At 43.7% G+C, this 101,245-nt stretch overlaps 2 protein-coding genes across 10 annotated transcripts; one reads left to right on the top strand and one right to left on the bottom strand.

Moving 5' to 3' along the window:
- Positions 1-4,845: 4,845 nt before the first annotated feature.
- On the bottom strand, positions 4,846-67,390 carry Cilk1 (ciliogenesis associated kinase 1). 7 transcript variants are annotated; one of them, XM_013116102.3, is made up of 16 exons: positions 67,024-67,390; positions 63,640-63,677; positions 47,597-47,655; positions 43,678-43,950; positions 39,618-39,672; positions 35,758-35,879; positions 34,644-34,723; positions 25,403-25,535; positions 22,352-22,523; positions 19,934-20,101; positions 17,413-17,724; positions 14,452-14,642; positions 14,183-14,331; positions 11,548-11,676; positions 8,505-8,627; positions 4,846-7,684 (listed from the first exon to the last, which is right to left on the bottom strand). In XM_013116102.3, the coding sequence occupies exons 4-16, from the start codon at positions 43,776-43,778 to the stop codon at positions 7,530-7,532; spliced, it is 1,890 nt and encodes a 629-aa protein (XP_012971556.1). In that variant the 5' UTR covers positions 43,779-43,950; positions 47,597-47,655; positions 63,640-63,677; positions 67,024-67,390; the 3' UTR covers positions 4,846-7,529. The 7 variants fall into 7 exon arrangements, with proteins under 7 accessions (XP_012971556.1, XP_012971557.1, XP_021085008.1 ...); XM_013116103.3 differs by lacking the exon at positions 63,640-63,677; XM_021229349.2 differs by lacking the exon at positions 63,640-63,677 and having other exon boundaries at positions 67,049-67,390.
- Positions 67,391-67,481: 91 nt separating this feature from the next.
- On the top strand, positions 67,482-91,917 carry Fbxo9 (F-box protein 9). Of its 3 annotated transcripts, none has more exons than XM_040740411.1 (13): positions 67,482-67,503; positions 73,181-73,264; positions 75,149-75,307; positions 76,500-76,557; positions 78,715-78,814; positions 80,925-81,055; positions 81,813-81,927; positions 86,311-86,429; positions 86,607-86,697; positions 87,319-87,414; positions 87,709-87,817; positions 89,448-89,599; positions 91,366-91,917. In XM_040740411.1, exons 1-13 carry the CDS (start codon positions 67,498-67,500, stop codon positions 91,472-91,474), a joined length of 1,329 nt encoding a protein of 442 aa, XP_040596345.1. In that variant the 5' UTR covers positions 67,482-67,497; the 3' UTR covers positions 91,475-91,917. The 3 variants fall into 3 exon arrangements, with proteins under 3 accessions (XP_040596345.1, XP_021085009.1, XP_040596346.1); XM_021229350.2 differs by having other exon boundaries at positions 67,485-67,503; positions 87,709-87,802; XM_040740412.1 differs by lacking the exon at positions 67,482-67,503 and adding an exon at positions 67,965-68,183.
- Positions 91,918-101,245: the final 9,328 nt, after the last annotated feature.

Genomic DNA, 101,245 nt, shown 5'->3' with positions numbered 1-101,245 from the left:
ATTCTGGTTAACGTAAAAAACAACCTAAACTGAAGTCACTTTTTCTTAAATTTGGCATGAGGGGAGATAAAATTCACCTTCTTTATGCGAGATAAGACATAAATTTTATTACAAGACCATACTTTGGGTAGTAGCAAAAATCAACATATGTGAAAAGACACAAAGTTCCATGGGTTTATAAGCCTAGCACACACACCAGTTCCCTCGGATGTGAGGGCGATCTGGCTGCGACATCTGTCACCCCATTGATCGCCAGGGTTGATTCGGCTGATCTGGCTGGCTAGGCGGGTGTCCCCTTCCTCCCTCACCGCTCCATGTGCGTCCCTCCCGAAGCTGCGCGCTCGGTCGAAGAGGACGACCTTCCCCGAATAGAGGAGGACCGGTCTTCGGTCAAGGGTATACGAGTAGCTGCGCTCCCCTGCTAGAACCTCCAAACAAGCTCTCAAGGTCCATTTGTAGGAGAACGTAGGGTAGTCAAGCTTCCAAGACTCCAGACACATCCAAATGAGGCGCTGCATGTGGCAGTCTGCCTTTCTTTTGTCCTATATTTGAAGTATTTTTTTTTTAAATTTACAATTTACATTTACTTGTTTATTTAATGTGTATTGTCTGTTTTGGTAACCCACTCCCCCCCGCCCCCCACCCCCCCACCCCACCCCACCCACCGGTACAGGCAAGCTGCAACTCTAAACTGCTGGAGGAGAGTGGAGAGGGAGGTAGTGAAGAATGCCATTTAATCTAGCATGGACAAACAACTTCATGTTGCAAGAGAAGAGCTTTAGAGAAATACTGGGGAAGCCCAGGGGAAACAAGGGAGGAGGAGGAGGAGGAGGAGGGAAAGGAAGAAAGAAGGAAAGAAAGAGGGAGGGAGAGAGAGAGAGAGAGAGAGAGAGAGAGAGAGAGAGAGAGAGAGAGAGAGAGAGAGAGAGAGAGAGAGAGAGAGCGCTGGCTGACTCTTTTCTGTATAGTTTAGAAAAGAGCAGGCTGACTTAGGGAGCTGTGGCCCTGCAGGCTGACATTCTCATTGTAAGGCTAATTACTCTGCCTTGTTAGCATGGCTTACAGTAAACCCTCCTACCTAGGGTGGTCCTTTGCCCTGGTGACTCACCTGGCCCAAGTAGAATGTTATTTCTCTCTCCACCCAGACCAGAAATTCTATTCTCTTGTCCAGAAGGACTTTTTTTTCTTAATACACATTTATTGTTACACACTAATATCCAGCCCCCTCAACAGGTAACGCTAACAGTCACTTAGGAGCCAGATCAGGGATCTGCGCCTTCATTAGTGTTTCTGACATCTCCAGCTTCCGGAAAGGACTTGGCTGTCCTTGTCATTTCTGACTTCTATGTTTTATTTTTATGTTTGTGAGCATCTTGCCTATGTATACACATCCTACCTATGTGTACCACAAGTGTACCTGATGGCGGAGGAGTTTAGAGGAGGATGTTGGTCTCCTGAAACTGGAGTCCCCGATGGTTGTGAGCCACCATATTTACAGGTGCTGAAAACTGAACCTGGGTCCTCTGCAAGAGCAACCAGCGCTCACAACCATTCAGCCATCTACCTTGACAGCCCTTTGTTTCCGGCTCTTAGCCAAGAAATAAACTGGTTACTTTTCTTTGGGGTCTTCTACCCTAAGCTGCCTAGCTAATTTCTACCTCTTGCTCTCATTAGCACCTCTAAAGAGGTAGCCCTAACTGCCACTGGGAATTGGGGTTCAGATCGACCTTGCTTCTTCCAATGATTGCCAGCATTGGGTGAAGGGACTCTTGCCAGCCCAAGCCTGGCAAACATGGATCCGGCAGGCTTTGCCATTCCCCCATTCCCTCTGCCTTGCTAAACTGTTGGATTATTGGCCATTTCCTCCTTTGAGGCTGGTATCAAGGCCCAGCTATTAAAGTATTGAAGTCCAACAACCAAAAGTCTCCTTTTGGCTCACCTAATTAACGTGCCCTAATAAAATTAAACACCTCATCCTAACACAGTGTTTCTCCTTTTATCTTCATAAACGGATATTTGCCTATTGATGTCCTCTCTGTCTAGAGGCAGTCCTTTGTCCCGTAGGACAAATACCCCTTTTCTGCCTCCCTTGTTCCTTTCCCTTCTACTTCATCCTGTCTCTGTCTCTTATTCCCTACTCTCTATCCCTCTGGGGCAAATAAATCTTTGTTTGAGAACTTGGCCTTGGGGTGTCTTGTGCTGGCTTCCCGCCTCCTCTTTCCCCTTTCTATGATCCTTTTCCCTGATAAAAACCCACTCCACTTGAACTCTGTCACATTGCATCTTTCTCCCGAGAGTGGCTTTTTAAAAATCACAACATTGGTTCCCTGACCGGGAAACAGTGATAGCATGGAATCCTAACCACAGCCATGGCTGTTACACACACACACACACACACACACACACACACACACACACACACACACACACAGAGGTGGGGAGGGAGGGAGAGAGGAAGGGAGGAGAGAGAGAAGCTGATTAGCCAGTATAACACAAAAAAAATAAATGACCCAGAGACAGATATTGGGGTTTAAGATGAAGATCAGAGAAGCAAAGCAGCTGGCCACTGGCTTCTTATCTCTGCCTCAAACTGAATGAACTGATACTATCTTCATGAGCTCTCACCAAGTCTCAGACTGTAACCTCTCCTCAGTGTGGCTGGAGAATGAATGCCTTATATTGAGATCTTCTTTCTGACTTACATACTTCCCTAAGGTGTGAGCTATAATTCTCTTTTAGACTGATTCAGTCTCGTGTATCCCTGGGTGGCCTTGAACCCAGAGACATTGGTCTACCTCTTAATTCTGAGTCCTAGGATTAGAGGTGTGTACCACTACCTCTTAGCTTCTGGCTGCTGGGATTAAAGGTGTGTCCCTGGCTTCTATAGCTTGTGGCTGATTTTGCTTCCTGAATCCTCAGGCAGGCTTTAATGAATCATAAATAATATATCACTACAAACCAGAGAGTCAGGGACAGTGGTCCTTACTGTAATCTCAGCTGTCAGGGAGGTGGAGGCAGGAAGATCAAGTCAGGCCAGTTTGGGTTCTGTGGTGAGATGCTATCTCAAATGGTGCATGCCTTTAATCCCAGCACTCAGGAGGCAGAGGCAGTGATCTCTGTGAGTCTGAGGCCAGCCTAATCTATAGCATGAGTTCCAGGACAGCCCATGCTACACAGAGAATCTCTATCTAGAAAAACCAAAACCAAACCAACCAAACAACAATTTCCTTTCAGTTCTAAAGTTAACAGCTAGTTAAAGGAACCAAAATACTCAAATCAAGTTTTCTTAAATTGTAACTTTATTTGGAGCAGAAGTTTCCATATATAATGTTAATACCATCAAACATCTTAGGAGAGACCATTCAGAAAGTAGTATTTTGTTTCAGAAAGGTCTTTCTTTGCTTCCAGTCCTTTGCCTTCTAGTTAAAGAAAGATCGATTTCTAATCAAATCAGTGGAACTAGACTGCATTCTGTACCTGGGCATGGGAGATCAGAGGCTTCATTCAGGTGGAGATTAAGTCACATTGTCAGTGTTTAAGGAGAAACCAATACCAATTAAGACGACACATGCCCCTATTTTGTCTTGATAATTTACATGAGCAGGTCATCCCAATAAATTATACAAACATACAGAACATTTGGTTGGAAATTGTAAAAACAATTCTAAAAAAACCTACCCACATATATTAAACAAACACATTGCTACGGTATGCTTAAAACAATGAGTATGTCAAATGTTTTCTTATAAACATATTGCTTCTGGTCATACAGTGAGTTGAGTCTGTGTCACACACATACACCCCAATGGCACAAAGCAATGGCTTGATGTTATGGAAGTGTGGCGTTATAGGACTACATGGTGCCACTAACTTCAACAGTACTTATACTGGAAATGAAAGGGAAGGACTCTTTCTTTGACACGCTTTGCCTTCAGGCATTCAGGTCTGGATATTTCCAGAACACGACAGTGTCACTTTTTTAGATGTACATGGTCCTTAGGCAAGCACTATGTCTGAAACATTGTTTTAGGATCAGTTTTCTATTCTTGGTAATTGATGGGACTTGTTGTAAAGGAAATTATGCAAATGCAGTTTCCCTTGTCTCCTGGCACCTTAGCATCCCCCTGCCACCGAAACAGGCCCCAAATGAGCCACTCTGTACCATTTCCTGACTTGCCAGAAAGCTGTTTTTGGTTTTGATCTTTTTTTTTTGGTTTTATTTTCTTTAAATAATAAATCCCCTTTATTTAAAAATTATTTAATTTAATGTAATATAATTTAAATTTTATCTCTATGGGTGTTTTACCTGCATTCATATCTGTGCACCATGTGCATGCCTGATGCTTTCAGCCAGAAGAGGGTAGATTCCTTGGAGCTAGAGTTGTGAGCCACCTTGTTCGTGCTGAGAATCAAACCTGGGTCCTCTGGAAGAGCAGTCAGTGAGCCCTCTTAACCTCTGAGCCACACTCTCCAACACCCGAATGTTTTGTGATTGTAGAGGAGACACAGTCATGACTAGATGCAGTCTAACTTATCACTCCTGTCAGTGTTTCGCTTTCCATTTCATAATTCTACAGTAGCTAAAACATATCCAACAGGCAAATTTGACTATCACTGTTTTAAAAGGTCTATATTTCATAGCTTGTCTATAATTTCTCCTTTACCCATTCTGATGGTGGAAAAGTACTTCTGAGGTTTTTTGCTAGTTCTTTAGAACTTGGCTTTTTAGTCATCTAGATTTCTCAGCTACTAGCTGCTTCTTTCATGTAAACAAGTATGTTTAACTTCTCACGGAAAGCTGTTTGCTACTTAAGGAAGGAAAGCAAAGACAGGGCTCACAAAGCATCAGGAAAACAATTTTATAACGTGCTACAACCAGGCTGCTAGGATTTTTGTCAATTCATAAATAACGTAATGACCTTAGTTAACACTAGCTAGATTACAGAGAACGTGGTGTTAACGATTTATTTGTATATCTAAGTGGTATCTACAAGTAAAAACCAACTTTCTGGCTAGCTGAGCAGGATTTGAGATTAATTTACTTTTTATACATAATACAGAAAAGAGAAAATAAATATTAACCTCACAGTAAAGGACTCATCTCTGGACACACATTTGTTTGTTCAGAATATAATACAGACACGAACGGTTCCAAGTTGTGCTTACATCTACATTTTCTGAAGGTCTGTTGCTAGCTTGTTGACAGGGAAAACTTCCCTATCAAACCCATGTCCATTATGTGCTTTCTTCATGCCCCTCAGAATCAAAGTGCTTGGTCAAGTGTACTTTTGAGTCAGATTCTCCAAAGTATAAATTACTTCTTGATTTTTGGGCAGACACAGCCCACTGGAAGCCATTATTAAGACATCAAAGCAATCATTAACATCAAAGCAATATATTTGGCTGGATGGACCACATGGGAATGCCTATATTCACCTTACCCTGCCATTTCAACCTATAAAAATAATCATTTCATAAGGTTTGCTTTGCTGTATGTTGGAAACGGTAACCAAAAGAGTTGTTTAGGCCCTGGGAGAATGTGGACTAATATACCGTTAAGGTTTGCTATTGCACTCACTGGTAACCATGAGCAGAGGCAGATGTACAATCAGAGATGGAAGAAAGGGGTCCTCTGCATTGTCCTGTCTCCAAACTAGCTTCCTCACTTGCAGAATTGCTGTAAACATTCCTCTCAATGGAACAGCCTGTCCAACAGAGGTCTCACCCTTGAAAGAGACCACACAAGGTGGGGGGGGGTTGAGATGTGGCAAAGTCTGGGCATAACATTGTGGCAATTGTGACTTCTCAGGCAATTTAAATCTCCCCTAAGCCTTTTCCACTCCTAAAAATTGTCCTGAGAAGTTGGCTCCGATAGTTAAAGAACTGCCCGGAGTCAGATATGGAGAGCTGAGCTGAATGCAACATTTGTTCTCAATTAAAAAGTAAAGTGGTGTGTTAGCGCACACCTTTAATCCCAGCACTCAGAAGGCAGAGGCAGGTGGATCTCTGTGAGTTCTAGACCAGTCTGGGCTACATAGAAAGACACTTGGCTCTTTTGGTCATTCATCCATTCATCTTGGTAGGGATATAAGTTTAATTGATTGTATTAACATATGTTTGGAGATTTTTACAATAAAAAAGAAAATTATAATAAAAAGGTACCTTTGACATAAAAAAGCTTTCCTTTTAAGGGGTTCTAACAATTGGATAAATTATAAACATTTTATGTGTTTTGTCAGTGGGTTGGTATTTACAAGCATGCAGGCGCCTATAGAGGCCAGAAGAGGGCATCGGATCCCTTGGAACTGGAGTGGCTGAGTCATTGCTCAGTTGAGCGTTTTAAAAAATGCAAAAAAGCATGGACCACAGGCGTGGGAGAGAGCCTCTTGTCTGGCTCTAGGGAGGTAGGTGTAGACACCTGCAATGGGCTGCCACCTCCCCTGCTTCCGGGGCACGCTGATTTGTAGCTAAGTACTGTTTTCTGTGTTGGATGCTGTGGGTGAGTTGGGGGCAGTGAAGGCCCGAGGAAGGCTTGCTGGCAGTGGCGTGGGTAGACTGGTGCTGGCTGATAGTCCCCACAGAACAAGAAAAGTTCACCTGAACAATGCCTGGTGACCACGGCTCCTGCCACCTCCCTGAGTGTCTGCCCAGCAGAGAGCTGGTGGTCCCTGCTCAACCCCTTGGTTTTTATCTGGATATTTGCAACTGTATTTATGAGTGCTATAAAATTTCAAAAAAAGTTCTCTGTTCTGGGGGTGAATTGAAGTGAGTCCAAATAAAGCGAGTTCAGGCGAGAACAGCAGTGTGAAAGACGGTAGATTAGAGCCACTGGGCGCACAGAAAGCCCCTGTTTGAAACAAGGCATGGCCCACTCAGGAAGCTAGAGGCAGGAAGGCCAGAACTCAGTGCCGTCCTCAGCTACTTGGTGAGTGGTAGGCAAGCCTGGGATACATAAGCCCCAGCCACAAAACAACAACAAAACAACTTCTGCCCCCAGAACAACCAATGTGAGCTACTAAGAATAGCAGTGGATGGGCCGTTTTCCTAAGATCAGTCCAAGAAAGCCTAAAGGACCAAAAGAGCCACATATAGATGTAGCCACTTCACAATATTCGAATATATTGAGTAAATAATCCCTTATTGTGCAGCATTAAACTGCACCCTGTCACAATACTGCATCAATGTCATTATATGTTTCAAAATTTGTATAAAATATTATGTGGAACAACAAACAAAAATTACTTAATCTTTAAAAATTTCATTACAAAGTTGACTGTATAAAATGCTAAATCATAATCCATATATACAAAATGCTGTTGTTTAAGAAAATAATGAGACCCAGTTTTAGAATAAAATAATTTTATACAAAAGAGGGTATTGCATTCAAATCAATATTAAAAAAACATTTAAAAGAAATATTGAAACGTGTTAGTTCAGAACAGCCGTAAGCTTGGTGCTTTTACACGACCACGTGGTTCTGCAGGTACAACGGAGTCAGCTAAGGGAGAATGGCCTCTTGGCTGAGACAGTCACCGATGGGATGGGTACTTGGAAGACCAGTCTATCCTGCCGTGCACAGGCTGGGCGGCTGGAGGTCGTGGAATCAACCCGGGAGTGCTCCTAGGCTGAGTGTGAAAAAAAGGCCGCCCTGGGTGAGGTCTCATGGCCTTCAGGGAAGAATAGCCTGCAATGGAAGAGAAATGCTGAACTGACCCGTGGGGGTCCCAAGCCAAGTGCAGGCAAGCGCAGCGCAGGGACAAATGTCTGGGACACTCGGGAGGAACACTTGCCTCCTCTGGCAAGGAGAAATCCACAGGTAGACTTGTCTAGTCCAAGTCCTAGTGCCACTCCTGGTCACTCTCTTTCTCTCACCTACAGTGTCAGCAAATCCTCCTGGCCCTCCATCCATGTAGATCAGCATCTGGTGAATTGCTATCAACTGTTAACAACCCTGGCCCAAGCTACGGCTCCTGCTTCTAACACTGCTCCCATTTAGCCTTACCACAATGACGATCCGCTGGGGCACACCTGTGCAAATGGTGGTCCACTCAAAAGCCTAGCAGATCCCAAGACCAGCCAGTGACACTACACTGTAATGCCTGCCACAGGACTCCCTCTCCAGACTCACCTCTGACTTCCTCTAGTTAAACACCCCACCCCCAGTCACTTTCTTGTCCCCATGCACCCTGTATTTGGCCTCTTCCCTGCTCCCTGGATTTGCTAGGCTGACCTGCTCCAAAAAGCCCACGTACTCAAAGAGTCCCAGGCCATTCGCAGTGCTTGGGTGCTGGCCACTAACCCCTCCCCATCTTTATCTCTGCTTCTTGCCTGCTTTGGTTTTCTCCCTGTCATTTATGAACATGGGACTCCCGCATCATCTATAGAGGGCAAGCTTACCCTGGGCAAGGAGTGTGCCTGACTCATTCTGTCTACACTGTTCCTGCACAAGGCAGCTGCTTGGTAACAACTGGATTATTTTACAGGTGATTTGAAATGCAACTCACCAGGGGAGGGGTCTGCGAGAGGCGTCAGCTGTACCCTCTGCACAGCAGAACCGACTTCTTTCTTCAGGAAGGAAGGGATGTAACCTCCAGTCAGTCCGCTCGAACTCGTGGAGCCTGAGCCAACTGAGGTGTGCAAAGGAAAACTCATTACTACAAAGACTCACTTCATGACACCAAGAGTATGCAACGACAGTTTGTTTTTACTTATGGGGGACAAAGGGGATGAGGATAATTCTAAGAATGCAATCCACCAAACCACAGTCGGAGAGGCTGGCACGGGCACAGGAAGTGCCTTCCCACGGGCAGCATCTACACAGGCGGCTGAAACAAGGAAGGCATTTGATAGTTTCTGTGGTTTTCTTCCCCCCTAAGAATTGGGTTAGCCTGTTTTGAAGCTTTCTTTTTATACTCCATCCTATGGAATATCCTCTTACGTAAGTGTATGCAAAGTCTGAAGCACAGCTAAACATAATTCACTTAACCAATTCTCTTACTGATTGTACACATAGGTAACATCATTTACTTAGATGTTATAAGTATAAACTAAATATCCTATTGGTAATTTAAAAAACTAACCATTAATTTTTTTTTCTTTTTTCCAAGACAGGGTTTCTCTGTAGCTTTGGAAGCTGTTCTGTAATAAAAATATTTTTAAGCTCCGTGGTAGTGGTGCTTTAATTACAGCACTTGGGAGGCAGAGGCAGGCGGATCTCTCAGTTTGAGGCCTGCCTGATCTATAGAGTGAGTTCCAGAACAGCCAGGACTGTTAAACAGAGAAACCCTGTCTTGAAAAAGAAAAAAACAAGCAAACAATATACATACACATACATACACATACATACATACATACATATATATATATACATACATACATACATATATATTATTGTGTTTGTGTGATGTGTAGGAGTGTGAATGCTGTGGTTAGCACGTGGAGGTCAGCGGACACCTGTGGGATAAGTTTTTTCCTTCCACCTTTACATGAGTTCCAGGAATTGAACTCAAGTCTCCAGGCTTGCACAGTAAAAACAGTTAGTTGCTGAGCCATCTCATCGGCCCCCCAGTAAAAATGTCCTAAAAATTCATTGTTTGTGCCTATCTGCCAATTCTCTCTCCCTCATTCCTTTTCCCTTTCTTTCTTTTCTGAGGCAGAGTCTCACTACGGAGCCCAGGCTGCCCCCCAATGGGCAGTCTTCACACCTCAGCCCTCAACCCAGTGCTGGGATCATAGGTGTGTGTCATCGGCTCATTTAAATCATTTCCATTTGAAAGCGGGGTAAGGGCAGACTGCAAACTGCCCTCCTTTGTATTCTAGGAGGTTAATGAAATAACTTGAAATAACAAGTAACCAGTTAACATAGGCAGACGAATGAGGATTTCTAATACTGACCATCATGGCTTAAAGGCACTCAGGGATAATGGAGAATATTACTGACCACTAAACACATAAAAGTTCCACCTGTGAGAAAGGGTTAACGGTACAGTTGCTTTCTCTTGACAGTGAAAAAGGCATTCAATAACTGCTTAAGACAGAGTACGAAATGTCCTGGAATGCACGTACAAGGTTGGTCAGACAGAGTCACTGGGCAGTACTGGTTAATAAGAAAAAAATGAAAGGAGAATTTGAAAGTGTCCACTTTCCAAAGAAAGAAATAATAAACATGAGGAACAAACCTCATTCTTAAAGACATATAAGTTTAGACCGAGGGCACCATTTCACACCAGATCAAGACTCACTTTAGTCTTGGGTACCAAGTGTCACCAAGGATAAGGCACAACTCCTACACCAAGGTGGGGAGCAACTGGACAATATCTATAAAGCCCAAGATGAGCACACCTTTAACCTAAAATGCCGATTCCAGCAGAGGACCTGGTGCCCGTGTGCACAACACGGATACAGAAGTATCTACCTTTCCTCTTCTGATGGACAAGCTACAAACAGCCATGTGCTTGTTGAGAAGACAAGGAATAAATAGTGACCCAGTATAATTAAGGAGGCATGGCACCAGACAGTCATACACAGTACATTCTATAATCTAGGGTGGATACATATACTTGCTACACACATTATTCCTTAAAAGGAAGTGTTCATATCAACTTTAAAATATGCAAAACTCACTAAATTTCACACATAATTTTTTAATGCACAGGAAAAGTTAACACCCAATCAGGCCTGGGGGCAGGGTGCTATGGGGTGATATGGTGTGGGGTGGGGTGGTATGTGGGGGGACTCAGCTAGACTATGGGACCTCAAGTGTGTTCTTAGGTGGCATGATGGGTACCTGGGCACTGTACTCCTAAGTGAACCCTAATGGAGGAAGGCGGGGAGCAGTGAGGGTTAGGTGTGGATTAGGTGTTGTGGAAGACGGACTAGTTCCCAGCAAGGGTTGTGAAACAGCACGAGAAATTGTCTACTGGGAACCTGACTAATCATTTTGGAGGACTTTATTTTTTGAAACACATGCACAGGGGCTGATAATCTGTCCATCTTCCAATCAGAAGCAATTCTGATGCCCTGGGCAGGGCAGATTCACCAGTTGGAAAGTCCAGCTGGAGCAGAGAAGACCAAACCAACATTGACTTTAGCCCAGGTGTCCAAAGCACACCAGGGCATCAGGGGTCAGATTGGGTAAGTCTGTAAACTTATTTTTGTTTTTCCCCTGGGTCAGGAGGACTGCTCCACACCCCCTCTCCCCTGAGAAGAGAAGGCTGTGGGAGCTGAACCCAGGGCTACTGCTAAGGGAGCAAGTGAAAGGCAGGGAAGTCTAAGACGCCTGTGTCTCACACCAGGAAGGCCTCATTTCATAGTTCTCTCTGCCTCCTCCCCCAAGTGAAAGGCAGGGAAGTCTAAGACGCCTGTGTCTTAGACCAGAAAGGCCTCATTTCATAGTTCTCTCTGCCTCCTCCCCCAAGTGAAAGGCAGGGAAGTCTAAGACGCCTGTGTCTCAGACCAGAAAGGCCTCATTCCATAGTTCTCTCTCCCCCAACCCCGCAGCATTCAGAGAGTTTGCGTCTGGTCTCTCAGGAGGTAACCGTTACTTGCCTGGAGTTATTTTGCTCACTACTGATACTGTTCCTGAAGATTCTCCAGACAGACCAGAGCTGGACCACGGATTTGACGGAGGAAAGTCCTTGCCTGGATTGGGGAGCACACCGTTTCTTATATTTATTCCTAGTAGAGAAGGAAACCAGCTTGAAATGCAAGATAGACCAGACAGACAGAAGCAGTGGTACTTCTCATCAGGGACACAGTGACTAAGACAGTCACCCTAGTGCATTTCTTATTACTTATGTGTAACCTACGACATTGTGTTAGATGCCTTAATCAGACATAATAAAGATCATTTGAAATGTAAAATAAATCTTATACCAATTTTCAAAAATAAAACACAGACCATACAAAATTCCTAGGGTACAACATGCTCCTCCCCCAACTGATGATGTCATCTGACAGCTGCAGAGGGGAGAGGACATCTTTGAGGGCAGCACATTGTCTCACTGTGGGCTGTCCGAGAGGTTTTCTATGCCTCAGCTAACAGATGTGTCCACGTCTTGACTTTCTGATGCGTCCCTCAGAGAACTCCTATACTTTTTCGTTTGCCCTCTTCCCAGATGACTCCCTTCCTGTCACACTCGAATTCTTTCCGCTCCCCACCCCAGGCTCTGAAGCCTTTGGTTTCTTTTCGTGTCTGTTCTCTGAGGCTCCACCTCCTCACACGGCCTGGACCGTCCTTGACGTTAGCTGCTGCTGACTTCACTGTGCCAACAAGCCTCACGAATGCTGCTTCTTCACATGCAGGGCCACCCAGGTCCGAGCATGGAAGCCTGAAGCTGACCTTAACTCAAGCCTCTACCGTGCTCCATGTTCCTGCCAGTGCCAGGCTCTGCAGATACTCTTTAGAACTGAAGCTCACACTCGTTTATCAACCTCCTTCTACCACAGCTGTTTCCTTCGAGCCTGGGTCTCCACACTTGCCACCCTGGGAACTACCAGTCCAGACTTCTAGGACCGTGATGTCAAAAGCCTGATAGCCTGTCTGGAGTCATCATACTCGCAAGCATAAGTGAAGACTGAATGTATCTGGAGGCTTTCCTACCTACTGACTGTGCTCCCAGACTGGTTCCCTTCCTTTTACCCAGATGAGAGCTATCGCTTGCTGCCCCTAACTGTAGACTCATGTCCTCCAATTAAGTACTTTCAAGATCCCCCTTATCTCAAAAAATGAAATTCAGTATGGTGTGGTGACAGGCCTTTAATCCCAACACTCAGGAAGCAGAGGCAGGAGAATTTCTGTAAATTCAAGGCTAGCCTGGTTTACATTCTGAGTTCCAGGAAGGGTAAAGCTACAAAGTGAGGCCCTGTCCCCAAAACAGCAACAATAAAAAAACCCCACACCACGCCGGTCGTTGGTGGCGCACGCCTTTAATCCCAGCACTCAGGAGGCAGAGGCAGGTGGATCTCTGTGAGGTGGAGGCCAGCCTGGTTTACAGAGCCAGTTCCAGGACAGGCTCCAAAACAATACAGAAACCTTGTCTCGAAAAACAAACAAACCAAAACCACACCAACCCCCCAAACCAACAACAACAAAAAAATGAAATCCAGCTTTTTTCTCAGGGTCTTCAAAGATTCCTCATGCTACGTGATTCTTCCCTTCCTCTCTGCTCCGCCCCTCAGAGTTAGCCCCTCCCTTCCTCTCTGCTCCGCCCCTCGCAGGGTTAGCCCCTCCCTTCCTCTCTCTGCTCCGCCCCTCGCAGGGTTAGCCCCTCCTGCCTAGCCTGCGTGCCGGCTCTTTCTTCCCATGCCCTGCGTGCTCTTCCCCTGGTTGCTGCACACTTGGCTCTTTCTCATTTTTTGGTGCTGAGCCAGTAGCTCAGAGAAGTCTTTCCTGGCCACTGCATCGTCATGTGCCGTGACTACATGCCAGGGTCTCACCTTGAGCCCATGAGCTCCGCTCATCTTCAAATGCAGGGTAGTTCCATGCTGCCACCGTGAGGCTGCAACGTGAAGGAGCTACCTGGCGCCGTACAATTCTGGAAGGTGGGAGCAGGGGCCTTGCTTCATCATAGTACTCTCAGTGCTCAGCACATAGCGAGTGCTCGACATTCAGGCTGGCTGAGTTCATCACACTGTCATGATGATTGCATGACAGTGTGAGCTTGGGACGTGAAGACCGGAGAGGGCCTTGGGACCTTACCAGACTACAGCGTTGACATTTACCCTATGGTCCTGCTCAGAAGGTGTAAGTAAACTCCTACCCTGGCTTCCTGAGGGCACACAGAGAGCATAGGCTCCAGGTATGCTGTCTAGTTCTGGCCAAGCCACCCATCTCAGAAGCTCAGCTCAGGTTTCCTACATACTCAAGTCTCTCATCTCAGGATGCCTCTGTAAGATCAAATATTCTCGCCAGTGTGTGTCGAGCCCTCTAACCACAGAGGCAACACGGCATGCAGTGCGAGGTGTGTTCGGGGCGTATAGGAAATCTGGATTTCATTTCATGAACAAAGGCTAGATAGCTCTGCAGGGGATTCAGCTGGAGGAGTGACATGACGGTATCGATACCGTGTGTCAACATGGACGAACTCATCCTCTGAAAGAGAACCTACTAACACATGCCATCCCAGGAACAAAGATTGGTTATGGGTGATCAGAGGCCAGGCGCACGCGCCCTTTCTGTTACCAGGCAGGTAGCGCGAGTGCTTCAAGTAGTGCTGCTTCGCTGCAGATCGCTGGGTTGGCGTGTCTCTCTTTTGGGAGGAAGCCTGGGTCGAGACACTAGTTCCTGTACCCACCAGCTCTGATGGCTTCAGGTCCAAAACACTTTCAAACCTGAGTCAAGAGAAAGTGGCTGGAGTCAGGAGAGGGGAGTGGTGGCGGCAGGTCATCACAGAGACACTGGCGACCACAGGCCCGAGCCAGCTGCCCCCCCGGGACAAGCAGCACACTTGCCTGCAGAGGGCGTCGTCACTCTGCCTCTTCTTGTTTTTCACATCTATCCTGGTGTAAGAGGGACTGAAATCTAAGTCATCCAAGTCGGCCCAATCGTCTGAGCCCTTCGTCGACCTGGAAATAAGACCCCATCTTCTCCTGGCCTTTGGCTTGGCTTCACCATTTTTGCGTTCCAGGTCAGCTAGGATTTTCTGTGTATACAAACACAGGAGAAGGAAAGAAAAATCTACATTAACAGGGCTCATCTATCAAAGTCTGTGTTTGAGAGACAGAGAGACAGACAGGGGGGGGGAGAGGGAGGGAGGGAGGGAACGAACCCACAGCCTTGTACATAATAGGTAGGTGCTGAACTTGAAGGTGTTACCCTGAGCCGTAACCTCACTCCATCGTGTGATTTCTATTCTGAATTTCCTTTTTTACAGCAAGAAGGACCTGGAGTACCACACTAACCCACAGGCCTCATTGTCTGAAAAGGCATCTGTGCAAAGTGTAGACCCAAGCGGCCTGTAGCTAACTCATCCTGAACTGACCACAGCTTTTCATTTTTTTTTGTAAACAAAAGTTCACATAGTTACGTGAAAAGAGAATGTAAGAGAGGAAGATATCAGAAAGTATGCTAACTTATCCTCCTGCAGCTGTGACAGAGCAGAGCAATTCCAGGCTCAGTCTGTCCTGCTGAGGAAGCTGAGAGGACAGGAACCTGAGGCAAGCCTCCCGCTGAGTAGACAGCAGTGACTGAGTGCCGGCAAGCGTGCTCAGCTTGTGTTCTCCATTTATAAAGTCCTGTGCCCCGCCTGTGACATGGTCCTGCACACTCTGAGACTGGGGCTTCCCACATCAATTAACCAATCAAAGAAATGCGTGGGCTGGAGAGATGGCCCTGAGGTTATAAGTGCATCCCGTTCCTGCAGAGGACTGGAGTTCAGCTCTCAGCACCTCCATCAGACAGTTTGTAATCACGACTCTAATTCACCAGAGAATCCAACACTGCTGGTGCACACACACACACACACACACACGTTTTATGTAATAAAAATAAATCTTAAGAAAAAAAAAAAGAAAATTCCCTCCTAGGCATGCCTATAAGATAACCTAATTGAGACAATTCCTCACTGAGACTTAGTCCCCTGATGATTCTCCGTTGTGTCAGGCTGACATTCAAAACCAACCACCACAGGAAGTTATGATTTTCTTACATATTAGGAAGACAGCTAAATTCTAACTTGGGTTTTTGCTACAGTAGACAAGTGATTATTGCCAAATCTTGGTCACCCTGCTGTATTACATCAAACAAGGTAAACAGTGGGTTCTCAGTGGCCTGGGAATTACCTCGATAGAATTAGCACAATAGGGAATTTCCAAACAGTCCACATCCCAATCTTGAGAAGGGGCAAAGTGCCAAGAGATGGAAGCCCACAAGTCCTGGGGAGTAGGACTTGACAGCATTGCAAAGCAAAGGATAACCCCAGCCCCTTGGCAGGTTGTCATTCCACGGATCCAACACACACTGCTTACTCAAAAATCAACAGAAGAAAGATTTGTGCTCAGTTAATAGCTCAGTATTGACATCAATTCATAATGATGATGATGATGATGATTTGAAAAACAGTCTACAGACAGAAGAATGGCTCCAGCTCCTTAGGATTTTCAAAACGTCCTCAAAGGCATCAGGGCCTTCTGTTGTCGAGAATAAACTGGTCTGGGGGAGGGGACATAAATTAAGACCGTCTTCCTCACATGAAGAAACTGACTGCAGGGATGAACAAGAGTGTCCCCAGTGCTTACTGAGTCCTGTGGTGTATTAGTTAGGGTTTCTGTAGCTGTGAAAAAACACCATGGTCAAAGCAATTCACAGAGGGAAAGGTTTAGTTCCTTATAATTCCTGCCCATCTCTGAGGGAAGTCAGGGCAGGAGCTCAAGGACAGGCACCTGGAGGCAGGAGCTGAAGCAGAAGCCGTGGCAGCTGTCTTGCTTTATCTTGTTTTCTTACCCCAGGATCACCTGCCCAGGGGTGGGACCACCTAAGTGAGCTGGAGTGTTCTACACCAACTCCTAATTAAGAAAATACACCACAGGCTTGCCCATAGGACAATCTAATGGGGACATTTTCTCGATTGAGGTTCCTTCTACTCAACCCTAGCTTGTGTCAAGTTGACATAAAACATGCTACCACTATACATATTTTGATGATATGATGTACTAGGTACTATTCTAAATTCTTCTCAAGTATTAACTAATCCAGTCCTCAAAACAATTATGTTACGTAGACATTACAATTGTTTCTATGTAACAGGAGAGATCATATGGAGCAGAGAAGGCAGGTAACTTGCGTATGTATGGTGACCACGCTGTTGAAGAGCAGAGCTCTGGTTACAGAGCCCAGCTTGCCAGCGCCGCTCCACTTGCTAGCAGCAGTGTGTGGTGGTTTGAAGTAGAATGTCATTGGCTCAAATCTTAGAGTACTCCGTCTCCATTTGGTAGTGCTGTTTGGGTAAGGTTAGGAGGTATGTCCTGGCTGGAGGGAGTACGTCACTGGGACGGGCTTTTCGGTTTCAAAGTCATGAATCATTCCCAGTGTGCTCCCTCTGCTTGGAGTCTGCAGCTCACATGTGAGCCCTTAGCTTCCTGCTCCTACTGCCACGCCTTTGTTCTGCCCTCAGGGGTCCAGCCGTCTGGAACCATAAGCCCAGATAAACTCCTTCTTCTCTAAGTTGCCCTAGTCATGGTGTTTTACCAGAGCAGCAGCAAAAGAACTAATACAGATGGTATTGTTAACGGAACAGGCAGAAACTGAATTCAGACCTTACATCAAGGGCCTTCTCACAATGCCATGGCACTGTGGAAACAAATGTGTAAGACCTTATGCACTGAAAAGGAAAGTATTTCACACAATATTTGTAGTCAGAAGAGAATGAACGAGACAAAGAAACTACAGTTTCCTTATAGGCACTCGACACTTACTGGCTGAAGATTCTTATTGTGAAGGGATGGGAAGAGCGTTGGGCTTGGCTTGCCCTCCTGAAGATGGCTGAGCTGATCTGCCCTGGAGGCTTCACCTTTGTAGGGGTACACAAAATGCTGAGGAGGCTGACTGGTTTGGTTTGGTCGTGAAGAAAGCAGTGTATGTGCCTTGGTTGGGGGCTGGGCAGGAGGGGCTGGCTTGGTGTAAGCAGGTGGTCCAGTCTTGGCTTGGACATCTTTTTGTGGTTTTCCCGAATCCTGTGTGATGCTGCCCAGTGGGTGTCCAATCTGGAAGTAAGGATATCGAAGTGCCTGGAATGATAAATGCGGCATTAGAAGGAAAGTTCAGAAGGGGCAGTAAACACCATCATGATTAGTGGACTAAAGTTCATGTGACCAGGTCACTATAGGCTCTTAGCCCAAACATGCTATAAACCAATACACTGCATTGGTAGCCCCTTGCTATTTTTCCATACCCCAGTTAATATGAAATTTACATATTACTTGCAATATTTAAAATTATTTGGATGAACCAGATTGTATGAATCTGGGAATGGCAGGACATGCCTTATAATCCTAGCACTCAGGAAAGTGGAGGCAGGAGGATCAGAAGTTAAAGGCTACACTTGGTTAAACAGAAAGTTCAGGCTGGACTGTATAAGATCCTGTTTCAAAACCAACCAACCAAGCAACAACCACAAAGCAGGCAGCAGGAATCTCCACCATTATTCAGGCTGCACCAAGAGTACAACATACAATACATTCAAACCTTCCCGGAAGACAAGGGTTAGCCCCCAGTTGCTATGGATAACTGAGTTCCTGGTTAACCAAAGCATAAACCTTAACATGCAGAAACTTACAATTCTTTATGAAATTCTATATATATTCTCCTGATTTTGTTAATGGAAGTCACTGAAAATAACATTATTTTCTTAATGGGTCTGGAACATAAGTTATAAACATCTATAACTATTGTATGTAAGTGCAGACTCAGAGTCAATTAGAAAGAATTCTCTGTGGTTCCTGGTACTTTTGATATGATTTGGGAGGCATTTTTAGCTTTTCTGATACCATTCCTCCCTTGGTTTTGGTTATACAAGTTTGTTGTGATTTGTTTAACTTAATATTTTATAAGTATCCTATAAAAAAAATGGCTCATCAGAAATTTTCCTTGCTGCCCTAAAACTCTTTGTGAGTTTTACCATCAGAAGTGCATGAACTTTCTAAGCATATCTTACCAGCCGGAAGCTGCTGGCACCAGGCTGTGGCTGCCTCTTCAGGACTTTGAGAAAGAAGTTTTCTGCCCCCCTTAACTATCCCCAGCTGTCAACTCTCCAGCTACCACAAATTATACTTCCACCCTGGCATTTTCTTCTCATAGCCCTGCCACTTTTGTGATAAAAGATCACAGGTCATCTTCTCTGGTTAGAACTGGTTATTTGTTCGGTGCTCTGAGGAGTGTAATTAATTGTTCATGAGCCAAACTGACAAAGGATCAAACACAACTAACACAAAACCAGGCTTGCAGGAGGCAGGTGAGTGACAAGAGCTCCTTGGTGACTTGGGGTGCACTTCATAATTTATCAATGTAGCCTAGGGGAAAGTGGGTGGGGAGATATTTGGAGGCCCTGCCCCCTGGATTATAGACAGTTGCACTGTCCATACCTACTGCTGAATAAGTGATTAGGGAAAACTCATTTACACTCTCTAAGATTCAGTTTTCTTACCTACAGAAGTGAAAACAAAAATATCTACCTCGTGCAGTCTTCATTAGATTGGAAACACATAAAACATACCAAGAACATGAAAATACCAGCTGCAGTTACTGTATATACAGTGCCTGGCTGTATCTCTCCCATCTGTCTCTGCTACCTTACACGAGGGAGCTGGTTTTGTAAGTTACCTTTCAACACTCAGTGATGGTTCATCACCAAACTACTGAGCAATCTTAACTCACAGAGAGCACATTAAAGCACCTCTGAAAACAGACACACACTTCTTTTCTTTTCTGAACTATTCTTTATTCCTGGACAATTTTATGTTTAATTTCTTTTTTCGTAGTGTGTGTGTGTGTGTGTGTGTGTGTGTGTGTGTGTGTGTGTGTGTTTAGACAGAGTTTCTCTGTGTAGCCCTGGCTGTTCTGGAACTCACTCTGTAGACCAGGTTGGCCTTAGAGATCCGCCTGCCTCTGCCTCCTGAGTGTTGAAGTTAAAGGTGTGTGCTACCATGCCCTATTGGCAATTTTATGTTTATTTTCACTTGCAGATATATATAATATATATCACAGATTGTGATATATCATATCATGTATCAGTGTTAATGTTCAAAGCAAATAACACTGCTTAATCTTAACTATTTTAATTATGCCCAACAAGTTTCTGATTACCTTAAATCCCTCCAGTTCATAGGAGTCAATTCTATTTCCAGTCATGTTATCAAATGAAAACTTGCCATGCAATTTATTGAAATACTCGGTATAGATTTCCTAAGAAATTCTTTGGACAGAAAAACCAAGACGAACCTGACTAGCTGTTGGCCGTTTCTTGGGATCCCACTGAAGCATGTCTCTCAGGAGTTGAATGGCTTCACTGCTAGCATTTGGAATGAGAGTCTTTAAGTTATTGGGTATGCACTGGGGCCAGAGGAAGTTCATAGCACTCGACAGCTGGTAGCCTTCAGGCCAGTCGGTCTGCAGGAAAAGACAGGAAACGCTGCTCAGACTCTTTGGGTATATGGAGCCAGGGGCTGGGGTGAGGCGTCCACCAGAACATAGAACCTTTACAGAAGACTATCCATCTCTGGAGGACGGGAACTGAAGCCCATAGCATTTCCCTGCCCTGACACACTGGTTTTGGAAACTGCTAGCATAGTACTTTTGAGGGGGAAGACAAAATAAAATGAAGTAAAGCAAAATACTTAGCCCTGGCCCAATGGATCCGTGAAGTACCGCGTGTTACTGTCTTCACTGCTAATTCTAAGTATGAAGTAAAGCAAAATACTTAGCCCTGGCCCAATGGATCCGTGAAGTACCGCGTGTTACTGTCTTCACTGCTAATTCTAAGTATGAAGTAAAGCAAAATACTTAACCCTGGCCCAATGGATCCGTGAAGTACCACGTGTTACTGTCTTCACTGCTAATTCTAAGTATGAAGTAAAGCAAAATACTTAACCCTGGCCCAATGGATCCGTGAAGTACCGCGTGTTACTGTCTTCACTGCTAATTCTAAGTATGAAGTAAAGCAAAATACTTAACCCTGGCCCAATGGATCCGTGAAGTACCACGTGTTACTGTCTTCACTGCTAATTCTAAGTATGAAGTAAAGCAAAATACTTAGCCCTGGCCCAATGGATCCGTGAAGTACCGCGTGTTACTGTCTTCACTGCTAATTCTAAGTATTTACACTGATGGGACTAGCAGAGACACAGCTGTCCTCAGCCACCACGCTCCACATCTGCAGGCATCACATCTGTGGGGCCCTGGAGGCTGGGGTGAACCATGGGCAATCTGAACAGTGAGGCTTGAGGCTCTCTCCAGTTCTAACATGACTGTTGGGTAAGGCATACCCTGGTAGAGTTTTGACCTTTCTCTGGAGTCACTCAGACAGTTTCTGGATGAATGCTTAGTGTTATTGAGTATCCAGAAATAATTCAATATAAATCCTTCTCTTAAAAATGTCACTGTCCTTAAAAGACAAAAATAGGACATTTATTTTAAAACATAATAATAAAAAAATGACAAAGGTCACCAGAGGGGTAGATATAGATACAAAGAGGAAGGAGGCCAGCAGGGGACTTTGAAAACCTTATCATTAGCAGGGTAGCAGTAATGACCCTTTCAAACAATTAAAAATCAAAACCAAAACCTTTGTCTAGCATGTTTAAGGCCCTAGGTTTGATACTCAGTGCCACACACAGATACACACACACAAAGAAAAAAGGGGGAAGAGAGAGAGAAAATAAAGATAGGGCTCATAACAGCTGTAGTACTGGGAGCTGGGAAAACAAACACAAGACAAATCTATTAATAGCACAGAACATAGACACAGTGGAGACCGGAGAAACAGTGGGAGGAGTGTGTCACTGAGTCCTGTGGAGGAAGAAGGGATCCTGATGGTCACTAAAGGGACATTCACTCAGGTAACACACAGAAATGGGGCTATTCCAGGGTCCAGAGCCGGGCTGCGCACTGGAATGAAGTGAATGGCCGAGGGTGGGTGATGAATGGATACTTTCAAGCAAAGACCAGATTGTAATCAGAGCTCTTTCTTAGGAAGCAGAATCTAGTCACAGACTGAAAGACAAGCTGCAGGGAAAAGCCTGGAAAGCAGGGGGGAGAAGCAGCTCGGCAGCTGAGCAGGTTGGTTGCACACCTTTAGTCCCAGCGCTTCAAAAGGAGGCAGAGGCAGGTGGATCTCTGTGGATTCCAGGCTAGCTTGGGCTACATGGTGAGGCCCAGTCTCAAAACCCAAACCCAAACCACACCAAGCAGAAAAACTGAAGAGCTATAATGACCCTCAGCCCCAAGATGGACAGAAACCGTCCACGAAGAAAGGGAGCATGGTAAATGGTAAGCTCCAGGTGAGTTCAGTCACAGGTGGTGGAGTGAGAAAAGCCCCAAGCAGTGGTTAAGAACTGAACGGTTGTAAAGGAGAGAAGTGGGTACAGCTTGCCTGGGGAAGGCTTAGTAGACGAAACTGTGCCCATAGGATGGAGAAATTCTGTAAAGGGTGAGATGATATCAAGAGATCCATGACAAACACCATAGCTGTGAGCAGGGCGAAGGGAGAGCTGGCCTCGCTACAGGACCTGGGCAGGAGCATGGCCAAGGTCAAGAGACAGACTCCAGAACAGTGTCAGTGTTGTAGCTGCACCGCACTGGGGGGAGGCAGAACAGGAAGCTGCTGGCTTTGGCTCCCAAGCTTTTGGTCTATGCCATTACCTTCTTTGGTGTTCCCAATACTTGGCAGATCTTGAAAATCGTGTCGATTTCACTGGCCCCAGGGAAAAGAGGCCGGAGGGTGTACACCTCTGCCATGATGCAGCCCACTGCCCAGACATCAATGGGGGAGCTGTAGTTGGTAGACCTCAGGAGGACTTCTGGAGCCCTGTACCTGAAAAGACAAAGTTAACAGCTAGCTACTGCTCCCAGTGGTCAGAAGGTAACTTCAGCAACAAGTAACTCTTAGTTAAAGTATATATTTTTCCTAAATGCAAAGCTTGGCAACCAACTGTCATGGTCAATAATAAACAACAGTCTTAAGGCTGCCGAGATCGCTCAGTGGATAAGTGAACTTGTGTGCAAGTATGAGGACCTTAGTTCAAATCTCCAGCACCCAAGTAAAGAGTCAGGCATGGCTTCATGTGCCTGTAACTCCAGCATTCGGGAGCAGAGACGGGGGATTCCATGAGCTTACTGGCTACCCAATCTAGCTAAAAATGTGAGCTTCTCAGCTCAGTGAGAGACCCCGTCTCCAGGGAATAAGGCTGACAGTGATAGAGGAGGACACTCAATGTCCTCTTCCAGCCTCCCCACACAATCACGTGCATGTACTACATACACACATATATCACACACTCACATGCATGTCCAATATACACACATATACCACATACTCATGTGCATGTACAATATACACACATGTACAACACACTCACGTGCATGTACACACGAACCACACACTTATACTCCATACACACATGAAAGAGAGAGGGAGGAAGGAAGGATGCAAGAAAAGAAAAGAAGTCGGAATCTACTCCAAGCCTTCTTAAACTGTTTCCATTTGTGACTCCATTTCATTTGAGAAATTTTTATACCTCCTCAGGTATATAGGTATACAAAAAGGTATAAAAATTTAAGAAATTACATTTATTTTAATCAATTCTTTAGTATATATATAATTTTACCATTTATTAAAGATGAAACTGAAAATTCATCTAATGATTTTTTTCCCCAAGACAGGATTTCTCTGTGTAGCCCTGGATGTCCTGGAACTTGCTATATAGACCAAGATGGTCTTGAACTCAGAGGTCTGCCTGTCTCAGCCTCCCGAGTGCTGGGACTAATGGCATACACCATCACATCTGGGGAAGACAGTGTCATGTAGCCCATGCTGCCTCAATCTCACTATGTGGCCAAGGGTGACCTTGCACTTCTGATCCTCCTGGCCCCATCTCCCAGTGTCAGGATTACAGGCTTGTGCCACCACACCTGGTTTAATGAGGTGCTGGGGGTCGAGCCCAGGACTTGATGCATGGTAGGTGGGTACTCTACTCATGAAGCCATATTCTCAGCCCCATCTAATGCTTTTCTTTTTCTTTTTCTTTTTCTTTCTTTTTTTTTTTTTTTTTTTTTTTGGTTTTTCGAGACAGGGTTTCTCTGTATTGTTTTGGAGGCTGTCCTGGAACTCGCTTTGTAGACCAGGCTGGCCTCGACCTCACAGATATCCGCCTGCCTCTGCCTCCCGAGTGCTGGGATTAAAGGCGTGAGCCACCAACACCCGGCTTAATGATTTTCTTTAAATGAGAGATTCAACAAGGAAATCAAACATTCTAATCCAATCCAAAGAGATCCAAATGTGATACTAATTTGCTGAGGAATGGTAGGAAAATATTAAAAGTCTTTGTTTTCTACAATTAAACCATTATGTTCTTCTACAAGGGCAAAAAGTTCATCCATACCACTGCAGTTTTAACATACGATAGTCTTGAATCTGAGCTGCAGTGTTTTGGGCAGGTTCACTGGCACTGTGTGGTGGTGGAACAGCACATGCTTTGAAGAATATGCATGCTACGTGTTCAGACCCAAAGCTACAGTGAAGTCCTGCACGTAACATGGGATCACAGTCAGAAATATCTCTGGTTCATTAAACTGTTTATTCTGAATTAGGTTTTAATTGTACATTCGGAAGCCTTTCACTATTGCCCAATTCTTCACAACCCCACATTCAGTTACTTGGTCACATGTGGGACTGCAGCCCACAGTTTTAAAAGCTAGACTGTATTCCCCGAGTGATCTCCTCCTCCTCCTCCCCCTCTTCCTCCTCCTCCTCTTCCTCTAAAGTCTTTAGAGAATTCTATGTGGGGGTTTGTCCACAAGAGGTCAGAGGCACTGGATCCCTCTGGAGCTGGAATTACAAACGGTTGGTTTTAAGTAACCCGATGAGGGTGGGGAACTTGGGTCCTCTTCGAGAACAGGACAAACTCTTAGTGCTCATCTCTCTTGTACACAGGAACCTCCTGTGTAGCATCTTCAGAAATACATACAGGAACTGGGTAGGGCAAAGAAAGAGCAGGGAAGAGCAACTATCCCCGAAAAGCTTCCATACAAAAATTATTTACATAAGGGCTGGAGAATTGGCTCAGCCGTTAAGGGCACACGTTGCTTTTACAGAGGAACCAGGTTCAATTCCCAGCACCCACATGACAGTTCACAACCATCTGTAACTCCAATTCTAGAGCATCCAACCTCCACAGGCATCAGTCATGCGCGCGCGCGCACACACACACACACACACACACACACCATGGTGCACACACACACATATGCAGGCAAAACACTCACACGCATAAAATAATAAATCTAAAAACTTTAAAATTTATTTAGACTGTGGACAGCATGATGGCTTTCCTTTTAAAATTGTTTCTAGCAATTTTATATAAATATATAAATCTTCATTCAGTAACAAAATACCTGCATTGTTTGAACTATTTCTTCCTTTTAGTGAGAGCTTAATATTTATGATTAATACTGTCCTCAGCATAATGTTTTATTGTTTCTGTTGTGATTTTTTTTTTGAGACAGGGTTTCACTATGTATGTACCCAGGTCAGCCTGGAACTCACTCTGTAGACCAGGCTAGCAATGAATTCACAAAGATCCACCTGCCTCCAGAATGTTGGGATTAAGAATTGTGTCACTTCCCTTGGCCTTATATATAAATTGTTATGTTTTGAAAGAAGCACAACTAAATTTTGAGAGAAACAGCACTTACCATCTAGTAGACACATAATCTGTGTATGGAGGTCTTGATCGGATTTCTCGGGCCAATCCAAAGTCTGCAATTTTTACAAGTTCTGGACCCATGCAGAGGAGGTTCTCAGGCTTTAAGTCGCGATGGAAGAAGCCTGCAGAGACAGGGAAGGAATCAAAGGCATGTCCTTTCTGTACCACTCTCTGCAGCTCTGACACTCTGTTGATAACACCTGTAACAAACCACCAGCCCCAGATTCTCCTCAGACAAAATCAACCCAAGTTGTTCTTTGTCCACCTTACTTACAAACAAGTCCTTTTAAATGCTAAAACTTGTGAGTGAAGATAACTGCAAACCTAAAGATCTCAAAGGGGAAAATTCATTCTTATCAAGTCAGCAGAAATACGTTGAGAATAAAACCATTTAAAAAGACAATAGTTTTTATTCACGTTAAATATACACTGTAACAGTAACAACTATATATACATACACACACACACACACACACACACACACACACACACACACACATATATATATATATATGTTTCCCAAGAAACAAAGGATTAGCTAGGTAGGAGTCAGAGGCAGGTGGATCTCTATGGGTTCGAAGCTAGCCTGTTACACAGAGAAATCGTGGTCTTGAAAAACCACAAACAACAGCAAAACCCCCAAAAGAACAGAGATAGAGAGACAGAGACAAGGAGAGGGAAAATATTGGCGGGTGTGACATGTGTTGTGTATTTACTAATTAAGAGTATTTACTACTTTGTCCAATGTGTAGCTCACATCATGAGAAGCCTTAGCTATACTGGTGCTGTGGAGATGCAGCACAGAGATATTTAATATGAGAGCCTACCAGGCACACACAAACATCCAGTGACTAGAAATATACATGACTCTGTAAACTCAAAGCACCTCCTCCCTGAGGTACCACCCACAGACATCACTGGGACGCTCAGACAGAAAAGCAACTTAGTTGATGTCACTGACAGTGTTATTAGTTATGCGTTATCATCTCTAACGTTACTCTGTACCATCCTTGAAAGCTGTGTCCTTAATAGGATCCTGACTGAATGTCACTTTCATGCCTGAAGCAGCTTGTCCAAAACTACCTAAAAACCAATCCCTCCTCAAACTTTTAATAATATCTCCATTCTGTTGAATCCATTCTTTTGATAGTGATGGAATGGTCCTGCATTTCCTTTAGAATATCTCCTGATTTTTCCTCCTTTTCCTCTGCATTCCGAGGTGCTCTTCCTGCTGTGGCTGCACCATCACTTTCACAGTCTCCTTCCTCCAATTTCTTTGAACTCTACACATTCTAGTAGTTTAAACACTGCCCCCCAATACATATACGCACACATGCACGCAAGCGAGCGCACAGACCCTTGCCTTAGCCTCTTTAAATAGTTTAATAACTCTGATCTATTTTATTCTACCTAAAGAGATAAATGTATCTTCTAACTGTGGAGAAAACTTTGTGGTAAAGGACTTGAGTAACATGCATGATGCTCTAGGTTCAGTCACCCACATTGCAAAATGTATTTCCCAATACTGATCACCAGTTATACAGAGTGTGTTTCACTCAGGTGAAATTCTTTACTCCCTTTAATTTTACTGTATTTACCTCCAAAATAAAGTACCCTTGTTCCTTTTTATCTGTATCAGTCCCAATATCAACCATTTCCCAAGGTTTATTGAGTTGCCTTTGTCTAAGAAACCATCTCATAGTCGGGTGGTCATGGCACATGCCTTTAATCCTAGCATTCAGGAGGCAGAGGTGGGTGGATCTCTGAGTTTAAGGCTGGCCTGGTTTACAGAGTGAGTTCTAGGATAGCCAGGGCTATATGGAGAAACCCTGTATTAAAAAAACAAAAACAAAACAAACAAACAAGCATTTCACATGATGCAATTTTTGCATTCTTCCACTCTGCCAAGAAATATTCAGAGGCCATGGGTTGAGCTCTGTGGATTCCGAGCCATGGTTCCTGGTGTTTGCCTTCACAAGTTGAACAGGCCTTTCCCCTAATTATATGCAGAGTTCTATTACTTACAGATATGGTCAGCATTCTCACTAAGTAGATGAAGGCCCTTTAACAGTCAAGGTCATTTGTAGTTCTGAATGCCTTCCATGCAAGAAAAAGCATGGCGATCTCCCAGTATATGACTGTTGACAGAAATGAGGGAACTTACATAGGCCTGTCAGAAGAATGAAGGAACTTCACGGTGATGAATCTACATGGACCAAATATGCAGGATTGAGAGAGTGGATCAGAGCTGTGGGGAGGGTGGAGGGGGAAGGTCCTAAAAGACAGTAACTGAGAACTGAGTGACCAGTGCAATGGCTCAGAAGCAGGGTGGGGACAATGAGGGCTCACTGTTGGACGTCCATCACAGAAGGCACTAAAGCAATTAGCCAAGGTTATTTTCCAAGCTTGCCTCTGCTCTAGCAGAAAGTGACTGTGATGTGCTTACATGTCAAAATGCACCATATTCAATGTGTGATGGAAAGTGGCAATGGTGTTTATTACCCCGGGGACAACTAGGTCGAGTAACAAATGGATAGTTGTATAGCATAATGATGGAACTGCAGACCAAGTGGTTGGCTTAGCTGGACCAAGTGAACACAATTAGACACCAGAACATCATGTCTACATGAAGATGAAGGCATAAAGTTGATCACAGACATTCAAGGGGACAGGGGCAAGAGTAAGAAGTACTTCCTTCACAACGCAGGGCCACCTGCTTTGTATGTCCCAAGGAATTGAGATCAGAGTCAGATCTGGGTTAGACAAGAGACAGGCACACAAGTTGTCTATTTTACAGCACATGTATATTTGTAGATATTAGTTCATGCATGTGTATGTGTACACTGTGAAAATACATTGAGATTCACTTATATTTCAGTGCTTCATCTTTATTCTGCTGCTGTCCCGACAAAGGTCTAATGGCCTTCCATAGACCAATTTCAAGAATCCTCACTAGCTTTGTAGTAAACCAAACAAAAATAATTATAAGAACTAAACTTGAGGTTCTTAGCTTAAGAAACTCGGAGTGATTCAGTATTAGTCAAGAATGGCCTTTCCAATAAAAGAAAAACAAACCTGACTGACATAGACAATCCAGATGGTTTATTATTACCCCAATAAAATTGATTATCTAACCACCAGATGAGTGATGCCTGCTCGAAATCTTGGTATAATTGAGTCACTGTGTTCAGGACCTTTATTCTTGTGAATACCTGCCAGTTCTCAGAGGATCTGACTGGATGTACCCATCTTGGAGACGAATTAAGAATTATGCAATTATTAGAATCATCTTCTGTCAACACACCTAGGATGGTTTCCAGGACCCTTGAAAACTGTGAGGTGATGGTTTCTCTACGTAAAAACTCAAGTGCTCTGAAAACTCTCCCATGAAAGATGAAATGGCAGGCATCATTTTCTTAGTGAGTAGATGGGAAAACCTGGTCATAGGCAGGGGGGCCAAAAAATTGCTCACAATCCCACCAAAAAGTGTGTCACAGCCTAACAGTACCAAGTACTACTCTTTCCCTCTTGGTGACTCTCTCCACCTAAACCTTGATTTGTGGTTTTGATCCTCTCAAACCCAGATCAACACCGATTCTCCTAGCAAACTTTCCCTTCCTCTTCTAATTGGGGTAATTATTATTTATAAACTCATGTGGCATTTCTTTTAAAGTGACTCATCTGTCCTCAAACCTCCTCCACCCACAGCAACTCCCTCTGGCGCCATCTCTAACACCCACAGCAGCTCTCATCTTCTCCAGTAGCACAGTCCAGACCTTTTCTATGTCCACTGTGAACCACGCTCTTCTAACACCAAGCACCCTCCCCGAAACCGATAGGCTTTAACCTTTCCCTCACGGCTTATACTCGTCTTAATTCTAGTTCCAAGAGAACACACACATTTATCAAAGGGGAATGAAGATTCAGGTTCCTCACTTATCCCTTTAAGTAGGTTCTTTTTTCAGACTTCATCTGTTTTAGTGAAGCATTACTATTTCCATTTAAAGAGACAATGCAGCTTAGGATGTGAGTGTGTAGACCAGCAAGAACGCCCAGTCTTTTAACCTTCCAAGTTTCTTCATTTGTGAAACAGAGACTAGCATACCTCACAGGCTTATTTTGCAGGAAGAAACACACTGAACCCATAAAGCTTTTAGAGGGCAGTGCTAACACACGATCACCTTGCAAGAGCAGGTCATTATGAGGAAGGCTACTAGAAAATTCCCTCTGGTAACCTCCCCCAAACTGTCAACGTTGCCTTGTGTATATGATGTCATTTTTTTTTTTCAGGTAAGAATTAAAGCTTGTTAGGCTAAGTGGCCTCTGTGAGGAGGTAGCACTACAGCTCTGCTCTGATTCCTGCCTGGGTGTGTGCTCTGCTGACATGTGCTGTGTGGTCTGTAACAACAAGCTCCCTCCTTCCTTCTCGCTCCTGACTTCACAATGGGAATCCTCTAGCTGTGCCATTTAGACATCATGCAACAGCAGAATTCTTCCACAGTAAGGACTTTCCTGTTCAAAGTGCCTTCCAGAATACACACACACACACACACACACACACACACACACACACACACACACACACACACACACACAAAAACCCCTCATTTAAGTTCAGGATACCACCTGCCTGCTCAATAACAGAAGGATTTCCCTTTTCATTCTGATAGAAGATTTTTATGAATAATTTCAAGGAAGAAAGGAAAACCAAGGAGGCCTCAAGGGAGGCTTTCCCTGTCCATATTCTGATTAAGTATGAGGAAATGATTAAAGAGTATTTAAATGTTATGAATTTACGTAGCACATCTTCCTGCAGTAAAAGTAATTTCAGATAATTCTCACCCTTTCCCCTCCTCCAGCCCCAATTTCCTCCCTTCCTTGAATCTGAGCCTATGGTGTTAATATCAAGAAAAAAAGTGGGCCACAGGAGCATCAGTACACAGACAGGAGAAGGGCCATGTCAAGGTCACACACTTGAGACAGCAGTGAGGCTCAGAGGCACAGCATCGCCTCCAAACCACCAAATGCGTTTCCACCTCCTGGTGGGAGGGGTGCTCTGGACAGCTACAAGGGTAGGTCAGGAGGAAACATACAATGCGTGTTATATCCCTGCAAGGGACGTGTGCTTCGGCACTGTTCAGCCATGTGTTTATGCCCCATGGGGGTATGATACTCAGTGACATGAAATATGGCCATAGCAACTACACGCTGTGCCGCTGCTCTCTCTCAGAGGAGCATAGGCCCCAGGGGCAGGCTGCACCTTCTCACTGTGAGAACGAGCTACGGGAAGGGCTGAGATCTCCACAGCTTCATCTTCCTTCGCACTGTCTGCACACACCCAGTGTCTAAGGCTGGAAAGTGATAGCAGTCAGAGCTCCAAGGGGAATTAAGGAGCGCTAAATTGACAGCTGAAGATACTTGTGTGTGCACATGGCTTGCCTATGCATGTGCTTATGTGGGAGGGAGAGAAGGGGCTGATACACAATAGGCATGTGGGCACGTGAGCATACAGAGACAGGTACATGTGTAGAAGCATGCATAGACATGCACAGGCAGCCTGTGACTATGAGTCTATAGATACTTCATTAAGTAGAGTCTCAGAAGAAAGGATGGGTGTTCTTCCTCCAATAAATATCTGAGTCTCATTAAAAGGACTAAAAAGGAAGCCTCTAATTCAGGTTCCAGGCTGAAGGAAGCAGCCCGAATGACCCAAACTCTGACTGTTCCCTATTTGAAGAATAAGTTGGCAGAAAATTCCTTTGCTTCCCCACTTTCCCCCTTTTTATGGCCATTTTTATGGGCTCCGACAAGCTCTTACATGCCTTCTCCTTTTTGTCGCTAAGATACAAGTCTGGTTCTTACACACTACTTGCCATGAAGTCTTGTGAATAAAGGCTAAAGAGACAGTCCTCTGAAGTCAGTGGGATCAGCGATCGCCTGTACTTAGTGTCTCACCATGCTGGATTAAGAAATCAGCTCAGCTGTGTGTATTACTCATGGATTATGAAGCTTGTGCTGGGGGACGACAAGGGTTTGCAAAGACAGCCGATGTCTGTGCATTTCATCTTCTCTGTAGCTGTGAAGAGCTACTTAGAGGCAAAGACCAAGCTGGTGCTGACCCTAGATAAAATGTGCCGCAAGATTTTTCTACACCCTGGCAATTTACGCCAAATCTAGTAATTGCCTCAAGGTTTCAACCAGTGTCTTACTGAGGAAGGAATCTATTTGTTAGTACACTGCTTACAGTGGCAACATCCATAGCCTTACAGTGCATGGGTTTCTGCCTGTATGAAATCAGCCATGGTCCACATGCTAGGACGACCTCAAATGACCTCAGAGCACTTCTGTCTTCATCCACAGATGTCCATGTGTTGGCTACATATTCATGGCAAAGTTATCAATCCAACCTCATCTGATCTGCAGTGGTTAGGACCAGCAATGTTCCAGAGAGCTGTTGGAGATAACTGCCTATATTCATTGCTGTTTAACTTTTCACAAGCTCATTTAAGAGGAAAACCACCAATGGAGAGTTTCCTGAAGGGCATACAGCTATGTTTCCCTTTGGACATGCTAAATCTCTCTGTGGACTACCCACACCATCCCTGAAGTGAGTCACACTGGGGCAGGGAATCGCTTTCTCTGATCAGGTGATATAACTGGCCTACAGTAAGAACACTGAACAAGACTGGCCTGTGCAGCCTGCCACTGTGTTTGCTATAAAATCATGTGACATACTGTCCCCTCCAAAGTGCCCATGAGAAAGTGTCTTTCTGGCCAAGGTATCAAGAATAATTCTGGGCCCAGTAAGATGCTCAGCAGGTGAAAATGCTTGTGTCCAAGCTTGATGACATCAGTTCAAAACCCATTGCAAGATTCCCGCACCCATGCTGTGACATGTGAATGCGTGTGTACACACATACACAAACACACATGTATGGATGCACACATTACCTAAGTAACTAAATGTAAAATGAAAGTCTTAATTTAAAAAATAATAGTTTTGCTTTTGGTAACAAGTCCATTTTTAAATCAAGGAAACTACACATGATCTAACTGATCATGTTTCATATTTTGCTTTGTATAACAAGCTCAGAAACAAATCTGTTGTCTGCTTCTTCTGATGAAATAAAATTAGCTGGTATGCTGGACCTATCCTCCAAACATCACAGGCTATTACAAATGCTATTAGTCACCTGCCCCCCACACGGCCAACTGCAGTATAAGACTCTATTGCTGAAGACACCATTTACTAACGCCATCAAACATGGAGAAATCAAGTTAGTGCCCAACTAGAAGCTTCAACCCTACAAACTCTGCAACCTACAGCAGTGATCTGCCTTCAAAATATACTGATGCAGTAACAGCACAAAGGTGATTGGAGGAACCAACCACTGTTTAAAAATTAGGCTTAAGGGGCCCATTTTATGAGATGAGACCCATACTTGATACCACCAATAAGGCTAAGAAACTAAGACTAGATAGGTCATGGGCCTTAGGGGAGAACCTACTACTACAGCAACAAAACATCTTGTAATGACATTTTGCTATATACCCAGAGATCAGTGCATGGCTCACCCTTCACCAGAAATGCTTCTTCTCAAAGTAGATGGCAATTCACAGAGATCACAACTGGACACTGTGTAGACAATGAGAAACCTTGGGATACTCAGCCCTAACTGGGATGTCTTTGTCAAACCCTTCTCCTCAAGGCTCATGCGGAAGAAGAGGCAGAAAAGTTGTAAGAACTAGAGGTTGTGGACGACTCTAAGGAAACAGCGTCCTTCAGACACAACAGGGCTGCTACATACTACATCAACTCACAGAGCGTAACAGCACACACAAGACCTGTATAAATTCATGCCAGACAAAATCTGAGCATAGAGAGGGGGAAGTGGACACGAAGTCCCACCCCTAACCGAGGAGCTATGTGACACTTGCTGAGAAAGGGAAAATCAGTTCTCCCCAGTGGAGTGATACTAGGTACATCAACTCCAGCCTCGTGCTCAGGAGTAGGTGGACAACACAAAACAGATTCGACATTTTCCTGTGTGCTTTTTTATTTTTTTATTTTTGGCTGTGACTTAGTAATTTTTGACTTCAGTGTTTTCCTTTTTTAAGGACGAGAAAGAACATGAAATTGGGTAGGTAGGGAGGTGAGGAGAATGTAGGAGGACATGAGGGAGGGGAAAGATGTGATCAAAATATATGAAAACATTTTTAAATGGTTAAGTAAAAGAAAAAAAGATTTGGGTCTAATGTGACTGGCCTCCTTACATTCCTGCTACCATTACCACCATAGTGGGCTATATATTTTCTTTTCTTTTTGACAGGGTCTTACTGTGTAGCCTTGGCTGGCCTTGAATTTGCTATGTAGCCCAGGCTGGCCTCAAACCCATAGAGCTCTGCCTGCCTTGCCTCACAAGTGCTGGGATTGAAGGAATGTGACACCACATTTGTCTGTCTCCCCTCTTAAACTGTGAGCCAGAATAAATGCTTGGTCCCTCTAAAAAAGAAAGAAAGGAAAAGAAAAGGAAGAAAAAGGAGAGGAGAAAAGGAAAGAGGAGAAAGAAAGGAGGAAGAAGGAATGAGTGGCTCTCACTCCCGGCTGTATTCCTGCCTAGTTCGGCCTTTGTTTCTTCTTCAGTTTGCTAAGTTTTAATTTATTATTATTTTTTTGCCTGTGCTGCATAAAGTTTTAGGCCACTTTAACCCCCTCAGAAACAAACTGGAATATAAACGATGTGGAAAATGAGCGGCACAGTGCGGAGAAGCTGGTGTGGGCTAGACGCAACACACGGCGACCTCAGAATCTGAGGTGTCTTGTTGATACACCAGGGAATGCTGGGAAATAATTCTTAGAGCTGTCTATAACCAACACACGGCTACCTCAGAATCTGAGGTGTCTTGTTGATACACCAGGAAATGGTGGGAAATAATTCTTAGAGCTGTCTATAACCAACACACGGCTACCTCAGAATCTGAGGTGTCTTGTTGATACACCAGGAAATGGTGGGAAATAATTCTTAGAGCTGTCTATAACCAACAAGCTTAATGCTAAAACTGAAGACCCCCCCCACACACACAGGAAGATTCAGAAATCAAAGTCCCGAGGGAATATATTCTGAAAGCCATTGTCAGCCTATCAGCTCTACAGCCATTAATCCTTCCTGAGTCATCCAACTGATGACATTTCACTGCTATTCAGAAGCACAGTGCTGCAAATCACCTACCGTGTTTATGAATGAACGCCAGTCCTTGCAATATCTGATACATTATATTCCTTATAGCAGACTCCGGAAACAACTTATTTCTGTATGGGCCAGAAGAAAACAAAGTTAAAATGTCAAGTTTCTGTAGTAGTAAAAGGAATTGCTTGTGTTTGTGTTATTCTGATTATATAATATGAAATTAAGAAATTTTACTGGATCCTTTGATAATAAGCAGAGAGAAAATAATCACTTGTGAAGCTAAGTAATAAACACCAAGTATATTCAGTTCTATACAAAGAAAAGAGTAATCTTTTTTTTTGTTGTTGTTTTTTTCGAGACAGGGTTTTTCTGTATCTTTTGGAGGCTGTCCTGGAACTCGCTCATGTAGACCAGGCTGGCCTCGAACTCACAGAGATCTGCCTGCCTCAGCCTCCCAAGTGCTGGGATTAAAGGCGTGTGCCACCAATGCCCGGCAAGAGTAATCTTTTTATTATAATAATAAATAAGAAACCTGTAACACTGTACCCAAAAATAAGCTAGGCATGGCAGTCACACTTGTAATCTCAAGTCTCAGAAGGTTCACATACAAAGATCTAAGTTCCAGGCCAGTCTCAACTATGCAGCAAGTTTGAGGCCAGTCTAGGAATGAGATCTCTTTCAATACAACAACAACAACAACAACAAAACCACAAAATGAATGAAAGTAAGCAAGACGCTTCCTGGAGGTTGTCTCAGGGCTCTTGGGCACAGGAGTGTGGTTGGGTCCTTCACCTAGCTGGCAGATCTCATCACTAACATCCAGAGGTATGACGTTAAAGGTCTACAGGAAGAACTCGAAAACTGAAATAAACAAAGCAAAAAGTACATCTTCGTTGCACAATGAATCCACAAGGATGTTATGACTATGAGATTGTAAAGATGGCTCAGAGTTTAAGAACACATACTGCTGTCACAGAGGACCCTTCAGAGTTCAGTTCCCAGCACCCACACTGGGGTGGCTCACCATAACTCCAGCACTAGTGGAGAGCCTTTGTGGGCACTCACACGATATGCACCCCTACAGGTATAATTTAACATGATAAAAACAGATCTCAAAGACACTGTGCTAAAAAATAAGGTTATGACCAAACCATACCTTTCCTTAATGAGCTGGTAAAGGTTTTCTTTCATGTACTCGAAGATAAAGTAGAGGTGGTCATTTTCCCTGATGACTTCTTTCAACTTTACTATGTTGGCGTGGTTGAGCTTCTTTAAAGACTGAAACACATGAAAATGAAAACCAAACAAAATTAGAAAAACAAATCTGCCTTAAAGGGATTTCTGATTTGAAAACTGAGAACATGCCATGAACTACATCTTATTGGCCACTCAGTAAACAGTATTTCTTTGAAGTGAACGTAACTTTATCTAGAAAAATGTCTTTGATGAATTGAAAGAAGGTAAGCATCTGATTACTAGCTGTTAGTCCTGGCTGTACCCAGCCCAGAGCAATAGATCAGAACTGTTTGTGGCAACAGGCCCAGGCTATTTTAGGCTCACTTCCTCTGGATCAGGGGATTCAGGTTATGCAGGTGGCTGGGAGCGGGGGGGGGGAGGTTATCAATAAAGAAAGTCATGGCTTTAAATCTGGCACTGGGGAATGCAGCTGGTTAAGGCTGAGGTCACCAGACAGCAGCCTGCAGACATGGTCAACAGGAAATGGCTGCAAGGACTGAGGCTGATAGCCTGATTCTCTAGACTTTCTTTAGACTTGTGTGCCTGAGACAAAATGCACCTTCTTACAATGTGAGTTTTAATTACCAGGGGAAATGAAGATGTACTGTTTATGAAATACAGAGTGAAAGGTCTAAGAGCAACGACAGTGAGAGTCAAGCAGTAGCCGAGGAACATGGCAAGGTTCAGAAGGTGATACACGAGTTTTTGATTACTCATCTTACACATGTAGTTTTCTAAGTTCACGTGAGTGTAGCCCTGTACACACAACTTTCTGTATACACCATCTGCCAATGGTGAACAAGAACACTGTCATGTTTGTGAGCAGCAATCAGAACCCAAGGACACCCAGTTATTGGGAGTGCTTCCTGGGTGATCAGAATTTGAACCTTGAAAAGTCTTTCCCCCCATGAGGCAATGCGGTCAATAATGATAAATCACAGCAGCTTCTCTACCTGTGAATTTCATTAAAAAGAACACCCTATTTATAAACAAACAACACTTGCAGAAGGAAGTGCTGAAGTGAACCTTCAAATCTACAAGGATCCAAACAAACAATCGGAACTTGGATCGATGTAGCTTGGAAGAGAGGAAACATGGTCAGTGGATAAGGACCACGAGAGACTTTTCTGGAACTTTCACCCCAAAGAACAAATTCTTGCCAAGTCATTTTGCTGGCATGGGTTCCTCAGCAGTTTTGGATAGAATCTTCTCAGATGGCCCAGTCAGGGTTGAACATTTCTTTTCCTTGGGTTGGACTCCTGGTTTTCAGCGAGCAACAACACAGGCCATCTTTCCTGCCTGTTAGCTTAAAGCACATCACAAGCATTCCTCGTTGAGTAGCTTTATGGCAAATTCCTTCAGAGCTTTTATTCTCTGAGTAAGAGAGGCAGACGTGCCTTACACAAGGTTTACACTTAGGGTAGAGCACATGGTAGTTTTAACAGGGAGGAAAGTGCTGACCAGTCCCCGAGGGGGTCAGAATTGATACTATCAATTCATCTGGATACTATTGATTAATCTGTGGAGTGCATTCCTGTGGGAACTGTTGGCTCGTTTTGGGGGTACTGTTGATACTTATCTGCTCTTAAACAAGTGGTTTGTTTCTACTCCTTCAGAAACTTTTCTATAACCATAACCACGTAAGATGCGCCTTTCTGGAAAGGTATCTTTTTGTAAATTGAATACTGTGAAATTCTCTGAGCAAAATTAACTCTTTACAGATTAGGTGGACAGAAAAATTTTAAGATTTACTTATTATGTATACAATATTCTGTCTGCATGTATGCCTTCAGGCCAGAAGAGGTCAAATTTCATTACAGATTGTTGTGAGCCATCTTATGGTTGCTGGGAATTGAATTCGAGACCTTTGGAAGACCAGCTAGTGTTCTTAATCACTGAGCCATCTCTCCAGCCCAGATGGATAGAAAATTTAACTTGCTCTGTAACCTTACTGAAACTGGAGTTTCAAGCCACTCTTAGACATGGGCCTGTCATTCATGTTTCAGACAGACCACAGCCTCAGAGCTGAACCACTACGCTCCTTCTAGAATTACTTTCTAGAAAAACTCTAAAACCAACTTGATTTTTTTTCCCTGAGTGAATGTGTATGTGTGTTGGCCTGATCGTATGTGTGTATACCACTTGCTCACAAGTGCCTACGGAGGCCAGCAGAGGGGGCAGTTGAGAGTCATCCATGTGTATGCTGGGAAGGGAACCAAATGGGATCCTCTGTAAGGACAGCTAGTGTTCTTAGCTTCTGAACCATCTAATACCTTGAACCTTAATTAAACTTAATGTTACAGCCTCCCAGCAAACAAATGCCACTGTTCTCATTGGAAGGCTTGTAATAAAATTATATTCAATTCTTATTTTTATACGCTATAATTTTTGTTTTTTGTTTTTTTTTTTGAAACAGAGTCTCTGACTGTCCTGGAATGTTCAGGCTAGCCTCAAACTTACAGAGATCTACTTGTCTCTGCCTTCCGACTGCTGAGATTAAAAGTGTGTGCCACCATGCCTGGCTACTTTTCTTTTTCTTTTTAGACAAAGTCTTACTATGTATATTTGGCTGGCTTGAAGCTCACTACAAAGACCAGACTGGCCTAGAACTCAGAGAGCCACCTGCCTGAGCTTCCTGAGGGCTGGGATTAAAGTCATGCACCACTACTCCTGACAGACATTTGTCACTTGTTACATATATACACAAACAGTATCTTCAATAGTATCTTCTGACTCATGGAGTCTAAAAAAGTTATGATCTGCCCTTTATGAACAAAGTTTACACGTCCCTGCTCTAGACTTGAAGCCCTGCTCATGTACTAAAAGGGCTGTTTCATATCCCACTAAGCTTTTCACGCAGGGCCAGCAAGAGGCCTAACAATGGCTGAAGCACCACCCCAGGGCACGAGGAAAAGAATGACACACGGAAAACCCTAGGGGTCAGTCTCCCTGGGGAGACGCTAAGAGTATGAGTGGAGACAGGAGAGGAAAAGAGAAAGAAAAGGGAACAAAGCAAAGGTAAGGGTTGGGTGGACCTCTGCTCTAGAGCGCCTGCCCAGGAGGCATGAGGGCCTGGGGTCGCACACCAGCACTGGATAGGAAGGAAGGAGGGAAGGAAGGAAGGAAGAAGGAATGAACAAAAGCAAACAAACAAAAAACTTTTTACCAAGCATGGTGGCGCCTGTAAATCACAGCAACTGGGAAGCTGCAGAGCTAAAGAGGATTTCTAGTTCAAGGCCAATCTGGGCTATATAGACAGACTTTGTCTGGAAAAAAAAGAAAGAAAGAAAAGAAAAAAGAAAGGAAGCAAACAGCAAACGAACCCAGTGAAGACATACTCTATGCAGTGCTGACCAAGCTCTATGTCAGTCAAGGAATCCCATCACACACAGCAACAGAGAGTGAGTTATTAGTGCAAGGAAATGCAAGCAGCCCTGCTAGTGTATCCAGGAAAAACAAGCTACAGGTAGATCTTCCTGTGTGTTAATCGACAGGAATGACACCTATGGAGGCAACCATTCACCAAATCAACCCTTATCGAGATATACTGGTTGAAGAAATCCATTAAGGACAGAAGCATTCTAGCAATAATACATTCATTCATTAAGTAATATATTCTGCGTTCAGATACCAGCTGCATAATATCCTTTCTCCACTTTTACAGCATTGGTGAAAAAAACACAAATAGAATGACTACAGCACCGATAAATCTCGCCATAAATGCAGCTATTCTAATCAGCCAAATAGAACTATTCCCTGAAATAACAAATTAACAAATACCTTAACCTCCCGAAGGTTCATGCATTCTTCCCAGGAGTAAAACTTTCTTTTCATTCTGCAAGAGAAGAAAAAGAAATAGCATGCTTATTCCAAGTGATAGGCTGAACATCATTTCTAAAAATGTTTTTATTCAGGGTTGGAGAGATGGCTGAGTGTTAAGAGCATTGCATGCTCCTGCAGAGAACCCTCATTCAAAATCCCAGCACCAGCATCAGGCAACTCAAATTGCCTACAACCCAGCTCCATGGGACCCAATGTCATTTTTTGTCCTCTGTGGGCACATACATATACACATGTGCCAAGCACACATGAATGCACACACATACAAATAAAAACAGATAATAATTTTTTTCATTCTGAACCTAACTCATGCTGGTTTCAATTTTCATAAAATGTTATACTATCTAAAGAAGCCCTTATTTTAAAACATGGCAAGTCAGTCAAGTCTAAGTCACCAAACTTCGCAGCAGCAGTGGGAGCCTGGTACACTGCTATTTTTTTGTCAACTTGACACAAATCTAGACCTATCTGGGAAGAAGGAATCTCAGTTGAGAAAATGCCCCATTAACTGGAGGGCCACCATCTTGGTTAGTGATTGAGGTAGGGGGCCCAGCTCACTGTACGCAGTGCCATCCCTGAGCAGCTGGTTTTGACTGTATAAAAAAGCAGGCTGAGCTGAACAAACCACAAAGAACAAGCCAGTAAGCAGCAGCCCTCCATGGCCTCTGACTCAGCTCCTGCCTCCAGGTTCCTGCCCTGGCTTCCCTCGGTGATGGAGTGTGACCTGAGAGTTATAAGAAGAAATAAACTCTTTCCACACCAAGTTGGGCATGGTGTTTATCACAGCAACAGAAACCCTAGCCAGGTCCCCTGGTGTAGTACAAAGAGCTAGGTCTGCTGTCTGACTTTACCACTGACAAACTTGGCCTGAAGGAAATTTCCTCAGGTTTATTCTGTCTAGGCCAGTGCCAGCAGACGGAATTTTTGTTGGTGGTGGAAATCTTTGGTGATATCCAATATGGTAGCCACAGATATGTTGCCACAGGATAAGGTAGACAGCGCTAGTTAGGCTCAGGGTGCTATAAAAAGAAAAGGAAAAGGAGGAGGAAGAGGAAGAGGGGGAGATGATGAAGGTGAGAGGGACATACGATGGGAAGGTCCATGGGAGAGTTGGGGATGGATGGGAGCAAGATACCTTGTGCATACATAAGAAATTTTCAAAAAATTAATTTAAAAGTATGTTTTTAAAGAGTATGTGGCTACACTGAGCACTCAAAACATGGCTAACACACTACGGGATCTGGGTTTTAATGTACATGCAGATGGCAAATATGGTATCTTACTATTTGTGGTAGTTGAAGGGTCTAGGTATTGGTCTAGGGTATTAGAATAGTTGGTCTCAAGTTGGTGGCTGTTTAGGAAAGCTTAGGAAGTGTGACCTTGTTAGAGCAAGTATGTCACTGGGGTGGGCTTTGAGGTTTCAAAAGGCTTGCCTTATTTTGGGTGAGTACACTCTGTTTTCTGTAAGCTCTCAGCTGCTGGTCTACTCCTCTGCAACCTGCAACCTCAGCTCCACCACCATGGAAGTAAAAATCAGTACATTAGCTAGGCATATGCAGTAGGGCAATCACAAGAAAGATCTGGGTAGAAAGGTATTAGGTAAGTTCATGACACGGAAAGCTAGAGACTGGAACAAAGAGGCAAGAGGGCAGTGATAAGAGATAAAGCTAGAGGGAATAGGCCAAAGGTGTAGCAACTTGGAGGTCACAGATTTTGATGCCTATTGCTAAGAGGATGGCAATGAAAGAAAGCTATGTCACATTGGACTCTCGTAGGCTTTGGTTCAGGAAGTTCATTTAGAAGGTGATTCCAGGAAGCCAGGGCAAAGATCAGCAGAAAGAGGGGAAGACGAAAGATCAAGTAAAAGATATGCCAGTGTGCTGATACCAAGAGCAGTGACTAGGCCTAGTAGGCAGAGGAGGCAAGGGGCTTGTCTTAGTTATGGTCACTATTATTGTGATGATGAAACACCATGACCAAAAAGCAAGTTGGGGGGGAAAGGGTTTATGTGACTTAGGCTTCCACTGCTATAGTCACTTTCTGGAGGGAGTCAGGACAGGAACTCAAACAGGGTGGGAACCTGAGGCAGGAGCTGATGCAGAGGGCATAGAGGGGCAAATGCTTACTGGCTTGCTCCCTCTGGTTTGTTCAGTTTGCTTGTATGTATGTATGTACGTATGTATGCATGCATGCATGCATGTAAGAACTCAGAACCACCACCAACGGGCTGAGCCTCTCCCATCAAGCACTTACGTGCCTTCCTACAACCGGATCTTATGGAGGCATTTTCTAGTTGAGGTTTCAGATGACTTTAGTTTGTGTTAAGTTGACATAAAACCATCCAGCCCAGGGCTGCAAAGAGGCAGTAGAACACAAAGGATGTTTAACACTAGTGGTTTTAATGAACTGTCTTTTTCAGTTTGGTATGAGCAGTGAAAAGACTGGGAGCCAAGAGCCCTAGAGAGGACCTGGTGGTCAGATGGTAAATGGTAATAGGTTGGAAGTGAGGTTCTAGTAGGAATGGGGTGGGTAGACCAGATAGATATTTAATACAATTGACAGGACTAGATGACTGAAGGCAAGGCATAAGTGGGAGCAAAGTCAAGAGAACTCAGGCTTTGAGGTGGCTGGAGAGAGGGAAAAATGGAGTCGGAAGGAACACTGCACGTCTGTAGCCCGGTTCTTGGGAGGCAAGGCAGAGGGGTGTGGATTCAAAGCCAGCTTAGAGTGCACAGCAAGACTGTCTCATAGAAAGAAAACAAAACAAAGAAGAGGGATAGGCAAGTCTGGAATAACACTGGAACAGTGCCCTGGATGCAAGTTCAGTTTGGGGAATGATTTTTAACTGGCTACAGGCCTTAGTGATAAGAAGGCATATGAGCATAGGTGGCCTAGCAGACAGGCTCTAACATGGTCCCCAAAGACCCCTAACTTCCTCTACTTACAACTGTGTATAACCTTTCTCCTTCAGTAACTTGCTTCTATCCAGTAAGGGCACATCATTCTGAGCGGAAGCCACTTCTATGATTGATTTGTAAGAGTAAAAAGATATGACTTCCATCTAAGCAGACTCTTTCTTAAAAAAAAAGAATAAAGATTTATTTATTTAGTGTATATATGTACGACAGGGTACTATGTGTACCATGTGTGTGGCCACATAGGCCAGAAGAAGGTATTTTAGATTCCTTGGAACTGGAGTTATAGGTTGCTGTGACTGTAACTGTTGTTACAGGTTGCTGACTGTATAGTTCAGCTGGGGCTGAATTCCAATCCTCTACAAGAGTAGTGAGCACCCCTAACCACTGTGCCATCTCTCAGCCCTTACTGCTTTCCTACTGCAGCAAGGCACTGTACTGTGAACTACTCCCTGGAGCAGCCCACATGGCAAAGGACTGAGAGGTGGCCTCTGGGTGACAACTAGCAGAGAACCTAAACTCTCAATTCAACAATGCACAAGGTTCTAAATGCAACCTAAAGTCACATGAGTGAGCTTGGAAGTAGATCCTTCCCCGCCCAGCTGTCAATAACACCATAGTTTTGAGCAACACTTTGATTACAGCCTCAGAAGAGACTTGGGACCAGATAACTCAGCTAAGTTGTGCTGACCAACAGAAACTGAGATATAATGTGTGGGATCTTGTTCTAATCTACAAGTTTGGAGTAAACTGCTATACAGTAACAGGTAACTAATGCCATAGCTCTGAACTCTGGCTGCAAAAACTAAGTATGGGTCCCCCCCCCCCCCCCGCACACAAGACAGCAGATGCCAGACAAACACATTTCCTCTCCTAGAAAATGAAGTTTATTAACTTCACCACTACCTCATCAGAAAGTTGTAAGGTTTCTTTATAACTTCAGAATCATCGCCCGATGTTCTCTATGCCTCCCATCCACTCCTCTTTAGAAATGTTTCAAAGACAGGGAACGGACAGAACAGAGTTGAGATCATCTTGGGAGGGAGAGCTGCCTGTGAGTTCACAAGAGCGAAGTAAAAACTTACTTTTTAATGGCAATCAGCTCTCCAGACTCGATGCTTCTTCCCAGCAGGACAGAACCGTAGGTCCCATCCCCAAGCTGCTTGATGGTCGTGTATCTATTCATGGTGCGCCTGCTCTGTCGGGACACTCATCTCAGGGCCGAGGCGGCTCAGTCCTGCAGCAGCACCAGGCCTCCCCAGACTGTAACCAGATTTTCCGATGGCAGCACCAGCACAACGTATTCAATAGAACGTGATTATCTCCCAAATACATATTTTCAAAGGTCAGTCTTCTGCCTGTACAAAAGCACAAAGGATTAGGACAGATGCTAATGAATGTTTTGGATTTGTGTATGTTTGTAACCTAAAACAGTGGTTAGTGAACTGTAGTCACTGGACTGCCATTCATTCATTTAAATAAAGTTTTTTAAATTTATTTACTTATTTTTATTACATATACAGTGTTCTGTCTGCATGTAATCCTACACACCAGAAGAAGGCACCAGATCTCATGATAGATGGTTGTGAGCCACCATGTGGTTGCTGGGAATTGAACTCAGGACCTCTGGAAGAGCAGTCAGTGCTCTTAATCTCTGAGCCATCTCTCCAGCCCCTTAAATAAAGTTTTATTAGGACAATTTGTTTACACTTGCTCGTTATCTTTATCCACAATAGCAGAACTCAGTATTTCTGACATTGTATAGCCAAGAGTGGTTATGTTCTGGAGTCACAGAAAAAGATGTCAACTCCTGGCCTACATATTCTCTTTTAAATACAAATAAGAGTATTCATAAAACGAGAGACGGTGTGCTTAGAAATCAATGAAATGATTTAGCTCCAATTCAGTGCCTCTCTGGGAAAACTGCGTAACTATGACGTATGAGGGCTGCTGAACCAAGAGCACCCATGCTAAATATGTTCTCTACGCATCTGCTACAATCAGCGGTGTAAGCATACAACCTGGGAAGCCAATATCACACTGCAGAAAGAGAACTGACATGGTCTCTTGAGCCACTTGAGGTTAAGCATCAACAGTTCTATTTTTCTTTGAGATGATTGGAAGGTAAAGGAAGAATGAATCATTCAAGGCCTATATAGAAGATATATAGTAATTTCAGTGCTACCCATTGTAGGTTTTTTTCTTTAAATAATAAGTCATTGATGTTTTTCAAAACCTATAATTGAGAGTCATCAAGTCTGTGTATAAAAAAGAAGTTTTGTAACCCAGCTGACTACAAAGTTCTCAGGAAACACTCACAACATAAATGCTGAATAAAAACAACACAGGTATATTATTGGTGCTAAACTAGTAATCTGAAGATTCAAATGATAGATTACTGAAGGATGTGACTTCCCACATATAAGTCCTGTCTATACAGCCTCTCCTTCCAAAAGAATTTCAATCAGTAAATGTAAAATAAAAGGTGAAAAGAAGAAATGCACTACTAAGTAAATACTGGCAGAAAGCAAAGCTCATACATGAAGAAGGTAATGGGTGGATGAAACAGGACATTTGTAGAATCTCAAATATACTAGGTAACTACTAGGGAGGAGATAACTTTACAAAAAGAAATTCATTAAACAAAACAGAAACAAAAATACCTCCCCCCAAAAACCCAAAATCCAAACCAAAAATGCCTCCTTCGCTGCTGGTAGTGGCATACTTGAGTAAGAATGAGGCAGATCTCTTGTGATTTTGATGACATCCTGGTACAAAAAGGGAGTTCCAAGCTAGCCAGGGCTACACAATGAGACCCTGCCTTGAGACAACATAAAACAAAACAAAACAAAACTCCAAATATCCTTGCGTCAATGGTAAGTTCAACATCCTCACCAAGGAGATGTAATTTATTAATTCTACATGCAATGCACTGAGAAATGTTGTGGAATAATCCTCTTGTACACTGTAAAGATTTGTCACTTGAATTGGTTTAATAAAACAATTACTGGCCAGTAGCCAGGCAGGAAGTATAGGCAGGGTGACCAAACTAAGGATGATGGGAAGGAGAAGGGCAGAGTCAGGAGACACCAGCTAGATACAGAGAGAGCAAGATGGGCATAGTGTACTAAGAAAATGTACTTCCATGTGGCAGAGCATAAATAAGGAACATGGGTTAATTTAAGATGTAAGAGCTAGTTGATAATAAGCCTGAGCCATTGGTTAAGCCTCTGTGTGGTAATTTGGGAAGTGGCTACGGTATTTGGGACCAAGCTGCTCTGAGACGGAAAACTTCCAACTACCAAGACAGGCACAATACCAATCAGTGTACTTTAAAGTGAAGTCTACAGTAATCTCTTAAAAATGTAGAATCTCAGCCGGGCAGTAGTGGTGCCTTTAATCCCAGCACTCAGGAGTAAGAGACAGGCGAATCTCTATGAGTGTAAGGTCAGCTTGATCTACAGAGTGAGTTTCAGAATAGCCAGGGGCAGTTGTATAGAGAAAGCTTGTCTCAAAAAACCACACCAACCAATCATCCAAACAACCAAACGAAAAAAAGCAGAATCTCAGTCAGCTTAATCATGAGGAAACAACACACAGACCCCAAATGAGGGATATGGTATATTCTATAATCAACTGGCCAGCAGTATTTGAGAGAGGCAAGATCATATAATGCAAGAATAGGCAGAAAAGGCAAGGCTAGAGGCAATTAAGGAGCTATGACAACTAAATTCAACATGGGATCCAACATCCCCAGAAAAGGACAGCAATGGGGACTCCATGAAATGCAACTACAGTCTGCAGTGTAGTCAGTAACATTAATCATACCTACAGTAATTCTCTAGTCTTGACCACAGCTCTCTAGTTACCTAAGATGGAGATGCCAGGTACAGTTTTTAGGTCTTTACCATTGGAAGTTTTCTATGTCCATGACAAACTCAACACTGAGAAACAACAATAAAAAATAAGCCTAGGTAAGGTTTTTGTAAAAGTTGTGCAATGACTTGAGACTCCTTGGGAAATACACTGGCAATCCTGACTTTTCTACTGTCTACCACACAAGTGAAAGAGCACATGGGGTCCAGCTCAACCCACTCACACTCAGCTTGCTCAGCTCGCTCCTTCCCCCGGGAGGGGCACTTTGTTTCTTTTTGCCCTTCAGGATCTTTCCTACAGCTTCTTTGTGCTATTCTTTACAGTGATGTATTCCACTGCTGGCTGATACATATTCATAAGGCACATAAATATTAATAGATATTTATAAGTACATGCCCTTCTTTCAAAGAGCTTAGCCATGGTAAGGAATGAGGGGGGTGGCATTTCAATTAGGCCCATGGTACTGGGTGTTTGGAGGGAATTTGGATCAGGGTTAGTTGGCTTGACTTCCAGATGGGTCAATTCCAATTGGGCTCAGAAGGCAATAAGAAAAGCAAAGAAACCGAGTCATGAAGGAAAGCTAGGTGTGTTGTATTGCAAACAGGAATGCTAGCATAAGGGTTTAAACTTGGGATCAAGGATGAAACATGGGTAACCTAAAGGCATCATTTTGTTCTGGAGGACCTCAGATACACCTCTGTGTATGTGTATGCATTTGTGTATGTGTGTGTGAGAGAGAGAGAGAGAGAGAGAGAGAGAGAGAGAGAGAGAGAGGGAGGGAGGGAGGGAGGGAGGGAGGGAGAGAGAGAGAGAGAGAAAGAGAGAGAGAGAGAAAGAGAGAGAGAGAGAGGGGTATGAATATGAGCATAGGTGCACTGACCTGCGCATACACACATCAAGACCAGAGGTCAACTCTGGCTATCTTCCTTTGTCCACCTTGTGTCTTTGAGACAGGGTCTCTCACTGAGTTTTGGCTAGACTGCTAAAAAGTGAGCCTCCAGGATCCGTTTTCTCTGCATTGCCCCCTTTCCTAGCACTGGGATTACAGCTGTGTACCCAGACTTTATATGTGGGTGCTAAGGATCCAAGCTCAAGCCTTCGTGCTTGCACAGCAAACACTTTACTCACCGAGCTGTATCTCCTCAGCTACCCATGTTTAGAAACACAGGCGTCGACTGAATTCTACTCTGAAAAAGAGGAAAATGCTGTATAAAAAGACATTATCCAGTCAACGGAAGCAAGCAGATAAATGGAAGAAAATTAGATAAATATTATATCTATCTTAAGTTTATTGAAGTTGATACCTATGCTGTGGCTCAGCAATAACACTTGTGCTATTGTTGGAAAATACATAGAAAGATCTAGAGACAAAGGACAATGATGGATGTGATTACAGCTTCTTATGGGATTATGTCCTGATAAAGCCACTATAAGCTGAAAATAATGTGAGTTGAAATGCATCTGTTATTCCTAAGCTACCAAATGCCATCCCTTAGCCTTGTCCACCTTCCACACACTCAAAGCACAGCGGGTTACTTTATCATCAAATACTGAATATCTTCTATACACATAGATATGTATTTTTTGTAGACATGTTGGGATGTAAACACAAAACACAATATAATACCAGTAACATCCTCTGACGGAATGGCTGCCTGGGAGCTGTGGCTTGCTGTCAGTACTCAACATCAAGAAAGTATGGTACCTCAGAACACAAGGCTGGGAAAAGATCAAAACTGAGAATTCAAAGTGCAGTTCCTATGGGATGTATATCATTTCGGGCACCATCCTAAAGCTAGAAGTCCGTGACTGAACCACTGTGAAGCTGAGCACGACTGTTGTGTGCATGCATACATGTGTGCAGGCCTGGGACAAATAGGGTAAAATAAACATTAAAGGAGAAAAATCAGAGTGGAGAATGTGCTAGCTTCTGAATTGTATCCCCACCACATTCCCATTCGTAAGCAGAAGCTCTAACTCCCAAGGTGACTGTATTTGGAAAGTAAGCCTAAAAAGAGGCGAGTGGGTTAAAAATGAGGTCCCAAGGATAGGGCATTGGTATGACAGGATTAGTGTCTTGTCTCCTTTGCCCCATCCCTGCCATGTAAATGTCATCTGCAAGTCATCTACAAATTAGAAATAAGGACCTCACCTGCAGAAATCCATTAGAACCTCAGCTCCGATCCCTCGAGCTGTGAGAAATAAACTTCTGTTGCTGAAGGCAGTCAACCTGCAGCTCGCTGCACTAGTCTGAGCAAGCAGAGGTAGATACAGGAGCTACCATGTACCCCTCCTGCAGCTTTTCTGTAAATCTGACATTACTGCAGGTTACACATTTAAACACTTCTCCTCAAAATAGTAGAGAGAGGGGATCTTTTAAAAAGGCACATAGACCACACTGAACAGTTTACCTTCATTTAAAACATACGAATGCAGATTTACTTGATATGACCTTCCCAGAACGCCCTCATTCTCCCATGGATGATCACCATCTCATGGGCTATTTGCACTGAGGACTTGCTCCAACTGTACACAAAGAGCATCTGGCCACAGCCCAAGGAACGGCAGCTGTGCTGCATCGATCCCTCCTTCACCATATTCACCCTCATCTACTTTGTGGTGTGCATACTTTCCAAGGCACCCATAGCTTCCCTGTAGTGTATGAAGACTCCCAACATTGTTTATCATCTTCCAGTAACCAGCCAATCAACCAACCAACCAACCAACCAACCACCAACCACCAACCAACCAACCAACCAATCGACCAACCAACCACCAACTAACCAAGTCACCCACTAAACAAACAAACAAACAACAAAAGCAAACAATAAAACAACTCACTGGAACTCTGGCTTGTCAAGATTCATCTAATGAACTACAGTCTTTATTTTTAAACTTTTATTATTATTTTGTGTCTTTGTGCTTGTTATGTATATGAAAGGACAAGGTGTTGGGGGAGGGGGTAGGTATGCCATGGTACAGTATGGAGGTCAGGGGACAACTTAGTGGAGTCAATTCTTTTCTTCTACCTTTTCATCAGTTCTGGGGATCAAACTCAGGTCACCAGGCTTAAGCTGCAAGTACCTTTATCTGCTGAGCTGTTCTACCAGCCCCACAAATACACATCTGTCTGTCTGTCTGTCTATCTATCTAAGTTACATCTGCTCTACTCTTTAGGTAATGGCAAGTTGTTGTTTTTTAAAAATAGGGGACTGCTATGACCTGGCTACATTTTTTTCTTTTTTGTGTTCTAGTTCATTAGATGTTTTCCTTCTTGTCTACCCAATCTTGCACACTGCTATTCAAGCTAATTTCTCCATGTCTAGTGTCCTGAAGAAACGATGTCATGACAGCGTGTATGCACATACAGTTAGTAGTCAAGTGTGGCTCGGCTCTCTGCAGCCTAACTGCACACTTTCCTCATAGGACCCATTTTCCATTCCTTAATTATCTCTGGCATGCGCCTCTCAAGCCTCTCACGCTTTTCCACCTCCTTGATGAATTGTGTTGGCAAAATTACAGTGTGTGTGTGGGCACCTCTGCTTTTCTTTTTGCAATGGCCTTAGACTACCAATTATTAACAAAGCCTTTGCTTTATAGCTAATGCGCCACTGTTTCCTTATCCACTTAAATTTGGTAACTGTAACAATGCTTTTTCCTGGATTACTAAGAAAACTACTTATGAATGAAGCACTTTACTGCAATTAAGATATACTGAATCTTTCAACACACAATTACCCTAACAATTAATTCCTACTTGTTACAATGTGTCATTATTATCAAGAAACAAAAATCAATTATTGTGGCAAGATCTGGCTGACACTGTGTCAGGATAGCAGCTTTGCATGCTTTTATGTCAAGTAATTAAATAATGACTGCACGACAGATTGGTCTAGTACCTCTTCATGCACTGATGCCAAATTGACCATGTATAATTCTAGTTGAATTTTGATGAGAGGCTAAACATTATGCAAGATTTTGGGGGTACACGAAGTATAAGGAAGGTGTTTTTCCTTAAAATAACTTACAGTTGACACACATAAGGAAAATGTCGAAAGTGCTATAAGAGCGTAGCATGGTGGAGGGAACAGTCAATTTCTGGGAGATGAGAAGAGATGGGACAAGCTTCCGGGCGAGGCAGTACTAGGATACTGGAGGATAAGCAAGACTATTCTACAGAAGAGGGGAGAAAGGGGTTGCATGTAGAGAAAGCTACACACATATAAAAGCTTGGCAGGAATAATTCTTTGATGTGTTTAGAAAGACAAGGAAGCCTAGGCATCAGCCCCTACCCAGCTGGCCTTCACAGTACCCCGGAGAACCTTTAACAGCCCTGATACCTGGCCCATTCCTGAGAGGCAGATTGAGTGGGAACCAGCTTTGATCATTTTGAAAGCTCTCCAGGGAGGCCTAGGGTGCATGGAAGGCAAGAGCAATGGAGGGAAATAGCACCTTGGAGTGAGGCTCAGCTATGAAGGAGGATGAGTATTATATAGGAGTTTTAGTCTTTATCCTGCAAAGGGAAACCTCCAGAGTCTTGCAGAGAAACACGAGGAGATTTCTCTAGAGACTGAATAGTTGTTAGAGTGGAGAAAGCCACTGCCATAGCTGAGTGACATATGATAGAGGCCTAAACAAAGGTGACTGACCTGACTTAACCAGGAACGGGGTAAGCACAGTTTGGGATTTGGAATATGCAATCATGTTTTTGGACAATGGACAGAGATGTTTTTTACAAGTCTACTATCTGGGGTGCCGAATTTGAACTACATAGAACACTTCTCGTGTAAGGATACAGCTCGGTGGTACAGCATGAGCCTACTTGCACGTGGCCTGGGTTTGATCCTTATTGAACTGCAAACTAACTCTCAAACAAACTAACAAAAGTCCACAAAACCACCCCTAAAACCAAACAGCTATCGGACATGCTCACTAGGCAATTGCAAACAGTTCTAAAAGTTCCACTTGCCCCCTCAAGACAGCACATTAGTGAAACCTAATTTAGAAACATGATACTCAGACCAAGTTGACAAGCTGAGAGATTTCATGGCATTTCGTTCACATAAAACACAACAGGACTGGTGTCTACTGGACTGTGCAACATGGCAATGCAGGTCTCAAACCAAGCTGAACTGCAGTTAAACAGATACACTAAAGGGCACAGTGGGGGTCCTCAATGAGAGCGTAAGATGCTGGAGGCAAAGGAGGTTGGGGAGCCATAAAATCTTCCCAAGTATGCAAAAAATGACATTGGAGAAAAAGTTAGCTGCATTATGTATGGACCCTGAGGACAGAACCACTCGCCACAGGTAGCTGTTTCCTTCTCCATACTTAATTATTTTCCATATTGAAAAAATAAAGTGGTGCTAGTCACTTTAGCATCAGGCAGGAGGCCAAGCAAAAATCAATCCTAAGCACATTCAAGCAAGAAGAGGTTAAATATCTGAGATCAGGGTTGTTGAGTTCTTACTTTTGTGGCCCAAACAGGGAACGGATGCTCAGTTACTCTGGGACACAACAGGGTGACTGACAGACATCCAAAGAAAAAGAAAGGGCTCTCTAGCAGAGGCCATCCCTGGCCCACTCAGCAGCAACATCACTCACTCTCCTTAGCTTACAGGATCCTGATTTCATTCCAGATTAGCAGATTCAGGTCTAGAAGCCACCTGCTCTAGTCCGAGGCATTAATGTAAGCCCAGCAAAGACACAGTGCTTCCTACTAAAAATTGTTTAGAGATGGGATCAAAAGGGAAATGAGTGGGCGAGGGCAGAGGAGGGCTGGAAGTGGGAATAAGACCGGTGGCAGAGATGTTTGTCTTGAGCATGACTGCATGAAGCTGTGCTATTCTGTGGGATGTCAATGGCAAAGATGAGAATGCCAATTTTTTTGGGGGGGGAGGGAGTTTCCAAGCAGGGTTTCTCTGTGGCTTTGGAGGCTGTCCTGGAACTAGCTCTTGTAGATCAGGCTGGTCTCAAACTCACAGAGATCCACCTGCCTCTGCCTCCGGAGTGGTGGGATTAAAGGCCACCAATGCCTGGCGAGAACATCATCTGTAAGGGTGAACAGAAAGATATGACACAGTCCTGGTTGCCATTAGCAGGGCTGCTGTACACTCCCTGAGCATACCTGCCTTTGAGTTCTTGCTGGATGAACTAATTAAATGTCCTTGATGCTGGACATGCTTGCTATTCTATCAAGAACAGCTAAAAGCACTCCAGATATAGTAGGTGAAGGCTACACTGACGGGAAGGTAATAAAATGACTCTCATTATCAGCATCATCATTGGGTCAGTTTTTCATTACTGTAAAAAAATACTTGGCATAAACAACTTAAAAGGAGAAACACTATAGTTTGGTTTGTCATTTCAGAAGTTTCAACCATTCAGTTGGCTGGCTTTGTTGTTTCTGGACAGTGGAAAAAAAGAAAATTGTGACAAAGGTATGTGCTATCAGGCATGTCCAACCTTTACCCCTGTGAAATGATGTCTACAAAGCTCACACTCAAGAAACACACACTCAAGTTACAAAAACAAAACAAACAAAAAAACCCAACCAAACAAACCCACAAAAATATCTTAATGTTTTAAGTTTATGATTTATGTCAGATATATTCATAGTTGTCCTCTACTATGTATCCCTTGAAGCAGAGGGTGAACAAGCCCATTAGAACAAAGCTGTGCTCATGGCCAACAGAAGATAGAAAGAGACACAGTGGTGCCCGAGAGGACACATCCTCAGTGATCTACTTCCTCCAATTAGGACTGACCTCCGAAGGTTCCCATGACCACCCAATACTGCTGTCAAATCATGAATCCACTGGTTAGGTCAGAACCCTCAGGATCCAACTAGGTCTAAATGCTTGTATCTGCTAGCTGAGAACCAATCCTTCAACACATGAACCAGTTTATTTCTAAGCAACAGTCATAAAGTGAACAGACTATAGTCATAGACATATAGAAGAGGTTATCGTCTACTTCCCTGAGGTTAACTCTGTGTTTGTTTCTACCCTGTGTTTCGAAAGAACACATGACATAAATGCAACATAATTTACTCTGATTTCACTCAGAGATGCCTGGAGAACTAGCTGGCCAAAATAGAGGCTTCCATTCTTCACCCCAGAGTATTTTTATAGGCAATTTCCCTCAGGCCTTTAGGATCCCTGTATGGTGGGTTCAGATCCCAGTACTGCATAAACCGAGGGCTATGGCGCATGCCTATAATCCTGGCACTCCTAGGCAGAAAGCGCTGAAGTTCAAGGTCACCCTTGGCCACATGAGTTTAAAACCAGCCTGCAATACATGAGACCCTGTTTCAAAACAACTAAAGGTAACCACAAACCTACTTAGTATCTTTAACAATATGGAGCTAAAGTTCCAATTCAAGTCTCCCTGCCACGCTCCACATTTACCTGTGATTCAGTGGGACTTCAGTCTAAAAGCAGAAGCTTCAAACTGTTGAGTTCCTTACAATTTGGTAAAAAAGCCAACTATTACCTTTTTCTACAGTTGTGCAGTTATCTACATTTGTGCATCCACATTGTTGCACAATACAGATGGACACTGTATTGGTTACTTCTGCATTTGTTACAATGTATCTGACTAAAGCATGATGGAGAGGAAGGCTCCAAGTTAGGAACCGCCTAGTCTTTCCTAGGTCAGCTCACACATCCATTTTAGACCTCCTGTCCTTGCTCCATGGACAGACACAGCTATGAATCCTTGTTCACGATATCATAGCAGCCTGTCCTCATCTGTGCTAGCCCGTCCCGTGGTGAGTGACCCTGTGGACAATGCTCTGCAGGGATGTGGCCCACACGGCTCTGTTCTTTGTGCCTTCACAATGCACACTCTTTGCACACAGCAGGTTCTTAAAGGCTGGCCCAAATTTGAAGTTTAGACTTTGCTATTTATTTTCTCTACCTCCTTGGTTACAAAAACCGCATAGGGCGTCTCTTTCTTCATGACCAAAACAAAGACCAGGGAGTCGTTTGAGCTCTCTGGAAGCATTCTGAAGTTCTGAAGCAATAGAGTGCAGAGCTGCAAGCCTCTTAGGCCTCCAGTCACAGGGAGGCCCTTTCATGCTGTTTGGGGAGCCATTTGTATTTGGGTAATGCTCTACCTAAACACAAAAAGGCTTCCTTTCAAAGTGCTCTGGCAAATGTTTGAAATAAACCATTTTCCTAGCGAGGTGACATTGGTGAAAACCTTCCTGTGCCTTGGCCTAGTTCCCTCCCCTTTCTGTTCATGACCAGGCACCATGGTCATTCACAGCCTAGAAAACGGGCTTGGGACAAAGCAACAATAGTTCATTCTTTATTTTGGAACCTTCATGGTCAAGGAATCATATGCATGTACATATATATATATATACATGTGTGTGTGCATATGTGTATATATACATATATATTTGTATAATTAATATACAAATATAAACTTATGTGCAAACTGGGAATTTCTAGCTATGATCTCCAAAGCCACTCACACTTTGCACTCCCTCAGGAGAAGCTCAGTCTCGGTGGTTTTTCTGCTGAGGTTCTGTCAGGTTCACCTGCCCCATAGTAAGTCTGCTTGTGTGTAAGCCCCTAATGACCCTTCACATAGGCCATCCTGTTCTGGTGGAAGTTCCACCTCGATGCCCCTCCCCCATTTCTCTCCCTTTCTCCTTTCCTCCCTCCCCCCCCCAAACCCTGCCCCATCTCAGAAAGCCCACCAAACAGGTCTCCTCCCCAAGAGATGCTAAAGACCACTCTCACAAGGTATTTAAATTGCTCCCCAGAAAGTACATGTGGTTTTTCAGTCTCTCCTTTTTCACTCTGGGGAGGGGGGGGGGACTGGAAAATTATCCAGGAGTGTTTTACCCATTAAACATGGGCTTTTTCTAATTTGGCCTGATTTGTATTGCTGTTTTGGTGGAGAAGCTTATGGGGTCTTTTATACCCCTGCCCCAGGACCTAATTCTTCCATCAGTACACACTTAAACATTTTGACTTAAGCATTTTGACTCTTGCATTGAAGGGACCAGACCCTCACCCAGTCCCCTGTTTTGGCAGCCATGACAGGCTACAGAAAAGACCCAGCAAGGCAAAGGCCCCTGAGTTCCCTCCTTTGCCCTGACTCCTAGTCACTAGGAAATCCAGATACCCTCCATGTGGCACGGAACCAAACAAAAGTTGGCTGGTGGGCTCTGGATGGGCTTTATATTAACAGTGATGTGCAGAGCATAGCAACCACCCTGGGAGGGCCTATAGGCCACAACAACCAGTTGGCCAATCAATACTGGACAATTCGCCCAATCCCAGAAGCGCACCAATCCTGAGACTGTTGTGTAACCCCTAGACACTCCCCTTGCTCTACCCAATATATTCCCTGCCTCATGGTTTCTCAGGGAACTTTTCCAGTCACCCAGCATGATGAACGGACGAAGGGTCCGAGCTAATGGGGTTAGCTCATTAAACAACAATAAAAGACTCCTTGCTTTTGCATTGAAATGGTCTCTTGGTGATTTTAGGAGTTCAGAATTTGGGCACAACATTATGTGTGCACCTCGAGGCCACGAAGGTCAGAAGGGTATGCTAGATTCTCCTTGAACTTTAGTTATGGATAATTGTGAACCACCATGTGGGTGCTGGGAATCGAACCTGGGTCCTCTGCTCAAAGGACCAGTGCTCTTAACTGCTAAACCAGCCATCTTTTTTGCTTCTGAGCATTACATTTTGAAGTGGCCTCTATGGTCTCCATATTAGCAGCACTTTACCCTGTGTTATGCTATGCCTAAAAATATTACATAAAAACTACTTATCATAATCTTTACTCCAAAAAATGTGTTTCAGCTGTGTATGTATAAATGTTACATTAAAAACAGACAAATGGCTGGGCGTTGGTGGCGCACGCCTTTAATCCCAGCACTCGGGAGGCAGAGGCAGGCGGATCTTTGTGAGTTTGAGACCAGCCTGGTCTATAAGAGCTAGTTCCAGGACAGCCTCCAAAGCCACAGAGAAACCCTGTCTCAAAAACCAAAAAAAAAAAAAAAAAAAAAAAACCAAACAAAAAAAACCCAGACAAATGAACAAACAAAAAAACTACTTATTTTGGATGTTGGTGGTGCACACCTTTAATCCTAGCACTTGGGAGGCAGAGGCAGGTGGACCTCGTGAGTTCGAAGCCAGCCTAGTCAGCAGAGTGAGTGTCAGGACAGGCTCCAAAGCAATACCGAGAAACCCTGTCTAGGAAAATAAAACAAACAAAATAACTACTTATAATAATCTTCACTCAAAACAAAAATGTGTTTCAGCAGGATATGGTAGTTCCCGTACTTGAAAGGCTGAAGCAGGCGGTTCACTATGAGGTTGAGGCCAGCCTAGACATCATGACAAGTTCTAGGGCCAGCACAGAATGAGACTGTTTCAAATAAGTAAAAATAAGATAAAATATCAATAAAAACAAAAATTTTAAAATGCGTGCTTCTCATATACCCCCAGCCATCAACAGACTTAAGTAACCAAAGAGGTCCTCTACTATAAGGGGAAAGAATCAAATGAAATATGGAACACTGCCGTGACCGTTCTATCTTAAAAACTGAGGAGGACAAGCTAAAAACCTAGGGAAATATTTAAAATATTTTACAATATGAGCTATAAAAATCCTCATCTTGCCCATATCCAATGCTGACTTCTTGAATGCTGCCTCAGGGGAGGCAGTCCATGTAGATGAATAAAAAAACTTGCTTTAATTAATTTGCCATGATGAATTGGTTGGTGGTCTTCTTCTCGAATCTTTGGGATTAACACAAGGAAACCAGAAAGTCTCCTTTCTGTATGTAAACTTGAAGATCACCCAACATCACAACTTGGCAGGAGAGGTCAGAGACCCCACTAACAAGCATCAAATCTCTACCATCTTCAGAGTAACATCCTTTTAAATGTGTGAGAGCAAACGGCCTTCCATCTACTAAAGGTGCATCAAATGCTCCCACACAGCTTTGTGTAAGAGGCTTACAGATACTTGCTAACCCTGAACCCACACCTAATGTCACAGACCTACAGAGAATGTGCGGTCTACACAGCCAGTTCATGAGTTACACTTCCTACGAAGAGCTCACCTTCCGAAGAGCATAAAGACACTTCAGTAGCTTCATAAGGAAATTAGGAACCTAAGGGCTCAGCCTGGGCTGACCATTTCCCTGAACTGTTGAATATAGCTCCCTTCCTCTTGTGGGTGGGTAACTCAGGCTGAGCAGAGAGAAGCAGAGTGCCATAACACTGATGTTACCATCTCTGATACAGTCTGACCTGCTTCTTTTACTTCCTGGGCTTCAAGGAAAGGCAGCTTCAATTTCTTCTTCCCACAGTATTTTCCCAGGATTTTAATGCAATTCAACTTAATGCAATTGCCCTAGAAATCATTTGCTTCACCAAAGTCTTTTTACAAAATAAGTTGTTGAGGCTTTGTTACCCGATAGCCCAGGCTGACCTCGAACTCTTATGTAGTCTAGGTTGATCTCAAACACAGCCATCTACATCATTCAGTTTTTTGAGTGCTGGTATTACAGATGTGAGCCACCATACTTGGTCAGAACATGTGTACTTTGACAAGGAAGTCAGAGATGTAGTCCAAAGGTAAATTCTAATATAAGTAAGGCCATGGTTACACTATGACCTCAGAATAATGTGTCTAATTCCTCCAGCCCACACCTCTTCCCACTCTTAGTCAACCACACCATCTATAAACACTAAAGTCCACGGACAGAGACTGCCACTCTAGTCATAGGCCTGTCTGGATGCCCAGCACTCAAGAGGCTAAGGCAGGGCTGCCCTGAGTTTGAGACATGCCAGTACTACAAAGATCCTGTCTTTCAAAATAGAATGGACCCAGGTGTGGTGGTACACACCTTTAATTTCAGTACTCAGGAGGCAGAAGCGGGTAGATCTCTGTGAGTTCCATACTGGTCTGGCTACATAGCAAGTTTCACAGCTACACAATGGGACCTTACTAAAAAAAAAAAAAAAAAAGAAAAAACCAAATAAGTAAATTTATTTTAATTATAAAAAATGACATGGTCTTCAAAGAATAAACAGTTGAGTGAGACACTGTTTCTCAATCTACACACCAGCTTATACAGAGAGGTCACTGTCCTAGTTAGTTTTCCCTGTCAACTTGACAGAGCCTAGAGTCACCTGAGAAGGGCCCCCTGAAGAGTTGTCTAGATTGGTCTGTGGGGATGGTCTTGATTGTTGATATGGGAGGCCCAGCCCACTGTGGGCGGCACCGTATCCTGAGCAGGCGGTCCTGGGCTGCATTAGAAAACTAGGAAGCATCAGCTGTGAGCCAGTCAGCAAGCAGTGTTCCTCCATGGCTTCTGCTTCAAGTTCCTGCCTGACTCTGCTCAAGGAAGGACTGCAACCTGTAAGGTGAAATAAACCCTCCTCTCCTAAGTTTCTTTTGGTCAATGTGCTTCATCACAGCAAAAGAGGTGAAACTACCATATCCAGAATTCTGTTCAGAAAACACCAGGTAAGTAGCCTTGCATAAACACACAGTCAAAGCTGGGGTGACGGCTCACACTTTCAACCCCAACACTTGGGAGGCTGAGGGCTCACCTGGCCCCCTGGACTGCAGAGCAAGCCTGTGTCTTAGTTAGGGTTTCTATTGCTGTGAAGAGACTCCATGACCACAACTCTATAATGGAAACAATTGGTGCTGGCTTTCAGTGCAGAGGTTTAGTTCATTATCATTATGGTGGGAGCAAAGTGGCATGTGGGCAGACACGGTACTAGAGAGGTAGCTGAGAGTTCTACATCTGGATTGACAGGCAGCAGGAAGAGAGAGTACCACTGGCCTGGCTTGAGCTTCTGAAACCTCAAAGCCCACCCGCTGGGATACACTTCCTCCAACAAGAACACATCTACTCCAGAAAGGCCACACCTCCTAATAGTGCCAAACCCTGAGCCTATGGGGGCCATTCTCAGTCAAACCACTGCAGCCTCTGTCTCAAAAATCAAAACAAACACATAAATATAAAAAGATAACGATACATCATCAAACATCTTCTATAAGCAGATAAATACATTGGCTAGGTATATCTTTAACTCAATAAGATCCCATAAATCGAAGTAGAAGAGGTTGATGATTCTTTTTTTTTTTAAGACAGAAATGTTCCTGGCAAGGTTCAGAAGGAAAAATAGTAACAGATCCCAGAAGCAGAGCTGTAGCCAGGAATAATGTAAGCTCCAGCATTTTCAGTGCATGGTTAGGCTGGCACTCCTCCAGGCTCATCTATGAAATGTCTACTGCACATCCACCAAATGTATACTACCTGTTTAGGACTCTTAGTCACTGTGAAGCCATAAGCAGAACTTGGTCAGCCACTACTGAGTAGGTGCTGTGGACCAAATTCACACTAAAACTGGCTTGAAGAGTAATGCTTGAAGAATGCAACATAGCCATGTGACTAAAGAGCAAAGTCAAGCCCAACCATAATTTTGCCTGACTACAAAACCACAGACACATTGCCATACATAAAATAAGGCTCTAGGTCTAAAAGACTTAAAATAAGTAGACCAATTAGAGAGCAGTATAATGTCAAGCTAGTGAATACATTTAAGAAAAAGAAAAGAAACTGAGTAATTAAAAACAATAGGACTCACAGGACTTGGGAGTTGATAAAGTATTGGCTGTGCAAGCATGAAGGCCTGAGTTCAATCCCTAGCACCCACACATAAGCCAAAACAGGCACAGAGGTGCACCACTTGTAATCTAATGGAACCAGTGAGACCGTCTGTTTCTAGACATAAGATAGTGACTGAGAAAGACAGCCAGTGTTGACCTCTGGCCATACACATCTACACATACATGCACTTGCACACACACGAGCATATTTACAAACATACAAAATCATATCCTCCCCCAGGGATGGGTACTACTTGCATAGGAGAGTGTGGCTAGAGAGAAGTTCTAAGGAGAGTAGTAATATGATAGTGACACTTGGGTGACAGAGTCTGGCCCGCACAGTAAGACATTAAGCACCAAGAATTCAGATATGAAGGATGAGGCCCATAATGAAAGGCCTTGAAAAATCAGATGGACTAGTGTAGAATTGAGATAACAGATGATAGAGATAACTAAAGGCTGCTCGGCCAGGAGAAATATAACAAAGTGATCACGGGAAAAACTTAGACGGGCAAGGGCAACAGAATGATAAAGAGAATAGAGACGGAAGCTTCTCCTTCATTCACTCCCTGGGCAAACATCTGATTGCTAACAGGCATGGGAGGCCAGCTACAAGGTGGTTCCAGTGTCTCAAGTGGCGGGGGGGAGGGCAAGGATTAGATTAGATGTAGAGGGAAGGACCTATATGAAACACATTCCAAAGGTCTGGATGACTCACTGGAGCAAAGGATGAAGGGGAGATGGTTAAAGATAATTCAAATGCTTGAAAATGCAAACAATCCTCAGCTTTATTAGGAACCTTAAAGAGCTATGGGGGGGGGGAATAGAACAGTGAAACTATGAAAAGGGCTCTGATGGGGTTGAACAGCCACTAAGTAAAACTCCAGATGGCCAATCTCATCCTGCTGACAATTATCATGGCATACAGGGAAGAAACTTCAGTAAGAAACGCAATTTCTTTGTGGCTAGTATACACGCTTGGCAAGGATGGCAGGGCTCTGCCTGTTCAGGCAAGCTCCATGGGCCCTACAGCACACTCCTCCATTATCAGAAACTGGCTAGTCTCATTGACAATGGAGGCTGCCCCCCCCCCCACCCCGTTACCAGTGTGACTCTGAAGAAGGGGATAGGGCGAAGTAGAAAGGAAAAAAGGAAAAAGCAGAAAGTGTTTGGGGGCACTGTAAGGTTGTACCTCAGGGGCAGGGGCTGACCCAGGATATCATCTGAAATTAAAAACTCTTAGCACAGCCAGGCAAGTGGTGGTGGTGCACAGCTGTTATCCCAGCACTAGGGGGGCAGAGGCAGGTGGATCTCTGTGAGTTTGAGGTCAGCCAGGGAGTTCTTGGACAGCCAGGGCAACACAGAGAAATCCTGTATCGAAAAAGCAAAAACTCCCAGCACTGCCCTCTGTTCTACTCCAACTTCCCAGTGTCCTATGATCCTAGTCCCTTAGGAAGGCCTTAAAGAATCTACAAAATTGTAGTGTTTTGTTCATAAACTATTTCTGATGTGCATATTTATGCATACATTAACTCCTGTAACAGTTATGCATAGTCAAGATACAGATTTTTTCAAATAATTTACATGTTGACTACCCTAATTTAAAGCTTTTTTAAATTTTATATGGTGCAAGGCACCATTTATTATTGGGACACACCCTGAAGACCCTACACACCAGGAATAGGTAAGATGAAAACTACTAACTGTTAAACTCCTCTTACTACAAAGAGTGCTGGGATCAAAATTATAAAACAGAAACTGTCAAGAGCTCAGAGATCCAGTCCGGTGTGCCAAATCCAGGGAAGCACGTCTTTCAGCCTTAGCAAAAGCTCCTCTTTAGTAATAATTGGAAATGAACACACTGCTCTGCAGAAGGACACATTAATTTCTACCTCCTGTACAAGTCATAAATGCTAGTGTCAAACTTTTAGAAGGTTCACACCACAGAAACAAATGGTTGTTATGGAAAAAATAAATCTTTCAATATCTTGGTCCAAACGTCTGGTTGGAGTGGTAAGAAAAACCAGAGTAGAAGGAAATCTGGGGGAAAATGGTTGCGACTAAGTGTTGAGTATTATTGCTCAGACCCCTGTGGGGCTGCCAAAGGCCTAGTTGGGCAAATGGTAAGCCCAAGTCGCCAGCATCGACCCACCGCATCCCCACCGGGATCCTCTCCACCCGCAAGAGGTTTCAAGTCAACTAGGATGCTCCACTTCTTCAGACTGAAAGGTAAACACACCCATCAGGAGCCCTGGGGTCGGGAGTTTTCTCGGCAAAGGAACGAGACCCACAGGACCATGAGGTCCACTGACAAAGCCGCAGTCCCTAGCCTTCCTGGCTGTGAGTTCGCTCGGGTCAGCCGGTACCGCCCAACACCCAGCGACAGGTCGCGGTACAGCCCTACAGCCCCAGCCCCACTTACTGGCGGCGATCGCAGCCCGGGGACGCGTGCACTGGAGCGGCCCGGCAGACAAGGGCAGTGGGATCCGAGCGGGCGAGCCCGGCAAGTCCACACCCGGCAGCGCGTGGCATCCAGCAGGAACCCGCCGCTCCGCGGCCTCCGGTAGCAAAACAAACAAAAGGCAGAGTGGCTTCTAGTGTGGACGACCGGTCGCTTTCCCTGGAAAAGCTGCCCTGCAGCTCCCCTCGCTGGCCCCGCGCGGCCCTGCATGCGGCCATCTCTTGGACGAGCAACAGAGGGCAGCGCTGAGCTCCCCGGCTTTGCTGAGCACCCGGGATTTGCAGACCCACCACCTCCTAGGCTGGCTGACCCAGGACACACTAAGAAGGGGAGCTCTACTGAAAACATTTTCCTGCTTGAATGTAAATCAGTGCGATTGAATTGTATACTCAAAATGTTTTAAAACAAAGAATTTTGGTGTCTGTTATCTAACCACAGTAGAAAAATGCTTTCAGTATTGTTGCAACTTAAGTTTGAAAGACGGAGTGGATACCTTTCCACATGGGAAACCATCCAGATGCAATCTACACTTTCCTTTCCATGCAGCTGTAGGAAATCTAACACTATTTCCAGAGGTTCTCAACCTGAGGGTAGTGACTCCTTTGGAGGGTGGTGTCTAGTGACCCTTTTAAAGGGGTCACCTAAGACCTTCGGAAAACACAGACATTTATGCTACCATTCATAACAGTAGCAAAATTATAGTTATGAAGTAGCAACCAAAATAATTTTTCCACATAAGAAACTGTACTATACGATTACAGCATTAGGAAGATTAAGAACCACTGGGAGAAACTTATGTCATAAATTATATTGTAAAGTGGGCATGGTACTGTACAGCTCTAATCCCAGCACTCGGGAGACAGAGACAGGCAGGTCTATTTGAATTCTAGGTCAGTTTGGTCTACATAGTGAGTTCCAGGACAGTCAGGACTATGTAAAGAGACTGTCTCAAAAAAAAATAGATAGAAAGATAGATAATATTGCAGACTTCACCTTAAATCATCTTAAGGGATGACTCTGAAACATTTGAGAAAATCCAAATTACCTTCTGGTCCCTGGAGTTCATTGTTCCACAGGTCACCCCTAAAAGGATAGTAAAAACAAGTTGCTAGGCCTCACACCAGAAGTTTCTGGGGTAGAGGCTGCAAGTCTGGAGAACCACACCATTTTAAACAACACTGTTTTCACCAATAAATCAGTAACCCTTTTACAACGTTGATCTTTTTGTGAGTTTAAGTCTCCCCATTCCAGCTTGGCCTTGATGGTGGAAGCAGAAAGATCAGAGAGTGTAAAGCCAACATGGGCTACACAAGAGCTTGTCTTAAAAATAAAATAATCAATAATCCCCAGCTCGTCATCATATCAATGTCCTTTCATTACTCACTTCCGAATCCTAAAGACTGAAGGCAGGTTTCCCTGCCCCTGAATGCACCAAAGCTCCAATCATTTACTCTTTTGCTCCTGTTGAAGAAACCTACAAGGTAGCCAAGTTAGGCTTCTGCTAACATTTTCCTACCTCTTTGCTTACCTCTGTGATAACTAACCCATATGGCAAGTGAAAATCACAACTCATCATCAGTGAACATAAAACAAGGAGCTAATTAGTCACACGGTGTTCAAAAAAGGTGATTTTTAAAGTAACGAAAATGATTAAGTTTTAGTCTAATTTAATGGTCCAAGCCAGTGTTCCTTGCAAAGGGGAGACCCTGGTCTACTTTTGGCAGAGGTCCACTGGGTTACTAAGTAGTTTGGATTAGTAACTCTGGCCCTTGGGAATTATAACCCTGTAAATGCATGTTGAAATAATAAAAACCAGTGATGAGGTCTACTGGATACAATGGAGTCCATAAAAATATGAATTAGCAGCCATGAATTGTAACTGTGCTTTAATAAAACAGGTACTCTCACTGTGATGAAAAGAGTATTTCAATAAAGCAGGTATGAAATTTCTCTTCACAATTATTTATTTTATTAAGCTTTACTATTTCATTAACTTGTTAGAAGAGTAGAAAATATCTTAGCTGGCCAGCTTACCTTGAACATTCAACACTTTCAGTGAAATTGACTGGTTCTGAAACTATTTCAAATCATTCATTTGAAAACTGATCTTTTAAAATTCCAATCACTTCTATTATAAATCCTTTTTTTTTTATTTAAAACCTCATTTTAAAGGGATAATTGGGAGAAAAAAATTTTCTTGGGAGACCTAAATTTTAGAGTCTTATTTTTTTTAAGAGTCTTCTTTAAAAACAAAGAAAACATGAATTTTTTGGCCTCCGCTGAATATAAAGGTAGTTTTTATAGGTAGCTAACTTAGTGTACAAATAAAAACATTCATAGAAAAGAGTTATTTTAAAACACAGGATTTAGGCAAGATGTGTCCTCTGGTGCAATAGTGGCATGGAGGTAATAGGTAAAACCAACTACTTTCTGATTGGCTCTGAGACCTGCTCCACAGGTAGGAATTTATGTCTGCTACAGTAAACCTTGTCAAAAGTCCACAGTTCAGGAGGTATTAGGTCTACAGAGGAAACCCATGACTGTTGTTTTACTAAATGGCTATATTGTTAAAATGCCTTTTAAGCATTTGTTTATACACAGAGATTACTGCTGCTACCAACCTTGCTTTGTCAGAGGGGCTTCTTCTGCCGTGGGCAGCCACTAATGCAGAGACTTATGACTGGTCACAGGGATGCTGTCTGGGTTGGAGGGACAGCTTCCTTTTCTTTGCTGATTAAAGAATTAAGAAGCAGGGAGCTGGAAAGATGGGTTGACCATTAAGAGCATTTATTGCTCTTGTAGAGGCCTGAATTTAAGTTTCCAGAGTCGATATGAAATGGCTCACAAATCACCTGTTCCTCAGACATGGTGCATATACACTTACACAGGTGCACACACACAGAAACATAAATAAAAGTAAATAAATCCTAAAAAAAAAAAAGAATTAAGCCTGTGTGGTGGCACATGCCTTTAATCCTAGCACTCCAGAGGTAGAGGCAGGCAGATCTCTGTGAGTTCAAAGCCAGCCTGGTCTACAGGGTGAGTTCCAGAATAGCCAGGGCTGTTACACAAAGAAATTCTGTCCCTTCTCCCCCCCAAAAGGAATTAAAAGGCAGGGATTTTAATTAGGTAGTACCTGCTGAGGAAATCAAGGTTCCCACACACACCCCGGGGTTCTTAGTCTCATTAATAAAATAATTTAAAATTGGACGCAAACAGAAGCTCAAGAACAAGAAAAACTCTAGGGCTGGCAAACTGTAAACCCTGAAACACGAGGAGGAAGGGAACAGAGCAGACAAGGTACCTGCAGTCACATGACAGGAAGTGTAACTCTGGACAAGGAAGCTTAGAGCAACGGGTTAGTTAGGGAGTTTCAAAGAATACTTGGGCTCTGGCTAGAATCTTAAAGAAAAAGACAGACAGAGAGAGACAGAGAGAGACAGAGGGAGGGAGAGAGGGAGGGAGGGAGGGAGGGAGGGAGAGAGAGAGAGAGAGAGAGAGAGAGAGAGAGAGAGAGAGAGAGAGAGAGAGAGAGAGAGAGAAGAAAAAGGGAGGGAGGGGGTGGGGAGGGAAGGGAGGGAGGGAGGAAGAAAGAAAAATTGTTCAGGCAAACCTGAACAGACAGACTCTGGTGAACACTTCATCCTGGCTTCTAGAGAATGCACTGGAGATGGGAATTCTGGGAAGGAAAATGACATTATCTTATGAACCCATCTTCCTTGGGGTGTTCCTCTAGCCAAATTCCTGACCTATCCCACTAGATTAGTTCTTAAAGGAGGAAACAAGGACAGTCTCCATCTAGAGGTGGATTCCATTATTTACAAAATGGTGTCGCAGCTGGGTCTCTGAGTTCGAGGCTAGCCTGGTCTACAGGGCGAGTTACAGGACAGTCAGCGCTACACCACAGAGAAACCCTGTCTTGATAAACCAAAAACCAAAACCAAACCTTGGCAAGAATAAGTGACCGTGCTCAGCCCTAAATGGGACATCTATATCCACTCCCCAGGCCCCAGCCGGGAGAACATTAAAGAACACGGGTGGAGATAATGTAAGAACCTGCGTGGGGAGGAGTGCTCTCAAATGCTGTTTTCTGGACACATGACAGCTGTAGTCATTAACACACTGCAATGACTGTCTGACTGACTGGCTGATTGATTGATTTTTCGAGACAAGGTTTCTCTTTGTAGCTTTGTAGACCAGGCTGGCCTCGAACTCACAGAGATCCGCCTGCCTTTGCCTCCCAAGTGCTGGGATTAAAGACGTGCGCCACCACCGTCCGGCTACCCACGGCAATTATCATTATTTTTACAAAATCAAGCCAAAAAGACCAGGCAATATTCTATCTGTGGACGACAAACTAACTAAATAAACAACATACATAGGATTTGCAATTTTTTACTGTAATCCAGTTACGCCCCTTCCCTTTTACCTCCATTTCTTAGCCGAAGACGTACTTCATTTATAAGCTCCAGAATGAAGTAGCACAATAAAAATTTAAATTCTGTGAAGTCGGGTGAATGTAGCGTCCTGGTGGTTAGGTCCTGACACTTATAGAAATTCAATAAATGTTGTCTAAATGTCTATCAAAGACTACGAAGCCTGTGAGTTTTGCTAGCATATGTCTGTAGGTGAAAAAGTTATAAAACGTGCAATCCTAGTGCCTTCTATTGACGTGGAATCGGATGTTTGGGCTTTAAGAAGTGGCACCGGGTTGGGGGGTGGGTGGGTGGAAGTTCCGGCTCAACAAGGAACAGCCAACTACAAATCCCAGCGTGCCTCGTTGCGCCGTCGCCGGCAGGAGTCGGGTTTCAGGCCTAGGAAAGGCACGTCCTTCCCCGTTCTATTGTGGGATCTGTAGTTCGACGTGCCTTGCGTTGGCTGTTACCACTCTCCGGCTGCACACATGAGCGTATGTTTTCTTCGGTTCAGAGTCTGTGGGGTGCAATGACTGTCATTACTCTTCGCCTTCTGGCCGGGCACCCAGTGCCCCGGGGCGCCTAAAGTCCTGCTCCCTAGCGTCCAATTGAGATCGACTCGGGGGCTCTACTCCAAATTCAGGTTTAAACATTTCGAGCTAGCGTCTCCAGGACCGAACAGACGGGTTGAGTGAGTCCGGGCAACCTGGCTTACGCAAAGGGCTGCACACAGTAGGCCCACCACCCTTGCCGGCGACGGGCGGCTGCGAGCCAAGCCGGTGGCAGCGGCGGCGGCGGCGGCGCACACGCGCATGCGCGGCGCGGCGGCGCAGTTTCGGCAGCCGAGCAGGCAGCTCCGCCGCTGCGTCCAGATAGCTCCCGTCGGGCCGACGCTCCGGTCCTCGCTCGGTGCTCGGCCTCCGCTGGCGAGCGGCGACCCCTCCGCAGCTCGTGTCCCCGGCCGCCGCAGCGCGCCCGCCCCCGGCCCCCTGTCCCGCGAAGATGGCTGCCGTACGCCGGGCCCGCAGTTACTGCCGCTGCCTGGTGCGCTTCTCCGACCGAGAACTCTGCTAAGCCCCGCTGCAGCAGACGGGCAGGAGTAGACACCGGGCGGTCGCCACCCCTCCGGGAGCCGGGCGCGGGGAGCCCCTCGACTGGGCCGCCCGCCAGCATGGTAACCGCGGGGGGGCGGGCAGCGAGGGGCCGGGCCGTCGGGGCGGGGAGGCGGCCCCGGGTGAGGGTTAGGCTTCGGCGGACGGTGGAGGGAAGGCCCGCTTCGGCGGCTCAGGACTGTCCGAGCAGGGAGCGGGGGATTGAGATGCGCGGTCCTGGCCTCTGCGCGAGGGAGGTGGTGGCCCTGGCGAGAGGAGAGAGACACTTGTTGATTGCTTCCGTTCTGGCAGCCAGGCCCGCAGCCGGTCTCTCTCGCTGCGTGTTCGGGAGCCCCGAGTTCAGGACGCACGCCCCCGAGGCTGCAGTGGCCCGGGTAGGGTGATACTGGCCGGCAGTCCTGGCAGATTTCGTGATACCAGGGCCTAAGCCGTTTTTCTCTGTGTGCAGATGGAGAGACTGCGCTAAGCTCCGTGTGTGACAGCTATGGTCTCACGGGACGGTTGCTGGGAATACATAGTCTAAGCAATGACCAAGAAACTAATCTCCGGCCGAATGAATTAAGGATGAGCGATACCAGACACTAACTAGGAGAACACTCAAGTGGTTGTCGTTCCTTAAGTGAATTGGCTGAGAGGATTTACTTTATGCAACTAATCTGGAGCACAGAAAAAAAAAAAGCACGAATTGACTATTCTTCTAAACTTTCAAAAGTAGTTCTCTGACCAGGATTCGGTCCTTAACTTTCATAGTTAGTTAATCCTATGTGAAGAAACTAACTCAAGTATACAGTGATGCTTCAGTAATTTTCAATTATGAAAACGGAAAATCTTCTAAGCGCCTATTTCAAGTGACGTTGACATTGACCAAATGTAGTAAAATCCCAGGTCATATTTTCAAAATCAGGTTAACAATGGATTCTGTTATAATACAGAAACTCAGGGGAAAAGAAATACACGTTTCCCATTTTCTTACCTTTGAGATAGGTATTCTGTGTTCAACTTTTTTTTTTTTTTTTTTTTTTGCCTCTATTACCAGCGTGGCATGTTGTGGATTTTGGCACTTTACCTGATCTTCATTATTACCAATCCTATAAAGTGTGATTTGTGATAAACTTGTAATGGTGGAATGTCACATCTGAAAAGAAGACCCCGAAATAACCAATTGTCTTTACAGATCTTCCCCTCTTCTTAAATTGCTTTTCAGTTTGTGTGTGTGAATGTGTATGTGTGCTGGATAGTTTTATGTCTACTTTACACAGGCTACAGTCATCTTGAGAGGAGGGAGCCCCAATTGAGAAAATGCTTTCATAAGATTCACTGTAGGGTATTTTCTTAATTAGTGATTGATTGGGGAGGGCCCAGTCCAATGTGGGTGGTGCCATCCCTCGGCTGGTGGTCCTGGGTTCAATAAGAAATCAGGCTGAGCAGGCCATGACGACAAGCCAGTGAGCAGCGCTCTCCGCCCTCCATGACCTCTGCTTCAACTCCTGCCTCCAGGTTCCTGCCCTGTTTGAATTTCTGTCCTGGCTTCCTGTGCTGATGAGCACTGATGTGAAGCATTTTCCTCCCCAAGTTGCTTGACATTTCGTCACAGCAATAGTAACCTTAACTAAGACAGTATGTCATGTGTGTGCAGGTGCCCGTAGAGGCCCAAGAAGATTCCAGTCTCTTGGAGCTGTTGTGTGCTGGAGGACATGGGTGCTGGTAACCAAACTCAGGTCTCCTGGAAGAATATCAAGTCCTCAACTGCTGTGCCGTCTCTCCAGCTCCACAGAGTCCCTCCAGAGAAAAGGAAGAATATAGCTCAAATTCTAATTGGTTAATAAAAACCTGGAGTAAGATGTTAGGGGGTGAAAGCTGAAAGATCAGAGAAGCAGAGCAGCCAGACACTAGAGCTCTTACCTCTGTAACTCTTAGACCAAAAAGGGGGCAAGCTTGTGTCTCCACCTGCCTTATATTCCTCTTTCCTAGTGCTGGGATTAAAGGCATGTGCCTCCCAAGTCCTGGGATCAAAACGTGTGCCACTACTCTCTGGACTCTATGCTTAACTAGTGGCTAGCTCCCCACTCTGATCTCCAGGCAAGCTGTTAGAGCGCAAGCAAAATATTACCACAAAAGAGATCACAGTGTAGTGACTCACACTTAAAATTCCATTCCTCCTAGCATTCAGGAGTCCGGGGAAGGAAAATCACTGCAAATTCAAGGCCATCCTAGCCTATACAGAATGAGACCTTGTTTCAAGGAACAAAAACTAACTAGGCTGCTATTTTACCAAGAATCATGGAGTGTGTTTGGTCTTAAAGGTAGCAAAGATGATCAAGATATGTTGTCTGTCTTTGGTGCACTCATTTCACTGAAGGAAACAAAATTTGAATACAAAATTACAGTAATAAAAAGATGATTGGGAAAAGCTGCTAAGATGAAACTTTACCTGAATCTTGAAGATAAGTAGGAGCAGCTAAATGAGGAAGATGGTTGTAATCCAGGTCCAGAGAGCAAGCAGAACCAACTGGTGTGAGCTGGGGAAGCTCTTCACATCAAGTTAGCTTACTGTGCCTGCCAGGCCACAGTAGAAGGCTGTCTCACTAAAAGGATACTGTTGGACTTGGGTCCTCTCTTAATTAGTTATGCTTAGGGTTCACAGTGATAGATCGACTCTTAACAAAAGAGAAGTATGCTTCTCAGCAGGATCCATACATTTCAAAGTCCTTCATCTATTTCCTAGTAGATCAGTGTCATCATGCAACAGAGTACCTGAGATTATTTGTAAAGAATTCATTTTGGCCCAAGGTTCTGGAGGATCAACTCTGAATCCAAGTGCTTTGAGCTTCTAATGAAATAGCCAATCAAAGCTGGAGCACATAAACAAGGAAACCAAATGAGCCAGGACGCAGAAAAGAAAGGGGTCCCACAGTATGTTTCAAGGATAAGCACTCCCACTAGGCCAGATCCTATAGGTTCTGTCAATGTCTAGGAGTACCAGCCTAAGGGACCATGCCTTTTACACATGGACCTTTTGGGGGACACGTGTCCAAGCCCTTTTATCTAAGCCCAGACCCTAGACTTAGAACATTTATGTCTTCACTGGTGTAACCTTTACAGAGCACCAAGCATTTTACTCTGTACCAGCTAGTCAGGTGGCATAGGCTCCCTGCTCTGAGTCTGGTTGCCCAAGATAAGGAATGAGCAGAGCTTGTTTGTGTTACACTGTGTGTGGTGCAAGTGTGTCTGCTTGGTCTGTTCATAGATCTGTGATAATAAAACCTTACAGCTGAAATTTTGCTATTATGAAAACTGCTGTCTTTGGAACTAGATACAATTGCTCTTTTTGGTTTTTCTTCTTTCTTCAGGGGTGGTCTATATATGTTTCACTGTGTGTGCAGGTCCCTGTGTGTATGAAACTACATATACCCTTCTGCATATATAGTAGAGGCAAGAAAATTTGTTTTGTTATTCTTCCCAGCTCACCTGCAGGGTCATTTCCCTCATCGCCACATTTCTGTGTAGGACTGATCATGCTGAGTGTTGAGCAAGTTCCCCTTGCTGAGAAGTTATTAGCTAACAGACTGAACTGAGGCAATAATACTTCATTTAATTTACTGAAACTAAAGCATACAATGGAAATAGTAAACCGAAACATTTTTAAGCCCAAAACTACATACTATAATTCAGTCTACCTTTATTCTCCTTTAAACCACTCCAATGTAAAAGATTGTGTTTATAATATAGATAAAATATAATAAAGGTTGGTTTGGTTGGGATATGGCTCAGTGGCGGAGTACTTGCTTACCATGTGCAAGACTCTGGACTCAGCACTAAAAACAGAAAAGAGAAGGGCGCTCTCTCCCTTCCCCCCTCCCTTCCCCCCTCCCTCTCCCCCTCCCCCTCTCCCTCTTCCCCCCTCTCCCTCTCCTCCCTCTCCTCCTGTTTCCTTCCCTCCCTCCCTCCTTCCTTCCTTCCTTTTTTCTTTTTTCATTTAAGACAAGGTCTCATTGTATACTCTTTCGTTGGCCTGGAACTCACTATGTAGACCAGACCAGCCTCAAACTCACGAAGATCTGCCTGCCTCTTTCTTTATGGGGATTAAAGGCATGCGATACTATGCCTGGCTGAGATACCATGCCCACTGAGGTTGGATCCCCTGCTTGTATGCCACCATGTGGGTGCTGAGAACAGAACCTGGGTCATCTGGAAGTGCAGAATGCTCTAAACTGCTGAGCCATCTGCAGCTCCAAACCTGAAGCCTAATGGGGTTGATTCTACAGTATTACAAAAGTTAAAGTACAAATTTTCTTTCATTGATATCATTTAAACTTACCAAAGCAGACATCTGGAGAGAAGCAATTGTATTTCATTGACTCAGAAGGTAATAGTTTCTATAACTCACGAACTTTGTGAACACAAAACTGTTCTGAAGGTATTTTGCTTTTCGTTAGACTGAAGCCCTGTGTTTGGAACATTGGTGATAGGATTTATTGGCTGCATTTCAGGACACTTGGGTCCTGCTGGGAAATGTCACCTGTGAGGTGGTCCTCACTTACCAGACTTTCCTCTTCTAGATCCAGGCACAATTTATAGGAACAAGAGGCCAAAGAAACATTTACTGATAGCAAATTCTAGACTCAAAATGACTTTTTGTATATTTTGAGATAGGGTCCTGGAACTCACTCTGTAGTCTAGACTGGCCTCAAACTCACAGAGATTGACCTGCCTCTGCTTCCTGAGTCCTGGGATTAAAGGCCTGTGCCACCACTGCCTGGCTCAACATGACTTTGTATGAGTGGAATTGATATTACACTTTTGGGAATAAGATTTTAAGATTCATGGTGATGTCAGCACTCTTGTGGTTTATAGTAGAGAATATGCTTTTTAGACTCATTTTCCTTTGGAAATAAACAGCAAGGTTAATGCACTGTACAGCCTTGACATTGAAAGTGGGTTCCACAAATTCAAAAGTGTTGTACTAGTTAACAGTTGTTAACAACTAGTTAACAGTTTAGTAGATCACAAAGGAAAACTGGCGGTTTTCAGTTTCTGATGTTCTGGTTTGTTTCCTCAGGCAGAAGCGGAGGAAGATTGTCATTCTGATGCTGTCAGAGTCGGTGATGATGAAAATGAGAGTCCTGCTGAGAGAGACCTGCAGGCATGTGTCTTCAGATGTGCATGACATGCTTGACCCACGTGTAGACATTGGTCCCAACTGGAGCATTTGTCAGCTCCTTTCCTGGAACTTACTACATTTTTTATTATTTATTTGTGTGTACATATGTACACCCATGTGGAGGTCAGAGGACTATTTCTGGGAGTCATTTCTTTTCTTATACCACATGGGCCTCAGGGATAGAACTTGGGTCATTAGGCTTAGCAACAAATGTTAAGGTTTAAAGTATTCAAAGTAATATGTGAACATGACTCAAAACTCAGAGCCTTAAATAGCAAGGCTGATGTTTGATCTCTTAAAAGTTAAAGCCTGTAAAGGTGTCGTAAAGTTGAAAGAAACAGAACAGCTGCTGCCATGTGAACAAAGGTTTAAAACCCTCAGTATAGATTATGTGCATAAATCACAGGAACACGAGACAGAAAGGTGCCAGGACAGTTAATGGAAAAAAGAATGGCTGTTAAATATTTGAAGAGAAAAAAACCTCATTAATAATTTAACCGGTTTATTGAATAATGTCCATTTCTGTCTGGACTGTGAAAACACTTATACATTACACTTGAGATTATAAATGGCCATTATTTTTCTGGAGGGTACATAGTCATGTATATCAAAATTAGAAGAATTTGTTTCCTTTTGATGCAGCAATTATCTAGGAAATTAAATCTAAGGAAATAACAGGGAAAATGAGTAAATATACTTGTACAAAGTGTCACATGACCTGAATATCCATTACTTTTTCTAAGGAATGACGGTAGCATAATATGAAATACACTATAGCCATGTACAAGGGTGAGGTAAATCTTGTATATTAAACTCAAATTAAAAATTACTGTAATCGAACTAATTATTGAACTTGTAAAGTTTATAATGCTTGTTTGATTGGTAAATGTCATTTAGTAAATAATGAATGCAGCTAAAGATTCTGCAGGTCAGGTGTGACTGTGATTGTTAGAAGAAGAATGTAGGAACCAATGCCCTATACAGAGCATCTCTAGAACATCTGTAAGTAAGGCACCTTTTCAAAAGTTAGCAGAAACAACATACATGATTCTGTTAGAAGTGGCCGTCTTCCAGAGGAGAAGGACATTGGGCTGAGCTCCTTGGGAGGAAAGCAGAGAGGTTGGGATTGCTCTTCAGGGCCCTTAAAGTCAGTGCCCTGGGAGGGAGGATGGGAGTGGGGACAAGAGGGAGAACCAGCTGTAGTAGTCTTAATGGACTGCCTGAGCTGGTCCTGTGGGGTTCCGAGGATAGACTGCCCTCACCGGGAGCCAGGTCATTCGTGAGGAGCCCAAAGGCAGTGTGACTCTGCTGAGGCAGTACCCAGATGAGGTGATAACTTGGCTGTTTTCAGAAGTTGGGGTAGTAATATCTTCCTTAAGAACAGTCTGTGTTTTATATTGAAATGGTCTGTGTTTAGAAGGATTTCCTTTTTGGAGTATAGAATGTTTATTAAAAGAAGGACTTTGGGCTGACTTATAGAACTTTGTAATATCTACTAGATATTAATGTACACTTTGTAGTATCTACCAAATGCACATTACTCACAATTGTTCAGTACCATATAAGTTCAGCCCCTAAGTTAGGGCTTATATCTTCAATTCTAGTTAAAATTTAATTCCCAGTATTCTCAGGCTTTTTATTGAATAGACAGATTCACTTTCTTGGCTGATGTTCATTCTTTCAAGTTTTAATCAGAAAATGATTTTTTAAAAAATATGTTTCAGGTATTTGGTTCAAAAAAGAGACTGTTTTCTGGTCTTAGAATTACAGGAATGTACATTGAAATAGATACTGGGCACATTGATAAATCACTCCAGAGTTTCACTACCTTCTCTTGATGGGTCCTCAAATATCCTTTTGTTGTAGGCACAGCTCCAGATGTTCAGAGCTCAATGGATGTTTGAACTTGCCCCAGGCGTAGGTTCCAGTAATTTAGAAACTCGTCCTTGCAGAGCAGGAAGAGGCTCCATACTGAAAGCAGCTGCAGACACCAAAGGAAGGCAGGAACTGGCAAAAGAAGAAAAGTTAAGTGCTGAAATGTCCTAACAAATTAACGTCACTCTTTTTTGAAGCACTAGAAATTTTTCGCCAGCATGATTCATCCCAGTCAACTCTGATGATAGAGACACATGTTTGTAAAGTAAAATGATGTTTATCTGATGTGGAGAAATCTTGACTCGTATTTCTGCTTACCTACCCTTTACTATTTCTAAGTGTTTGGAGTGGTATTATTACTATGAGCTTCCTTGTGATTTAATGAGAAACATCCCCCATATTCTTGGGCATTTGAGTGCTTGGTTCCTTGTGTGTTGTTGGAGGACGTACGTCACTGGAGGTGGGCTCTGAGAGTTTAAGGACCAAGGCCATTTCAGATTTGCACTCTGTAACGCTCCATGCTTGGTATAAGATCGAGCCCTGTTTCCTGTCCTTGCAGCATGCTTTCACTCCGCCCTCCATGGGCTCCAGACTTCTCGTAGCCCAAGTAACCCTTTTCTTTTATAGATTGCCTTCACCATGGCATTTTATCACAGTAACTAATGCAGGCCTGTCTGTCATCTACCATTTTCATGTAATGTCCGTTGCTAATTTATTGCCTCTTAAGATTCACCTAGTCTCTAAAAAAATGAATGTCTACAGAAACCCTAAAGGCAGAGGTGGAAATTTTCAAATGCTCTTGCCTTTTCAAGGAATGTTTGTTTTGTTTTTCTCTTGGGAGAGGTTCTCATTCTATGTAGTCTAGGTGGCCTGGAGCTCCCTGTGTGGGCTGGAGTGGCCTAGACTTCCTGTGCTCTCCCCGCCTCAGCTTCCTTATGCTTGGTGTCTGGGCTCCTCACTCTTTGGGAACTTCAGTTGAGTGTTTTATTAACATTTTAAACTGAGTGTATTGTCATGTTATATCAATCATTACCTTATTCTGGACAGTTTGTAGCTGTTCACACTCAAAGTACCTGCAGGTTAAGTGCTTGCCTGACCTCTCACATGGGGGCTGTCTTCATTACCTCATCACATCCTAGCAGGGTGCTTCTCAGAGTGGAGTCTACAAGGCAGGATGTGTTGGCCTTTCCTTTTATGGCTCATAGTTTTGGGTCATTTACACATAAGAGCCACCTACATACCCAGGATTTTTCTTTTTGTTTTCCCTGCTTTGCCTTCTTCCTATACAGATTTTCAAAGTTTTGAAAGTTTTGTTTTTTTTTTTTACCTTTTTATCTCACAGGCTCGAGAACTCTTCCTGAAAGCAGTAGAAGAAGAACAAAACGGAGCTCTCTATGAAGGTAAAATCCTGCTTCTGAATTGCAGCTCATTAGTGATCAGTATTTTCTTGTGCTGGAATTTATTTGGTGTAGAACATTTTCCTCCTTCTACTTGAAATAATGTTTTAAGTGAAAACCAAAATCTGACTGGGCACAGTAGTGCATACCCGTGGCTAGGAGAGCCTTGCAGGTTTTACACCGCCTGGTCTATATAGTGAGCTCCAGGCCAGCCATGGCTACCTAGTGAAGACCCCGTCTTACAAAAACATTAATTAATTAAAATAAGTGAATTGGATATGACTTGTTTCCAAAGTACAATTCAGAGCAAAATTATCATATTTGTAGGATAAGTAAAATAAATTTTCTGTGTTTAGTTTTGTATTAGTTATTCATTAATAAAATAAAAATCATGTTGGGTTCTTTTTATATGTGGAAATATTGTGGATGCATGATATACAAAGGGTGACATCAAAGAACCCGTAGGTGGTATTTCTAAGCTTGACTTTACTTTTTACCAAAGGCAGGTACTTCAGCTTTTGTCTCTATAAACCCTATATTAATGCATTAGGAAAATGGAAAGGTGCTCAGTGGGAGTCCTTGGCGGTTGTGTATGTGTGACCTAGGTTCTGTCTCCAGCAAGGAGCGGGGTAGATAATGTGCACACAGACAGAGTGATTCCACTCCTTTCCATACTACATTGTTTTTGGTGGTAATGATAGTAATTGGGTCATGAAAAAATGCTTGAGACTAAGTCCTTGGAAACACGTGGAAAACGACATTTGAAGCTACTGTATTTATTTGAAAAATCTCTTCTACTGATATTTTTATCCATATTTAAGTGTCTGACTGATCACACCCTTCTGTAGACTTCATTAGTTTGTGAGGGTTCCACCTGCACTTAGCATATGGCACTAGACTCAGAGTGGGAACATGACAGGACATAGAAGATTGAATGAACTTCACCCTGAAGTAAAAGAGCTAGTCAGCTACAGCTCCAGTCTCCAGCGGGGAGAGATGGTGGAGTGTCACTGCTATAAACCACTTACCCACAAGAGTTACGAAAAGCAGGATTTAAGCTGGGCATAATGCATACCTGTAATCTAGGTGCTCAGAGGGCTGAGGCAGGAGGATTGCCATAGTTTGAGGCCAATAAATACTGAGTATACAAGACCAACCAAGAAAACAGGACTCTGTCTCAAAGAAAACAAAATAAGACAACAAAAATAACAAATGTTATTAATCTAAAGAGATGCTCAGTGGTGTTCACAACTTCCTGTAACTCCAGTGCCAAGGAATATGACACCTTCTTCTGTCCTCCCTGGGCACCTACACATAAATAGAAATTAAAAAAAAATGGGGGGGGGCAGGAGGCCTCAACCCTACACAGAAAACTGTAGGAAACCAGGGTATCTGAAAACAGAAGAAAGTCATCTCCAGGTTGGAACGTACCAGCTGGTTATCTAACATCAAGTAGTCAGCCCTGAAGACGTATACACAAGTAGTGTACAGACTGAGCAGGTTATATGTAGCAGTATATATACATCTATATGTACGTATATCTGTGTAACAACAATTAAAAGAAAGAGGCTGTGAATTTGAAACAGAGCAAGGAGAGGTATATGTGAGGGTTTGGAGGAAGGAAAGGAAAGAGGAAATGTTGTAATTATATTTATAATCTCAAAAAATTAATTTTAAAAGGTGGAAATAAAAATGTCAAAAGTAATGTTTAAAGTTTATTTAGCTGAATAAGGGCACACTGGATTAAAGGAAATTGGATTTGAAAAATGAATTACAAATCTCTTGATTATATCCAGCATTTCATTTTCTTCAGCTTTATGGCACAAGAAAAAATTCATCCAGAAGTAATTATTTTGGGCTATAACAATTGCACTTTTTGGAGCTCCACAAAGAAACCTCCACATAGAATCACATCTAATGAGTCATAGAGGATGAGAAAAACATGGGAAGGATGAAAAGATAGTTCCTGTAACCCATTAGCCTTGAGAGGACAGGAACCTGAGCAGCATGGCTTGGAGATATGTTTGTTCAGTATGCTACTGTTGCATGTTTGATGTATTGAGCATTCATAAACAAGTCTACAAACCTCAGTTAAGGGCAATCAGAGTAACTGACAGAAATGTGTGGCCAGAGCTAATTTAGCTTTATCTCTTCTTTTAGCCATCAAGTTCTACCGTAGGGCTATGCAACTTGTACCTGATATTGAGTTCAAGATTACTTATACCCGGTCTCCAGATGGTGATGGCGTTGGAAACAGCTAGTGCGTATATTTGACAGACAGTAATGCATAAAGTTTACAAGTTAAGCACTTTTTGTCATTCGAACTCTGAACCTGCTAAGAAGGTGGTGCTGGTTCTGTTACTGTCATGTGTAGTGTGTCCGTATTTATAAGTACACTTAGTTAACTAGGGAAATTTTAAGATTTACATTTTAAGTAGATGTAACAAGCATAAGATGATGAAAGTTTTTAAAATTAAATTGATTATTATTGAAAAGAATAAATTAAACCTTCTGAAATCTATTTGAAGTGGAAAATACTAAATGTAGTTAGGCTAGTTGATAAATACGTTAACTAATGCTCTAAGTTGAGTGGTTTAGGTATGTAGAACTATATTATTATACTAGTCCCTGTGTTTGGAATCTTTCTTTCTTTCTGTTTTTTGGTTTTTCGTGACAGGGTTTTTCTGTATTGCTTTGGAGCCTGTCCTGGCACTCACTCTGTAGACCAGCCTGGCCTCAAACTCACAGAGATCCACCTGCCTCTGCTTCCCGAGTGCTGGAAGTGTTTGAATCTTTTGATATTTCAAAAAGCCATCCTGTTAGGATAATGCTAAACTATAGTGATTTCATTCTCTTATTGTATATAGAACATTAAACTTGCCAAATAGAATTGCCTAAAAGCATAGGTACAAGGTATAAGCATTGAGAAAAATCATATTTCATTGTACCTGACAGCATGTCCATCGGATGTGAAGAAGCAATGATGGTTTAAACTGAGAAAAGATTAAGAGTATATTTCAAATCTAATGTTTTTTTCAAGACGGTTATAAAATTGTTTTGGTCTAACTTCTCCCCAAAGCCTAATTTGATGGCATTAAAAGGAAAGGTGTTTGTGCCTAGGAGGAAATGTCAGGTTCCAAATGGGCATTACAGGGCCAGGAATAAAGCTCAGTTAGAAGAATGCTTGCCCAGAGTGCACAAAGCCCAGGGGTTTGATCCCCAGCATCGTGTAAAGTGGGTGTGATGGCTATACCTATAATCACAGCACTTGGGAGGTTGGGGAAGAGGAATCTGTTTATACATTCTTGAATGTATAGTGAATTGAGGGATAGCCAGAGCTGTGAGATCATTACCTTAGCTAGGGAGAACCATTACATAGAGTTGTTTTTTGTTTTGTTTTTGTCTCCCTTCCGCCCCCAAAACAGGGTTTTACCATGTAGCCCTGGCTATCCTGGAATTTATTCTATAGGCCACGCTGACCTCAAACTAAGAAATCTACCTAACTGCCTACCTAACTCTGCCTCCCGAGTGCTGGGATTAAAGGCGTGTACCACCACCGCCCGGCAAGGTATATGAAGTTTTAGTAGATGGACCATTGAACTTATCTAGGCCCAACCTTATCTGCTTTCTGTATTATGAAATGGCCTTCCTGTTTTCCTATTCCATCCTTGTGCAAGTCTTTAAGGTTAACTTCTTCAAAATGGAAGCTAAACCAACCGTGCAGTTGTATATGTGATTTTTGTGGATTCCAAGACTTGTTCAAATTTAATATTTTATTCTTTAGGGTGGGGTGACAGATTAAGGCAATTTTTACTAGAAAACTTAGCAACTCAGATGGCATGTGCATATTTCTTTTCATATAGTCAGAAGGGGTAAGGTCATTAAATAGGGGCTGGAGAGATGGCTTAGTGGTTAAGAGCACTGGCTGCTCTTTCAGCAGACCTGGGTTCAATTCCCAGCATCCATATGGCAGCTCAAACCTGTAACCAGTTCCAGGGGATCTGTTCCTTTTGCTTGCCTCTGAGGGCCCTGTACAGACAAACAAACAAAAAATCACTAAAAGATGTATACAAAATTTCCAAATCAATTTTTCACTAATTCATAAAATTTCTACAATTAGACTAATTAAATCTCATTACCTGAGTCTAAAAGTCCTAACTCTTTGGATGATTACCAAAATGTTTTTGTTTGGAAAAACTTGGTATGGTACTTTGCAACAAGGCAAGACACACGTTAGCATATCTTTTAAAAGTAGTAAGACAGTTTGTTTTTAGATGGGGTTCTAAAGCCGTTTTGAAGGTGCTATGAACAGTTTAGCCTGTACGTTGTGGTCTGAGGCATTCCGTTTACTCCCTCCCTCTCTGTCTCAGCATTGAAGATGATGATGATGACAGCAAGATGGCAGACCTCTTGTCATGCTTCCAGCAGCAGCTCACATTTCAGGAGTCTGTGCTCAAACTGTGTCAGCCTGAGCTGGAGACCAGTCAGACCCACATATCAGGTGTGGCTTCTTTGTCGCTTCCACTTGAACCTTGGTGTAAAGTCAGATAATTAGTGCCCTGTTCCAGGTGGGATGGGTGATCTAGTTGTGATACAGATGGAAATCTGTGCTTTCAGAATCTGAAACAACACAGCTGGGTGCCATACTTTTTCAGTGGAGCCCTTTGGAAACTGGAGGAACACTGGTGTCAGGGAGCACATGACACTCCACAGTGGTCCTGACACAGCTAAATGCTGAGTTACCGTTTGCATTCATTAATGTTGCTTATTTATGGGAGACTGTTTAAGATTTTCTTAAGAATAGCTTTAGTGTTAACTGTGGGTGGAGATTTTCATCAGGACCGCTGCTGATCAGCTCTGTCCTGCCAGCAGCTCCCAAGTAAACTTAACCTAACCCATCTCTCTTGTGTATGTGCTGCCTCGAGGCTTGTTTACCTCGTCTGTGTACTTCCCATTCTGCTTGCCCTGCGCCTGTTGCGGCTCCTCAGACTCTACCCTTCTTCCCAGCGTTCTCTTTGCCTTGAAAATCCTGCCTCAATACTGGCTGTTTAGCTTTCCCTGCAGGGGAAAATGGTAGTTTATGTAGCATCAAATCTCTGCTAAAAAAATAAAGATCCCATGTATTGGTGTAGGAGCCATTGTTTACTGCTGGGTAGTTAACTGTGTCTGCGCAGTGTGAGGCTGTGAAGTACAGGGTTCTCAGAACACAGTGCACTAGAGAATAAGGGAAGTCACTGAAGGATGATTTTCTGTTGCAGTTCTGCCTATGGAGGTCCTGATGTACATCTTCCGATGGGTGGTATCAAGTGACTTGGACCTCAGATCGTTAGAGCAGTTGTCACTGGTGTGCAGAGGATTCTATATCTGTGCCAGGTACTTGTTTTTCGAAATGACTCAGACAGTGATGAAAAAGATGATGGCCTTTTGTCAGTTTTGATTCCCCCCCCACACAAACACAAAAAAAGCTTGATGTTCTGAGTAAAAGCTTAAACAGAAACTTAATTGAGGCAAGGTAGCACGATCTGGCCTGGTATTGACTGTATAGGCCAGGTTGGCCTCAAATGCAAAGCAATCCTTCTGACTCAGCCTCCCAAGTCCTGGTTCTATAAGCATGCACCTTAATTTACTTTTTTAGCTAATGCATAAAAAGGTAAAACAAATTCTATATTGATGGTATATATAATTTGTGATATATGCATATTGTATAATGTATAATCACATTAAGCACATTTACTTCAGTTTTTGTACTAGGCAAGTACTCTTTACAAAACTACATCTTAGCACTTGTTATTTCGAGATGAGGTATGTAGCTCAGGATGGCCTTGAACTCACTATGTAGCTCAGGTTGTTTTCTAACCCGGAGTTCCTGTGCTTCAGCCTCTGAAAGTGCTAGGATTAGAGATGTACACCACCATACCTGGCTTATTTTTTTCTTCATGGTGGAAACTCAAAATTCTTGTACTTTTTCCAAACGCACAGCGTATTGGCATTTATACCCACTCAACTATGTCACAGCACTGGCGCTTCTTGCCCTAATTGTAACTTGGTACCATTGATCAACCCTGCCACCCTCTTTATCCACTCCTCTTCCCAGGGACATAAGCAGATAGCCACTGCTGTACTCTCATCTTTTATAAGATTGACTTCGGTTTTTTTAAGACAGGGTTTCTCTGTGTAACCCTGACTGTCCTGGAACTTACTCTGTAGACCAGCCTGGCCTCGAACTCACAGAGATCCACCTGCCTCTACCTCCCAAGTGCTGGGATTAAAGGCGTGTGCCAGCACCACCCAGCCAGGATTGACTTTTTTAGATCCTGTATAATGTGTGAGATACTTGGCAGGTGTCACTAACATTTCAAATAACTTAATGATCTGTAGTTCCGTCCAAGTTGATACAAATTGCATGATTTTATTTTTTTACGTCTAAATAGCATTGCATGTGTATGTGTGCTATAGTTTTTAAGTCCGTTCTCCTTTCCATTTGTTATCTATTGTGAACAGTGCTGCAGTGAGGTGAGAGTGTAGATGTCTCTTTAACACACTGATTTATTTCCTTTGGGTCCTTTGCATCGTGTGACATCCCTATTTTTTATCTTTTGAGGACCCTGCATGGCTGTACTAATCTATGTTCTTATAGCTATTCTTAGTGGACTATGTGATTCCAATGTTTTGTTTGCCTCTCTCTGCTGATAAGTGGTAGGGAACATTTTTTTTCATGTACCTGTTCATCATCAGAATACATTTGCCATGCCTGTGCAGGCCAGAGACAACTCATAGAGTCAGCGTTCTCTCCCACCATCTGAGTCCTAGGGACCAAACTCAGGTCATCAGTTTTGGCAGCAAGTACCATCCCTGCTGAGCCATCTCATTGACCCAGAAAGAAACCTTATTTTGAAGTAATCTCATCTTCTTTTGTTTTTATTTCCTGTACTTCTTGGAAGCGCCCCTTCCCCCCCTTAGGTGGGATATAGAGGCACCTGGGGCTTTGGCTTCAGTGAGCTTAAATGTATAACATCTTTGTGATTGATTTCTTTGGCTCTGGTTGATGTCAGTAATGTCTCTGAGTGCCTGAATAGTCTAGAATGCAGTGATTCACAAAGGCAATTATACAACTTTACGATGGGCACAGACTTCCAAAGACTCGTGTGTGTCCTCAAGCTCCACTGTGACTTGTGGTAGCATCTACCATAGTCTCAATTGTATGAGATGCCAAGAGGGTTGTCCTATGGTCCTTAATGGCAAGCACAAATAATACCAAGGACTGTGGTCCTTGAACCATAGGCTTTGAAAAAGACCTTGTCACACTCTTAGGACAGATGTGGAAAATGCCTGGACTTTGACAGTGTCCAGTTTTGGGAGCCATGTGGTAGGATGTCACCTTGCCTAGGTCCCATGTTATAAAAACCAAATTAATGGTGGAGTCTGCGGCATCAGTAACTCCAGAAGTTATAGGATGCAAAGGACATCTTTTCTGTTAGGGACAATTGTGGGTGTCTCTGGGACTTGAACCTCTGACAGCTGCTTGTGAAAACCAAGTCTTAAGTGACAATCCAAGTGATCTTTTGGTACCAGCAGCTATGGTCCCATGTACACAGGCCTTGTGGGGCATATGTAAGAGTTGGGTTTGGTCGGGTGGTGGTGGCGCATGCCTTTAATCCCAGCGCTCGGGAGGCAGAGGCAGGTGGACTCTGTGTGTTCAAGAGTAGCCTAGTCTACAAGAGCTAGTTCCAGGACAGCCTCCAAAGCCATAGAGAAACCCTGTCTCGAAAAACAAAAAACAAACAAACAAACAAAAAAAGAGTTGGGTTTGTGATGCTGATGTGTCCTTACTCTTGGGGATACCAGATGTGGTGGCTGTACTAGATACTATGGGTTGAGTGTCCATGGTTCTGGGGCTTGTGGCTCTGGTATCTGTTGTCTGCAGGATCTGGATACAATGTCCTAGGTCGTGTGGGCAAGCATTGGTAGTCAGAGTCTTGGAACTGCAGGCCATGAGTAAGATAGGGTTAGGTACTGCCAGTGCTTTTTGCACCAACTGCAGTACTAAGGCTGTGGGCTGGGGAGGAGGCCTTTCCTAGTTTCTGTTTGGGAGGCATGTGTCTATGACACACTTGGGGTGCTAACAGCTGGGTTTCTAGAGCTATGGGCATAAATGGGACCTGTGGTAGGGTTCTGTCACTGACAAAATATGTGAGATAAACAAAGGGTTTATTTTGGGTGATGGTTTCAGAGGTTTAGTCTTTGGTCTGTTGGCTCTGTTGCCTTGGGCTCTGCACAAGGCAGAACATAACGATTTGGAATATGTGGTGCAGTCCGCTGTTGACTGATGGCAGCCGGGAAGAAAGGATAGGAAAAAAGCAGTGTCCTGTTAATCCTTCAAGAGCATGCTGCAGTGCTCCAGATTACCCCAGTAGCTTCTACCTCCTAACATTCTGCCCTCTCCCTAGTAGCCCTATAATCTGATGGTCAAGATGTAAACACACAGGCCTTTGGGGACCCTAGTTTGAAAGTGTATTAGGTTTCTTCCTGGGTTCTGAGAGATAGTGGGGATGATGCTGGGTTATGGCACTCAGCTAGCTAGCCTCAAGGCAGCAGGCTGGAGAAGAAACCTTGTCCTATTTCCAGAGTGTAGATGGCACCAGGTAGTAGAACTCTAGTAGTTATATTCCTAGGGCTGCTGGGACAAGGACCTTCTCCCCTTGTGGTGGATAGACATAGGTAATCCTGGACTGTATCAGCAGCTGCAGTGCCAGGGAGGGAGCCAAAGGGGACACTTCCCCAAATTCTCCTAGGAAAAATATGGATGGGACTCTAGCTTGTGACAGTGCTACCTGGTGATCTGCGAATATTGAGTACTGTGAGGCCCACAAGCCCAAGGCTTCTACCAGCATCAGAAGATGTTCTGTTCCCCCCAAGACTGAAGGATATCCAGCATTGACTGCTGTTGTAACAGTGTAGATTCTGCTGTTAGGGAAATGTGTGTTTCTTTAATGAGGCATGGTAATCATTCTTACACCAGCCAGCTCTTGAAACTGTGTTTAAAACCCCTGTAGATAGTTCAGTGGTGGATTGAATTCCCAACAACCCACTACCCCTTTTCTTCCCCTCACCCCCAAAGCCTGTAAGGTCAGGGACGTTGTCATATTTTAGTAGTATTTGATTAGGATTCTTTGTTTTCCCAATTCCTAGGTGTTTGTCTTTTTCCAGGTTTGGGAAGTTTTCTGCTGTTATTTCTTTAAGTCGACTTTCTGTCCCTGTCCCATCCTCTGCTGTCTTGAGTGCACTGACTTTGCCCTGTGGATGCTGTCCCAGATTCTGCCTCCCCCCCCTTGCTGCGTCTCTCCAGAGCTACCCTTTGAAAGCCTTGGCATGCAGCTCTGTGAAGGGCGCTCTTCTTCTGCCGTCCCAGCTGGCTCACTTCTGCAGGTGTGCTCCTACTGGCTCTTTGCTGAGCCCCCATTCACACCTCAACCCAAACCTTGCACTGACCGCGCCTGCCACGATAGTCTTCCCTGTCCCTGTGGCCACCCTGTCCAAAGGGTCTGTGGTTGCACTGAGCACTGTACCTGCGTATTCCTCTCAGCAGTAAACAAAAGCTCCTCACCATGTCTGTCAGTCTCTGCCTGCTCCTTGAGACAGTGTCTTGAAGGTGCTCAGCAAGTCATTGTGAGTTGAAAAGAAATACACGATAGTCAATATTCATTGCTTCTAGGGCCTTAGCTTTTACACTTATTGATGGTGCACTTTCTTACCTAGAGACCCTGAAATATGGCGCCTGGCTTGCTTGAAAGTGTGGGGTAGAGGCTGTATGAAGCTTGTCCCATACTCATCGTGGAGAGAGATGTTTTTAGAACGGCCTCGTGTTCGCTTTGATGGTAAGTTGGACTCAAGAACTTAGGAAAAACCAGGGTCTGCAGTGCTTATTTTGATAAAACAAACAGCTTTCATTTTCTGTAATGGACCTAAGTGTAAAATTAAAGGGATCAACCTGTTGTATGATTCTGACTTAAATTGTATTTATGACTTTTAAAACATTTGTTTCTTTTTTCTAGGTGTGTACATCAGTAAAACCACGTATATCCGCCAGGGAGAGCAGTCATTGGATGGTTTCTATAGAGCCTGGCACCAAGTGGAATACTACAGGTACATCTGTTGTCAACTGAGTTGCGTGGAGAACTCTCTCAAGTGTTAGTTTGTTAATTACTAGGTCTCTTTTTTTATTGCTTATGATTTATCCACAAAATGATCCTTGGTATTTTTATCCAGTATGAGGACAGGAATTACACTAAAACCTCAAAAGATTAATATAATTTTATAATCCCTCCAGCCCCTAATTACAGCCCAGAGCCCTTTTTCTCTTTATGATTCTAACACACAAGGCTTGTCCCCGCCTTAGTGTTTGCCGCGTGTGACCGCTGCTGAGATAATAGAATTGTGCTGGTTACGTGCATTAATTATTGGGTCTCACTTTGTTGGGCGCTAACTGGCACCTTAGGAAAACATGGACCTTTAAGAAAAGAGCGAAGTTTAATGTTTATTCGGTGAGTGAAAGGAAGAGGCCAGCAGATCCCCAGGGAGGCTCATAGAATGCCCAGTTCTCCTTGTAGACTGGCTTCGCCCTGTGTGCTGTCCTGTCTGAGCAGTGCTTTGCTGGCGGTATTTCAGTCTGGATGTCACAGCTATGACTAGGTGTAGGTACTGAAAACTAAGGGCATGTTTTGTATTGTGTGTGTGGTGGTGTTTGGTGTTTTTTCTTTTGTGTAGGTACATAAGATTCTTTCCTGATGGCCATGTGATGATGTTGACAACCCCTGAGGAGCCTCAGTCCATCGTTCCCCGTTTAAGAACTAGGAACACCAGGTAGTGTTTTCATATAGCTTTCTAGTCAGTCCGTATTTTCAGATTTAACCTAAGGCAGTGCTCCTCTGGCTTAATAACGTGTGACTTAAAAAGCAGGCCCAAGGCTGTGGGAAACGGTCTCCAGAAGCCTTTTCCTCAGCTGCCTGTACACTAGGTTTGGGACTTTGGAGTTAAAGTCCATTCTCATCCTAGTAACCCTTTGCAGCTCCTTGAGTGAGTGATGTCATAGCTCAGTTTTCTACATTGCTCCAGTAACTGTAACCAGTTGATTTAAGTGCATTTATTATTTCCTAGAACGGATGCAATTCTGCTGGGTCATTATCGCTTGTCACAAGATGCAGACAATCAGACCAAAGTATTTGCTGTAATAACTAAGAAAAAGGAAGATGTGAGTATGCACCAGGTACTGGTGGTGTTCCTGTCCCAGCCCACTCATCCATGAGTTCTTAGCCAGAAGGAAAACAGTGGTACTCTGTGATAGGATCTGTGCTGGCCTCTAACAGATCCACCAGAAGAGCTGCAGTTTTCTGCTGTTTTGTCTGGAACAGTGTGTGTGTCTTTCTAGAACACTATTCTAGGCCTCTTACATATAGGAATGTGGGGCCAGGATCTCCTAAATATGAAGACTTTGGCCGCTGTTAACCGGGGCCTGTTGCTTCCTGTGCTGCCAGGACAGACCACTCTTTGGTCAGGATACTTGAGAGAGAGCGTTTTATTGGAAGAACTCTGATTACTAATATATGTCATAGTCTGCAGTGCTCTAAATTCTTGGCAGATTGAAGAGCTGATATTTTCACAACTGTCTCTACATTCCTTTGACCAGTCCTATCATCTTGTGACCACCATCCCTGGCTTCCCTACCTCCTTTGATACGCTCCTAGGATGCTGTGGTGTAACAGTCTGAGGAGCAGAGATAATGACCTTGACTGTGACTATGCATTTCTGATATCAGCATTAGTTTTTTTCTAATAAGGTGTTTAGGAATTCCCATGTGGCATGTCAGTATCCTTATACATTGAAAACCAGTCACAGTGTTCGTTTACAAAAGTATTATTAGAATGAAACTCATCACATCTGTTCATCTATGGACTATTTTATTGTTGTAAGATGAATTATACTCTATGATTTATATATAAATAGATATATAGAGATTTATTTATATATTCATGTATATACATGTGATACAAGATAAGGTCTTACTGTGTAACCCTGACTGGTTTGGAACTGTCTCGAACTCCCAGAGATCTGCCTGTCTCTGCCCAGTACTGGGATGAAGGGTATATGCCACCATGCTTCACTCATGCTTGCTTTGGTAGCCTTCACCATTTTATCATTTTCTTCCTTTAAAAAAGTTGTTTAGCCGGGCATTGGTGGCGCACGCCTTTAATCCCAGCACTCGAGAGGCAGAGGCAGGCGGATCTCTGAGTTCGAGGCCAGTATGATCTACAGAGCGAGTTCCAGAACAGGCTCCAAAACAATACAGAGAAACCCTGTCTCGAAAAACCAAAAAATAAAATAAAATAAAAAGTTTTTTTATTTTTTACATTGTATTTATTGTATATGGATACTTTGACTTCATGCTTGTCTGTGTGTCATGTGTGTCCCTGGGACTGCAGAGGCCAGAAGGAGGGCGGTGAATCCCTTGGGACTGGAGTTGTAGACAGTTGTGAGCGGCTGTGTGGGTGCTGGGAATTGAACCAGGGTCTTCTGCAAGAGGAGCTAGTGCACTTGACTGCCAAGCCATCTCTCCAGTCCTTAAAAAGTATTTTAAAAGAAATATTTTCTAATAGAAGAAACTATCAGGGTTAGGAGATAAAAGTTTTATTTCTGAAACTGCTAGGTAACTTTAGTTACCTGATTTAACCTCCCTGGATTCTTATTTGTTCAGCCACATAGTTAAAATCTGAACAAACTGGTATTTTACTTAGTGATACTTAAGGCAGTCTGCAATGTGTAACTGTTAAGTTACTTGTAGTGTGACTCTTCTATCATAGTCGTATACATGGTTATCATACCTCACATGTCTTTTACAGAAACCACTTGACTATAAATACAGATATTTTCGCCGTGTTCCTGTACAAGAAGCAGATCACAGTTTTCATGTGGGACTGCAGCTGTGTTCCAGTGGCCACCAGAGGTTCAACAAACTCATCTGGATCCACCATTCTTGTCACATTACCTACAAGTAAGTGAATGCAGTAAAGAATGCCAAGTTGAGGGGCTGGAGAGATGGCTCAGCAGTTAAGGCTCCTCGCTGATTTTCCAGAGACCTAGGTTCAATCTTCAGCACCCATATGGAGGTTCACAACTGTCTCTAACTCCAATCCCAGGGGTCTGATGCTTTCTTCTAGCCTTCACGGGTGCAAGACACACAAGTGGTTTTCAAACATGCAGGCAAAAGAACCGTATACATAAGAGAAAATTTTAAAATAAGAAAAAGAATGCCAAGACTAGCATAAAAGTACACTTTATATCCAGCTTGAGAAGCTTAATATGTCTGGGGTTCTCCAGTGTCTTGTTACAAAGTAAAAACCACAGTGGGAAACAGTAACCCCCCCCCACACACACACACTAAAGGCTCAAATATAAGAAGTTGAGCATGAGTGAGGAAGTGGAGCCCTGCCCCTCCTACCCAGTCAGCACTCCACTGCAGAAGTGAAAGTGTGACAGACCCGGCGGGAGTGTGTACTCACACCTACCCACTAAGAAGGGGGCAGGCATTCCATCGGTGCAGGCTGGGAGCACACTGCTTATTCATTGACATACTGGAGGCACTTTTCAAAAGGTTACTTTTCTACAGATCACTGTTAATGTTTTTCACTTTATTCCTTTTGGTTCATTCTCAGAGATTATACAATGGTTTTAAAAAACTGCACCTACATAGTTATGTCTGTTTTTAAAACGGTGCTCAGTATAACCCAAATCCAAATGGATTAGATACATGATTCCTGTTTAAAACTCTTAATTCTGTGAGATAGGGGTTTGTCTGATCAGGTAATTAAGAATATCAAAACGAGCAGTACAGAAATAAGAAAAAGTTTAGAAGACAACAAAGAAGTGAAATACCAGGTCATGTGACTGTCAGAATTAGCGATGGCTGGCTTGAAAGGGGATTAGTGTCCTGGGGAGCTCCATGCAGGTTGAAGCCAGAATTATTCTGAGAGAGCAGTTTTGAGGCAGGCTCCCATTAATGTTCCCTGCAGTCTTGACCTCGCAGGGTCACCGTTCTCCATCACATCGCCTCCTCATGAATACCTCAGCTCATTTGGAGGCTCTGCCTACTGAGAAGGGCGGTGTGTCCCTCACATTCCAGTCTTCCCCTTCTTGATTTAATCTGATCTAATGCAGACGTTTTCCTACTTTTCAAATAGAACCCAGTGCGCGCTTGCTGCAGTTATGCCTGCCGCAGCGGGAAGTGAGAGTCTCTCTTCAGAGGGAGAAGTGCTTTGTAACTGCTAGTGACCTTGAAATAGTCAAAGGTCACTTGCTTTTCTGCCGTAGTTGACTTCTCTTCAGGGGTGTGTAGAACATGGCTGTAGTAGCATACTCAGTGGCCCCCTCGGCATGCACACAAGTAGGATTTTGCCATTGATTGAATACTAAATCATTAGTTCTGTAGTAATAATAGGATTTCTTTTGAAATATAGTTTAACAAGGACTGAAGATTTGTCTGTAGCCTTTGCCTTGGAAATTCAGGAATATGTAGAGGGTCATCATGAAGAATAGCACATTACTTTAAACTACCAAATATCAGAAATTATTTAGTAAGTTATGATACAAACACAGGTTATAATGTTGTGCGGCCAAAAAAAGTGGTTTCTGAAGGGAGTTCTTAAATGTTTTACAATGTGTTTCCACTGTTTAGACTTTAAACTCACCCTGTGCGAGCATGCAGGGATTTCAAATACACTGGAATTTCTTCATTCCAGCGGTTTTGTACTTTGTTTCTAGATCAACTGGTGAGACTGCAGTCAGTGCTTTTGAGATTGACAAGATGTATACCCCCTTGTTCTTCGCCAGAGTGAGGAGCTACACTGCATTCTCTGAAAGGCCCCTGTAGAGCCTCGCCAGCATGCCACTGCTGCATGAGCAGAAGCCTAGAGCGCCAGAGTACTAAGTTATATGTACATACATGGAGTTGGAACTTATTTTAAGTTGTTGGAATTCCTTTAAGAAGAGTATAAATTATTTTTTTTTATTTAAAGGGGTAGTTGATTCCTGGGGTAATTTGCTTTGAAATTAGAAGTTGTTAAGTCCATTTATGTTGTAATAAACTGTAATGTGGGGTTTAATCATGTTTTCAAGCAGGTTTCTGATCACATCTGTCACGTATGCTGCCTTGTGCCTGAACGCCCTCATACTCACCTACGTCAGGGAGCACACTGGATAGTATTTATTCCCGCATGACTTAGTGTCTTTGCATCAGACTCCAATGTGAAACCTGTTCTGGATTTGTTTGAAGCTGTTTAATAAAGATAAATAAATGTTTCTTTCAAGGAAAAATATATGTCGATGGCCTTTAAAACTGTGAGAGTTTGTAATAAACAGTCCTGGGATAGATAGCAGCAGGGACTTGAGGGTCACCGCCTCAGTTGTCATTGGCCTTCACAGTTAACCTTGAGGACTTTAATGTCATCTACGAGACTTAGAAATATGTAGGTGGGAAACAGTGAATCTCTCCCTCAGGCCTGGAACTCAACAGTCCCATCCTACTGACTCAGGGGCCTTTCTCATAAATGAGCATTTGGCATCACATAAATCATGTACTGTGAAAAGAAAGGGACAAATATGGTTGGAGAGGAGAAACGAGATGCATGAATGAAGCAGTAACAAGATTATAAAAAGGAAGTAAACATTGGACAGCAGTTTTTTTTTAAACATACTTCATTGATTCTTTGGGAGGTTCACATCATGCACCCCAATTCTGCTTACCTCCCAGTCCCCCATATCCTCCCCTCACCCCTGCAATGCCTCCCCAATAAAATAAAACCCAAACCAAGCAAGCAAAACAAAAAACCGCTTTGTTTCTCCCTCTTCCCCACCTCTCCAACCACTCTTCATCTGCCCCGGTGGCAATGGGAGCAGTTGTCACATAGTACACCCATTTGTCCAATCAGCCTTCCCAGCACATGCTCATTGCAATGGGTCACTGGTCTGGTTCAAGGTCTCTGGTTTCTGGTACAACGTCACTATATCCTCCCCTCCCCGAGCCATGGACATCCTGCTGGGAGCCTTCCACAGGATCAGTCCCTTCAGTAGCTCCAGCAGATCCTAGATGGTTGATGTTAGTGTTGGCCTACCCATGGCTGGGCTCTGGGCCTAGGTGGTAGCTGAGCTGGTCAGTCTGGGCCATTGGCACCACCCACCTCAGGTGACGGGGTGGAGCCAGCTCCCCTGTGTCCTTGCCACCAGGGTCAGGTCTCCCTTCCCCGTGGGAGGGGCCATCACTCCTGTGAGCAGGGGTCAGCTCTCGCTGCAGTGTCCAGCGAGAGGCAGGCCCAGCTATCCTTGGGCCAGCAAAGGGTGGGGCTGGCCCAGCATGGTCCTCTGATTTCATCATGCATGGTTCCTATGGTCCCCTGAAGTGACACAGGCCAGTCATCAATACAGACCCTGGCTGCAGGAGGGCCACAGACCCAGATATGGCCCTCAGCTACAGCTCTGGCCCAAGTGTCGCCACGTCATTGGGTAGGAGTGCAGGCCACTCAGACCTGCATGGCCCAGCTGCAGCATGGCACTCAGACACTAACATGGACTCAGGTGGCTGACCTGACCCTGGGCATCCACATGACCCTTGGTGGCAGCAGAAGCCACATAAAGGAAGACAGGTTTTTCAGATATGACAAATATGACTGAGTTTTAAGTTTCAGACGGAACTAGATGTCAAGCTAAAAGTTAGATGTTGCTTATTAGCTAACTATCCTCATGGAGGTGGTGAGGAAATGTGTTATATTTTTAAAATATTAGTTTTTTGAGATAGTGTCTCACCATGTAGCTCTGACTATCTTAAAACTATGTATATCAGGTTGACCTCAAACTCACAAAGATGCACCTGCCTCTGCTTCCCGAGGATCAGGTTGGCCACAAACTCACAAAGATGCACCTGCCTCTGCTCCCCAAGTGATCAGGTTGACCTCAAACTCACAAAGATGCACTTGCCTCTGCTTCCCAAGTACTGAGATGAAATGCATGCACTACCATGCCTGACCATATTTCTTTTATTTTTGAGATTATAATATAATTACCTCATTTTTCCTTCCCTTTCCCCCCTTCAAAGCCTCCCATAGACACCTCCTTGCTCTCTTTCAAATCATGCCCTCTTTTTTATTCATTGTTATATACATTTATCTTCTCTCCCGCCCCCTCTCCCTTTCCTCTCATCCATACTCAGCCTGCTCCGTCTGTATAATGGTATTCCTGTGTGTGTTCTTAGGGCTGACAGCTTAGCATTGAGTACCAGTTGGTGTGCTCTTTCTGGTCTCAGCATTTCTTAGCTGCCTGTGTGTGATCTGACATCTTCCCGGCTTTCCGGCATCCGTGTGACCGTGTCTTTGTCGTCACGCTTGTTCAGCTAGCATTTAGGCAGTCATATTGGTGAGACTTCGTGAGTGTAGCTTCTGACATTACTAGGAGACAATCTCATAGCAAACGCCCCAGTCCTCTGACTCTTACAATTCTCATACTGTCCCCTCTTCTGCAATGTTTCCTGAGTCTTGGGTGTGGAAGTGTTTTGTGGATGTAGCCATTGGGACTAGGTTGCACAACTGCATTTTCATTGGTTGTGATTTTCTGTAATGGTCTCTGTTGGAAAAAAGTTTCCTTGGTGACCATTGTAGACTACTCTTATCTGTGGGTGTAAGAACAAATACTTAGAGTGCAGTTAGGGATTGTGCTGGTTTAGTACAATAGCCTCCCCTTCTACAATGTTCTCTGAGCCCTTAGAGTGGGGAAGGGGCTGAAAGAGCCCTTATTGTTTTTTTAAATCAAGGTCTCACTGTGTAGTCGGGCTGGCCTGGAACTCATAGGCATCTGCCTGCCTCTGGTGGGATTAAAGGCTTGCATACTTGGCCAACTCCTTTAAAACCTTGATCCCAGTGCCTTGTGAAAATAACCACTAAGGAACCATACAAGCATTTTGCTAAGAAATCTAGTAAAGAGTGTTTTTGCCACTAGGTGTCACTCCCATCCCAGGTTTTTAATATTACTTTCCGGTGTTACCCAGAATGTGTGCTTGTCAGACTGAGGAATGGTCCTGAGGAAATTGCATCCTCACAGCTTCTGACTTGTTAGAGTCTCCATTGCTGTGATAAAGCACCACACTAAAGCTTCTTGGGGAGGAAAGGGTTTTTTCTTCTTCCAGCTCTCAGGTCACACTCCATCACGGAAAGATCAAGGCAGGATCCTGGAGGCGGGAACTGATAAAGAGGACACAGAGGGGTGCTGCTTACTGGCTTGCTCCTCATGGCTCAGCCTGCATTCTTACAGCACCCAGCACCACCTGTCCAGGGGGCACCTCCCACAAGGACTGGGCCCTCCCACATCAATCACTAAGAAAATGCTCTACTACTAGCCTTGCATCAGATATTTGGAGGCTTCTTTTTCCTTGTTCCCGCTATTACTCTTTTTCTGGCATAGGCGAGTACAATAAGCGCCATGAAGCTCCACTCATTTCCAGTGTTCCCATGAAACCACTTTGTAGGGGACCACAGCATCTCTCTCACTGCTGTGACTCCAGAGGCCTTGGGAACATGCATGACTGAGATGCTAGGATTGACTAGCAGCCATTTCCGTCCCAAGGCCCCATGCCAATCTCTACTTTCCCTATACTGATTCTGAATCCAGTCTGGATTCCTTGATGACTGCCTGGACCAATCCAGGCTTCAGATGTGGGAAGGCAAGTTTTCCTACAGATTCTTCGGTGCTGCTGTCTCTGAGATGATGTTTTTTATAAAGAAACTAGAAATAATAGTTTCTCCCAGGCTTGGGCCAAATCCTGCCAATATGGACATTGCTGAGTGTAAAGAGAAGCCTTCCTGCCAGCCTGGTTCCAGAGCCGTATCAGTCCCAAATAAACACAGGGGGGCTATATTAATTATGAAGCTGTTGGCCTTGCTTGTTTCTTACTGGCTAGCTCTGACTTAAGTATTTATCCCATAATTGTTAATCTAAGTATTTCTCTTACCGGAAAAGTTCCGGGCTTCTTATCCCTATGGCGGTTATATCTTGACTCCCAGTGTTTCTCCATCTCAGAGTCCTCCTGGACTCTTAGTCCCACCTATCTTGCTTCCCTATTGGCCAACAGTGCTTTATTGACATATACACAAGACTTCCGCATCAGCTGAGAAAGGTCTTGTCTTATGGATTATATTTTCCTTCTTTCTTTTATTGATTTTTCTAAGGCAGAGGCTCTTGCTGCTCAGCCAAGCCCCAAACTCACTATGCAGCTGAAGATGAGTTTGAACTCTTGATCCCCATGTTTCCACCTCCCCGTTGCAGGCAAGCAACCACTGTATCCAGTTTATACAATGCTGGGGAGTGGAAATAAGACCTTTGCTAAGCAAGCACTCTACCAACTGAGCTCTGTCTCCAGCCCTGATTTGTATTAAAGTATAAAGCTAAAAGCAAAGTTTCTCCTGCTTTATCTAGTGTCATCCGTGCTGTAAAACAACCCCTGGCTTTGGCGAAAAGGAATCTACACAGAGTGCCACGGTGTGAAAGCTAGCTGGGTGGCATGCTGTGAGGACCATGAACCACACATCAGGGTGCATGTGCATGGAGCTCCCAGCACAAAATGTGATGCTAATAGATGCTCAGCCAATGTAGCTGATTCCTAATCAGAGCACCAGAGTTTGCCTCTGACGTCAAGGAGCGGCCTTCTCTATCAGCAATGTGTCAAAGAAGGGGGCCCCAACCTCAAGCTCCCAGGACTCTGCTATTGCTAATACCACTGAGGGCCAGTGACGGTCACAGAATTGGGTCTTCTTTAGACGAGGGCCTTTCTTCTATGGAGCCTTCAAAGCTTAAAATGTTTCTTTTGAGTAATTCAGGCTTTGACTAGGAAACATGGGGCCATGTTGCTTCCACCCAGATACGAAGCCATTTGCTAACTCAGCACTTGATGGAAGGAAGGAAGGAATGAAGGAAGAAAGGAAGGAGGGAAGGAAGGAAGGAAGGAAGGAAGGAAGGAAGGAAGGAAGGAAGGAAGGAAAGAAGGAAGGCTATACAGGGAGACCCTGCCTCAGAAAGCAGAAAGAACAACAAACAACAAAAACAAAACCTAACAGGTACAGAAACACAAGATACACGAAGAAGCAAGCAAAAAGACACCCCCCAAAGAGGATAGCTTTCAGCTCCTCGGAATACAGAAATAGGTGAACTACAAGAAGAAGAAGACTTCAAAAGTTTTCCAGTAGGAGCTGATTATTGGCCTGAAAGAGGTTTCAGATTCAGGACCCATCGGAGATAGGAAGCATCACAGAAGGAAAAGTTAGGAAAACGGATGAGAAAGCCCATCGTACAGATGGAAGCATCAGCCATGTGGGGGAAATTTCCACAAGAAAACACAGACTTAAAAAAAGATGTAAGTGATGGAAAATGTTAATAAATCAGAGGCAAATGTCAGCCACAGACTCAGCCGAAGAATAGGGATAATTTCAGGAATGGAGCACCAGGTCAGTGATGTGTTACATACAAACATCATTGTGGGGAGAAACAAGCATGGCCACAGAACCCAGGAACCCTGGGCTATTTCAGGGTACCAAGCCAAAGACCCCACAGAGTGCAAGAATAAAGGCTAATGCATAGAGAATCTGCTCAACAAAGCTATGGGAGAAAAAAAACCTAGTGAAAGAGCTACATATTCAAACAAAAGGCATTTAGAATCCTCTGCTGTGACCAGAGAGGAGTCACCATACAACATATTGTAGTGAAGATGTCAAAAATGCAAACACACACACACACATACACACGCACACGCACGCACACGCGCACACACACACACAGTAGGGGGAGAGAAGATGAACAGTCTTTGGGCATTGACCAGAGTCTCCAGGGAACAGTCCAGGGAAGGCTGGATGGAGTATGGCTATCTTTTGAGAAGCAATGGTCACTAAATGGCTTGGGTAAAGGGCACTCTTGGGCAGCAGATGCATTTACAGGAAGAGCCTCTTGCCTTAACAATGGCTGCTCAGCACTGGCAAACAACAAAGCAGAAACAAGACACCATTTCAAACAACAAAATTATCAGAGCAACAACCACCAAAACAAACACATGTTCCAAAATCTCCTACTGAGGCCGCTTGGCCGCTCAAAGTCTCAGGTAAACCACACAGAAACACAGATCAAGCGGTAGGGGGCAAGACTTCATAACCTGACAAGCAGGACCCTGAAAGACTGCAGGAAAGAAATTTCTGAGGGCATCTGAACACACTTAAGAAGCTGATAATATGATGGAACCAGAATTTTCACGGACTCCAAGCAACAGTTGGGCTGGTGACAGCCACAGGGGCAGGGCAGCATTGGCGGTTGGAGACCAGAAGCAATTCCCAGAGCTGTTAGGACATCAGATTCCACCTGCGAAGCGCTGCAACATTGCTCTGGTCATCTAAAGCCAGGGTCAGAAGGGAGAACAGACCCATCCCAGTGGACCTCCTCTCATCAGGGAAGGAACAGGAGCATACAGAGGACAGCCAGCAAGCAAGCTAGATAGTTTTCACATCCTACAGCCCCGCCCAGTTTTATCTTCCTCAGTGTCTACATCACCCGTGTTTAATGCCCGCTTTTGTTTTAGCAGGTCGTCTCGACTCCTTGGTTCTGTATTGCATCCTTTTCTTTCTCCTGCATTTTATAATTTCACTTTCTCTTTTTTTTCCCTCTCTCCCTATTCCTTCTTTGGTTTGGAGGGTACCTGCGCTTCAGCCTCCTGAGAGATGAGCCCTGTGTTACCTGATAGCATATCTTTACCTCTCTCTCTTTGCTCTGTTTTAGCCCCAACTCCCTCATCTCCCCAGGTCTTCCCCCCTCCAGTCCCCCCCTCCTATATAAGTTCCCTTCCTCTACATTCTCCCTGTCAACTTACTAATTACTCATTTTATTGTGTTTTTTTCTTCTTGCACTCTTTTCCCCTTCCGACAATATCTAATTTTACCACACACAGTGTTGTCAATGTCCCTTTACTCCTGAAAATGACTAACACCTAAGGAGTGATTGTTGTATGGTGGCCTATGATTTTGCTTTCACCATAGGTCTACCCATAGATAGCCACTGCTGTTGCAGGGTATGGCTGGGAAAGAATCTGGTGCCCTATACAGAAGTCGTACAGGGGACAGCATCATGCCAACCCAATTATAATCTAGTCCCACCCGAAGGTTACAGATGCTTCTGACGGAAAGAAGAAAGATGACCTGAATAATTAAGAAAGAACCCAGCAGCTATCTGATTCTTGATGTGCTAACCCTGGAGCAAGCCCATGAATGGCATGAAAACCATGACAATATGTCTCCTCCACGATCTGCCAGTCCCAGAGTATATGACCCAATGAGAGTGACTTAGATGAAATCCTGGACAGAGAGTTCAAAATAATGATGATAACTATGTTCAAAGAAATGAAGAAATGCCTAAATGAATTCCAAGAGAAAACAAACATCTAAGTGAAACAAGGAAGCTAATGCAGAATAGGAAAATGGAATTGGGTGAAGAGACAGAGGACTGAAGAAGGACTGTGATATGACACAGCAGGGAAAGACCCTTGCCACTGTGCCTGATGGCCCTCATTGATTCCCCAGAACCCACATGGTGGAAGGAGAAAACTGACTCCTACAGGCTGCCCTCTGACCTCCCCATGCACCTGGTGATGTAAACATGACTACACAATAGAACTACACATAAACAAATAAATACATTTTAAAACAAAGAAATATTGGAGGAAATGACAATTTCAAAAATTCCAATAAAATACTCAATGGAGAAAGTCTTTATGTATGTTGAATCATCATATAGCATTCTACATTATAAAATGGATGCACTTTTGGGCCTCGGAAAAACATAAACAAGCCAAACTCAAAAGGATCAAATGTAAGAAAATTAAGACAGGGTAGAAATTAAAGAAATAGAAACAATAAGGAGAAATAAGAAGAGATAAATAAATAATAAGACAAACACAAAGAACCAATGAAATCAAATTGGTTCATGGAAAGATAAACAAGAGTGATGAATCCTCAGCCAAACTAACCGAGAGAGAGAGAAGACCCACAATAATAAAATTGACATCAAGAGAGATATTACAACACACACAAACAAAATTCATAAAATTATAAGGATATACCTTAAAACTTATATCCCACTAAGTCAGGAAATCTGAAAGAAACAGATGAATTTCTAGGTAGCTATGATCTGCTTAAGTTAAGCCAGGATGAGATAAAGAATTCAAACAGATCTATAACAAGCAAAAAAATTGCAGCAAATAAGTTCAAGTCCAGGTGGGCTCAGTATAATTCTACCAGGCCTTCAAAGAACAGGTATCACCAACCCTTCTGAGATTTGTCTAGAAGATAGAAAAGGAAGGCATAGTTCCAAACTGATCTTACAAAGCAGGCATTACCACTGAAACAAAACCATGTGGCAAAAGAAGAAAGTTACAGACCAACATACATGGTGAACACAGAGACACAAAACTCCTCAACAAAATACTTGAATTCAAGAACACGAAAGCACAGTTGTTTATTATGGTCAAGTTGGCTTCATCGTGGAGATTTAAGGATGATTTAACATGTATAAGTTGATAAATGTAATCAAATGCATAAATAGACCCAAGGACAGAAGTCACGTGATCATTATCAATAGACTCAGAAAAGACCTTTGACAAAACCCAACATCTTTTTATGATAAAAGTCCTGGAGACTAGAAAGAGAAGGAACATATCTTAACATATATGACCAACATCATGCTAAGTAGAGAAGAATGCAAAGCATTTTCTCTAACACCAGAAGTAATATGAGGTGTCCACTTTTTCCACTCATTTTCAGGAGCATGTTTTAATTCCACAGGACAGGAAGAACTGCAAAAAAAATCAAATACTAAAACCCCAAATCATCTAATAAATGAATGGGCCAGGAGTTGGAGAGACGGCTCAGTGGGTAAGAGTACTTCCTACTCTCACAGAGGACCTGGGTTGGGGTTCCCAGCACCCACATCACACCTGTTAATCCAGCTTCAAAGGAGTCCTTCTGCCTTCTTCTGGACTCACACACATAGCATACATCTTACACAGATGAGTAAATAAAAATAAACTTTAAAAATAATACATCTATTACAAAGTAAAATAAATGAACTGAATAGACTATTCTCAAAAGAAGAAATAAAAAACAATCAACAAATACATGAAAAAAGCATTGCAAATCTGTAGCCATTTGGGAAATGCCAATGAAAACTTCTTTGAGTGAGATGGGCTATCTCAGAATGGGCTCTCCAGTCAGAATGGCTGTCATCAAGAAAATGAAGTCCTGTGAGGATGTGAGGGAAGAGGGAAATTTACTCATTGTTCATGGGATGAGTCGACTCTGAAGACGAGCAGACACAGCAAAGCGAACTTGGTTATCCTCACAAACAACTGCCCAGCTTTTCAAAACTATGAAATAGAACACCATGCCATGTTGGCCAAAACCGGTGTCCGTCACTGCAGTGGCAATAATACTGAATTGGGCAGAGCATGTGAAGAAATCTGCAGAGTGTGCACACTGGCTGTCATTGACTCAGGTGATTCTGGTGTTAGTAGAATCCTGCCAGAACGGGCTGGTGGAAGTGGACCAGGGAAGCTTTTAGTAAAACGTTCCAG

This window comes from Mesocricetus auratus, unplaced genomic scaffold (genome assembly GCF_017639785.1).
Source record: "Mesocricetus auratus isolate SY011 unplaced genomic scaffold, BCM_Maur_2.0 Super-Scaffold_100691, whole genome shotgun sequence".
Taxonomy (NCBI): domain Eukaryota; kingdom Metazoa; phylum Chordata; class Mammalia; order Rodentia; family Cricetidae; genus Mesocricetus; species Mesocricetus auratus.
Note: the sequence above shows the minus strand (reverse complement) of the source record. Positions and strands in the feature narration are given on the sequence as shown.

Excerpts from the sequence above, each read along its gene's own strand:
- Cilk1 (XM_013116102.3), bottom strand. The coding sequence starts at position 43,778 with ATGAATAGATACACGACCATCAAGCAGCTTGGGGATGGGACCTACGGT. Across the intron at positions 17,725-19,933 it reads AACGGCCAACAGCTAGTCAG|GCACTTCGATATCCTTACTT; the intron begins GTTCGTCTTGGT and ends TTATCATTCCAG. Across the intron at positions 14,643-17,412 it reads ACAATAAGAATCTTCAGCCA|AAAATCCTAGCTGACCTGGA; the intron begins GTAAGTGTCGAG and ends TTGTATACACAG.
- Fbxo9 (XM_040740411.1), top strand. Across the intron at positions 81,056-81,812 it reads CAGTCAGACCCACATATCAG|TTCTGCCTATGGAGGTCCTG; the intron begins GTGTGGCTTCTT and ends TTTCTGTTGCAG. Across the intron at positions 86,430-86,606 it reads GCCTCGTGTTCGCTTTGATG|GTGTGTACATCAGTAAAACC; the intron begins GTAAGTTGGACT and ends TCTTTTTTCTAG.